The sequence below is a fragment of the Ictidomys tridecemlineatus genome, chromosome 11 (assembly GCF_052094955.1).
Source record: "Ictidomys tridecemlineatus isolate mIctTri1 chromosome 11, mIctTri1.hap1, whole genome shotgun sequence".
Lineage (NCBI taxonomy): Eukaryota > Metazoa > Chordata > Mammalia > Rodentia > Sciuridae > Ictidomys > Ictidomys tridecemlineatus.
The window spans coordinates 34,974,944-35,119,122 of record NC_135487.1 but is presented as its reverse complement, the minus strand read 5'-3'; the positions used below and the strand labels follow the sequence as shown (position 1 = coordinate 35,119,122).

At 48.0% G+C, this 144,179-nt stretch overlaps 1 protein-coding gene and 2 long non-coding RNA genes across 3 annotated transcripts; 1 reads left to right on the top strand and 2 right to left on the bottom strand.

Annotated features, from left to right (window-relative positions):
- Positions 1-31,615: 31,615 nt before the first annotated feature.
- LOC144368044 (uncharacterized) lies at positions 31,616-128,708 on the bottom strand. The gene is made up of 5 exons (XR_013427769.1): positions 126,073-128,708; positions 38,888-40,355; positions 36,751-36,891; positions 32,395-32,494; positions 31,616-32,156 (listed from the first exon to the last, which is right to left on the bottom strand). It is a non-coding gene; the product is annotated as an uncharacterized LOC144368044 (long non-coding RNA).
- Positions 35,608-48,648, top strand: LOC144368043 (uncharacterized). Its single transcript, XR_013427768.1, has 3 exons — positions 35,608-35,843; positions 47,632-47,768; positions 48,371-48,648. It is a non-coding gene; the product is annotated as an uncharacterized LOC144368043 (long non-coding RNA).
- Positions 128,709-130,734: 2,026 nt separating the features above from the next.
- On the bottom strand, positions 130,735-134,592 carry Foxd2 (forkhead box D2). The gene has a single exon (XM_005318132.4). It carries the CDS (start codon positions 133,262-133,264, stop codon positions 131,783-131,785), a length of 1,482 nt encoding a protein of 493 aa, XP_005318189.2. The 5' UTR covers positions 133,265-134,592; the 3' UTR covers positions 130,735-131,782.
- Positions 134,593-144,179: the final 9,587 nt, after the last annotated feature.

Sequence of the window (144,179 nt, the reverse complement as noted above, 5' to 3'; positions counted from 1 at the left end):
CAGCTTCACTGCAAGTCCCTCCCGGAGCTGTTTCCTTCTCAGGGAACAAAGTCAAGATTGTTGACAGAGAAAAAGGGTCTTAACTCCAGGCCAAGAAAAAAGGTGGGGGGGGGGGAGGGGACAAACGAAGGTAATAATCATTTGTTTGTCTTCCTCCCGGACTTCACAAAGCAGGTTTTGTCCGAGGCTGGTGGTCAGGGACTCTGACACAGAACATGGCCCTGGTGACCAAGGGCAATTTATGGGGAGGGAACGAACACAAATCCTCATTCATGGAGCCGCCGTGGAGGAAGTGACTGGGAGGAACATTTGTGCCCGGCCAGCCGGGGCCCTCCCTCGGTCCCTCCCACGGGTCTGAGGCTGTGGAGGGTTGGGGGAGAGGCTCGCTGGGTGCTGTGAGTTTTGGCTAAACTTCAAAACCCAAGTGTGGCCCTGCGTCTCCTCTGGATGGCTTTCTTTCCCAGTCATGGGCACCATAACCTCCCCACAGGGCAGTGCCCAGAGAGGGCAGGGCAGGGCAGGTCCCTGGCTGCCAGCTGGGCTCACCCATCCTCAGGTGGATTGTGAGCCTCTGCTGGCATTGGGCCTCCGACCAAGGAGTGGGGCGCAGGGGGCCAGCCCGGGCAGGGAGAGGGTCTGGAATACATTGCACAGTCCGCGGGGACAGCTTGTAAACTTTGTTGGGATGCATCTGGTAGAAAGGCGTTGTATAAATATTAGATCATTATCGGCGTATTGTGTTTCCCTGCTCCGGCGGAGGAGGGGCTGGCGGGCCCAGATGCCTTTCGTCAAGTAGACAGGGATGGCTTGGAGGAGTCCTTGGAAGGTCGATGCTTGCCCAAGAGCAGTCCTGGGGGCAGGGTAGGGCCCGGAACCTGAGGAGGACAGAGGGGACACCAGCCTGTCCCTGGAGCTCCCATTTGGGGACTGTTCACCAGGCTGATGAGGGAACCTGGCCCAAAGGGTAGAATGGAGACCAGGGGTTGCAGATGGGCAGAAGCCTCTTGGTCTTGCTGTGTGACCTCTGTCCCTTTTTGAATATCCCTTTCTCCATACAGATGGATCCGACCTCATGCTAGTCATGAATACCTAGCCGCCGCTGGTGCCACCTGGTGCTGGGCTCTGGAGACAGAGGGAGATGCAGCCCAACTGGGCAATTTCAGGGCCTTTCCAGGAGGGAATGCAGTGGGCGAGGAGAGATTCCCGACCTCAGAGCTCTCCCTGCCTGCCCAGAGCAGCGGGCAGCTGCGCGCCTCAACAGAGCCCGTGCACCTCTGACCTAAGGGGATATGGCAAGCCAACACAAACAGCACCCTTTGGAGGATAGGGCCAGGATGGTGCACCCAAATCAACAGATCACTTTCACTCATCTTCATCATCATCACCACCATCGATAAACCCCTACTGTAGGGTCCTTTCTGGCTGTGACTCTCCAACAGCCATGTGGGTGAAGAGATGGAACTGAGACCCTCCTGGATTTGGGGCTCAGGATTCTGCTCTGCACTCCAGGCACCTTGATCTACTTAGGATCCTCACTGTCTTTCCCCCAACCCTGGCCCATGGCACATACTGTGTGCTGGGTCTGGTGTACCTTCCCCTGACAAAAATCCACTCCTCCTTCAACTCTCTGCTCAAGTATTTCCTTCTCCACAGGTTTCCCCTGATCCCTCCTGGCAGCCCACAGGCTCCTTCTGTGTACCCCTGGATCTGATGGAACCCCTCTCCCCTTTCACTCGGATTGGAACTGTGGGCTCATAGTTTGACCACAGAAGCCAGGAGTGTTTGATCCCTTGCCCCAGTGCCCAGCAGGAGCTCAGGGAAAGGGTGTGGGGAGGGATTCTGAATAAATGAATGAATGCCATCATCACCACCGTGATCATGACAGCAATGACCGCACACAAACATTAAGCCACTTTGCATTCACAGCTATCCATGAGGCTGACACTCTCAGTGCCCATGTCACAGTGGAGAAAATAAAGATGTGAAGAGTGACTTGCCCAAGGTCATACAGCCAGTACCGTTTTCAGACCCCAGACTGATGATTCCTCTTGATCTCAGAAAGCTGTTCCTTAGCAGGGATCACAGGGCACGGGGCACCTAGGAGGAGGAGCCTGCTCTTCTGCGGCTCAGGAAGGACTTCCAGAGGTGGCCCCTTTGAACTAAGAACTGTGGGATGAGAAGGAACTGACAGGGAGAGCCTCTGTGGGGGAAGCCTTGTCGACTGCACAGCCTCTGCCCCCTGCCTCCGTGAATGCACTGCCCTCCTCTATAGCCTTCCTGCTCAGACTCTGGTCCCTGCCCCATGGGATTCCATCCAACCCCGTCAGCAACTCCATAAGGAAGTCATTAGAATGTGCCAATAGGAAAATTAAAGCACAGAGATGTGGCATAACCTACCCCAAACCACACAGCCAATAAATGGAAAGACTGAAACTGCAGTCCACAACGGTGATGATAGAGCCCTACAGGATTTGAGAATGACCCATGCACGGGACTGGATCCTGAGACACCAAGGGATAGTAAGGTGCTGAAGCTGGTTAGCCTACAGCAGAGCAGGAGGTCTGTTCTGATCTGAGCCGGCATACTCAGGCAGAGAGCAGTGGACTGATGTCCATATGGACACAGAACCAGACGTGGGGTCCAAAGTTCATCAGCTAGTGTAAGCCTTAGGTGGTTTATCTTGAATACCTCCAGTGACCAAAAACTCACTACCTATCATTGCAGCTGTGGTTGGACGGTTCCTGACTTTAGTCACAGGAAGCTTTTTTTTTTTTTTTTTTTTTTTTTTTTTAATGAAGAAGCCACAGTAAGAATCGAGGAGAAGAGCCTGGCGGTTATGGGAAAGCCCTGAAAGCCTTGAACCTCATCCGAGAGCTTACATTTGTCCCAGATATCCAGATCCTGACATGAAATCTGCCTTCCCAGGGTGCCTTTCCTATTTCCAGTGACAAGACGTGGGCAGCACTTCACAGTTTACATGTGTCCAAGTTCATCCCCTGACCACCCTGCCACACAGCCAGGGCAAGGCCAGAGGAGGCAGCCGTCTCTGCTCAGGTCTCTCAACCAGAGAGACAATGCACCAGGAACAGAGCCCAGACCTTCTCTGCCCCCGTGGGGCTACCGCGTTCCTGCCCAAGTCACCAAAAGCCACCCACGTGGGGTGCCTGCTACAGAGAATACTAGGGACCACTTCGAAATTCAGAATGGGCACGCTTGAGCCCCTTGGAATTCCAGGCACCACTATTTTTAGGTTGATCAGCTGTTCCGCCCCTGCTGTCCTCCTCCCTCCCTCCCACCCCAGGCTCCCACACAGATTTCCCAATCAAATCCATGTGTCCCAGTTCCAGTGCTGGTGCTGGGCAAGGTGAGCCACGGATGCTCACAGTGCCCACAAGGGATGCACACCCCGCCCAGCCCGGGACCATCTCTCTCTTTCCCAAAGGTCCAGATTCCAGCCTGGTTCCTGCCTCCCTTTCATTCCTCAAAGCCCTTCCACACCTCCCAGGAAGCTGCAGAGGCCAGAGGGCAGAGGGAAACCAGCCCATTTGACAGAGGACCAGGGAAGGGTTTGGGTGTGCTCTGAGGCCCCGCCCACATCCCTTCCTACCACGCAAAACCCCATTTCTGCTGTCTGAGTGGGGCTGGGGAGGATGGGTTGTGGCTCCTACTCTTTCCTGCCTCCCACGAAGTGTCTCCGTGCTGAGAATGACAGCCTCACAGAAGCTTGGGACCGAACCCCTGCTCTGCCACTTATAACCATGAGAATTTGAGCCAGGGTCCCATCCCACCAACTATTCCCTTATCTCTAAAATGCAATAATAAGAGGAACCCCTCTGCAGTGTGCTGGGGAGGTCTTCATGAGAGCAGGCACAGAGAAGGCTTCACACAGGAGCCAGCACAAGACCAAGCACTGTACAAATTTAGCTTCTATTACTTGTTAATGACATCAAGAAAATGATATTAAGGGCCTAGAGGCCTTGTCGCATCATCACAAAAAAGGAAGGGAGGAAGCAAGGCTATTCCTGGAGTTTTGCGGGGATAGTGACATTTAACTAATCTTCCCCCAACACCACCCTTGGGATTCTGGTCTAGAGCCTCCTACAAAGCTGTGTCAATCCTTGGGGGCTCTGGCTACACCCACTCCTGTAGCCTGGATGACCAGACCAATGCTACAGGCACAGGAGCCCCCAGCTGGGTGGCACTCACTGTCTCCCTAGACCCATACTCCCCATTCGGTGAGGCAGGGTAGCCCCACCTGCCCACACTCCTGCAGGAGCAGGTATGTGACAGGCGCCTGCGAGCTGGAACACTGGATTCCCAGAAGGACACAGAGAAGCTGAACGAGCATGGGGCTCTGTAGCATGAGAAAACTGGCTTCTGTCCGCACGTGCATTAGCCTCTCCAAGATTTTCTGTCTCCTTATCTGTGAAATGGGCCTGAGAACACCAGCTATGCAGGATGGTGGTGAAGGTGGAGAGCAGGCGTGAGGTACTTCTTAAACAGTGAAGATCTGGGTCCCAGGGGGTCGCCTCAGTGGCTCTTTGCCACTACAGAAGCCCCAGCAAGAGACAGAGTCCTGGAGAGGGAAGAGCTGCTGCTGACCCAGAGCCCTAGATCTGGGCCCTAGTCTGCGCCCTGTTCACGTGTGATGAGCAGAATCTACGACAAATGCAAAAAGAAAAAAAACACTGGCCCAGAAAGGTCCCTGACGCCAGGGTGGGAGAAAGGCTCTCTGAGCAGACCCTGCCCAGAGCCCCCAGGACAGCGTCACAGAGCCAGGACCCGCTTCCCGCAGCCAGCACACACACGCTGCGCCAATGTGGTAGGACTTATGCACGGTCCCCGCCATGGGAGCCAGCCACCTCCCTCTGCCAGCCGCCCCCTAATTCTTCCAATGTGGCTGAGAGCTATGGGGCCAGGGAGGAAGGAGGGGAGGGAGGGGCGAGACCACCTCTGCTGACAGCTCCTCTGGAGCCCGCACGTCAAGTGCACCGACCCTGTAGGGACAGCTCCTGGGACACAGAAGCAGGGGGTAGGGGAGAGCAGCTCACAGCTACCAATGACACATTTCAGACACTAGGGGAGGTCTGACCTCTGTCACTCTGACCGGCCCTAGGGACCGCCACAGCTAGCCAGAACCAGGAAAGCCCCGGTGAGCCCAGCCAGCCAGCGGAGGCCTGGCAGCTCTGGAGCAGCCTGAGCCCGAAAATAACAAATTCATTGCCTTCCAGTCCCCACCCAGCCCCAGTGTCTTGCCAGGACAGCCAGAGGGCCTTGGTATGGCAAGGCTGCCTGGGCAGTCTGGGGATGGAAAGATGGAGAGGGAGGGTGGTGATTCAGAGCTGCCTCCCCTCCTGGTGGCCCATGTGGCAGGTCTCCATGGGCAGCTCCCAGAGTGACACCATGAGGATTGCTCACTAGTCCAAGGAGACTGGGTTTCTATTCCAAGTCTGCCCATGGGCTCGCTGAGTAACCCTGGGCTGGAATCAACCTCTCTGATCTCTGAAATAAGGCAGTGAGAATGCTCTCTCTACAGACAAGAACACCAAAAAGAAGAGAGCAATCTGAGGCAAATGTTCATTATTTGGATCCAAACTCTCCTGGAAAGCCCAGGGGGGTTAGGACTTGGGTTGGAACAGGCTATGAACTCAGAGGACATTCATTCATGCTTATGTGGTGCTGAACAGTGCTGAGGGTGCTAAGCTGAATCAGCCTTAGTCCTTGCCCTTCAGGACCTCCCAGGCTGGTTAAGGACTAATTGTGACAAAAGCCACCTGGTTGTACATGACACTGGAGGGACAGATATTGTCAAGAATGTAGGGGTGGTATATTGGTCAGGGTTTTCAGGAGGAAGAACCAATGGTATATCTATATCTATATCTATACATATATATAACCATGATTATTAAAAGGGGATTTACTAGGCTGGCTTACAGGATCAGAAGCTGGATAGTCCCACAGTGGCTGCCTGCAGGCTGGAGAACTGAAGGAACCAATAACTGCTCAGTGCAAGAAACTGGAGCTTCAAAAGAAGGACCAATGATGTAGCCCCAGTCCAAGAGGATAGGCCTGGAAAGTCCCTGGAGAATCACTGGTCAGAGTCTTCTCTGGAAGACTCAAGAATCTGGAGTCCAGCAATTGAAGCAGCAGCATTGGCTTCCTCCTTCTTCCACCTTTTTGTTCCATTCAACCCTCCAGCCTATCAGAATGTGCCATTTACATGTAGGGTGGGTCTCTCCATCAGTTTGCTGTCCCACATGCCAATCATTCCTGGAAACATCCTTATCTACACACCCAGAAACCTCTTAATCTCAGGCATCTCTTAATCCAATCAAGTTGATTATCTAGATTGACCATCACAAATGGGCCATCAGTCTCCACAAGGGAACCCAGAAGAGGTAGAAAGTGAGGCAAACCTTGAATGATGTGGTCCTTCTCTTGTTATGCAAGGCACAGAGCAGGGGACTCAAGGAGTGGGGGGAACGCATGAATGGAAACATGAATAGATGGATAGATGGAAAGCAGCATGGGTGGGTGGATGAATGCATCCATGTATGCATAATAGGATGGGTGAGTGGATGGTGGGAGGGATGGGGAATGGGGCGGCAGATGGATAGATGGAGGAGTAAATGGATGGATGGATGGATGGATGGATGGATGGATAGATAAAAAACAAAAGAATATTTTGTTGAATTGATTTTTATATCCATTTGGACAAGCAAAAGAATGGAAGTGACTTCTCCCTTCTCCAAGTTATTAATACAAACACCTGGGGCTAAGGGAGAGAAAATGACTTGTTTAAGGTCACATTATCAATTAACGGCAAATTCAAAGCTTCTGACCTCTATCTACTCTTTCTACTTCATAAAACCTGTCTGCTTCATTCTCTTGTTTCCCTCCAAGAAGGAAAAGGAAAAAGGTGAGGGAAGAGCAGGAGGTTGGGGGCCTCCAACCAATTTTGTGGTCAGGATCCTGGTTTCTGATCCCTGATCACAAAAAAAAGTCATTGCACGTGTCTTAGCCTTTTTGTCTATGAGTAAAAATTTGCTTTTCTCACAGTCAGGAAAAGGCATGAAAACCTCTCAGATGGGAGGAGGGAGAAGAGTCATTTTGTCTGGCTCTGCACTTACTGAGTGAAGACCCCTGGCTTCCCAACAGAAATGAACCCAAGGGCTGGGTCAGAACCACCCCACAGACTCTGTGCCCATTATCCTACACCAGCATGGAGGCTGGGAGGCTGGGTATAGGGTGGGGCACTGCAGGGGAGATGAACGTGGCAACACTGGCCACAGGCTCTGCACCCTGGGGAGGAGGAAAAGGCAGAGTTGGGCAGACACTGTCAATGTTCAGTGGCCCATGTCAACACATGGGGCAGGAGCAAGAATAGTTCAAGGGCAGCAGGCCAGCCTGATGCATGTCTAGCTACTTCTGCACGCAATCATGGGCTCACTCGCTGGAATACTGTGGTCAAGTTCATGGAGGGAGCAGATGCGGAGCAGGCCTGGTGCTGCATGCGTCATGGAGGTGTCCACCCAGGTCTTACTGCACAGGAGTGCACAGAAGGTGGCACCTTTGGGCACTGGTGACTAAAGAGAAGCTCCAGCCTCTGGGTCCAGGATCTCAGCTTCCAGTTGCTGTCCAAGAGACCACCTGGTCCTCTATCCACCCTGTGGTCTCTGTTCCTTCTCCAGGAAATTGAGAATAATGCCTTCCTTTCCGCTTTGAAAGGCAGTTGCCCCAGAAGCAGCACCTGTCCGGTTACTGCTGCCTAGACAGAGCCCCAAGTCCCCACGAGAGAGGAGGCTGGACTGTGGTCCCCATGGAGAAGGTGCCTACTGCCCTGAGTTGGGGTTGAAGCTACTCTTCTCCACCTATGTGGACCTGGAGGGAGCAGGAAGGGAACAGGGTATCGCCTTCCTCTGCTTGTTTGTTGTGTTTATCCCAGGGCTCTGACCTCCACCCCTACAGCCCTTCTCCTTCTGTAATAGCATGGAGTTTTTAGCATGGACACCAGAGCCAAGTGCTCAGGTTAAAATTCATGTTTGACCCTTTCCTAGCTGTGTGTCATTAAGCAAGTCACCTGATCTCTCTGTGCCTCAATTTCCTAATGTGTAAAATGGGGATAACAACAGTACCTGCCTCATAGAGTTGTTGCAAAGTTTCAAGGACTTAGCACATCTAAAGGGCTTAGAAGAGCAGCCTGCCCATAACCAGGGTTAGCTATTAATAATAGCATCACCTGGAGCTCACCCTTGGTGTTGCAGCCTCTAAGAGTCTTCCCTGACTCCACAGGCCTGGTTACCCTCCTCCTCTTAGCTCCACAGGCTGCTGTGTATGCCGCCCTCTAACAGGGCTTTCATCTTGCTATAGTGAAGTCCTTTAGTTTTCCTTCTGGGTACTGGGGATTGAACCAAGAGTACCTTACCACTGAGCTACATCCCCAGCCCTTTGTATTTTTCATTTTGAGATATGGTCTTGCAAGTTGCTGAGGTCTTACTAAGTTGCTAAGGTTGAAATCCTCCTGTCTCAGTCTCCAGAGTCCCTAGGATTACAGATGTGAGCCCCTACACCTGCCTTAAGTCCTATTCTCCAGCCCACTTCATAGAAGGGAAAACTGAGGCCCATCGAGGTTAAATGACTCGCCTCCCTATCCAGATCTTCTGTCCTTGGCTCACACATCTCCAATTGCAAGAAACCCACTCCCTCCAGATGCCCACCTAGCCTGGGGAGGTGGCACCATCTGAGTTTCGCAGAGGTGACCAGAACAAAGTGGGGCACAGGTTAGGAGCTGTTCCAGGAAGAGCCCGGCATGGTGAGGCCTCCCCCGCCGGGTAAGAGCCTCCAGCGGTTTGGTGGTGTTGGAGCACAAAGAGAGGCAGGGGGCTGGCAGGGGATGAGGAGGAGGAGATGGCTCCACATCACCGTGGCCTTGAATTCCAGTCCAGAAAGCTGATAAGACACTGCAGCAACAGGAAAGACCCTGAACCATTTTCAGCAGAACATGGAACTGGCCAGTTTTCTCTCTGGGTCCCTCCAGGAGCCATAAACCCTGTGCAGAGCTAGCTATTATGGCTAATAATGGTTTGCCACTCTGCACCATAATTGCCATCTACACTTGCATCTCCCATGAAACCCAGAAAGGCATGGGCTTCTTGTCCATCCCTACGTCCCCGCGCTAGGCACAGAGCAGGCACTCACAAGATGACCTGTTGCCACATTAGTTGATAAAGAGTAAAGCACATGTCACCAACTGTGATGACCTGTTTTGCAGGAGAAGAACTCTGAAGGCAGACAGCCCTCAGCCCAAACCCTGAAGTCTCCTTCCCTGAGAAATGACCTCAGTAAGTCACATGATCATATCTCTGGCATCTCCTCCTCCTTCTCATCCTCCTCCAAATGAGTTTAATAATCATTGCCCACATTTGTAAACCCTAGGTGGGAGAGTGGTGAGTTCTCAGCCCAGTAGGCCCTCAATAAATGGCAGCTAAAAGAACAATAGAGGACACTGCTACATCGATGTTCATAGCAGCACAATTCATGATAGCAAGATTGTGGAACCAACCTAGATGCCCTTCAATAGATGAATGGATAAAAAAAAATGTGGCATTTATACACAATGGAGTATTACTCTGCATTAAAAAATGACAAAATCATAGAATTTGGAGGAAAATGGATGGCATTAGAGCAGATTATGCTAAGTGAAGCTAGCCAATCCTTAAAAAACAAATGCCAAATGACTCCTTTGATATAAGGGTAGTAACCAAGGACAGGGTAGGGATGAAGAGCTTGAGAAGAAGATTAACATTAAACAGGGATGAGAGGTGGGAGGGAAAGAGAGTGAGAAGGGAAATCGCATGGAAATGGAAGGTGATCCTCAGGGTTATACAAAATTACATATAAGAGGAAAGGAGGGGTAAGAGAAGAATAATACAGGTGGAAGAAATGATTTACAGTAGAGGGGGTAGAGAGAGAAAAGGGGAGGGGAGAGGAGGGGAGGGGAGGGGAGGGGGGATAGTAGAGAATAGGATGGACAGCAGAATACATCAGTCACTAGAACGGCAATATGTAAATCAATGGAAGTGTAACTGATGTGATACAGCAATCTGTATACGGGGTAAAATTGGGAGTTCATAACCCACTTGAATCAAACTGTGAAATATGATATATTAAGAACTATGTAATGTTTTGAACGACCAACAATAAAAATAAATAAATAAATAAATAAAAATTTAAAAAAACAAAAAAGAACAATAGAAGCTCCTCAGGCATGAAGTCACACAGTCACTGCCTGGCTCGGGTGTCAGCAAGCAGGAGGGGATGATTTTAGATCAGAGACACCTGAATTTGAACACTGGCCCTGCTCTTTCCCAGCTGTGCAACCTTAGAGAAGTCAATTAACTTCCCTGGTTCCCTCATCTGTTCAGCTCAGTCTTAGCTACACTATGGATCTCAAAGCCGCGCTGCATGACTCCAAGAGATAACAGATGTGGAAGTGCTTAGTGTATACAAATGCGGGTGATGATTATTACTATCATGACAGCTCATAAAAGCCGGGTGGAGCTTCCTGTTGTAAACAAGTCTCCCCGTCCCACCCCACCCGCAGTCCAGGGGCTGGCCGGTGCTTTGTTCCCAGGAGGGCATAGCTGGAGGGGCCGGCTGCGCTGGGGCAGAGGCCAGGGCGGGCTCCTGACTCCCACCATCTGCAGCCCAGGGCTGGCCCATCTGTCCAGCAGTGGGCACACATGTGGTCTCCTCCGAGGGCACAGGGTCATCGGGGTCAAGCAGGAGAAAATTGGGGGCAGCTGAGGGGAAGATTCCAGATTATTTTTAGAAAAGGGAAAAGAACAGGAAGACAGGAAGGCCCTTGTTCACCACTCTTCCACCATGTGGATGGCAGGCGGGAGGGTGGGCAGGCAGTCAGGCCCGGATGGACACTGCCCCCAGGATGGCCATCCCAGGGCACAGTCCCAAGCCTGCACCCCACCCTGAGGGGCCCCCTCTGCTCCCAAACCATGATTAGAATGGCAAATCAATTACTTTTTAATTAATTTGTTTTTAAAGCCTAAAGATAGTCTAGAATTAAGATTATGAATCCCATCCTTTGAACAGGCACTAAGCACCTACTATGTGCAGTTTCTGTGCCAAACACTGAGAACAAAATTAATAAACTCAATGAGCTCCCATGGACAGAAGAACCCCTGATATTCCAGGACAAGGAAAGACTGGGGCTCCCATCAAAGTACAGCTGACATAGGGCAGAGCCGGGGAACACGCACGGGATCAGTTGCAACTGTCTGGCCTGCGTGCTGTCCATAGGGGTGGCACAGAACAATAATAGGGCCTGGGGAGACAGGCCACCACCAGCAGAGTGATCCAGGTGGGCTTCCCAGAGGGGACTGCAGTTTGAAGGCTGGGAAGAGGTGATGGAGAGCACACAGCCTGAGCATAATGTAGGAGGCGGGAAAGTTCAAGCCATGCAGGGGACATGCCAGGAGAAGAAGGAGGACACGAGGTGGACATGAAGCAGGAGAGAACACATTTAGGAACCGTGTCTCCCTTTGCACATTTGACCTCAGAAGGCCGCAGGGCCCAGCCTGCTGGTGCCACATTCGCACCCACAGCCTGGCTGCACCCAGGGGGACGTCCTAGAGGAGACGGTGCCCACCAGTGGTGCTGAGCAGCAGGACGACCCCTGGTGGAGTGTGGACAAGGGCTTGTGGGCTGAAATCTGGTGGCAGGGAGGTAGGTCAAAGTGCCCTCCCAGTACCGTAGAGCCTGACACACAGTAGGCCCACAAGAGTTCAACTTCCCCTCCTCCTGGTCCTCCTGCTCCTCTGAGTCAATCTTCCCTGTGTCCCAGGGGCAGCAGAGTGGAGTGCTTAAAATGGTGACCCTGAAGCCAGCTAGCTAGGATGCAAATGCCGGCTCTTCTACCTCCTGGCTGTGTGGTATGGGGTCAGTTGCTTTACTTCTCTGTGCCTCTGTCTCCTTGTCTGAATCAATGTTCACCAAGCACTTGGAATGGAGCCAAGCACTCAGCAAGCATTCAGGGTCAGTTGCTGTCTGTCCACCTTCCGAGCATCTGTGCAGTTGGGGCAGCCTAGAAGGGGAGGAGTGAGCTGAGCATGCCCAGCACTCTCTAGCAGGACCAGGATGAGACCACCAGAGTGCGGTGGGCTTGGTATGAGTGAACAAGCCCAACAGGGACAGAAAGCGGGGGGATGCCCAGGCTGGACACTGGCGGGCCCCAGTGGGCTCCTGTGGACATCTTTGGAAAAAGCTAAAAAATGACAGGCATTTTCCAAATCCCCTATTTTTCCATTCCTAGGCCCCGTGGCCCCCACCCTCAGATCAGATGGTTGAATGGAACTTTGAAATGTGTCAAAAGACCCCAGAAAGGACTGTCCACTCAGCACGCCAGGCAGAGCTGCCGTGGGGCAGGGTGTGGGTGTGCATGCATGTGCCTGAGCAGACGCCCGTGCAACTGAGCAAGTCAACGGGAAGCTGGAAGTGTTAACCTCTGTGTGTGTCGTGTCCTTGCACATGTGCAGTCACATGCCCGGGTCGTGTACATGAACCTGCATCCACCTTGGGATCAGCAGCTGACTGGCAAGAGGCACAAGAGGTGGCAAATATGCACTGAAGAGTCTGACACATAATACATGCTCTCAGCTGGGATCCCTGCACACGTTCACCTAATCGTGTAAATGCAGTGAACACAACTGTGTGTGTTTTGGCTGTGACTCCCAAGTGGGTCCAAAGAAGCCCTATCCCAGGGGCAGCTGGAGACTAAGGGGCAGAGTCCCAACTGCCACACAAGGGTCAGGAGCCCTGTCCTGGGACACCAGAGACCAAGCTTCTAGCTGTAGTCTTGGAGCAGTTTACTCAACGAGTGTCCCCCTCTGGGCTTCAGTTTCTCCACCAGCATCAGAAGAGGCAGACTCGGGGAGCTCGGAGGGGCTCCCCACTCAGAGGACCCCTGGCTCCACAGAGGAAGGTAATTGGGAGCAGCTGCCCCTGGAGCGAGTGTGGGGGCCTCAGGGAGGGGATCGCCCAGCTTCCCCCACCGCTGGACACTGCTCCGTGGTTTATGTCAAATTGTCAGTCCCAATCCTGCTTTCCTCCTGGGCAGAGCTGCCTTCAAGGGACCTCAGGAGAGATGGCCTGTCCAGCCGCTGTGTTTACAGTGCTCAGACGCCGCCGGGAACCTGATCCAGGCAGGCCAGGGTGGGCAGCCCCACTGGGCCCACACCGTGTCCACACTCATTTCCCGGAGACTGAACACGGCCGGCCGCCCACCTTGTGGAGTCCAGCTGCCGGCCACCCTCGGACAGAGGGTCCAGAGTCTTACAGGCAGGCACCTTGGGAGGCTGCAGATGGCGCCAGGGCCCAGGGAGCCAGCGCAGGGCTGGGTGGGGCGGGGGAGGGGGGTGCAGAGCGAACAGGGAGGGGACGTCCTCTCTGCAGGCATCCCATGGATCCCCATCTCCAGGAACGCCGCCCTCCCGCCTTGCTGACTCCTCAGTGGATCATCTAAGTCAGCAAAGGAGACGGCCACCACCCGTGAGCTGAGGTTGCATCTTACATTTTTTAATATAAGAAGATTTGAGGCACGTGAATATCATAAGAAATTTAAATTTCAGTGTCCATAAATAAAGGTTTATTGGAACCCAGGCGTGCGCGTTCATACTCATGTGTCATCTCTGGCTATTTCCACAGGACTGTGCGAGAGTTTGACAGCTGCAACAGAGACCGTGGGGCCTGCAGGGCCTTGACACAAAACATTTGCCAACCTCTCATCTAACTCATTCCTGAGTGGCATGTACAACCCTCAGGTCTCAATCTTAGGAACTCAGATAGGAACGAGAAGATGCAAGAAATGCTACTTCGTTTCCTAAAACTTAATTTCTTTCCCCAGATTTCTGGAGTCACCACATCTCTGGAATTGTCATGATGTCAAGAAGGGAGTGCAGGGGAGTGGAGTGGACAGGGCACAACACTCTGTCCCTGAGCACCCGCCCACATGGATTACCCCTGAGATGCCCTGCAGGACCCTGCAGGTCTGGCCTCCTCAGCCAGTTCTAAGGCTCCATCCTCTGGGTGCCCACACAGCTCTCCTTCCTGGGTCTCTTGTCGCCTTCCCAGTGAAGCCAGCGGCCTGGGATGCAGACAGCAGGCCCTGCCTCTCCTCTCCCCCCTCCCCTTCACATTTCTTCAAGACACTCTGTTTATCCTTCTCGCTTTACTTCCTCTGCAAACACTCTCAATGCTGAATGCTCAGACATTTGGAGAACAAAGGCCAGAAAGGCTTGTGGCCTCCTGTGTTCTGCCTTGTCACTTACCTCCCCTATGGCAATGAGCACAAGGCAGGGGACTAGAGGCAGGGGGACATCCTGGAGGGAAGGACAAACAGACACAGACCAGAATCCAAAACCCAGCCAGACACACATTCATTCACTCTCACAAGTTCAGGCACACATTCCCCTCTCCCTCCTTCTGTCTGTCCTGTGGAATACCCAAGGACCCCACCAGACACTATAGGGAGAAAGACATAGGCAGAGCACAACACCCCAGCACTCACACCGTTGCCAAGGCAACAGCTGGTAGCATACATTTAACAACTGGTTCTCCAGGAGGAAAGCAGTCCTTATTTGTAGCATTTGCTGATTTCTGCAATGTGCATACCCTTACCTGGCCCCCTTTTTTTTCAGTGCCACTGAATTGAGAATCAGAAAGTGTGCTGACCATCAACTCTGCCACCTGCTAGAAGCCAACCCCAGCTCTCCACTGCTCCCAGGAACTAGGACATCAACAGGCATGGTGCCGTGTTCAGAAACAAGAAAAGCAAAGGAAGAGAGGGAGCACCTGGGAAGGGGAACCACCAGAAAAGAGTGCTCCCAGTCTTGGGGGGTCCACCTCACAAGGCTCTTCTTAGAGGAAGTGGCATTAGAAATGACCCTAGAGGAAGGGGAGGAGTTTGCTGGCCAAGAGATGGAGAGCTGGGCCTTCCTGACCAGCCCACCCCAGCTGCGCCTCCTTTCTCTGCACCCCTCTGTCTGTACCTGCAGCCTGAGCCACACTTGGACATTCAATGTGAGCATCTTTCTTCTCCAGAGATGCCTCAGACTGTTCTTAAAGTTCGAAAGCATGTGAATGGGCCAAGCCAGGTTGGTGGGGGGCAGGGTCAGCTCAAAGGTCATTGCTCCTGATTAGTCACTGCCCCTTCCCAGGAAGAGGATTCTGCATCCCCCACCATTGCCTGGTATCTTGTGGTGCCTCTGTGGGCAGCATTTACACTGGATACAGCCATGTGTCTTGCTTTGGCCAGTGAAACTTGAGTATCAGGGACATGAAGAGCAACTGAGTGGTTCAGCCATTTCTCTTTTGCTCTCTGCCCATGACTATGTGATGGAACAGAGCCACAGCCGCCCACCAAGCACCAAAGATGAAATGTAATTGGGTGAAAGCAAATATTTGTGACTGTAAAGCCCCTGCTTGGGGCATGACATGGTGTATCTGTCACTACAATATAATCTAGAGGAATATGACACAGCCCAGCCCCACCCATAATGGGGGCCCATGCACCAACGTCCCCTTTGTGTGCCCCCAAGGACACATCAAGTCTCCAAGCCTCCCTCAGTCTTGAGTAGTCTTTACAACTTACCCCAGGCAAACCTGGGGTCCCTGAAATGTCCAGAATTCTCTTTAGTTCTCAGCTCGCCCTGTGGTCCTGGGCAAAGTAAACAGAGCTGCTTGGTAGTGGCTTCTCCCGTTCAATTCTCCCCACCTGACAGCAGCTGTTTGTAAATGTCTCTTGGCACCCAAGAAACTACTGTCAATCTCAACCCCAAGTCACTCCAGACACTGAGAACGATCTTCTTGGAAAAACAAGCCAAACGCAAGAACTCTCTGTGCAAGAGAGAAGTCAGGGAGAGGTGGACAAGAGGTGGGCTCTGAGCTGGTCTGTGCCTGAGACCAGAGAGAGTCCAAACCAGCCCTCATCCTTGGGAGCTCCCCAGCTAGTGAGGCCCACAGGCACAGGCTCCAGCATGAGCATGAGAAGATGGCGCCCACTGTGTTACACAGCACTGTGGGGTGGCAGGGGAGATGGTGAAGGACTCTACCTGTTCAGCCAGAAATTCCCTGGAACAAGTTAAGGCAGGAAGGGGTGGTTGAAGGATGGTGCATAATGGGTGGGCAAGGAGAGAAGGGCAAAATAAAGTACTGCCCCTGAAAGAGTCCAAGGACCTTTCCCAAGACCTCCGAACCAGACCTGAAAAGTGAGACTGTCACCAGGTAAAGAAAAGAAACAGAAGACATGGTGGTCCAGACAAGAGGGCAGCTCCCGGGAGGCTGGGAAGGAATAGAGGCTCACCGCATCTAGGGAAGTAGGCAGGCAGGAAACACAAGGAGCCACCGAGGCATGCCGGGAAGAGAAGTGACAGGGAGTCAGCAAACAGACTGAGTTCTGATCCCAGTATCACCATTTTCTGGCTGTTACTCGGGGCAAGTCGTTTAACCTCTCTGGTCTGTGCTACTTACAAACCCAACTGCAACATGTAAGGCATAACCTCTATTGCAAGGAGACTGGGGCATTTCAACAAGATGATATGAGCAAAGTTCCTGGTAACCTGTCATTGTGTCATGAATGATGGCTCCCTCTTGCTTTCTTCAGGATCGTGTCTCCCAAGCTCCGGGCTCTGCAGTGGCAGGGCTCTGCCTCCTGGCTGGAGATGTCAGACAGGCCCAGGTTTGCCCTTTCACCTCACCTCTCCTGCACCACAGTGTCCCTGCTGCTGTTGCCAGTCCCGAGGCCACTTTCCCATTCCAACTCCCCCGAGGACAACTATCCCCGTTGGGGACATGAAGAAGCCACACAGCAATTAGCTAAATTTAGAAACAAATTCTTATTATAAATGTGTGGGCACTCAGGCCAGGGCCCAGGAAGGGGAGTGATCCGGGGTTTGGGGATGATGTTCAAGGCCTTTCACCTGGCCTGGGGTTCAGCAGATGACAAACATTTTCAAGAGGATGCAGGCGTGTTCTTGTTCAGCTCTCCTCTTGTTTACATAGTCCCTGCTGCAGTCCACAGAGCTGCCTCCTGCAGCCGGGCCTTTGCTCTTGCCGTCCCTTACCTGGAGCACACAGCCTTCCCCCTGCCCCTTCTTTGCTGAACTCTGCCTCATGCTTCAGCGTTCAGGCAGACATCACCTTTCCCAGGTGGTCTCCCCTCCACTCCCAAGGCTTCTCCGCCACCTGAGTCACGGGGCTCACCTACCACGCAGGCAGCATGTGTGCAGTCCCCACACAATTTTGCCCATTTCGGTGAGTTCCTCCAAGGGCAGGGATGGGGTCCCTAGCACTCAGCAAGGAGCCTGGCTTAGAGGCAGGGCTCAGTGAGTGTGCGGTGAATGGATGACAGGTGTCCAGTCAGATAATCCCAGGAGCTGGGTACTGAAGGAGGAAACAGGAAGCAAGCCAGGAGCGGCAGTAACCCTCCAAGCCAGCAGGGGAGTCCCATGGAGTTCAGCAGGAGTGATGCTGAATACCTCCCTCTCCCCCTGGTGGTCCGAGCCAGTTACTGCAGCTTTCCCTTGCCTCACCCACCCCCAAGGAACAGCTGAGTCTGGGAGGATCTGTGCTGGATTCTGAGACCACAGAATCCTGGAATGCTAGGACGGGAAGAGATTTTACATCTTCCAGAGCCTGAGTAGCATGCCTGCCCCACTTATCAGATGGAAAAACTGAGGTCCAGAGAGAGGACACAGATTACCAAAAGAATTAGAACCCAGATCTCCTGAGGAATATGGAAAAGATTTTGAGGATAGGAACATCCAAAGTGATAGGGCTTTCTAGCCTGCATTGCTGCCTGATGGTCCCTGGGTCCTATTTTATCTCTTGTCCAGTTGTGCGCCAGAGCTGGGCACGCACTGTTACTTGTTCGATACTTGCTGATGGATTTATTCTGTCTTCTCTTTCACCCCATTGTCTGCCCTGGAAGATGGGTTCTAGATCTGTCTGTACCTGACTGGCTGCTGTTTCCCTACAGGCTGCCTCATCACCTCTATGCTCTTGGTTTCCTCAGTTGCAACTAGAAAGTGGGCTAGACCCAGGGTGGGACATGGGCTTCCTTTCAGTGTCACCTTTGGTTGATTAGCAGTATCAGTCAAGGACTTTTTGGGTAGGGGGTCTGTTGCTTGAGAAGATCTTAAGGGAGGGGTGCTGTGGCTGATGAGCAATAACTGTCCCTGGGCCAGGAGGCAGATTTGCAGACTTGGAGTCCCTGGATCTATAAACCTGACTTAGGCCCTTGAGGCCCCAGAGTGCTTTCCAGCTCTAACCGTCTAGATTTCCTGTTTCTCCTACTTTGACCGTCCAAAATGGTGTCCACCTCTGTGCTGTGTACGATTGTTAAAAAGATAACCAAAGACCCCTTCTCTTCCTTGAGAGGCCCCCAATTGGCTAACAGACACGCCCAAATTCACACACGAACAAGTGCACAGTCTGAGGGAGGCTGAGCACTGCGAGAGGAAAAGGACTTTGGGGTCGGGGGTCTGATGTGTCAGCATCTGCAGGAACCCTCCTGAGCAGCCACCTCATCACTCACTCCCTGTCCCCTCACAGGCATCTCACACTGTGACCCTAGCCTCACACACCATGTGGGGATCACAACAGCCCTGGATCCTGGGTTCATTTGTAGCCTCTGCCATTTCCCAAAAGTGTGGCCACAGACAAGTTATTTCCCCTCTCTGCTTCTCCATTTCCTCAGCTGTCACCTAGCCTGATAGAGTGCTCCTGCCTTCATCAGGGGAGCTGGCACTATAACTTGATGTCCACCCCTTATCACTTCCCTGCTGTGGGATGCAGGGACATCTGTACCCATTGCTCTGAACAGAAGCAGATATGCCAGCAGGGCCCACTGGGCCTTCCCTCCTCCAGACTGACCCCTCCACCTGCTGCCCCTATAGACACTTACTGGCCAGGACAGGCCGACTCCAAAGCCAGGGCTCTGGGCCAGCCCCTTTAAGGAGGATCCACATTCCCTGAGAAAGGAGGACAAGACTGGTGTTCCCAGGGGTCCCACACCCTCAGCCCCGGCTGCACCCACACTCACAGAGGCCTGGCCCGGGAGCCATCTCATCTCTCCTCGGAGAGCCTGCCTCTGCCCCCACCTCTCCCAGAACCATTAAACACGCTGCAGTGGAAACGTCACGTGGCCCACGAGGCCCGCCAACCTTGGCACTTCTCCTCCCATCCCGTTTGTTTTTCTAATATAAAACTAATATGACATAATGTATAATCTAATTTGGAAATTACCATTTGCTTGGCTGGCGCACACTGCCAGCCAATACCAACATCAAGAGAAATTATTTAAGAATGTTTCTTTTCCTTGGGAACACGGCTGATAATTTATTTTTCCGTCAGAAGATTACTTTTCTCTTTACGACATTTCTGCCCGTGTGATTTGCGTTAGCGTTCAATAAAATGCTCTGTGCCTAATGCGGGAGGTGAGTCAACTCAACTTCCCTTGAATGGAGGGAGGGTGTCAATCATGGTCAATGGTGGGCTGGGACCTGCTGCCCAGGTACAGGAGGCAGGTGCCTGGGGCCCAGGGGAATTTTGTGATGAGAATTGAGCAAGTCTCTAAGTCTCTAGCCCCTGTCCCATGAAACAGCCTTCTGAGTCCAGGGTAGCCCAGGACCTGCTGGCCTCTGGGAATCAGTGATGCTCATTTGGCATGGCTGGGCCAGAGGGCTTAGCACCAGGGCAGACTGTAAGTTGAGATGGTGATTGACTGCGGTTCAGGCTTCCAACCTGTCTACACCTGAGTCTCCACCGAATGAAGTATCTCCTCTTCTGCAGCCACCACACACACACACACACACACACACACACACACACACACACACACACACCTCACAATGCAGTTCAGGTCACTTGGCACAATGCAGTCAGGTCAATTCATTCCTTCATTCTTTCTTTCAATAGGATTTCAGAGCCTCAGCCTGCTTCTCAAGTTAGAGCTGGTTCCAAATCCTAGCCCTGCCAATACCCTCGTGACCCTAGTCAATTTTCTTCTCCTCTCTGAGCCTCTGTGAACCTCTTCTGTAAAATGGGAATGATAACCAAGACCAGGATCACTAGGTTTTACAAACCGTAATGATGCAAGGGGCTCCTTACCCCAGTGCCGAGCACATAGCAAGAGCTCATTACTGTCATCATTAGGCTCTAAAGAGTGATCTGGGGCTGGGGTTGTGGCTCAGTGGTAGAGCGCTTACCTAGCATTTGTGCACTGCGTTGGATCCTCAGCACCACATAAAAATAAACAAAATAAAGGCATTCTGTCCATCTACAACTACAAAAATATAAAGAGTGATCTGGTGGTGACCAGAGCTCCTGGACTTGAGAGAGTTCTGGTCCCAGGGACCTGCTTGTACCCTGGAAACCAGGATGGTACTGACAATTAAGTGGCCCAACACTCTGGGCCACAGCTCTCCACCAAGTCACTGCAGGTACCGAGCAGCTCACCCCTCACAGTTGTAGTCATTGGGGAAAAGTACCCCTGAGCCAAGTGCTGGGCAACCAGGAACTCTGGAAAGGACTTCTTCCCTCCCCGCTGCAGTCTGGGGAGAAGGGGCTGGAACGGCTTTCTCAGATTTTCTCCCCCTCCACCACAACCACTCTGTCCTGACCTGAGACACTCAATCTCCCCATTAGAGAGTTTATTTACCCAAATGAGTGACAGACTGCACGTCTTCCTGGAAGCTGTGAGACTGGGCGGGGGACATTCTGGTGACGGACGAAGAAGTGAACCATTCTCTTGGCTGTGCTGACCACCCGACTTCAGAAGACGCTTGCCCAGAGGCGAAGCTGGACAGGGAAGGGGGTGCCTCCCTAAGCACACGGCCTGGTTAATGCGACCAAGTTAAGTGGTTGTTTTGGTTTCACGGTTTCGAGGCAACTGGCTCTTCATGAAATTGACTGAATGTTTAGACACGGGCTCTCCTGCTTGAGAGCTTGTTTGACAGAACGGAGTGGGTGTTTTGTTACTGCCTGGTGACCAGCGTGACCTGCTGCCTTTGCATTCTTTGATTGGGTTGACTGCTTGTTTGGCTGTGGTGATTGGTGGTTTCACCAGGTTGACCGGTGGCTTGGTCGCGGTTAGAGCCTCTGCTGTTTAGGTTGGATAGGTGTTTTGGCATTCATTGACTGCGTTGACTGGGTTTGACTGAACTGACTGGATGCTTGAGTGAATTAATCCAAATATTTGGACATTGTTTGAAGCCGTCGATTGGCTGTTTACAAGAGCCCTGGTGTGTTGCTATTAGGCGACCTGACTGACCCATTGTTCTGGCATTGTTGGACCTACAGGCTCGTTATTGAATCGGTTTGGTGTTTTGGTTTTGTTTAACTCTGAAGACAGGCCATCTGCGAGTCGTTTGATCAAGCCGATGGGTTGCTCAATGGAGTGGAACAATTCTCCAGCATCATTGGATCACGTTATTCAAACGGAGCTGGTGTCCGGCTAGTCTGGCCCTCTGTTGAAGGTACCCATTCTTGGTTTGAAGATCCTACGCTGATGGGTGGCTGGGGTACTGCTTGGACAGGCCCACGATGTTTAACCAGGTTGACTGGTAGTTAGGGCTCCCTTGCCCATTTCAGCCGCTGTTTGGACAACTCGACCTGAAGTCTGTCACTGCATTTCCACTGACCTGCACTTGCCGATCAGCCTCCCCCCACCCCACCCCCTCCACCGCCAGGGAGGCTCAACATGTGGGAGTGGGAAGGAAGGGGGCTGGGGTTCCCCAGCCCGCATGCTGCTTGGGGCAGGTGAGAACAGAAAGACCGTCAGCGATTCACTGTTGGGCTGCAGAAGGCTGAGCGCCGCTCTCCTCTCCTGAGCACCGCAGAGACGAATGCATTTGGCAGAACACTGCAAAAATGCAACCTCTGGGTTAAGTGGTTGAAATTAGGCCCAACGGGGCTGTTTCCCTGAGAATTTACAGTCGCCGTAGAACTCGGCCCTGATCAAGGGAGCGTCCCTCCTGCCAAGATGGAGAGCAGCTCCCCAGCAGGGGGGCTGCACCCACACCAAAGGCCTCCCACCTTGGACGGGCCAGATCAAACAGGCACCTCCACTGGTGACCACAGAGGCTAATGTCTGTCCTCCCCGCAGGGGGCAGACTCTCCCTGGAGTCCAGGGGAGGTGGGGGACCCTTCTTCCCATGGCTTCCTGGCAGACTCAAGAGCGTCTACACCAAGTGGGCTGTGAGTGGCACCGCGGGATCCTCCGTCCCCCTGCAGGTCGTGGAAACAGAAACGCCCACCTCGTGCATCCAGCACCAGACCTCAGGGTTGGAGGGACCCTCCAGAGGTGTAGACTGACCCCCCCACTTTACACTTGGGGAAACTGATCCCAAGATGAGAGAGGGACTTTCCGAGCTGGGCTTTAGGGCACTCTACATTATTAACCCTTTTCAGTTAAAGGCAGGTTGAAGTAGGAAAGCCCTGATCAGGGAGCCAGGGAAGGGGTCAGAGCTGGACAGCCACAGCCACACAGCTCTCTAATTCACTGTGGGGCTTACGGCAAGCCCCTTCAGGGGAGCAAGAGTGAACCATGGCTGAAGAAACATCCAGTTTACAAACTCTGGTCACGGAAACTCAGGCATTCACAGTACCTGGATCTGCCACCTCTGGCTGCATCAACAGTAGTAGCATCCTCAGAGCCTGATGATGATACTACTACTCTATCATCACCTTGGCCTCTCCAAGCTCCACATGAAGTTCCAGAGAAGAGTTAATGGCCACATAATAAAGTGAGTCCCAACCATGAAGAAAAGGTTCTGCAAGCCGTGTCCTAGCACAAACAGATGAAGGAGCAAGGACCAATCTCCCTAGAGAAAAAAAAAAGGGGGGGGTCACTGTCTGGAAAATGCAGACTTTGGGAGGACAGGTGAGCAGACAAGTTTGAGGAACATCAGAAAACAGAGGCAAAACCAGTGTGGCACCCGGGAGGTACTTGGAAAACATTTTAATACAATTACAAGGGGGCAAAATACTAGAAAAGAACTTTCTGACAGATCCACTTTGACCCTGAAAGAACTCCTGGCCCCAGAGGCTGGCGGGCAGAATTCCTGTGTTGGGTGGACAGTCAGATGAGGCAAAGACAAGACACCTGCTATTTCCTGGACGTGGTACCTTTCCTGGTGCACCACCATTAATGCAGCCTCGATTATGCTTCCTCCTTCTGTCTGGCCAGCCTGTACTGAACTTGGTGCATACCACCTCCAGATTCTTGTCATATGAAGCCCTGGGAAACGGGCCTCGCCAAACCTCACTCATGCCATCACTTTCCCTTCTTTCATTTTTTTTTTGGGGGGGTGGGGGTACCAAGGATTGAACCCAGGGGTGCTTTACCACGGAGCCACACTTCCAGCCTGTTTTATTTTTTATTTTGAGACAGGGTCTTGCTAAGTGGCTGAGAGCCTCCCTAAGTTTCTGAGGCTGGCTTTGAGCTTGTGATCCTCCTGCCTCAGCCTCCCAAGCTGCTGAGATGATAGGCGTGCACCACCGGGCCCAGCACGCCATTGCTTTTCAAATACTCAACCTTTGTGAGCCCCAGTTCTACCAACCGGCATCTCTCTCTGCTCTCTTCCAGCTCCTTTTGAGCTCCAGCTGGGAGCAGTCAGGCAGCTGTGGCTGAGGCAGGGCCTCGGAACTCCTCGCTGGAGACCTGCCTCAGATAGTCTTTCAGACCAGGAAAGGCAGGGAGTCAGGGAGGCACTTTCAAGAATCTGACAACTGCAAAATTCTTGGTGTTAAGATCCTGCTGTTCATCTGGTGTCAGGCAGCCTGAGTCCCCGGCCTGACTCTCAGAAGGCACCGGAGGCACACGAGAAGGGAGGTCAGAAAAACCCGGAGCACCAGCCTCCCACCAGAGACTTTGCTCAGCCTCGATGGTCCCTAGGCGCCCTGGCCGTGGAGTCCAAGGGCTGCCGGCCACCCAGCCTCTGCCTTCCACCCAGGCAGCCAGGGGCAGTGTGGGAACCCACAGGACACCAGCAGCCTTCCTCACACACCCTCTCTCAGGAGCCGCCTCTCTACACAGCCAGACCCACGCAGGGCCACCCGGGGAACAGAGGATTCAAGGAGGTCAGGCTGCCGGGGACACTGCTGGGAGGCAAGGGTAAAGAGCAATCACCGTGCGCTTGGGGAGAGCTGCACGCACCCTGCTTCCCGACAACCTCCTGGGTGACCTGGGTGGGTCCTCCTGACCCCACTGGGCCTCCTCCTCCCAGCTCCCACAGAAATCTTGGCATCCCACCCCGTCCATTCAGAGGCAGGAAGACTGAGCCGGGGAGTGGTTGGACCTGGGACTGGAGCTCAGTCCGGCCCAGCCCGGGCCCTCTATTCCCACCACATGAGCTGCCTCTCCAAAGCTGCACTCGCTGCTCACGGCCCCTCAGTCCCAGGAGCCTGCAGCCCAGAGGGGATGCCCTCATCTGCTGGGGCCGCCGCAGCAAGTCCTGCAAACTGGGTGGCTTAGAGAACAGAAATGTATCGTCTCAGAGTTCTAGAGGCCAGAAATCTAAGATCAAGGTGTCAGTGGGCCGATTCCATCTGGGGGATGTAAGGCTGTTCCGAGCCTCTCCTCCGGGTCCTGGGAGGTTGCTGGCAATCTGAGTTCCTTGGCTTGGAGAGGGACCACCCCTATGACGGCTCTCATCTTCACCTGGCCTTCTCCCCGTGTGTGTGTCCTGAGTGTCAGTACCCAGACCTCTCCTTTTCAGAAGGACACAGTCAGACTGGGTCAGGGCCACCCTGCTGGGTGACCGCATTGTCATTTTAGTACCCTCTGTAAAACCCCCATCTCCAAATGAGCTCACATTCTCAGGTACTGAGGGTTAGGAGGTCAATGCACATCTTTGGGGAGGTCAAAGTTCAACCCATCACAGAAGGAGTCCGGGCTCCTCTGCGGATGTCTCCAGACACATGCACACACGTTAGAAAGAGCATTAAGGGCCGCTACCCTGGTAAAGGATGCTCAGGGTTGGGGTTGGACTGTATCCAGCTGAGGGAACACAGGGTAGAGGCCAGGAGACATGGTCACTGAAACCAACTGGCTGTGAGGCCTCGGGCAAGGAGGACAGCCTCACTGAGTCTTATTTCTCATCTGCAAAATGAGGGTGCTAATTCTGGGGCCCATGCCTCAGACCTGGTAAAGGCAAAAGAAAAGACTTTGGAGGCTGTGGAAGGAACAGACTTGAGGTTCTCCATTTTATCCCGAGGGTAGAGCTAGGGTTTATTTCCCAGCCTCCCTTGTAGTTAAATGTGGCACTCGGGAGGTTCAAATAAATGGAATGTGGGTGAGCCAGAATGTGTGCCAGCCCCAGTCCCCCTTGTGATCCTCCATGCCCCACCACCACCACCCACCATTTGCGTGCAGAGGACCAATACCCTCATGGATGGCAAGGCCACCTGGATCCCCGAGTCACCGTGGACTAGGAACACTTGCATTAACAGGAAGTCCGCAGCTGGGCTAATCCACAGAAATCATGGAGTTACATGGTCACAGCAGCCCTGTGGCCTACACTGACCTGGAGCCTGGAGGGCTGTCTCGATGTCGGGAGTATGAGTGCACTGGGGCGGGGAGGACTTGGTCAGAGGGGAAGCAGGCACCCGGCTATCTGGGGACACAGGAAGGGAGTGTGGGTTCTATTGCAATTAGAGAGTCCACCCCACCACCCAGCTGGCTGCCCACAGCAGCCCAATAAGTTGACTCAGTACCAAGTCTCCATCCCTGCCCGAGGAACGCAGGCTAGCCTCAGTCTCCCTGGGGTGGCAGTGGGAGAAGCAGGAACAAGGGGCCCCATCTAGGGACATGCTCCCAGGGTGACCAGCCAGGAGGAGCCACTGCCCACAGGGCAAGGATGCGAGTTGCTTAGGACAAAACCAGAAGACATCCCATGGTCCTGATCCCCTGCCCCAGCCCACAGCAGAGGTGACTCGAATAGCCAGGCACCCATGGATTGTCCCCATGAAGGAACCTCTGGGTCACCTGGCTTTCAACTCACAGCTGTCCTATGCTCTGAACAGAGGCCCCCCAAAGAACCCAAGAGCATCGGTCAGGCTCACAGAAGGTCAACCTGCGGGGATCCTCCACACAAACCTCTGCCCACATCCCTGCCCACCCCACCACCTCCAGAGCCAGCCTGGGCCTCAGCCGGTGCCCAGCATGGCCACCGTGCCTGCCCTGCCTAGGGCCCAGGCTGCACCCCCTGCTCTTCCTTCTTGGGTGGTAAGTTGCCAACTGCTCTTGGAGGTCATTCTACCTGGGGTTCCTCCAGCAAGCTGTTGCAGCCCTCTGCCTGCTCAAAACTCCGCCAGTGCTGACCTGCAAACCTGGACCCCTCCAGGGCAGTGCTGGGTGACCTTCAAAATCCACCAGCTCGGCTCCCCACACCCCCGCCTGCATCCACCAATCAGTCCCTGAGCACCCACTGTGAGCCTGGCCCAGGTGACAGGGATTTGGGGACACCATGGGCTGATGTCTGAGAAGTGTCATAAGGGACATTTTCAGAGTGCAGCACTCTCCATTAAAGACTGCTTAGGAAATCAGAGAAGGCTTCTCAAGGGAGGGCACATTCAGACGGGACCTTAGACGGTGAGTAGGAGTATCCCCAAATCATAGGAAAAAAAATTGGAAATTTTTCTCTAGCACTTTATTTGTTCACTTCTAGAATGCCTTCTGACCTTCCAGATTCAGGTCTCAGCAAGTTGGGACTTAGAATATGCAGATGTTTAGCTCTCACAGTCTCTTTAGACATTATCACGATTTTTCTGATTGAGATGACTGAGGCCCAGAAAGGGAAAGGGACTTCCCAAGGTCACACAGCAGGGAGTTAGTAAACAGATCCTGAAATCTGAGTGTGCCGACTTCCAGTCTCATGATCCCCACCACAATAACTCATTCACCTCCTTTTCCTTTTCCATCCACCATCTGGCCTGACCAACTGCCCCTTCCCTCCCAGCCAGACTCAGGACAAGTTTTATAGGGAGGTAACTGATGGGGGTGAGGGGTAGAGAGTAGAAGAAAGAGTTTAACCCACCATGTTTTCATACTTGGGACCTGAAAACACGATTTCCCCCAGCAAAGCAGCTTAGCGTTAAGCGGAAAATCGGCTTGGAAGGATGTGATATCATTTATAACAGTACATTAAATGCAAGCTGAGAACCTGATATATTTTAGGAACATTCAGCACACTCTAGACTAATAAACATTTTACAATATTATTGCACATGTTCATTTCACTTTGTACAAATAATCATTCCCTTCACATCTAATAAGTCTGTTTGACACATAAGTGGTCCTCGGCACACACCTCGAAGGGCCTTGTTTTTCTGTGCATTGATCATTTATTTGTGTAGCCCGCCGGGACAGTGACTAATGATTTTGAAAGTTTAAATGTCCTCCCACATCGTCTTTTGTCTCCCTGCCTGTTATCGCATAAATGTAAAATAATTTCATCTTGGCCCCAGAATGTATTGTTTTTCGTGTATGAAAAATGCCTGTCCCCTCTCTCCTTGGCGTGGCATCCATCAGTTTAAAACAATATTTGGAGGAGCCCTGGTCTGCGAGTCCTCCAGCGAGCTCCCGAGGTCCCCAGGAGACAGGCCCCAAACACCACTTACTGGGGAATTTCCAAACAAACCTGCCACCACCACTGCATCAACTCAGAAGCCCAGAGTCCCGCCCCTCCCAGGCCCAGAGAGCAGAGACTTGCTGCTCCTTCCCTTCTTCTTCCAACCCCAAGAACATCCCTGGAGGCCTCTGGGGCCTGGCACTGCTGGGCTAGGAGCTGGGCGAACAGGGATGGACCCAACGTGGTCCTGGCTTGAGGAACTTAGAGTCAGGGCAGGGCCACAACTAGCTCAAAGAATTTGTGTGTGGGAAAGAGAAAAAGGCCCCCCCTCTGGGTGGGCTCCACCAGTTGAGCACATCACTGGAGAGCAGGTGCCTTTGTAGGAATTAGAAACATCCCTCTTCCCTCTGGGAAGATGCAGTCGCCCGTAGGGGCACATTCCTCAGCTGGGTATCCTTGGGCAGTGTGTGACCTAAGCAACTGAACAAAGAGGACACCCTGGTGGAGTTGGGGTGGAGGTCAGTGGGCAACAGACACAGAAATAATGTTCTGATATATATGCCCCCTAAAGAAACAAGCCATCGGGAGTGGAAGCCCAGAGGGAAGATAGTTAATAAGGCTTTATAAGTGAACTTTTGAGTTTGGCCTTGAAGAAAAAGTAGATGAGTCTAGGAATTAGACCAGAAACGATCAACTCCTAGAAGAAAACATAGAGTCAACACCCCAAAGGCACAAGGAATGAGTTTCTCAATAGGACATTTGAAGCTCAGAATAATGTCAAGAGTTAATAAATGGGGAGACATCATTTAAAAGCTTCTGCACAGCAAAGGAAACAATTAGGAATGTGAAGAGAGAATCTATAGAATGGGGAAGATCTTTGCTAGCTACTCTTTCAACAGAAAATTAATATCTAGAATGTACAAAGCACTCAAAAAGCTTAACAACAACAACAACAAAACAATTAATAAATGGGAAAATGAACTAAACAGATTCTTCAATACAAATGGCCAACAATATACAAAAAAAATGTTCAACATCATAAGCAATAAGTGAAAATCAAAACTACACTGAGATGTCATCTCACTACAGTCAGAGTGGCAGCCATCAAGAATACAAACAATAATAAATCCTGCAGAGGATGTGGAGGAAAAGGAACACCTTTACACTATTGGTGGAATTGTAAATTAGTACAGCCTATGGAAATCAGTGTGAAGGCTCCTCAAAAGACCAGGCATAGAACCCCGATATGACCCAGCTATACCAGTCTTCAGTATTTATCCTGAAGAAATAAAGTCATCGTACTGTAGTGACCCACACATAGCCATGTCTATAGCAGCACAATTCACCATAGCCAAACTGTGAACACAACCTAGGTGCCCATCAACAGATGAATGGATACAGAAAATGTGGTGTATACACACAATGGAGTTTTATTCAGCCAGAAAGAAGGATGAAATAATCGTCACTTGAGAACATCATGTTAAGCAAAATAAGCCAAACTCAGAAAATCAAGGGTCATCTGTGTTCTCTCACATGTTTGAACTAGAGAAGAAAAACGGGGGGGGGGGGGGGAAAGGTGGGAGGGAATCTCATGAAAATCAAAGGGAGATCAGTGGAGTAGAGGAAAGGGCCCAGGGAGAGGGGGAGGGGAGGGGGAGGGGGAGGGGAGGGGAGGGGGAGGGGAGGGGAGGGGGAGAGGGAGGGTAAAGGGAAACCCTGGGGCATGATATTTGGCCGGATCATATTGTTATGTCATGTGCGTGTATATATAATAGTGAATCCCACCATTATGTTCAACTATCAAACACCAACAAAAAATGTGGGGGCAGAGAAGGTGAGTGAGAGGCAAAGGAAGAGTGTGGCAGCCTCCATCCACCCACTGAGCAGAAGGCTGCTCCCAGCCACTAGGTGAGAGAGAGCTGGTACTTGGAGAGACTAACAAAAGGAGGAAGAAATGAAATAGAAAAGGATGAGATACAAATGGGACGTTTGTTGAGTGAACAAGTGACTGGAGGGACAGAAGGGCAGACAGGTAGGTAGGTGAATGGATAGACAAGAAGCAGAGACTATATTCAAGTCGGGGAGTTTTCAACATCTTGCTAAGAAATGAGTGCCTTTTCCCCACAAGCAGTAAGTGGTGAATTCAGAACCGTATGTTAGATGACCTCCCTGCCTACGATGAACTGGAAAAAGTCAATCTGGGCACAGTGGGGCATCTCCCTGGCACTCAGCTAGCGTGAACCTTGGAGTCATCCCATTAGGAAAAGGGAAGGAAGGAAAGCAACGTTGACTGAGCAATGGCAGCCCTATCTGGCAAATGAGTGTCTTCAGCTGGGCCCTGGGAAACAGGCTCAGAAAAGTGCTTTGCCTGAAGCTGCCTGCCTGTTCAGAGCCAAGAGTCGCCCCATCTGCCCGGCTCCACAGTTGGTGCTTAGACCACGCATGCACAACTGATCCACGAGATGGCCTGAAACCGAGACTCCTCGGCCCTTTGGCGGAGGATCAAGAGTTCAAAGCCAGCCTCGGCAAAAGCGAGGCACTAAGTAACTCAGTGAGACCAAATACAATACAAAATAGGGCTGGGGGTGTGGCTCAGTGATCAAGTGCCCCTGAGTTCAATCCCTGGTATCACAGGAAAAAAAAAAAAAAGAAGATGGAAGGAGGGAGGGAGGGGTTACACAAATCGACTCACTTTAAGGACACTCCCTGGTAGTTTCACATATATCTTCAGTTAATTGACTAGAACCTACCTGCCACCCAGAGCTGCAAGGCAAGCTGGGAAATGATCTTTATTCTCGATATCCACATGCTCAACTAAGATCTGAGGTTCTATTCCTCTGAAATAGGGATAAAATGGTTGCTGTGAGTCAACCCGCAGTCTCTACCTCGGGTGTTATACCACAGGATCAATATCTCAGAGTCCGGAGTCAGTCAACCCTGAATTCCCTTCCTAGTTCTGTCACTTTCTAGCTGTGTGATGTTGAACAAAGCAATTACCTTCTCGGAGCTTTTGTTTCTCTAAGCACTGGAAAGTATTATCATTACATGCCAGGCACCATTATAAGAGCTTTACGCGGTCTGCTCTTCTTAATTTGCATAATGAATATGAGCTGGGTAATAGTATTGATTATCCCCATTTTATAGTTGAGAAAGCTGAGGCTGGGAGAACTGAGATGACTTTCCCAAGGTCATGCTCATTCAGAAACCCGTGTGGAAGGACGGCCTGCTCAGTGCCACACCCAGTGCTGGGCTCTGAAGATGCAGAGAAAGCAGATGCGGTCCCAGCCCTTCCTGAGCGCCCCAGTGGGAGAGGTAGATCTGGGCCTGTTCCTCCCACTCCACCAGACTGACCCCCATAGCATATGTAAGGGTGTGGGGGACTCGGTACAGGGAAGAGAGAGCAAAATTTTCCTTCATTTTCCAGGAGCAACCAGCCTGTACCCATAATCACTGTCCCAGAGCATGGTCCCAGCCCAAACTCAGTGCAAAGCGCTCACAAAGGTGTTTCAGATGAGCAGCAGCAGTCAGTCCATCAGGCAGTCAATCAACAGCAGCTGCTGGCCAGTGCAAGAAGAGCCAGCAGTGACAGCCACCCTGACATACACCTGAGGGGACCTGGCGGTCACAGAGTACCTGCACATCCATGACTGCATTAGGTCCCTTTGTAGATGAGGACATGGAACTTCAAGAGGCGAAGTCACTTGCCCAAAATGACACAGGAAGTATCGAGGCAGACGTTCCCAGGAATATTCCAGAGGATAAAGACAGAGGTGCGGCATTGCCCAGCTGATGTGAGGACTGACACGTGGCTCAGGCAGCCTTGGCACTGACTGGGACAGGCATGGAGGCAGTTAAAGAGTTTAGTGCCTTCTGGTGGCAGAAGATCCAGGTAAGGCCCAGCAGGCACCCTGCAGAGGGGCTTCACATAAAGGGGGCTTTGGGGGAAATCAGTCAAAATGTTTGACCCCCACTTTTTATTTTTTTTCATTTATTTTTTTTATTGGTTGTTCAAAACATGACAAAGCTCTTGACATATCGTATTTCATACATTAGATTCAAGTGGGTTAGGAACTCCCATTTTTACCCCGTATACAGATTGCAGAATCACATGGGTTACACATCCACATTTTTACATAATGCCCTATTAGTAACTGTTGTATTCTGCTACCTTTCCTGTCCTCTACTATCCCCCCTCCCCTCTTGACCCCCACTTTTTAGCACCTCAGGGGACTGGCTTGAGCTCCCCAGTCATGGGCCTCCATTTGCCCATCTGTGATCAGACGACCCCTCAGTGACTGTGAAAAGCCGGGCAAGAATACCACTGTCTGGGCCTCGGTCTCCCCTGCTGCGAGGCCTTCTCTCACATGAGGGAGGCCACGGCACACGGGCACTTGCTTGGCCTTGTTCCTGACCAGGCTTTCCAACAAGCGTGGCGACAGTTCTTTGATGGGGAGACCAGGAGACAGGAAGGAAGAGCCAGATAGACCTTGGGTTCCAGTGCTGTCCCTGGACCTGTAAGAAAGGGACAAGAGCAAGTGCCACCTGGGGGGAATGTGCCAAGTAAAGGAGCCAGCCTCCACGTACCAAGCACACCGCCAGCCACTCGGAGCACCCTCCATAACTTTGTGTCTTCCTTTCCCTCTTCTTTGCCCAAGTCCCAGACAAGCGTGGTTCACAGCAGATGCTCCAGGGCTGGAGAGCAGCCCCGATGGTTGAGGGCGGAGAGGAGAAGGAACTCCTCCGGGCTTACCAAGCACGATGCAGACCCAGCCAGGGACAGCACTTAGGGCCTGGAGACAGCTCCATGATGCCACAGGTGTTGCAGGCACCTTAGCACTTGGTGTTGAGACCTGCAAAGTGAGAGCCAGGTTCTCACTCCATCCTGGACCAGTATTCAAGAAACCCGGCCCAGAGGAGCAGAGCCACGTCCACATCACACCTCCACTTCTTCGGACCATTGCTTTGAGGAGCAACCCCGTGTTATTTGTGATTTCTGACATTCAGCCCCCTTGCAAGCCCCTCCCCCCTTTCCTGTTTGGCCCGCGAATTGGAAAGGGCTATAAACAGGCAGGCGGGCTCCTCGCCCTGGGGCGAGCCTGTCAGCCTGCCAGGGGAAAGGTAGGACCCAGGGGACCCCCGCCCCCACCCGCCCCACGCAGCCCAGCTGAAGAACTTGTAAAGACAGGATTTGTTTGTTTTTTTGGATCTGGCTCAGGATCTGGCTGAGGCCAGGCCCTTTGGGGAAAAGCAACTTTTAAATAAATGCTTCAAGATTGTGCAAACATTTCAGTAGTATTGGAGGCCTGGCGTTCTGGGTCAGGAAGGGAAAAAAATACCTGTCAATCATTCTAGAGATGAAAACCTGATAGCAGAGTGGTTGGCGAGGACTAGGGCTTGGGTTGCAAATCTCAGTTGTGGCTGGCGGAGACCAACTACACTTCAGCCCTCTCTCAAAAAATCATTTGCATGTTAATCAATAGAGCAGCCCTGTTTGACAGGCACAGAGAGCACAAGGCGCTGGCAACCAGAGCCATGCAATGTGTGCAGAAAGGACGCAACTCAGGCAGACAGAACTACATTTTAGCCTTGGCTTTGCCACCGATTAGCTCTGTAGTCTTGGGTGAGTTATTTAGCATCATTTAGGTCAATTTTCTCTTTGGTAAAATGAGGTTGCAATATCCATCTTATAAGGATGTTTTGAGACATAAATATAAAACAGATTACAACATAAAACCCAGCTCAATTCAAAAGCAGAGCAGTAAACGATGGCAATGTTATTAGCTTCACTTATTGGGCAGTTTCTCTGAGAAGGGACTTGCTATGTTTTCACTGGTCCTCAAAATCAGCCCCATTCAGCCTGGCAGTCACAATGGTGTCCTCTGCACCTTTTCTGTGCTGACCTCAGGGCTAGTGATCTGCAGAAGGAAGCCCCATGCTGGGCCAGAGAAATGTACACGGGGTGAAGCCAGGGGAGAGAAAGCTCTGTGCCTCTGTGAGAGGGGAGGTCTGGACCCGAATGCACAGGGAGGAGCTCTCCAGATAGAGGGAGGGCTTAAGCAAAGGCTCCAGAGCAAGTCCCCAGAGCAGTGGGGATGCAGGGAAGGGGTCATCTGGGTGACGAAGCTGGCAGAATTAGACTGGAGTCAGGGAACAGAGTCCTGCACTGCAAAGGTCCAACTGGGTTCTCTGGGCCAGTGCAGGGTCTCCTCCTTTCCACTCCCCCTGCAGTCCCCCTCCAGCAGCTGCATGACTACTGGTGATAGCCCAACTTTGCTGTCTGTAGATCTCTGCCTATCCTGCCTCAAAGGGTTCCTGCAGATCAGAGAATTTTGAAGTTAAAGTGCTCCGCCAATTCTGGGTACCATTATTCTACAAATATACACAAACATATGCATATATGCATGGACATGTGCAGAGAACACACACACAGGCTCAGGAATCAGGATGACCTGCTTTCCCATCCCAGACTCACCATTTACTGCTCTGTTCTCCAGGGATGCATGTCTATAATGCATAAAAAGTGCCGGCATGTTGCCTGGCACGTGCAAGCACACATGTATTCTCATTCAAACACTGGCAAACTCAAACTACCCATTTCTCCTTCAAAAAGAAACCACCACCGACCCAGATCAATTTATGAGACTTTGCAGCCCAGAGATCAGTCCCCAAACCCTTTCTTGTACATGTGGGGAAACAGGTTCAGGGAAGGAAGAGGGTATATTCAGCTCAGAAGCAGAGGAGAGCATGGAAAGGAGCCTTCCAGGAATGTGCAGGCATCAAGCTGAGCCTTGAAGAGTGAGCAGGCCTCCAAAGGCAGGTCAGAAGGGCATTTCAAGGTGAGGGAACAGCATGAGCAAGCACCCAGAGATGTCACTGATGAACCTGGGAAACAAGAGTCATCCAGTTTGGAGGTCAGTGGTGAGGGGTGCTAGAGAAGAAGCTGGGGAAATCCTTGAATCCAGGCAGGGAGAGCCCTTGGGGTAAGCTTGGAAGACTGGACGTTCTTGGGAGCCACGGGGAGCCCAAGACTGAAGGACGGCAGCATGGAGTCAGTATTTGAGAAAGATTCCTACACTGTTAGATGCAAAACCAGAAAGGCTTGGCCCTGGGCTAGGAGGGAGGAAGGCAAGCCGATGAAATAGACAGATGGAAGACCTCTCAAAGAACGCTTATTTTCCAAAGGAGGAAAGAGAGATGGAGGCCAAGTGGGCATAGAGGGGCAGACACTTGATGGTGACCCACAAAGAGCCACCTTCAACTCAAAGGACTGCAGATATGGGATTTAGAACAGAGGAGATTCTGAGAACGGAAGGCTTCCTGACACCCAGCCTTGGTCTCTCCTACAAAGCCCTGCACCACATCCCACCCTCTCCCCCATTCCAGTAAGGAAGGCAAAGAGCTCAGGCCCAGGATGAGGAGGCCCACAGGACAGGGTGGAGAAACCCTAGCTCCTCCCCAAGTGGGCAGGGGCAGGAGGCAGACAAATCAGCCAAGAGTGAACCAGCATGTCCTCTAACTTTATCTCCTTCCCTCTTTCCTTCTGGCTTCATCTGGCTCTATGCCCAGAGCCGCCCTTAGCCTCTTGCTGTGTGCCATAGAGTTAGGCTTTGGTCTCTCTGACCCACTGACTCCTCCTCTGTAAAGGGTAAGGTAGCAATACTAATAAACTGTGATCATCCAGCCACGTGGGATGCTGTCCTTTTTCAGCGCACAAACCCCTTTCTCTTGCCTCTGCGCCACCCCGCTGTGAGAGGTGTTGCCACCACTCCACGGGCCACCGGGCAGGCAAACAGCTTTCTCAAGGGGGCAGTTAGAGACTGTCGCAGGCTTCGAACCCAGGTCCCTAAGACTCGCCAGGCAGCCTGGACCTCCACCTCTCCTCCTCCTCCCTCCTCCTCCTCCTCCTCCGCCGCGCCCTCCCCCTCCTCTCCGCGCGTCCCTCCTCCTCCTCCTCCTCCTCCTCCTCCTCCTCCTCCGGCGCCGCCCCCTCCTCCTCCTCGTCCTCGGAGCCCAAATACGCGACACCTGGAGCAATCGCAGCCGCCCGGCGGCCTGGGCCTCATTACGGCCGGCCCTTATCGCGGCGTGCATCACATTATTTCATTTCAAAGAATCCACAGAGAAGCCGTCCCCGGCCGACAACAGAAAGTAAAAACACAGCTGACTCCCATTAGGGCCCTCTCACAGGCTCCGCGTGAGGTAATGAAATATGGAAGCGGTGAGATATGTAATGCTTTATTAAGCGGTCTCAGCTACAACGGCGTGCATGCCAATTACGCCTGCAGGCTACCGCCCGCCCCCGGCCGCGGACCACCCAGCGCGCGCCCGGCCCGCGCCCCGGACGGGAGGGGGGAGGGGGAGGGCCGCGGGGGAGGGGGAGGGAGAGGAGGAGGAGGCGGAGGGAGGAGGGCGAGGGCGGAGGGGAATAGGAAGGAAGGAGACCGGGAGGAAGGGGACGGACAGCAGAGGTGCCCGGTGCCATCCCTGGGTCATGGCAAGGAGCAAAGGCGTCGTGGGGCCTGGGAATCTGGGAGGGGAGGTGGGGGTGGGGGGACTCCCAGGGATTCCTAGAAGACAGGAAGTCCCGGGGCAGAATTAAGGCCCAGAGAGGGAAACACACTTCCCCAGGTCCCCCAGATGAACCCTGAGCCAGGAGGGAGGGAAGTCAGGCCTCCTGTGTCCTAAACCGCTCTCCTCTCCTACCCAAACGGCCACTTCTGTTTCCTTTAATGATGCCTAAACAACAAAGTTCCCGCATCGGTGTGTGAGTGACAGACTTAGGCTCTCTAACATCCGACTTTCCGACCCCTGAAATCCTGGGCGCTCCTCCCCGGCCCTCCCAGAACGCACCTCTCCTGCTGATCCTAGGTTTGCCCAGGAAGGCTTCATTCATTCAGTGGACCCGAGCTGGGCTCCGACCTGGCCAGGTACTGAAAACATGAGAACAAAATACTCATCCCCCGCTACCGCAGCCAGGCAGGGGGAAATGTCCCTTACCAATGACCAGAGGGAGCTTAAGGCCATATGGGAGTGCCTGTAACCGAGAGAGAGTGGGGCAGACCTACCCAGAAGGTGAGCAGAGTCTTGTGGGGTGCGTAAGACTCACCTTAGAAGTCCTGAGAAACCAGCCTGGGAAGACTTTGGAGCATCAAATATCTGCGACTCCTCCAAGGAACTGCTGGTTCCTGGTAGGGCACACGGAGACGGGGAGCAGAGCGACAGGGAGCAGCAGAGGTTCTAAGGAAAACTATCCAAATTGGTGGAAGTCAAGGTACTGATTCATCTCTCAGTAGTTAGGTTTCTTTTCGCCTGCTCCCAGTAGGCCATTCATACAGTCTTAAAATAGAAAGGACCTCTGTTTTCATCATACCCAGGTCATCACCCTTATTTCATAAATGAACTCTGAGAAGTCATTTGTACCACATGGGAAAAAAAAATATATATATATATATATATATATATATATATATATGACTTTCACCCATTGTGACCTTAGTGTGTGGCAGGTACTACACTAAGCACTGTCCATACATTTATTATCTCATTTGATCCTCAAAACAACCCTTTGAGAAAGCTCCCTAAAACATCTTTCATTCTTCCCGTCTTTGACTTGCTGTTCCATCTGCCCTACAAGCCTTCCTCTTTCTTACTCGATGTATTATTTAAGCTTCCAACTAAATAACAGGCTTCAAACAAAGGTCTACATCACAGTGGTTCAAATAGGCTAGAAGTTCCAGCCACCATCAGACGAACGGAGGAAACAAACATGATCCACAGGCAGGGGGGTGGCTGTGCTCACCAAGGTCCTCCAGTGGCCCAGGTTCTTTCTATTTTGTTACTCCTCCATCTCCTCCTGGCTAAAACGCATTCCCCACTACCACCACGTCCACACTCCAGCCTTGGGAAATTGCCTGGCAATTTTATTTCCACACACAGTTATTGTAGAAACAGCCCCACAGCTTCGCCTAGCTTTCAAGGGACAGTAATAATTATAATCAGTAGCTGGATGACCATATGTCCTGCTAAATTTGGAACAAGTGTTTCTGTTATTAAAAAGAGAAGAAATGGGAAAACAAGTGACATATTCTATCCCCTCCCCCCCACACACATCCACACATTTATCCTTTATGATCCCATTTGAATGTTGCCTCCTCCATGAAGCCTTCCTGGATACCTTCCCAAGAGGTCAATTAATTGTCCCCCTGTTCTGTGCTTTTACTGCTTTTATTTTTAAAAGTACTTTGCTGCTCTACACTTCTCAGTTCAAGGGGCTCTCTCCTCAGCTGGCCTTTTGAGCTGTTATTTCCTCATCTGCCAATAATAAATCCTGTAGATAGTAAGCACCTGATATGTCTCAGGCACTAGGCAAAGCAAGTTTTATGGGTGAACTCATACCCTTGTGGATTTGCTTCTCTGTATCCTTGGGGATTTCCCAAACCCTGGGGATTTTCTCCTCTGTAAAATGGAAATATTAATGATACAATCTTCATAAGGTTGCTGTGAGGATTAAAAGAACTGGTATTGAGAGGGGCACTGAGTACATGCTCAATAAATAGTCACTACCACTACTGTTTGAACATAGATCAGAAATGTAGCAATGTATGGAGTGAGACCAGTTATAAACTATGCTCCATACTGCTGACACTTGAGCTTTGAACATTAATCCCATTCCAAGATGTGTAGGCATGAGGTCAGAAGGCTCGTGGTGAGATGAAAACAGTTCTTCTACCAGTATAAAATACCACTGTCTTGGAAGCATTTTTGTTATCCCCCTTCCCTTGGGTAAGAAAGTAAGAACCATACTTACACTACCCTGAGGACTATACTACATTGCCTCCAGAAATGCTGCTTAATATATATTCTTATTTTATTGGGAGTTGAGCGGGTAGTAATTGGTGAGATACATGTATAATTTTCTGACACTTGGCACATAAAAACCATGGTTCAAGCATTTAGGCTGTTCAAGATATTACTGCTACCTGGTGGCAGCCAGGAGTATTGCAGGCATAGAATCATATTCAAATGAGGACAAAGTATCCCATGTATCAACTTTGAATTATTTTGACATATTAGGTATAATCAGGACCTTTATAAAACATTTATTTCTCTCTCTTATCAAATTACTGCAAGCTATTTTCATTGTTATTAGCCATGATCTATTCTTTACACTTTAGATTTTCTGAATTCAAAACATGGATCACAGGATAGGGCCGGGGATGTGGGTACAGCGGTAGCGCACTCACCTGGCATGCGTGGGTCGCTGGGTTCAATCCTCAGCACCACATAAAAATAAAATAAAGATGTTGTGTCAACCGAAAACTAAAAAATAAATATTAAAAAATTCTCTCTCTCTCTCTCTCTCTCTCTCTCTCTCTCTCTCTCTCTCTCTTAAAAAAAAAAAAAAAAAAACATGGAATGGATCACAGGAATGTCAGCCTCCAACAGGAGGAGCAAGTGCCCAGTTTGCTATGTAGCACTGTTACCTCAGTCATGTGATCTACAGTGATAGGAACAAGAAAGATGACTGCTATATTTGGATCCCTAATTATTGCTTTAAATATCCTCAAAAATATTTCATCTGATGTAAAAATAAAGTTACTATTTATTCAGGAGATGGCCTGTCACCCTCCTGTCAGTACAATTATTTGTAGTATAAAAACAGTCAATCTCCAAATAGACCAGAGAATATTCTGAATTGGGTTTGGCAATGAATGGATCCATCAAGTCCTGTAACCCAGGAGCCAAACAAAGCCTTCAGCAGCTGGTATAGTGGCCCACACCTATAATCCAGGTACCTGGGAGACTGAGGCAGAAGGATCACAAGTTCAAGGCCTTCACAATTTAGCAAGACCCTTTCTCAAATAAGAGTTGGGGATGTAGCTCAGTGATAAAGAATCCCTGGGCTCAGTCCCCACAACTGGAAAGAAGGAAGGAAGGAAGGAAGGAAGGAAGGAAGGGAGGGAGGGAGGGAGGAAAGGAGGAGGAAGGAAAAGGAGGGAAGGCAAAAAAAGAAAAAAAGCTAACTTCTGAAAAAGTTATTTAACTTCCTGAAATATGTAATACAGTTAATATTCAGAAAAACATGCAAATCACTAATATCCTTCTGCATATCTTGAGATTATACTGTTTTTAGTTTTTTGGTTTTTGTATTGCTGGGGATTGAACTCAGGACTTCACACATGCTAGGTAATTGCTCTAACACTGAGCTATACCCTAGTTCTATAATATTGATTTTAAAGAAATAAAGTTAATGATCTTGACCAAATTATTTTGTTATATTGTGTGCCTATGTGCACACATAACAATGAATCCTGCTATTAGGTACAATTTGGCAGGGAGAGGAGGGACTGGGGACTGAACCCAGGGACACTTAACCACTGAGCCACATCCCCAGCCCTGTTATGTATGTTATTTAAAGACAGGGTCTTGCCAAGTTGCTTAGGGCCTTGCTAAGTCGCTGAGGCTGACTTTAAACCTGAGATCCTCCTGCCTCAGCCTCCCAAGCTGCTGGGCTTACAGACATACACCGCTGCACCTGGCCATTAGGTACAATTATAATGCACCAATTAAAACTATGTAAAAATAAAAGAAAAAGTTCACATACCCAATACACAAAAACACTGCCACTCCCATGATATTCCAGATTTATAGATGGCCTAAAGAGATTCAACAAGTATAGATGCTCTGATGTACACTTGAACATTGATGACCCTGAAAAAAATGAAATGAGCAATTATAGAAACAACTATATGTTATCAGTTTTTGTTGTTTTTTTTTTTTTTTTTGTAAGTATGTGCCCTTGGCCAGGCATGGTGGTGCACATCTGAAATTCTAGTGATTCTAGAGGCAGAGGCAGGAGGATCAAAAGTTCAAAGCCAGCCTTGGCAACTTAGCAAGACACTAAGCAATTTAGTGAGACCCTGTCTAAAAATAAAAAATAAAAAGAACTGGGGTTGTGGCTCAGTGGTAAAGTACCTCTGGGTTTAATTCATTTCTCAACTATGAAGTGGGTCACCTTTCAGGGGCTGCCATTGGGTACTGATTGAGGCCATGACTGTGACAACACCTGCCATATAACAGATGCTCAATAAGCATTTGTTATTCAGATGCAGAGTCTAGCAAAAGGGAGGATGTTCAAGAGTGAAGAAATAGAGAAGGAAGAGTATTGAGGGTGATGGGAGCTGATACATGAACCCTGTGTTCTGTCATTGGAAAAGTGGCCACAAATTCTTCCTCCTCCATCAAGAAATGGATCTATTTGTTCACCCCTCATATCTGGGCTGGCCATGTAATTGGCTTTGACTAATGGGTCCCTAGCAAAGATAACACAAGCAACAGATTAAAAAGTACTTAAGCATTTCTGTGCTGCCTTTGGAAGCCTGTGACTGCAAGTATGTGAAGAATCCCAGGTTAGCTTGCTGGATGATCAGAGAAGGTCCCTGTCATCCCAGCAATCAGCCAGCCAACTTCCAGAAGTGTGAATAAGGTCATCACTGTCATCTGATCATAAATGCATGAGCATTTTAGTTATTTACCCCCAAAACAAATTACCCCCAGAAAAATTACCTCCAAAGCTGCTCAAAATGTTTCTTCCTCCACACAGTTTCGGAAGGTTGGGAAACTAGCAGCAGTTTAGCTACATGATTCTGGATCAAAATATCTCCAGGTCTCAGGCAAATTGATCATCTCAAAGTTAAACAAGGGCAGGTACATCCGCTCCCAAACTCAGTTGCCTCATTGTTGTCTGGCCTGAGTGCTCCTCTGGCCACTGGGCAGGGGCTCTGGCTCTTTGCCAGGTAGGTCTCTCCATAGGACTACTCACAGTGTGACAGCTGACTTCCTCCAGAATAAGTGATTTGAGGGAACAGGAGCACATGAAGGAGCCCAACACAGCAGGAGCAGTCTTTTATAGCCCCATCTCAGAAGCAACATGCCATCCATCACTAGTATTTCTTGCCAGTGGTCACAGGGACCAACCATGACACAGTGTGGGAGAGGACCACACAAGGATATGAATATGAGTAGACAGGGATCAGAAAGGTTCATCTTAGAGGCTGGCTGCCATAATGCAAAAGCCTGGCTGAGACTAGCAGAAAAACCAACTGGCTGAGCCCAGTCCTGTTTGCCCACCCACAGATTTGTAAATGGTGGTAGTGCCACTAATTTGGGGGTAGTCAGTTGAAGAGCAATAGATGGCTGATGCAAATATCATAGGCCTCAGCACCATATTCTCATTTACCACTTATTAGTCTGACAGAGACACTCTGGTCACCAGCAGCATGGACTATGGCTTGAGCTCCATGGCTCTGCAAAGTCTGCAGAGGACTCTGGCTTCCCCAGCCCAAGGAAGCCGAGGATGGTCTAGGTTCCTTCTTCTTGCTATTGCTCTTCTAAAGACTCCCACCTCCATACCATCCAGCTCTCCTTTTCTGGAACCATTTCTTCCTCTGAGTCTGGATAAGTAGAGTCTTTAAAAGGGAAGTACGTTGAGATTAAAGGAGTCTGGGCTGGCAAAAGCAGGAAAAAAAAAAAAACAATCAACACTAACCACAGCCTACCTTTACTATGGAGTCCCAAATCACAGCCAAGGCTCAACACATGTGCAAACCTGCACCAGAGATCTGAACATCAGAACCTGAGGGTCCTCAGCAGTGAATTTCTCCAGTTCCTCGTTAAACAGATGGGAAAGCATGCTCATAGTCACACCACAAACCTGCAGCAGCAAGAAGACTGAACCCAGCACTCTTGATCACCACCTGAGTTTGTTTCTTTGTAATATACAAAGAGCATGTTGCAAGTCAGTGACATTTCTGTTCAGAACAGAATGTGTTTTAAAATATTGCCCACCTGGATCTCAGAGAATAGCCCAGGGCAACAAGAAAGAACAGGGAGGGGAGAGGTGAGCTCATTGCCTGAGTACTTCTCACTGGTGTGCCACTCTTGCACATTTTCCCCACCCATTGTACCCCAGGATTCCTACCTTCTTATATAACTAGGTATCACTGAGATACCCACCCATACCTATACAGTAGTCCCCATTATCTGCAGTTTCACTTTCCACAGCTTCAGTTTTATGACAACAATCTGGGTCTGAAAGTATCAAATAGAAAAAAATCCCACAAGTTAAAAATCCATAAGTTTTAAATTGTGTCCCATTCTGAGTAGCATGACAAAATTTTCACTTTGTCAAAATTGAAGACCTTAAAAAATGGAAAGATCTCCCATGCTCCTGGATAGGCAGAATTAATATTATCAAAATAGCCATACTACCAAAAGCATTTAATGCAATTCCTATTAGGATCCCAATGACATTCTTCCTAGAAATAGAAAAAGTGATCATGAAAATCAACTGGAAAAATTAAAGACCCAGAATAACCAAAACAATCCTTAGCAAGAAAAGTGAAACAGGAAGAATCACAATACCAGACCTTAAACTATACTACAGAGCTATAGTAACAAAAATAGCATGGTATTGGCACCAAAACAGACACATAGACCAATGGTACAGAATAGAAGACACAGAGACAAACCCACACAAATATATTTATCTCATACTAGACAAAGGTGCCAAAACATTCATTGGAGAAAAGATAGCCTATTCAACAAATAGTTCTGGGAAAAATGGAAAGCCACATGTAACAAAATGAAATTAAACCTCTATGTCTCATCCTGCATGAAAGGCAACTCAAAGTGGATCAAAGACTTAGGCACTAGAACAGAGACCCTGCACCTACTAGAAGAAAATGTAGGCCCAAATCTTCACCATATCAGCCTAGGATCTGACTTCCTTAACAAGACCCCTAAAGCTCAAGAAGTAAAATCAAGAATCAATAAATGGGATGAGTTCAAACTAAAAACTTCTTCTCAACAAAAGAAACAATAATGTAAAGAAAGAGCCTACAGATTGGGAGAAAATCTTTACCACATGTACCTCAGATAAAGCATTGATCTCTAGGATATATAAAGAACTCAAAAAACTTAACACCAAAAATAAATAAATAGCCCAACCAATAAATAGGCTAAAGAACTGAACAGACTCTTCACAGAAGAAGAAATAGAATTAATCAACAAATATATGAAAAAATGTTCAATATCTCTAGTAGAGAAATGCAGATCAAAACTATACTGAGATTCCATCTCACTCCAGTCAGAATGACAATCATAAAGAATACTGGCAACAATAAGTGTTAGCAAGGATGTAGGGGAAAAGGTACACTCACACATTGCTGGTGGGACTGCAAATTTGTACAACCACTATAGAAAGCAGTATGGAGATTCCTCAGAAAACTTGGGATGGAACCACCATTTGACCCTGTTATCTAACTCCTCGGTTTATACCCAAAGGACTTAACATCAGCATTCTACAGTGACACAGCCACGTCAATGTTTATAGCAGCTGAATTCACAATAGCTAAATTATGGAACCAACCTAGATGCCATTCACTAGATCAATAGACAAATGGATAAATAAAACGTGATATATATATATATATATATATATATCTTTTTTCAAAGAAGTATTACTCAGCTTTAAAGAAGAATGAAATTATGGCATTTGCCGGTATATGGATGGAGTTGAAGAATATCATGCTAAGTGAAATAAGCCAATCCCAAAAAACCAAAGGCCAAATGTTTTCACTGATATGCAAAAGTGAATTCACAATAAGGAGGTGGGGAGCACTAGAGAATAATAGAGTTACTTTAGATAGAGGGGAGTGAAGGGAGGGGATCGGGTATGGGAATACAAAGGATAGTAGAATGAAACAGACATTATTACCTTATGTACATATATGACTGCATGACTGATGTGATTCTACAACATGTATAATCAGAAATGAGGAATTATACTCTATTTATATATGATATATCGAAGCGCATAAATGCTTTCTGCATTCTACTGTCATGTATAACTAATTAAAACAAATAACAAAATTTACTAAAAACAAAAAAAAAAAAGAAAGAAATTTCACTTTGTCCAGCTCTGTCCCAACCTGGATGTGAATCATCCTTTTTTCCAGAGTGTCCCCATTGTATGCCCTATCCACCCATTAGTCACTTAATAGCCATCTTGGTTATCAGATCAACCACCACAATATTCCAGTGCTATGTTCAAGTTACCTTTATTTTACTTAATAATAGCCCCAAAGTACAAGAGTAGTGATGTTGGCAATTCAGATATGCCAAAGAGAAGCCATAAAGTGTTTTCTTTAAATAAAAAGATAAGTGTTCTTGACTTGATGAGGAAAGAGAAAAATCTTATGATGATGTTACTAAGATCTATGTAAGAATGGATCTTCTATCTGTGAAATTGTGAAGACGGAAAAAGAAATTTGTGCATTTTACTGTCCCATCTCAACTGAAAAAGTGACAACCACAATACATGTTTAACTAAGATGGAAAAGGCATTCAATTTGTGTATGTGTGTGTATAAAGAAATATAGTGAATATGCAGAGTTTGGTGGTACACACCTATAATCCCAGCTACTCAGGAGGCTGAGGCAGGAGGTTCACAAGTTCTAGGCTAGCCTCAGCAATTTAGCGAGACCCTGTCTCAAAATTTAAGTAAATAAATAAAAAGAGCCAGGGATGTAGCTCAGTGGTAGAGCACCCCTGGGTTCAACTTCCAGTGCCAAAAAGAGAAAAAAAGAGGGGGAGGGAGGGAGGGATGAATGGAAGGAAAGAAGAAAGGAAGAAGAAAGAAAAGGAAGGGAGGGAAGGAAGGAAGGAACAAGCAAGGGAGAAGGGGAGGGAGGGATGGAGGAAAGAAGGGAAAATATAGAGGGTTCAGTGCTCCCCATGGTTTTTAATATCCACAGGAAGTCTTGGAACAAACCCCCATGGATAAGGGGAAACTCCCATTTCCTAAGAGGCACATGTCAATAAGAGGATATTGGATGACCAACCAAGAGTTCTGGATCTTAGCATCTCAGAGCAGGCAGGAACCTTCTTCTGGATTTGACTCTCTCCATGACAAGTGACCATTCAACCTCTTCTTACACACTTCCAGGGACCGGGAACTCAACACCTCCCAGGTTGGTTGGAAAGAACTTTGGAGACCAATCTGCCTTAGTTTAAATCCTAGCTCTAGGATAGACTGCTGGCTGACCCTGGATGAGACCTTTGACCTCTTCCCTCCTGCTTGAAACAGGAACTCAGGATAGAGCTGGGTGATAATTAAGTTTGCAAATGTGTAAGACTCCCATAAAGCAATGGGTACACAATAGTTGTTATCCCATAGGCACAAAGTAAGAACTGGGTGGGCCAGGGATCCTGTCCTTTAGTAATCAGTGCCTGCTTCCCACCAGAGCACCCTACTTGAGGGATGCTAGAGATTTTGTATGCCCTGAAGTCTCTCCACACATATAGGAAGTCAAGAACCATCCATCTCAGGGATGCATGAAGGGAACCCAAAAGTGAAAAGGAGGGGGGTGCTCAGAGGGACAGGCTGGGCTTCACATATCGAAGGAGAAAGGGAAAGAGAGACTATGAGCTACGCAGCCAGGTCCCAAGTGTTTAGGAGGGTCGAGGAAATATCTCCCAACTCTGCTCTGAAGGCTAAATATCTGCCACTGGCCTCTTGTCTCTTCTCCAGCATGTGATCTGCTCTGTACCTCGGGAAGGAGGGGCATGAGGCAGGCAGATGTCAGCAACTCCCAAGTGTGAAATCAGAGAGGGGTGGGGCTGTTTTGATGGAGAATCCAACACAGGGGAGTAAGGGAGCACCTCCCAGCATGCATATCACCTGCCAACCAAACAGAAATTTGCAAGCAAATCATTGAGTGTGAAAAGTTGCTAGGAAGCCCGGGACAGGAAATGGAGATCCATTGCACCTTCCCATTGTTGGTCACGTGCAATGTACAAACTGCCACAAGAGCCTTTAATTTATGCACTGCCTCTGAGGTTTATTTTAGTGTAATCAAACTGAGGCTTGCTGTGATCTCCCTGTCTTCCTTTGCCCCTCCTTAGCCACCCTCTGCCTGTCACCTCTCTTCTGTGCCTGTGAGGAGGACCTCATCAGTGGGAAAAGGGAGACCTTGAGTTGTCCAAGGGAGAAGGGTAAGAGGGGATTTATCCCTTCCACCCTGCTGGCTCACCAGGAGTTGGCCTTATACCCCTAACAGTAAAGGGCTGCCTTAAGGTGGCTCCCCAAGCTTCAGTCACCCCACCTGACCTCTCATCACGCCTAGGGCTGGTAACTGCTTCCTGTGTTACCAGCCCCAGGACCTTGCTCCACCCTTTGCTGCTTTTCCTAAACCTTGTCCACACCTTTGTAAATAGGCCCCTTAAAATGCTTTCCTCCATACCTAGCACAGGCCCAGTCATAGGGCCAGCAAGTAGGGCAACGGTTAGCAAGGGCAAACAGGAAGGGGATTTGGGGAGTAGTGTTTAACGGCAGAGTTTCAGTTGCGGGGGATGAGAAAGTTCTGGAGATGATAGGCTGTGGAGTTGCACGAGAGTGTGAATTTACTTAGTGTTGCTGCACTGTACACTCCTAAGTGGTTAAAATGGTCATTTTTAAGTTAAATAGATTTTGTCACCACTTAAGAAGGAAAAAAGAAACTCACCTCCATCAACCAACCAGAGTGTATCATTTGTTTCTTTCTGTGATCCTGCCTGATACTGTCACCCAGCGGTTTTCCTCAGGAAGTCCAAATTTCCTAAACCGTGGACCACGGGGGTTTCAGGAAAAGGACCCTCGAAGTCAGGCAGGGCTACTGAATTCCATGACTGAACGCCACTGAATTGTAGAAAAACTGAGCTTCCCATGTTATGAACTGAATGTTTGTGTCCCCCAAAATTTGTGTGTTGAAACTTTAATCCCCAGTGTGAGAATATTTGGCAGTGAAGCCTTTGAGAATTAATTAGGATTAGATTAGGTTATAAGGTAGGGCTACGATGACAGAATTTATGAATGCCCTATTAAAGAGGAAGACACGTGATCTTCTGTCTCCCTCCCTCTTTCCCTCCCTCTCTTTCTCTCCCCCAGATGAGGACTGAACAAAAAGGCAGCCATCTGTAGCCAGGAAGAGAACCCCACCAGAACTCAACCGTGCTGACAGCCGGCGACTTCTAGTCTCCACAGTGAGTGAAAACCACCAGAGATGACCAGGACAACTTGGAAAGGTGCTTGCCTCTGGGGTCCCACACGCACCTAGACAGGCTGGTCACACATGAGGACCTGTTGGCTCGGGATACCTCTGTAAACTTGGTTCTAGACCCGGGTTTCCTGGCTCTGATTGTTTCACATAGTGGTTGCAGTTCTGTGCACAACTCGGGATAAAGAGGCAAATCCTAACTCTACAAATATTTATGTAACCCGGATCAAGTCCATCCCATCTCAGCGCCTCAGTTTCCCATTTTGTACAATAAGAGAGTTAACCAAACATTTCTTCAAACATTTCTTTTAACTAGCAGGGTTAAAAGCCCAAAGCGAAAGCAAAATAAAATCAAGGCTGCTTAGACTTGAGGATGGGGTGGGGGGCCCAGAGCACCACTCCTTCTCTCTATCCCCCAGGCTGATTCCCAGTCAGCTTCATACTGAGGAACCCTAGGGTTCCAGGGCACACGGTTTGACTATCACTGTTCTAGATGATCTTCAAAAAGCCCTCCAGGCCCTAGCAGTGGGGAAAGTACTGAGCAAGTGAATTCTCAGTGTAAATGGTAAATGAATGACAGGGAAACCCGGAAGGATGCCCTCCTCCCTCTGTCTCATTTCTCTCCCTCAGTCCTAAGCAGAGGAAACTAGAGCCCAAGCCTGCAATTCACCAAAGCCAGGCTCCTAACCACGTGAGACCCGCTCCTGCCTCGCCCTGCACACTCTGGTGGACAAGGAACTGCTGAGCCCTGGCGCCTGCCTCCCCTTGATGGGGAACTTGCAGTCCCCTGGCCCGGGCAGCCTATTACCTCTGAACACAAGCAGAGGGGCCAGGCCAGGGCCAAGAACAATATTTTGTCAGTGAGTCTATTAGGGAAATAATGGAATAAAAGAAGCCACCCTCAATAAGTGATGTGCAAGCTTTCCTTCCATTTGCCACGGCCTGACAAGGGCTGAGACGGCCCTCCCAGGACGGGCATGCAGCCAAGAGTTTTAAATAATCATTAAAAATATGTTCATGATTTATCACTGGGGACAGGCGGCCGCTCCTGCAGCACCTCACCACTGTGCTCACAGCCTGGCCCCTTTCCTCCTCAGCTCTGGCATGGCCACGCGCCCCTCCCAGCTGACCCCTAGCCAGGAGAAGCAAATCCTGGTCACGTCTTAACGTTTCCTGAGTGTTGACGGCTCTGTTCCAGGCACTTTACATACATTACCTCATTTAGTCCTCTTCACAACAAAAAGTGTGAAGTACTAACATGGTGATGTCCGTTGTAGGAGAGAAAGCAGAGGCACAGAGATGTAAGGAACTTGCTCACTAGAGGTGATAAAATGGGGATTAGAACTTCATGTGCTTGGCTCCAGAGTGTCCTCAACAGGGACTATCTGTTGCCTCCCAAAAGAGGGGAAGGCAGAGTGAGCCCTGCCTCTGGCCCTCCTTCCAGGATTCCCAATCACTACCCTCCTTGATAACCAATGGCATCTATGCAAAGGTGACCCTTCTAAGCCTCCCATGGCCTCCAACTCTGTTCATCATTTATACCCTGTGAACAGGAGCCACTGAAACTGAGTCTTCCCTCTACAAGACCTCACCGTAGGGTCCCTTCCTCAGTCTGCTGAGGTTTAAATCTGCTCAGGCAAGCAAGCCCCTCCTGGGGTTCTGGGCCAAGAGGGCTGGTAGGGAGTCAGGAGATGTGCATGCTCCTCCCAGCTCTGCCTGGGTCTGTTCATGACCTTGGGCAAGCCAATCCCCCTCCCTAGGCTTCAGTTTTTTCTTCTGAGAAATGATCATGAAAATCCTATTTTACTTAACTATGGCTTTTAAGGAAACTTAAGTGGGAAATTTGTTAAACAGGAAGACTTTGCAAGCTGTAGTATACTGGGACCATGGAAGGCACTATTGTTATTATCATTCTTATTTCCCAGGTGCTAATGAACTTCTCACTACATGAACTACTGCCAGGTTGGGCAAGATTAGCATCAAATCCCAGACCGTGCAGTCTGAGTGGGGCTACAGCTCTGAATAGCCCAAAACTGTCATCAAAGACCTGGATCCTGGTCCTTACTCCATTTACCTCTAAGTACACTATCCCCTTATTATCCTTTTCTACTTACATATCAGTTTTTACCAGCAGATACAGAGATTCCGAAAGACACAGGGACAGAGTCTTATTCTTAATATTTAATACCCTGTGGCCATGAAGCTGAGACTTTGCACTAAGCGCTGTGCTGAGTGGGACTGACCCTGATGTGGATGATCCCTGTTCATCTTCACAGCAACACTAAGAGACAGGCCAGGGTTTTCCTCCACTTTACAGATGTGGGATCTAAAGTGCAGAGAGATTTTAGATAAGTTGTCAATGTGAGACTCTTGTCAGGGGAACACCTAGTCCCTGCTGCTAAGTCTGTGCTGTATACCTCCCTTTAATGTTCCAGCACCAGCCATGGTGCCAGAGTGTAAGCTGCATGAATGGATGGATGCCTGTCTGAGTGAGTGAATGCATGGATATGTGCCTGAATGAGTGTACGGACATGTGAGTGAATGAATGGGTGGATGTGTGGCTGAATGAATGTATAGCATAGGTGTGTGGCTCAATGAATGGGTGGATGTGTGAGTGAATGGATGGAGGGATGGTTGCCCCACCAATCCCAGGAGGCCTGAAGATAGCTCTGCTCCCTCAGGCCCTTTAAAGGTACTCTTTCCACACCTTCTCACTGACTTGAGGAAAAAGTGATCGCACACAGACCATCTGCATCTCAGGCCGTTGGAGCTCCTAAAGCAAAATGCCCCAGACTGGCTAGTTTATAGACAACAGAAGTTTATTGCTCACAGTTCTGGAGTCTGGGGAGTCCACCATCAAGGCACCAGCAGACTTGGGTGTGGGGAGGGTGGCTCTCTGCTCCAGTGATGGTACCTCACATAGTGAAGAGGCAAACAAGCTCCCCGGAATCTCATTTTAAAAGGCACTAGTTTCATTTCTGAGGGTTCAGTCACCTCTCAAAGTCCCCACCTCATGATGCCACCCCCTTGGGCATTAGACTTCAACATATGAAGGGGGAGAGGGAGTCACAGACATTCAGACCACAGCAATCTGGGTCTCAGGAGGCAACATCTAAACAGAAGGAGTAAGACATAGCTGGGTGGAAAGTGAGGGGAGAGTGTTGTGGGCAGAAGTGCCAGTGGAGCACCGGCTGGGAGGCAGCAGAGCAGGCAGAGTCACGCAGAGGAGGCTGTGGGCTGTTCTCAGTCACTGGAGTAGACGGGAGGGGCAGAGGGGGGAATGCTGGACCAGAGCCTGCAGGCCGAGCCGTCAGAGAATCTGACAGCTCAAGGAGCTGTCCCAGGCTTCTGGACCCAAATCCTGGAGCCACTGACCAAGAGGCAGTCTCATAGGCAGTTGCAGCTCCAGAAAGATCTAGAGGCAGATAGAAGCTTAAGGTATATGGACTATACCAGAGGCTTGTTTGGGGCTGTGAGGACCTGAGATCCCCAAATGAAAAGATAAGACCCTAAAACGGGGACAAGGAGGAGATGCCAGGTAAGGGAGGTCTTCATCTTCTGAGCACTACTGAGGATAAACTGTCTACACACACACCCAAAATGGGCTTTTCTGCCCATTTTACATATAAGAAAACTGAGGTCTGAAGAGATTAAGTCATGTGTGAAAAGGCACCAGACTGGAATTTGACCTCTGCCTGTCTGCTTCCAAAGCTGACACCAACCTGCGTATACGTCGCACATTTAAATAAACTTTGAAACCCTAAACCAGGTACCTACTGCTGGTCAGTTGGCAGCACAGTTCCTGGGACTGTGCTCTGCCCACCCAGTACCCAGCCAGTAAGCATCGAGGAACTAAAGATCTCCTTCATATCCAGAACAACTTCCCCAGCGTTCCTCCAACCTGTGTCTACACTGGTGTCTCTCCAGATGCCTCCGCCCAGGATTTTTTCCAGGTAATGGCGTAGGAACCTATGCATAAGATGACCCTCTAGTGATCACCATAGGGTCACCAGAAACTGAGGCAAGAGCCATAGGAGGGGTCTGGAGAGATGTCTAGTAAAGTTCCTCCCAGAGTTACCCTGGGAATCTCCAGCACTGTGCCACCCAAGAACCCACCACGGATCCCCACCACATCTCTCACCAGTCCCCAGTGCCATTCCAGCCGTGACCCACGGCACCAGATTTCCAGCATCACGGGGCTCCACTTCAGCTGACTTCTCCATGGCTCCGACAGGGGCCATCTCTAACTTCTCTCATCCCACTTTTCAGGGCCTTAGCTCAGCTACCATCTTTCAGGAAGCAGTCTCCAGGGAAAACAGAGACCAGAACCTTCCAGGAAACTTTCAGAATACTCCACTTTGGTAAAGCCTCAGAGTTTCTCAGAGTTTCTCATTAACCTCATTTTCACTGAGCACTTTTGGGTCAGAGCTCGGGACAGCTCTCCGAGGAGAGCAGAAGCTCTGCCTTTAAAGAACCGATGGTTGAGGGCAAGTGTGTAGGACACCAATAAGAAGGCAGCTTGGACAAGAGCCGTGAAGATGAGTGACGCTTAGGGAGGTGGGAATCCAGGGGCTTGGGTGCAGGCATGGGAGCTTGTCAGACCCAGGGGTGAATCTGTCTGGAACTTTCTGTTGTGTGATATCACACATATTACTTAACTTGTCAGGGCTTCAATTCCCCTTATATATCAAAAGGACTCTTGCGAGAGTTAAATGGGGAATGCATGTAAATTAACTCTCACCTTTAGGATCTGAACAAAGACAGCAGTAATCAGTATGAGTAGTAGGAGGAAGCGAGCAGAGGGCAAAAAAGAGCAGATGACATCCTCTTTGTGTTCAGAGAAGGGGTTTCGGGCACAGAAGAGAAGAGGACCGGTTAAGGTGAAGGAAGGCTTCCTGGAGGAGGCAGCATGAGAACTGTGACAGGTATTTCACAGGCAAGGAAAGGAGTGGAAAGGCCTTCTGGGTGGAGCATCTGACATGAGCAAAGGCCCTGGGCCTGGGAGAAAAGCACCAGCCAGTACAACCGGAGCACAGGGTGGGACTGTGTGGGGGCCACTCCAGAGGTTTCACTGAACTCTGTGCAACAACTCTCTTCCCCTCAGTTTCACCATCTGTAGCACGAGGCGACTGGAGTCAGTAAGCCCTGGGCCCCAGCCCTCCAGGACAGTTCATCCTGCAGTGCCCAGTCTCCCAGGCTCCTAAACGCTTCCACATGTCAACCCTGACCTGGCTCCTCGTCTTTGCCTGCCCAGCGTGGCCAGCCAGCCCTGCTTCCGGGCCTTGGGCGGCCTCCCTGGGGTCCTGGAGCACACAACTATTCTAGGGCCACCAGCCAGCCATGTGGCCCCAGCTCCTACAGAAACACCACAGGCAGGATGATGGGTCCCAGGGAAACATCAGCCTTTCCCCACCATCTCTCTCTTCCCTCCTCAGGCCCCAGCAACGCCCGAGAACAACACGGATCTATTTGGGGTCTGCGGGACGTAGGGAATGTTATCGTTCTCAGGGAACTCGGTGTCCTGGTCTCACTGCTTATTCTGGCCCCTCTCTGCGGATGCTGCAGGCGTTATAGGGCAAGGTCTCCCTCCCGCTCTCATACCACCCTGGGCTCCCACTTCCAAAGGGGTTTCAGGTTTCAGAGGAATGAACCAAGTGCCTAAAGGGGCAGCGGCAGCCTCTTTAACTCCTAGAGCAGAGCGCCAAGCAGGGCTAAGGGTTCAAGCTGTGTCACCCCCCCACCTCAAGTCCCCTGACCCCCACCCCCACCCCTGCAGATGGCAGGCATTTGTTTTTTCAAACTGGAATCTGAGAATTCAAGAATCTTAGGATCTGAGAATTCAAGGATCTTCAAGGTGAGAGAATCTTCATCTACCAGAAAGGATTGTTGAAACTTAAACTTCTAGAACCATGATGCTAGAATCTCAGACTTATTGTGTCCAAGGAAGAGACAGGTTCCACCATTTGCTAGCTGTGTGACTTTTAAGTAAGTTATTTAACATCTCTGTGCCTCCATTTCCTCATCTGTAAAATGGAGCAATAATAGTACCTGCTTTCTAGGGTTATGTGTGGATTGGAGTTAATGTACACAAAGTACTTAACAATAGCATCTGGAACATGGACTTCAGTCCCTTAACTACAAAGAATCGAATTCTGCCAACAACCTTAATGAGCTTGGCTGAGGACCCTGAGGCCCAGGTGAGATCACAGCCCCAGCCAACACCTAGATTCCAGCTTGGTAAAGCCCCTGAGCAAGAGCGCAGCCACACCAGGCCAAGATTTACAGAACCATGAGCTTAGAGAGTGTGTGTTGCTTTTAGCCTCTCGGTGTATAGTAATTTGTTACATAGCAGTAGGACACCTTCCAGCCAGAACTGGCAGAATATTGCCTCTGCCGCATTCTGATGGTTGAAAGAGTCACAGGCCAACCTAAATTTAGGTTGTGTGGGGGAATTTACAAGGTCACCAATACCAGGAGGCATGGTTCATTACGGACCACCATCTCTGGCTGTGAACACCCTGAGGCCTAGATCTCACCTGGCCCCTGTGTCTGGCCGCCAAGTTTCTAAAAGGCAAAATATACTTACTCCCATGACAGGAAAACTGTTCTGCTGGGCATTGCATGTGAGGGCTAACCTGACCCCCTCTTGCTGAAATCTTCACCTATGTTATATCAATTCAAACCAAAGATGTTCCAACTCAGAAGATTCACAGGAGTCATCTGATTTAAGAAGCTAATTCACAGTGAGGAAAGCTGAGCTCTTTGGAGATTTTTCCAAGGTTCCACAGTGGCAAAAGACTCAGGTTAGAGGCAAGGTGTCTGAACTTCCAGCCTAGGGCTACCTCCACTCAGCTCTTGGCTTTATGTTCAGTGAAGAAGAGCTCTCTGCACTGTCACTAAAGACAAGACACTCATTTCCACCTAGAGCCTCAGCTTCTCTGGACCTCTCCCTGTCCTGGTCCCTTGAGAGTTCCATAGCTCACCTTTTTACTTTTCTGGGTTCTGAGAGTTTTGTGGTGGTTGTTTTGTTTTTTGATACCAGAGATTGAACCTAGGGGTTCTTAACCGGTGAGCCACAACCCCAACCCTTTTCATTTTTCCTTTTGAGACAAGGTCTTGGCTAACTTGCTGAGGCTGGCTTTGAACTTATGATCTTTCTGCCTCAGCCTCCTTGAGCTACTGGAATTACAGGTGTGTGCCACCTTGCCCAGAGAGTCTGGGAGATTTAAAAACAGAAAGAAGGAGTCTCTGTGAAGGGGATCCCACTCTTCTTTCACCTCCAGAAGAGAACTGGCAGAGTTGGGGGCCTCCCCCACACAGCTCACCCAAGACCCAGAACTTTCAAGGACAGGTGCACACCAAGAGTCACGTTCCATGCTTGTCCTGGAGTGAGGCTTGATCCCTGAGTACTCTTGGAGCCAGCCAAATCGTACCCTCTCCATAAATGAGGACGATGCCCGACAGGCTAGGTAAACCAGGTGGGTGCCCTGCTTCAACCACAAAGGGTTGATTTCTCACCAGAGTGTTCCCCAGAGAACCCTCAGCTCTTGCTTCCTGACATACCATTCCTCTCTCCAAAGTAAGACAGAAGCCACCATCATCCCTGTCCCCTGGTCAAGAGGAAATTTCTAGAGAAGCCTGCCTAATCTTCCTGTCTAAAACAGCATCTTCCTCCCTGCTCTGTACTCTTCTCCTGCTCTTTTTTTTAAAATACAATATTTTAGAATGTATTTCCCACACTAGACGATAAGGTCTACAAGGGCAAGGATCTGTCTATAATATTTGTCATCATATCTCAAGTATCCAACATGTAATGCTCAAAAAAGTGTTTGTGGAACAAACTAATAAATTAATGTGATCGTGAAATTTTTTTAAAAAATTTAGTTGTTGATGGACCTTTATTTTATGTATTTTTATGTGGTGCTGAGGATCAAACCCAGTGCCTCACACATGCTAGGCAAGTGCTCTACCACTGTGCTTCAACCCAGACCTGGATTTTTTTTTTAAATTCAAAATGCATAATATTTCATCTTCCATGAGCAGTGTGATTTAGAACTTATTCTTTTTCCATATTTTTATTGACACATTATAGTTGTGGGATTCACTGTTACATTTTCAAATATGCACAAATATAACAATAGAATCTGGTCAATATCATGCCCCAGCGTTTCCCATCTTCCCTCCTTCTGGTCCTTTCCTTCTACTCTACTGATCTCCCTTCAATTTTTGTGAGATTCCATCCTCACCTCCCTTTCCCACCCCAACCCCCTCTAGCTTCCATATATGTAAGAAAACCTATGACCCTTGACTTTCTGAGTTTGCTTATTTCACTTAACAAAATGTTCTCAAATGACAATAATTTCATTCTTCTTTATGGCTGAGTAAAATTCCATGGTGTATATATACCACATTTTCTATACTCATTCATCCAGTGATGGACACCTAGGCTGGTTCCACAGTTTGGCTATTGTGAATTGTGCTGCTGTAAACACAGGCATGCATGTATCCCTGTAGCACTATGATGACTTGACTTCCTCAGGATTAACACCAGTAGTCTAGCTGGGTCATATGGCGGTTCCACTCCTAATCTTTTCAGGAACCTCCATACTGATGTCCATAGTGGTTGTACTAATTCACAATCCCACCAACAGTGTAAAAGTGTTCCTTTTTCTGCATATCCTCTCCAGTATTTATTATTGTTTGTATTCCTTTTTAATTTTTTGTTTTAGCTGTTGATGGACCTTTATTTATATGTGGTGCTGAGAATCAAACCCAGTGCCTCACACATGCTAGGCAAGTGCTCTACCACTGAGCCACATCCCCAGCTCCTTGTTTGTATTCTTGATGGCTGCCATTCTGACTGGAGTGAGATGAAATCTCAGTGTAGTTTTGATTTGCGTTTCCCCAACTACTAAAGATGTTAAACATTTTTTTCATATACCTGTTGGCCATTTGTACTTCTTCTTTTGAGAAGTATCTGTTTGGTTCTTTTGCCCATTTATCAATTGGGTTATTTGTGGGTTCGGGGGTGTTAAGTTTTTTGGGTTCTTTATATGTTCCCCATATTAATCCTTCATCAGAAAGTAGCTTGAAAAGATTTTCTCCCTTTCTGTAGGTCCCCTCTTCACATTATTACCAAAGCTTTTCAATTTGACTGTCATAGATCTGTAATGTTGGTCCAGGGAAGGTTTGCATCCGGGACACCACTTTGTAAAGAGTATCCTGCCCTCAGCAGCCAACCTCACCCTAGCCCCTCTCTGTTCTGGATCCTGATTGCACATAGAGCCGGAATCCCTCACTGGACACTCATTTATAAATTTCTGAGAAACTTCCTATATGGCTGACATTTTGGAATGAGTAAGCTCTGTAGCTGTAAGCCTAGTTTCTCTCCCTCCCCCCTCCCTCCCTCTCTCCTCCTCCTCCTCCTCCTCCTCCTCCTCCTTCTTCTCTCTCTCTCTCTCTCTCTCTCTCTCTCTCTCTCTCTCTCTCTTTCTCCAAGCTTCTGAGGGCATATTCATATTTCCCTCCCAGCATGCCCATAAGTGCCTTATAAATTAATAAGTATGTGTAGGTGTGTAAATGGGTGCATATCGGATGGATGGATGGATGAAAAGGTGGGGATAAAAAGGAGGAAAAAGTGGATGTACTGATTGGATGTACTGATGGACAGATGGATGGATGGATGGATAAGTAACTACTGAGAGAATGAACAGATGGATGGGTGGAGATAGATAGGTACATGATTAATGGATGATGGAGTGATAGATGGATGAGGAATGGATGGATGATGGGTGGGGAGAAGGGTATAAAGGATGCTGGATGGATGGCTAGTGAGGAAGTAAGTAGACATATTTGATTTACTGTGTCAAGATCTCCAGAGTCATAGAGCAGATAAAGCAGATGTACTCTGAGGCCCTCTAGAACAGAGCTGGGATCACTAAGTCAAAGCTACAGGAAAGTAGATTTTAGCTCTTTTAAAAGGTAAAAACTTGTTGATGGGAAAATAAAGACTCCCACCCACCAGGGGCCTGGGAAAGGAAAGAATCTAGGTCCTGGTTGAGAGGTTGCACCTACAATAACTTTTCCCTTCCCACTCAGAAACTGTAGGATTCCATAAGAATCAGAAGTGAAGTGCCCATGGTCAAGGTTTGGTGAAGGTTGGGCCCTAATTCTCTACCCCAAGTCTTGGGGATTCTTTACCCTGGTCCCTTTCCTAGAGTTCAGGACAGAGTCAGTAACAATTGAGTGAACAGTGTGAGAATCGGTAGGCACACTCCTGACGACAGTCCATGAGGTGAGGATTGCTTCTCACCCCATATCTGCTTTTCCCACTTTGTCTCATTGCTTTACTAAAAAAATGCTAATATTATGTAGAGTTCAATTGTGTAGGCTTAAACAAATTATGACCTACTCTGATCTTCAATGGCATCAAGTGTAAAAGAGTGAGCAGTACCTTGTTGGGAGAATTATATAACACGCCCCATGAAGAGCTGAGCAGGTTGAAAGCCCTCAATAAATGATAATGGCGAAAGTGGCCCTGGTTTTAGCACTGCTGTCAGGATGCAGGTCCACATCTATATTTGTATTTGTATTAGAAATATTAGCAGTGTTCCATAATATTACATGTATGACTGTATACTCATAAATCTCAAACCATAGGCTTATAGATACTTGAAATAACAGATTATTTAAAACAACCATCTCAGAAATTTAAAACTTTAGAAGTGTCAACCTCGGAGCCATGGAGGGGTCAATATGGCTACTTGCACAGCAGGCAGGACCTCTGAGGTCCCGAGTCCAGTCAGCCCAACCCAGGGCAGATGCCTTTCTCCAAGGTTCTTCACCCCACGTCTCCAGGCCAAAACATCCCCTGAGGCCACCTTGGGGGGCCTTGCTGGGTCCCTTAGGCTCATGCTCCTCTTCTCAGACAACCTAGAATCCCAGGAATTTGTGGCCACAGCGAGTGGGGGCCTCCGATTGGGCCTGGGGGATGATGAAATATGGAAGCTCCCAGAGTTGGGCCTGGTGGGGAAGGCCACATTTTCTGTGTCATGTTCTATTGCACGCCAATCAATTACAGTGCGCCCTATATAAACACATCATGAGGGCTTTGACAGGGGGCCGGGGTGAAGTTGGGTGTCAGGGTAAAACAGGGGATAATAAAATCACTGGAGATTTATTTCTCTAAATTGGAAACTTCATGCTTACACCTGACTAAATCATCAGGCTGAAATCGGAGCCGACTCCCACGGAAAACACGTGTAACCTTATCCCATCTTTGTTTAACGGCAACCCATCAGGCCGCTGATGGATTCTGCAGATGCAGTCAGCGTCCTCCTTTGGCTCCCTGAGTTCTAGGGGTCTCAATCAGACCTGTCTTCACTGTGCCCACCCTGCTCTCTGGTGGCTTTTCCAGGGCTAGTCAAAGAGGCCTTTCCTACAGCTAGGTGTGCAGGTAGGGCCCTCCCTAGGCCGCTCTCCTTGGTTCCCAGGCCTGCACACAGGCCACGGTTGTACCTAAGATCTGTCTTTTTCACAAACCCATTCCCCCTGAGAGAGAGAGAGCGATGTGGAATAACCTGAGAGGCAGCTGTGACATCAAGAAATGAGCTCTGGGCTAGAAACTGTCCATTGTTCAAATCACAGTTCTGTGATAACATCCCCTCTGGGGGGGGGGGATGATGTTGCTACTTCTGTTTTAGCTGCTTTGCTCATAGAACTTGTAGAGGATTTGATAATCTGATAGGTTAAAGTGTCTTCTAATTTATAAAGTTATGGAATATATTAGGATGTCATTTTCCACTTAAATGATGAAACACTGTATGTAGTCCCAGGAGCCGTTTGAAGTCATTTTTCCCGTAGTGTTAAGGAGTTTCCCTTTTAACAGTTTCCCTGTGTGACCAGCCAGCATTGAGAGGAAGAATCTGGAGAGAATCTAATCAGTAAGCTCCATCTGTGTGCCAGGCCCTGGGCTGGTGGCACACAAACAATCTCTCTCGTGTGATCCCCACATTATAGGTAAGAATTACACTCATTCCAATGATAAGTCAGGGATCAGAGAGTTTATGTAACTTTCCTAAACCACACAGCCGATATGGTAATCAGGATGTCAATTCACATTTGTTTGGTCCCAAAGTTCATTAAAGAGCTCTGTGGGGACTGCGAGAAAAAACCGATGAGCAGTATGCTTGAGACTCAGTGTGGGCTCTGCCCTTCTCCTAGCCCCTCCCTGCAGGTCCATAAATTCTTATACACACAAACATACTCACCCCGGTGTACACGGCAGGTGGTCAGTGGCAGGGAGGCTGTGGGCTCAGACTCCTCCCTCAGAAAAGGACTCACACCTCAACTATCCATTGCCCTTTTGGTGTAGGGAGGTGGGGGGAAGGGCAGGAGAAGCCCCTGTGTGTCATTTTCGGCAGCAGTCAGCAGAGCCTTGCAAAGTGCAAGATGGCTTTTTTAGCCCAGCATAAGGATCTAGTTAAAAACCAATAAATCAGCAGTGAAATGTGCATAGCAGCCTTCTCTGTAAAATCAACATGGCTTGTGCCTCTGCAGGGAGCCTTCTGACTGCCGGCTGGAGCCTGGGGCTCAGGCAGAACCCTCCTCTGTCCCCTAGGGATCTGAAGGGAGAGAGGTCTCTTCTGTCCCTGGAGAAGAGGAGATCCAGGCCACTGCAGCCCTGCTGAGGGAGGAGGTGCCCACGCTGGAGACCTCGGGTTTCTAGATGTAGAGATGCCAAGAAGTGTGTGAGCAGGCCCGGGAGCGTCTGCCCGGGTCTCATCCCCGGGCCTCCACACAGAAAATGGAATTAGGAGTTGAACAGGCTGGGGAGGGCGTGGGTGAGAAGGGAGCGCCCCGGGCGTCTGCCCAGCACCAAATAACACCAGGCCATCCTCAGAAGGGGGCTCGGAATCCAGGGTGCAGGGCTTGGCGCTCCCGCTGACCCCTGGTGTCTTGGGCAGCCCGAGGCCTCGGGGTGCCCTGCCCGGCCCCCGGCGGGGGTGCCAAGTGAGGAGCCCCCGCTCACCCTGGGCTCGGTATTTAATATCTGTAAAACTGCCACTCGGGCAGCCAAGGTAAACAGCGTCCCTGGCCGTTCAAAGGTGAGCGGGTTTCAGCGTTTCCCCTCGGCCTGAAAGGAATCCGCGCGGGGCCGTGGCCGGCGGCCGGGGAGGGCGGCCCCCCGCGCGCCAGCCCGCCGCATCTGTGCGCACAGAGGCCGCGTCTCCCACACAAATACTCAAAATTTCTCATTAAAACTTATGACTGTGTCAACAGCGCAGCCTGGCCCCTAATCTGGAAAAGCCATTTCGCCCCCGCCCCGCCTCCCCGGCCGGCCGCGATCGCGGGCAGCCGCTGTCCCCCGCCAGGCCGCCGCCTCTGCGCCGCTCCTCCTCCACGGCCAGCGCGACCCGGGGCGCCGGGTGGGCGCGGCCAGGGCGGTGCACCGGCGCTGCCCGACCCCGGGCCCGGCCAGGTGACAGCGCCTCCCCGAGCCCGCTTGCCTCCCCCCCATGGGCTCAGGGGGCTCAACGACCGCGCCCCGCTCAGTTCTGGGAGCCCCATTCCCCCTCCGCCGCAGACCCATCCCCTGGCCACGGAGGAGTGGAAGTCCCTGAGCACTCCCGGTTCCCCGGGGGACAGAGCAAGGGCCGCTCGGAAGAAGCGGTCAGCTCCGCTTGCATTAGGTCTAGGCAGAGTCTAGAGCAAGAGGGAAATCAGAGACACCCCTGGCAGTAGAGGGTTGCACCCCGCGTTCAAATCCCAACGCGGACACTTAAGACGCTTCAGATTTCTTCTATAAACTGAGACAATTATAGAAAGGGGATAGCTGTGCCCGCTCACTCCAGTTCCGGGTCCTCGGTAAGTACTCCATACACAGTAGCTATTCTTTCATCAACCTATATATTTTTATAAGGCCCTCCTATGCAGAGCCAGGAACAAAAAAGCTGTCAGCCTAGAGGAGAACAAGCAAGCAATTGAAAGAAGAGGCTGAGTGTCATGGAAGAGAAAGGAAGAGGGTGCTGAGTGGGTACTACAGGAAGGGATCTAAAAGGAAGGAAGAGAGAAGACTGTTGACTGAAAGATGAGGGGGCAAAGACAGCAGGAGAAAGACATTCCAGGAGAGGGAACAAACTGTGCAAAAGGCCTGGGGCACAGGAGAGCAGTGATCACTGGCAAAGGCACGGAGACAGAAATGAGGATGATGTGGAGCAGGGAATGCATAAATGTTTATATGTTATGCAACTCAACAGCACTTTTAGGTTTGATTCTTTGGGGGAGGGGGGGCATGTAGGTTTACTTGTTCACATGCTAGTATACATTTAATGAATGGTTGTACCTTGGAATATGACTAAAGATGTATACCTACAAGCATACATGTTTAAAATGCATGAATATGAAAATATTTGTGTGTGCCATATGGACATGCAACTGTATGGGTTCAGATGAAGACTTGTGCATTTATATCTGCCCAAATATCTATACTAATTATGTGTCTGTGTGCACTTTTGTGCCCACATGCTTGAATACTGAGTTCCCACTCCCCACACTCTCTCTAGCATCTGTGGAATGGGAGCTGGGGCAGCTGACTGGGTTCCAAACATGCCCCTATCTTTCATCAAGGACAGCCGTTCCTGCCAACAAGCCACAGCTGGAACTTCCACCTTCTTCCTTCCTACTCTGATGACCAAGAGGATCCCTCCCCTGATAGGAAGCCAGCTCTCCCTCAGGGTACACCCCAGAGAGCTCACCTAACCCACTCTCCTCTCTGTCCAGATCCCCTACTTCCAACTGGGAGGTGTTTCAAAGTTCCCACTGTGAACACTCTAGGTCACACCTTTAGTCTGGGGTACGGTGGCCAGCAGTTTCAAAAAGTAAAATAGGAGAGATAGGGTCAGAGTGTGTCCCACAGGTAAAGGTGGGTGTAAGTGATGACAGGTTTGTTCAGGTATGTGTCTGAGAGTGCAGGTGTCCCAGAGCTGGAAGGAAATGTGGGTGCAACCGTGGGCTGTGGAAGATGCTCTTCCATCCGCCTACCCTCCAGCCTCCTGCCCATCAGTGTTAGACTCCATGAGGATCTCTCTCTTAAGCCCACGCTCCCCTTCAGCTACTACCCCGCCATCTCTCTCTTTTTTAAAAAGTTTATTAATTTTTTAAAAATTTCTTTAGTTGTAGATGGACACAATATCTTTATTTATTTATTTTTATGTGGTGCTGGGGATCGAACCCAGGGCCTCATGCATGCAAGGCAAGCACTCTACTACTGAGCTACAACCTCAGTACCCCCCAGCCTCTTCACAACCAACTTTCTTTAGCGAGTTTTCTACACTCAGTACTTACGTGTCCTCCCTGCCCATTCCGTGGCACAGCTGTGCAGCCTGAACCACTGTGCATGAGGCGAGGTACTACTGATCCCTGGCATGGCCTCCCCAGGCTCAGGACACACTGCTTTCTTGGCTCCCCACCTCACCTTCCCTGTTTCCTCTTAACTCTGTGGCCTGCCTTCTCAATCTCTGCTGGGGTTTTTCTGCTCCTGCTCAATTCTAAGTGTAGACACTCCTTAGGACTCACCCCTGGGTCCTTTTCTCCTCTCTCCTCAGTCATGGTGGCCCAAAGGGCATAGGCTGATAATGCTCACCTCCACATCTCCATCTTGGCTCTCTTCTCTGACCCCAGGATCCCATCTGCCTGCTGGGATCTCGCCAACTGCCCCACAGGCACCCCCCCTACTCCCCAACCACTGCACCTCCCTGCTCTGGCTTCTCTCCTCTGCCCTTCACCTCGATGAAGCAGAACCGGAATCCTCTGCCTGAACTACTTCCAGAGTCTTCTAAGAGCACTGTAAGCCATCTTCCTAAGAGCACCGTGTGCCCTTGGCTGTCTCTCCTGGGCAGCTGGAAGAAGGTCCAGACTTCGCGCGTGCTCTGAAAGAAGCGTGGCTGGGCCTCCATCTCCAGCCCATGGGACTTTGTGCTCCCTCCCTGACGGGGCTTCTGGGCTGGGTGGCCCGTGACCGGCTGGCTCCTCGGCTTGCTTGGCTTCCCTAAATGTGCTCATTCTCAGGTTCCTCTGGCCAAGGCTGGGCTGACCTAGGGTACCCCAAGCTCACGTTCAAAGTCTCAGACCATACCCAGCTGCTCAGCTCCATAAATGAGGATTAGGCACCCCCCTTTGAGGCGGCCGGGTGGGCTGTGAGAAGAGTTGGTTTGGTATAGATTTTATGGCAGGATCACATTTCGTCATCAGACCCCCCTCTGAAGCCAGCCAAGGGCAGGTCAGGGGCAGGGGAGTGGGAACCTGAGCCGCTCACTCTGTCAGCCCAGGGCACAGGGTTGCTGGCACAGGAGGGAGCAGGGTGGGAATATCGGCCTGAGTTCCAGCCTCCCCCCTGACACCCACGGTGTGGACTGGGGCACACCCTTTCATTCTTTGGTCTGTGAAATGGGAGCTCGAGACTAACTGGCCTCTCAGGCTAGTTCCATTTCCAGGCCCCCCAAGCCCTCTCCCAGTCTAGGCCATAACAAAATCATCACCTTTCCCAGGGGCTGCCAAGCTATCATATGCTAACAGACTCATGGATTAGGGTAGCCTCCCGAAAGGCAGGCTTCCCAGTTAAATTTAACTTAAATAAATAATTTTCATTATAAATATGTCCCAAGTATTATGTGGACATACTTATATTAAAAACCATTTCTTGTTTATGTGAAATTCAAATTTATTTGGATGTCCTGTCTTTTCACTTGCTAAAATCTGACCCTCCTTACCTTGCACACTCTGGAGTTCACAGGGCCATAGCCTCGTGATCCTTCCAAGCAAAATAGATCAAGTGCAGAAGTGTCTTGGTAAAACCATCAAGTTGGGCATAGATCTGTGAGCAAACAACAGTGGAAGTGTGTTCCAAGGAAAGGGAACAGCACAGACAGAGGCCTAGAGGCAGATTAGTGTTGGGCATGTTCCAGCAGAGGCTGGGGACCACTGTGTGGGATACAGGCCAAAAGTGGCAGGAAATACAGATGGAAAGATTAGCTGCAGTCAGATCATGCTATATCCGATCTATGCTGCTGCTGATATTAAGGGAAGGGACCTACAGGAGAGTCTGTTGAAGCAGAATCGTAGCCAGAGACCTGGGGTACAGGAAGCAGAATCCAGCTGCCCAAAGATTAGAGGAAGGAAAACTGGTCTGGTCTCACTGGAGGGAGCTCCAGGGTCTGTCTGGGGAATTTGGGCTCAGATATGTCCTATGCATGGAGTAAACAATAAATAGTAGTCGGTAAATGGTAGCTGTGGGGTTGCCATTATTATTAGGTGCTCAGTAAATGCTATGGTTTGGTGCCAATTGACATCATCCTCCCCCTCCCTGCTTCCCTCCCACTCACCAGACCATCCACATGGCTTTTCTTAGGGTTTGCATAGGATCTTCAATAATTTATTCCTTGATTCAGCAAATATTTATGGGGTTCTTCCAAAGTGCTAGGATACATCAGTGAACAAAATTAATAGTCCCTACCTATAAGGAGCTTAGCAGAGGAGACAGATCATAAAAAAAGATAAAATAAAACAACTTAATAATGTCTGATGTGACAGCTAGATATATGATAATAATATCAGGTGTTATGAAAAATACATAATATTGATAATGAAAACACAACATAAAAATATGTAGCATGTAGCTAAAGCAGTGCTTAGAGGAAATTTTATAACTTCAAATGTTTATATTAAAAAGAAGAAAAAAGCTGGGCATGGTACTCCCAGAAACCCAGGAGGATGAGGCAGAAGTACTAAAAGTTTGAGGCCAGCCTCAGCAACTTCACAAGGCCCTAAGCAACTTATCGAGATCCTGTTTCAAATAAAAAAATAAAAAGGATTAAAGATGTAGCTCAGTGGTAAAGCACCCCTGGGCTCAATGCCCAATACAAAAGAAAAAAAATTTTAATAAGAATGATGTAAAATTAATATGTAAGTTGTCACTTCAGGAATCTAAGAAAAAAGAGAGGAACAAAGTAAATGGAAAGAATTATTAAAGGTAAGAGTGGAACTAACTGAAATAGAAAATAAGCATTAAAAAAAAAATAAAACCAAAAGCTGATTCTTGCCACAGTCTGGCTGGGCACAATTCAGGAGCCACTTGTCAAAAGAAACAAACTTTATTTTAGAACCACACATGCCAAACAAAACAGCTCCTCAGGAAAAACCTTCAGAGCCCAACTGCCACCACCGGCTTCCACAAGCCTCTCTCACAAGCCTCTCCCACAATCCTCCTGCTCTTGAGGCTGATTGGCTGGGTCGTGTGGGCGGAGCCAAAAAAGTCCCCCAATGAGCAGCTCCGTAGTCTGAAAGGGCAGGGAAACAGCCCAATGAGCATCACCGCAGAGGAGCCAATCAGCTAGAAGTTGCCGGGGCCACTGTGAGCCAATCATCAGCTGGCAGTCTGAAAGTTTGCTGGGGCCCCTTCGGCTGTGGCTCTCAACATCTCCCCCTCTCTGTTTAAACAACAAGCATGTGGCTTAGGGACCGTGCCTGCCTTAGGTTGTCCAATAGTACATATGGTCCTTACCTGTTATCGGATGTATTAAGGTCTGTAAACAAGTCAAAATAACACCTGGTATTTTGCCAGGGACATGTTAGAGTTCGTAAACAAGTCTGGATGGTGCCTGGCAAAATGCCAGAGGGAGTGGTTTGAGAAGTAACAAAAGCGAGCCATTAAGTGTGGAGATTCCTTATTGGTTGACTGATGTATCTAGTTTATGCTAATTAAGATAAGCTGTGCAAAATGTATAAATACCTCTGTTGTCCTACAATAAATGGCTCCTACTCCTGAAGTTCCTCGTCACCCCCCGGTTATTTTGCTGCAGCCGGACTGCGGCAGGATGAGCTGACCTCAAGGCATCAGCCTCCTCTCTTAGGTTGGTACCACTGCAATTGGATCTTACCCGTCACTGACTACTGGTCCAGTATACAGCTACACCTGTGGATAAGTCTTTGTATCGGGGGGGGGGGGGTGAGGTTCTTTGCCTCATCTCTGTTGGCCCCCAAATTTTAGCTGAATGACCATGACAAGAGAAGGGAGGAAGATACATCAAGCCAATTGACAGCTCCTTTTGGAAAAATTGTACCACTGATGACATCATCAGCAAGAATACCCCAACACTACCACAAGTCGTTGTACCAACAGATAGTTCACAATGCATACAAGTGAGTTCACAATGTATACAAGTGATACATAGTCCAGGCAAGTTCTGCAAGCAGTTCAGTGATGGCTATTGCAGAAGCTGTAGATTGGTTTTATCTTTGTCTTCACCGGCACTGGGATGAAGATAGGAATTCTGGCAATAATGGCTAAAGAAAAAATTATGTAACATTCCAGAAGGCACTAAAAGAAAACAATTTTCTTAACAATTTACATTATCTTGAAGAGAATTATTAAATATAATGAAAAGGAAAGGTGAAAGTAAACAAACAGATCAGTTAACCTCCTTTTTTGTTCACATATTAAAACAATCCTCAACAGCTGTTTACCCAATTTAAATTAAACCATTTAAATCACGTGAAAATATATATATATTTGGATCCATTTTTTCATGAGCGCTCATCATATATGATATATGGACATATGTACATTCAAACATATAACACAAAACACAAGTGTGCACACATAATATAATACATACAACACATAATAGTAAAGGCCTTATAATTTTTTACAGGTGAAATCTCCATTGCAATGTTTAAAAACTCTATAGTCAAAAAATAGAACTGATCAGCAAAACATTAACCTAGGTCTGTATGAACTCAAAAAACAAAATAGAACTTCATGATGTGGGAAAGGGTAATAATAAAATAGATATTGAAAAAAGCATCCTGGTTCTGTCGCAGATGTAAGGATAGCCAAACTGGAGTTTGGGATATCAGCTGTTTTGTATTTGAGCCATCTTCTTTTTGGTCTGTAGAAATTGCTTTAGTTAATCTCTCTGGAATTCAAATCAGCTGCTGTTCTCCCTGTGGAAACACACAAACAGACCCCCAACTCCAGACAATCACTGGGTCAGGACCTTAGTTAATCTCTCTGGAATCCAAATTGGTTGCTGTTCTCCCTGTGGAAACACACAAACAGACCCCTGACTCCAGACAATTACTGGGTCAGGACCTTTCCATTGTCCTGTTAGAATATCCTTCCAAAGTACCTTGGGCTTATGTACATTTTTTGGACAGATATGCCTTTCTGCAGCACTAAGTCCTGATGAATCCAAATTTTAAAAGTTTAGAGTAAAAAGGGTTATTTTAAGTTTATCTTTGGGGAATATATACCCCTTCCCAATTCCCTCTTTTTGCTTTAATAAGTACATTTTAATAGTTTGATAAGCTCTTTCAACTATGCCTTGTCCCTGTGGATTATATGGGATTCCTGTTATATGAGTAATGCCAAATGATGAGCAAAATTGTTTAAAAGAGGTAGAAGTATAACCAGGGGCATTATGTGTTTTTAACTGTTTTGGAACGCCCACAGTGGCAAAATTTTGTAAGCAATGAGCTATAATATCTTTAGTTTTTTTCTCCGGTATGAAGGGAGCCCATCAAAAATCTGGAAGAAATATCAACTGTAACATGCAAATATTTTAATTTTCCAAATTCTGGCAAGTGTGTGATGTCCATCTACCAAATATGGTTAGGTATCAGTCCTCTAGGATTGACTCCAAGATTAACTTGTGGTAAAAAGGTCACACAATTTTGACATTGTTTTATTATTTGTCTAGCTTGTTCCTTAGTTATTTTAAAATGCTTTTGTAAAGTATTAGCATTGACATGGAACTTTTTATGAAAATTTGTAGCTTCTTTGAGTGTAGAGAAAATATGTATGTCATGTATAGTTTTATCTGCTAAATCATTGCCCAAACTAAAGGCTTCAGGCAGTCTTGTATGTGCCCTGATATGTCCTATAAAGAATAGATCTTTTCTGTCCCAGATTAGACTTTATATAGTGGAAATATATAGACTTTGAATACCTACTTTTGTTAAACCCTCCTCCTATGGGGCAATTCCTTTTAAAATGTCCTGTTTGTTCACAATTGTAGCATGTTTTTGGCCTGGCATCTAAAACCTGTTGTACTGCAGCTGCCACGACTTGCCCTTGTTCATTAATGTCTCAACATAATTTAATATATGTGTTTAAATCTTCATGTTTCCATGGTCTAATGACTTCTCTGCACCAACGATTTGCTTGCTCATAAGCCAGTTGTTTTATTAATGGCATTGCTTGTTCTGTATTCCCAAAAACTCTGGTAGCTGTTTGAATAAGCCTATCTACAAATTCAGCATAAGGTTCATTAGCTCCTTTTATTACCTTAGATAATTGACCTTGTAAACCTCCATGTCCTTGTAAAGTCTTCCATGCCCTAACCGCATCAACAGCAATTTGTAAGTATACACCAGGATCATATGCAATTTATTGCTGCTGATCCTCATAAGGTCCCTTTCCTAACAACATATCTAGATTTCTCTGAGGATAACCAGCTGCTGCATTTCGCCTAGCCATCTCCTTGCAAAATTCCTCATTGGCAACCTTCCATAACAGGTATTGTCCTCCATTTAACACTGCTTTACACGTATTAGCCCAATCTGCTGGCGTCATGTTCAAGTTGTTAATGGATTCAACCATGCTTACAGTGAAGGGTGCTTGAGGACCATAGGTTGTTACAGCCTCTTTTAGCTGCTTCACTATTTTGAAATTTAAAGCATGGTGAATTCACTGCCCTCCTACCTCAAATACTGGGCATGTTAATACTTGAGATCCTGTCTCAGGATCCGAACTATCAACTGCGGGGGTTGGGGGCCTCCCAGCATATGGAGGTGGCCTTGTTAGTTGGACATTTACATTCTCTGGTGATAGAAAGGTGTTAGTAGCAGTCTCCTGTAGAGGTGGCGCTGTTGGTTGGACACTTACGCCCTCTAGTGATAGAAAGTTGTTAGTAGCAGTCTCCTTTTGTAACTTTCCCCCTAATGGCTTTTTCTGCTCTAAGCTTTCTTCCTCTATCTTTGTCTGAACTGAAGGCTTTGGACTAAGCAAACCAGATACGAACGTCCACAATGGCAATGTGCCAACTGGCAGAGTCCCTGGGCTGTTCTTTTCTATTCTTTTTAAATCTTCACCATGATGGTTCCATTGTGATATATTTAACAACTCCTCCTTAAAAAGCCATGGGCTACATTTTTGTATTGTATCAACGTATGCCCTGACTGTTCTTGATTTTACTGAGATTGCTTCCTTCCTCTAACAATTTACTTAACACTCTTTCAGTTTTGTTTTTTACTAATTTCTGATCCCGTATTTCCACTATAATACAACCCAACAAGATGACGCCAAACAAAACCGAGACAGAATGAAATAAAAAGGGAACAACAAAAAATCATTATAGCCTTTCTATCCTCCTGACATGTGCATCCATCCTTTCTCCCTATCTGTTCCTCAGACGTAAATAGTTTTTCCTCAGATGTGAGCAGTTTTTCTTCTGTCTCACTCGTCTCCAGGGACAGGCAACTTAAAACAAAAGTGAAGCAAAACAAAAGAGGAATCTTAAAATGCCTACCCATCCTCTCGTCCTGCCCTCAGGGGCGAGCAGTTTACCTTATCACTTACCCTCAGTTGCTCCCTGTGCGAGCCACCAAATGCCGCAGTCTGGCTGGGCACAATTCAGGAGCCACTTGTCAAAAGAAACTAACTTTATTTTTAGAACCACACAGGCCAAACAAAACAGCTCCTCAGGAAAAACCCTCAGAGCCTAACTGCCACCACCGGCTTCCCATAAGCCTCTCCCAAAACCACAAGCCTCACCACCTCCCACAATCCTCCTGCTCTTGAGGCCGATTGGCTGGGTTGCGTGGGCAGAGCCAAAAAAGTCCCCCAATGAGCAGCTCCGTAGTCTGAAAGGACAGGGAAATAGCCCAATGAGCATCACCACAGAGGAGCCAATCAGCTAGAAGTTGCTGGGGCCGCTGTGAGCCAATCATCAGCGGGAAGTCTGAAAGTTTGCTGGGGCCCCTTCGGCTGTGGCTCTCAACAGATTCTTTGAAGAGATTAATGAAATTTATGGACATCTAACTAGACTGATCAAGAATAAAGATAAAAGAAGAAACAAATTACCAATATCAGAATTTTTTAAAATTTACTTTGTAGTTATAGCCTGCCATTATTTGTTTATTTTTACGTGGTGCCAAGGATCAAACCCAGTGCCTCGCATATGCTAGGCAAGTTCTCTGCTACTGAGCGAAAGTCTCAGCCCCCCAATATCAGAATATTTTAAAAACTGTATCACAATAGACCCTGCAGACTCTAAAATTATATAAAGGAATATTAGGAACAAATTTATGCTAATTGATTAACAATTTAGGTGAAAATAAACAAAGCCTTGAAAGTTGTAAACTGCCAGTATGGACACAAGAAGAAATAGAAAAATCTATATATTCCTAAGTTTTTAAAGAAATTACATTAATAGCTTTTCAGAATTCCACAAACAAAATTCTAGGATCAGATATTTTCAGCAATGTAAGCATTGAAGCATTAATTAAAATATAGTACAAAACTTACATAAACTCTTTCAGAAAATAGAGGAAAGGGAACACTTCTCAACTTATTGTATGAGATTAGTATAATTCTGATCTCCAAACCAGATAATGCTATTATAAGAAAAGAAAATTACACACATCAATATTCCTCAGAAAACAGACCTAAAAATTTTTACAAAATTATTGTAAAATTCAAACATATAGAAAGATGTATAGATAGATAGATCAATTAATAGATAATGATCAAGTGAGTTTTACCTCAGGAAGGCAAGTTTGTCTTATTCAACTCTCCAAATTAATACAATAAAGGAGAAAATCAAATGATCTTCTTTTTTATTTTTAATTTTTATTTATTCTTTTTTTTTTAAATTAGTAACACATGACAGTACAATGACCTTGACATATCATACATTTGAATCAGATGGGACATAGTTTCTCATTATTCTGAGTGTACAGGTTGCAGAATCACATTGGTCATGCAGTCAGGTATATACACACAGCAATAATGATGTCTATTTCATTCTACTGTCCTTCCTTTTCCCCCTTCCCCTCCCCTCCCCTCCCATAATTGATCTTCTTTATTAAGAAGATGCTTAAAATCCATGTGATAAAATTCAACATCCTTCACAACAAAAGCTCTCAGCAATCTAGGAAAAGAAGATCACTTTCTCATTCTGAAATAAAATGATACAACTAGCATCATACTTAATGAAGCATTAGTCCTTTTTCATCTATGATCAGGAACAAGGGAAGAATGCCACTCTCAACATTTCTGTTTATATTGCATTGGTGACCCCAGCCAGTGCAACAAGACAGGAAAAAGAAATAAAAAGGTGTAAGAATTGCAAAGGTAGAAATGCAGTTGTCTTTATTCACAGACAAAATGATTGTGAATATAGAAAACCCTAGAGTCCATAAAAAATTCATTAGACTAATAAATGAATTTAGCAAGATATATATATAGATCAAGTATATATGTGTGAAATATGTATGCAATGAACAATTAAGTGAAATTTTTAAATGTAACTTCAAATGGCCTAAAAATATAATAATTTAGGAGTAAGTTTAGCCAATATGTGCAAGACTTCTAACTAAAATACATTACTGAAAAAAAAATTAGAGAAGTCCTAAAGAAATAGATTCACCATTTTCATGTCAGTTGGCAGCAAATGAACTGATATGTTCAATATAATCCTAATCAAAATGACAATAGCCTTTTTTGAAGAATATATATGGAAATGCACCTAGAATAACCTCACAATTTTGTAAAAGAGCAAAGTTAGAAGCTTTTTATGACCACTTGATTTTAAGAGTTACAAAATAGGCACAGACAGTCCTGGAGTGCTGAACTTGGACATATTCTGACACATAGCTCAAGCCTATTCAAGGATAACTATACTAACCAAGAAATGCTGGAACTGGCATAAAGGTAGAAAAATGCTGGAACAAATAGAGTCCAGAATATATCCACACACATATTATCAACTGATTTTTTTACTAAGTCAATTTAATAGGGAAAGGAAAACATCTTCAACAAATAGTACTAGAACAGCTGGATAACCATGTGAGGAAATCTCAATCTCAACCAACATCTCACTTCCAACCAAAAAAAAATAATAATAATTAACTCAAAATTAATTATAAACCAAAACTTAAAAGCAAAAACTATAAAACATCTGGAAGACAGCATAAGAGAATATATTTAAGACTTCAGGCAAAAATTTCTCACAACACAAAAACTACTAATCATAAAGTAAAAAAAAAATTGATCAGTTGGAATTGATCAAATTCATCAATAGATATTAAGAAATCAAGAAAATCAGGGCTGGGGTTGTGGCTCAGCAGTAGAGTGCTCACCCAGCACATGTGGGGCCCTGGGTTCAATCCTCAGCACCAAATAAAAAAATAAATAAAATAAAATAAAGGTATTGTGTCCAACTATAACTACATATACATTGACTCCTAGTCATTTACCCAAGAGAAATGAAAACATACCTACATTTCTCTTGTACTAGAGATTATCTAAAACCACTTTATTATTATAGTTCAAAACTATAAACAACCCAAATAAATGAATAAACAAAATGCACTGTATCCATGTCAGTCAACTTTTCATCACTGACCAAAATACTCAATAAGAACAACTTAGAGAAGGAAAAGTATATTTGGGGCTCATGATTTCAGAGGTTCAGTATACATAGTGGAATGACTCCATTTCTCTGGGCCTGCAGTGGGGCAGAGAATCATGGCAGAAGGGCAAGGCAGAAGAAAGCTTTCATTTCTTGGCAGCCAGGAAGCAGAGAGAAAAGTAGGAGCCAGGGACAAACAAAATTGTCACGAGCCACCCATGGGCTGTGTGTGTGAGCTATGTACATTTGAGCACATGAGGGGACTGCTCTTGGCGTGACACTCTTTATGGGCTGTGCAACACGTGTGCCTTTTCTCTCACTCTGCCTGTGATCCCACACAGCACCTCAGATAGATGTGGCTTCCCAAGATGTCAATCAACCTGCTGACCACAAGACATCACCAAGCAAGACTCTACCCTTCGAAACCCAATCTCTAGTCTTATTTGGGTGGAATATTCTATAAATGGCTTTTCCCCATAAATAGGGGGATTTCAGGTGTGCTCTCTCTCTTGCCTCTTGCCTCCCTCGCTCCCTTTGCCTTCCAGCATGGGAGCTGACACTTGAGGTCTCAGAGCCGTCCCTGAGCCCCCCCCCCAAATTATTTCTGTGTTTGTGTGTTTTTTTAGTTGCCAGCCTAACCAGCTGGTGACACAAAATGTAATCCAAGGGTACATCCCCAGTGACCTACTTTCTTTTGCAATGTCTCACCTGTCTACAGTTACCACCCAATAATCCATCAAAATTACTAATCCATCAAGTGAATTAATCCACTGATGAGGTTATAGCTCTCACAATCTATTCATTTCACTCCTGAATATTCCAGCATTGCCTAACATGAGCTTTACAGGGAACACCTCGTATCCAAACCATATACTAGTCTCCGTGGAATACAGTCCAGCCTTCACGATGAACAAAACCATAGCTCCACCAACAACACAGACACTCGAAGCATTCTGATCAAAGGAAACCCGACGTGGAGTTTGACTCTACACTTATGAAGTTCAAGAACAAGCAAAAACCTAATTTCTTCTGTTAGAAGTTACACAATGGCAGCGGAGGGAGGTGGAATTGATTGAGAAAGGTCACGAGGGAGCTTTCTGGGGTGATGGAAATGTTCTGGCTTTGTTGGAGTGGTGGTTGTGTCGATTTACGTATTTGTCAAAACTCATAAACGGCATTTAAGATCCATAGATTTCACTATATAAAAAAAAAACAGTTTTAAAACTTTTGATGAGGTCCATGAAAAGGGGAGATAAGGAGCACTGGAGGCTCTATGGAAAGGTGTGGCCAAGGGTTTTAGTCAGCCTTTCACCACGTGATCAAAAGGCCCGACCAGAACAATTTTAGAGGAGGGAAAATTTTTTGGTGTTCACAGTTTCAGAGGTCTCAGTTCATAGATGGCCAACTCTATTTCTATGTGCCCCAGGGGAAGCAAAATCAAGGCAGAAGGGTGTGGTGAAGGAAAGCAGCTCAGGACATGACAACAGGAAGCAGAGACAGCCAGCTCCACTCACCAGGGACAAAATATATACCTCAAAAGCCAATCCCCAATCACTTTCGTCCTCCAGCCACACACTTACCTGCCCACGGTTACCACTCAACTAGCCCATTCTACTGGATTAATGCATTGATTCACTGAAGGCTCTCATAACCCAGTCATTTCACCTCTAAACTTTCTTGCATATTCTCACACATGAGCTTTTGGGGGACAACTCATATCTAAACCATAACACCAGGAAAGTGTATAATGGGGAGGTGGCATTTGCTCTGAGCCTCCGAGAATGGGCAGGATCTGGTGGGAGTGCTGTGAGGATCAGAGATGTCAGATGTGAAGGAACTTAGGAAATTGCTAAACATAAGGGATCACTCTGCTGAACACTGATGCCTCCTCAAAGCAAAAGCAAAAAAGCAGACTCAGCCTTTGAGGAGGGAGTTGGGAGTGATCACATGGGGCTCCGCGTGGGAGGGAGACAGATGAAGGTGAGGTCCTAAAAACAGGTCTAGGTACCCTTGGGATCCGGAGCAATAGTCCAGGGACAGACTTGGTTCCTAGCCAACTGGTGGGCACATGGAAAATATTTGATAAATGTGTTATCAAATAAATGAAATATAAATAAGAGGTTTGTGCCTAAGCAATGGCTTGGAGTCCCAGAGAGACCCTGGGGCTGGCTCTGGCTTACCCTGTAGAGAAGCACAGTCCTGGAGTGCTGACGTTGGACACATTCTATCACGCAGCTCAAGCCACCCTGGGGGCACCATATAAATTTATTGTAAGCTCATGCAATAACACAGGCAATGGAATAACAATGTAAAGTTGGCTTTAATTAAAATGAAGGGTGTTTGCCTCTCCCTCCTTTTCCTCTTAAGCCAAGGCAGCCTGCTGAGCTGCACCAAGCAATCAGAGAAATGTTTCCAAAGCAGGAGGCAGCCCCCCCACCCCCTGACAAGGTTCACCAACATTAGGGCGGTCCCTCCCACTCTCCAGCCTTCCACACACCCTCTTCTCATACCTTCCACATGGCAGAAGGGCATGAAGAAGGAAAATAGGAGTGGCAACGCCTTCGAAGAGGCACCAGGAAAGGAGGACAAATGTTGCCAGCCTGGGGAACAGGAAGGCGTTCAGCCAGAGTGCTCATCCACGTGGCCATCCACACGTGCTTCCAGCCCTAGTATCTACCAGAGCCTGTGCTGGGGACTGGGCCTGTCCTCAAAGAACTTTCATCTGGTAGGAAATCATCACTACAAGAAGCATCCACCAAGGAAACCGTGAAAATTTTATGAATCCAGGGCTCATCTATGTGTCCTAGCATCTGGAACAGAAAGCTGAGCCTAAGACTTTATTAACTAGGGAGAAGAACCACCTGTAAAAGAATGGAGAGAAATGACACAGTGCTGGGCACTTCCCATACTTCACTCCCTGTGCCAGCCTGTGATGCTGATAGAGGTTTAAGCATAGGCAGTTGCCATTTCTAGGGAGAAGGGAACTGTGATTTGTAGTGTTGGCCAATCCCCTTGGTGTAAATTCTCTCACAGTTGCTGATTTCAAGCTACCAAGGTGATATTAACCAGCTCATAAAAATTCCTTAAGAATTAACAATTGGCTCTTTAGGTTGGTTCCAGCCCCTGTGTTGACCCTGGCTGTTTGAGGTACTCTGGGCTGGCCAAGAGGAATTCTGAACATTAACATCTCAGCTCAGGGTTTCTGCTCAGCAAATACTCAAAGAATTCCTCCATACTAAACTTTGTGCCAAAAGGTCTCAAATCTAGTATTAATAAGTAATAAAAATCATAACTATTGAAATGTATACCAAATTAGAACAAACATAATTTTTTTTTTAAATTATAGCTGTTATCTATTAATGTATTATAGGTCAGGTTTCTCTTCTAAAGGTTTTTTCCCTCCACTAATCAGCACATTTAATTGTCACAATTCTATGAAACAGATACTATTGTTCCCATTTTTTTAAGAATATTTAATATTTATTTTTCAGTTCTCGGCGGACACAACATCTTTGTTGGTATGTGGTGCTGAGGATCGAACCCAGGCCGCACGCATGCCAGGTGAGCGCGCTACCGCTTGAGCCACATCCCCAGCCCCTATTGTTCCCATTTTTGCAGATGAGAAAACTAAGGCTCAGTAGGGACAGGTTTCTTACCATCATGCAGCTAGTAAAAAGCAGCGGCAAACAGTGGTTGCCATTGAGCACCCTCCCTACCTGCAGAATGAGTCCAACATCTAATAGGTAGAAGCCAGAGAAGTCCTATTCATCCTCAGACCCCTTTGTGGCTCAGGTTCAGACACATGACCCAGGTGCTGTCAATCATTCGGGTGAAGAAGGCAGCCAGGTGGAGGAATACAAATTAGGATTCCCGACTCCAAAACTCTTTCCGTGTCCACTGCTTCTGCTTTCTCACAATTAAACTTGTTCATGGTATATTGTGAGAAGCTGCCCTTGGGTGGTAAAAGGTGGGGAGGGGAGATAGAGAAAGGTCTGTCCTCCAGAAGAGCCAGGAGAAATGAAGACAGCAGGCTGGGATTGCAGTCTGACTCCATCCATCTTTACTTGCTTCTCCTTGTGCACAGCTCCTCCGAGCTCACCATTTCGGGGGAGGGCTTTGTTCCTGACCACATGGAGATTGGTCAAGGGTTCTGGCATGGGCGGGATTAAAGGAGAACCAGCTCAGGAGGTGAGATCCTCAGCCTGTTAGAATGCCAAGAGAAGGCCTCCTGCAGCCGTGAGGCCGGAGTGGAGGGCCAAGGACTGGTAATTGTAGGTGAGTGGAGAGAAGTGGCAGGGCATCAAACAGTGGGAACAGCAGGCGTAAAGGCACAGAGTCTGGAACAAGTATGGCTACGTGAAGGGAAATGAGGAACGCAGCTTCAGCAAAGCACGTGGGGTGTGAAGGAGAACAGTAAGAACTCAGTGAGAAGAAAGGTTGAGAATGGCTCATTCATCAGCATTTCCCAAGCACCACCTCTGTATGGTCGAGATACAGCTGTGAGCTCCCAGACCTAGGTCCTGCCTTCCTGGGCTTCAGGACCTAGCGGGGAACCCGCGAGCTTCCCAAGTAAGGGCCCAGATAATCCATTAGTTGCAGTTTAGCCATGTTTTTCTCAGCATAAATTTCTGGGAGCCATGCAGCATCTAACAGGGAGATGAGATCCAAAAAAGAAGTCAAAGAAGGCTTCCCGGAGGAAGTGACCTTTAAGCAGAATCCTAAAGAGTAACAGGAAACTAAGCAACGGAGGAGCGGTCCAAACCTAAGACACGGCACATGACAGGGCCCAGAGGAGCTTGTCACGTTTAAGGAACTGAAAGAAATTCAGTGACATTCGTGTGCACTGAATGACACAGGGCTAGGAAACACAGAGGACAAACCAGGAAGGGCCCCGGAGACCAGGCTGCACATGATTTTTATCCTAAGAACCATGAGAAGGGACAGAATCAGCTCTGTATTTTCCTCGGGGAGGCTCAGGCTGCTCTGGGGGGAACAGATGAGAGGAAACAGGAGTGGAGGCCTGACAGGAAACTACCAGAACGATGAAGAGCAGGAAAGAAGGGCTGACTGTGGAGTGTTCCTGGTGGAGTCCAGGCTCGCTGGCTCGGTGAAGACCACAGAGCAAGTGTTACATGATGGAACCTCCCCCTTCCTTAGCTTCCTCCTTTGTAAAATAGGGCTGTCACCGGACCTTCCCCAGGAGGCTACTGCAGACATTGAAGGAGTTGACACACCCAGAAGGAAGCGTGTGAAATGGTGGAAGTTAACTATGATGGCGGACCCAGGCAGATTAGGAGAGGATGGGAGTCCCGATGTGGATGCATTGAGGTAAAAAGAGAGGCTCACGGGGCATCAGGTGAAGATGTCAGGAGACTGTTGAACCTCAGGATTGCCGTCTAGAAGCAGTGTGGGGGCTACTGGCGTGCAGATGGTACCCAACACCATGGCAAAGGCATGTCCCAGGGAGGGAGTGCAGAGCGAGACACACTAGTGCCCGGTGGAGACCTGAGGCCTTGACAACTCTGTGTGTCAGGCTAGGGCGCGGGGCCTGGCTCTTACAGACTGGGAGGAAGCTTGGGAACAACAGTGGCTTTGGCAGTGCCGCTGGAGACAGGGAACAGTCATCCTAACTGACCCGACCAGTCTCAGCTGGTGGCCTTTCTCTGATTCCCCAGAGAGCCAGGCCTGAGTCAGCTCCTCTGGGCCCTGAACCTGTCTGAGCCTTCAGACCCAGGCTTAGGCCGCTAAGCCCCAGCTCGTGCTGACAAATCCCTTCTAATGGGGAGATCAACCTTTCAATACTGCCACTGCTGCTCACATCCCAGGGCAGCAGACAGCAGGCCGGGCACAGGCCCACGGAGGCCAGGGGAGAGCAGGCATCCCAGCACCGTGGGCTTTCACGGGCCTCTCTGGCTGGTCACCACCAGCTCCAGCCATGGCAGGAACCCCTAGTGCCCTGATTTAGCAAAGCCACACACTTAAGTCCCAAAGGGAGATGCAGAGAACAGATGAGGAAATAATCTGGTACCTGCATTGCTGAGCTGACCAGAATTGAATCAGAAGGACTCCATGGACCTTGGAAAGTACAGTGGCTTCTGCTCCTTTCTCAGGTCTTTGAACTTGTTCTTCCCTCTGTCTGGAACATTCTTCCCCTGATGTTGTCAAGGCTTTCTCCATCACCTCCTTCAATTCTTTATCCAAAAGTCATCGTCTGAGGGAGGCAGCCCCTACTAGTCCATATAAATTTGCTCACTCTCCTCCTTCCCAGCTTTATTTTTATCCGTAACATGGTCACCCATCTGCCACACTACAGTTCACTTTTCATTTGTAATTGCTCATTTCCCCCTTTCCCAACTAAAGAGAGGTTCCATGAGATTCCACCTCTGTCATTCACTGATGAACTCCCCCAAAAGTCTAGAACAGAGTCTGGCTACTGCCATCAATAATATTTGTTTATTGATTGATTGGTCAATTGATTGATTGATTTAAAAATTGCCTGATGGGCTGGGGATGTGCTCGCCTGGCATGTGTGGGGCACTGGGTTCGATCCTCAGCATCACATAAAATAAAAATGTTGTGTCCACAGAAAAATGAAAAATAAATATTTAAAAATTCTCTGTTTATTAAAAAAAAAATTGCCTGGTATCTCAGACAGTTCACCGAACCCAGAATCAGAGTGCAGAGTTTGTATTCTAATTCTCCCTGTGTCCTTTGCCAGAACATTCCCTCTCTCAGAACCTTGATATCCACATCCATAGATGGGGATTGAGACACCTGCCTGTGGCCAAATGTGGGGAGTAAGAACAGAGAGCAAAGGCAAGCAGGAGCCAGGAGCAGAGACTGTGAAGTCAGAGTGTGGAGGTGGGGGCTCAGAGGGGGTGACAACTGTCAGTCAGGGGAGTCACCAGCCTGTGAGGCTGAATCTGGAAGGGCTGGGCTGGGAGTTCCTGGAGGACTCATCTGACTCCTTCTCAGTTCCCAGTGTGCACCACTGGAGAGGCTCCTTCCTGGGCCAGAGCCTGCTCAGCCCAGTGTGCTCAAACCAAGATGAGGCAGCCATCCTCCAAGCAGGGCCCCCTCTTTTCCTGAAGGGAGTACTACTTCCTAGGGAGCTGGGAGAACCAAGAGGTCACATCCAGTTGTCCCCAAGCACCTTGTAGAAGAGGAGTGTTTGGGGGTGAGTGAGCATTCTGAGCACAGGACAGAGTGGCCAGCTCCCTACTCTGAGGTAGCTGAGGGGTGAAGCATGCACCTTCCTCTAGACCTGCCCACTCCTCCCACCTTCCACCTTCATCAACAGCTCTTCTCCAACTCAGTGCACCCCAGGTAAAAACCAACTACTTCCTCATTTGGCATCCTATGCCCTGTTTGGTCATTTATTCCCTGAAAAACCTATTTAGGGAGTGTTTACTATGTGCCAGGCACTACCCAAGCACTGGAGATACAGCCACAAAGGGACACGAAGGGAAGACGAATGCAATGGCACACTCTCTAGGACCGTACAACCTTCCAGAATGCTCCTCCAGGCTCTCTGGTCCGTGTCAGCTTCTTCCACTGCCCTCTGAACTAGTCAAGGCCAGAAAGTCTGCACCTGTGCCTTGTGCTATTACATAACTAGTATAAAATATTGACAGGCTTTGTTCCTGGGCCTCCCTACTACCCCCGAAACAACCAGGCCACCCACACTTTCCCCTGAGACTTCCAGACCTGCCGCCATCCATCACTAAAACACTAATGCTTCAGGGAATACCATAACTGGTCCTCTGAGGGTCTGATCAGTGCTATGTCTTGCTCTGGTTAAGTAATTTTTAATGTCACTCATTCCTGCACTTAGAACCAAATCTAGCCCATAGCACATACTTGATTGGTGTTGAAGGAAGGAAGATAAAAGAGAAGAAAGAAAGGGGGAAAAAAATCTGACACCGACACCATTGATCTATGCCTTCTTAGATTCATCACTTAACCTTCTGAGCTCAAGTATTTGGAGTTCTTTATACTCATCACTTCAGTGTGGTTCATGGACCTGTCATGCCAGCTTTGTCTGGGATTTCGTTAGAAATGCAGAAACCCGTGCCAACTCCAGGCCTCCTGAATCCAGATCTGCAGTTTAGCAAAACCCCAGGTGCAACACATGCGCCGGAATGTTTGAGGAACACAGTTCTGAGCTCCGAGGGAGATAATGCCAGGCCTGCTGACCTCCCAGGAGAGTGAAGAGCAAATGAGATGACTAATGTGAAAATGTTTTGAATACTGGAACATGCTGGGCAGATGAGATAGATTGCTATGATTATTCTTACGATTAATAATAGTCCTTGCAGAAAAACCACTTTATAGTTCTCATTAAATTCTGTTCAAATGTGCTATTAAAAGTTACGTTCTAGTCCAGTGAGTTTTGTAAACCCCCCAGCCTTTTCAACAGATTGGAGCCTGGGCTTGGGGACGGGAACATGGGCCCTGCTTATGATGGTCACCATGGGCCTGATTGAATGCAAATTTGTTTCCCACAACACCCTGCCAACCGATTGATCCTGGGGAAGAAGGAGATGTTGGGAACCCGGTTCCTCAGAGAAAGGAAAAACTAAGTAGAGGCAGAGGGTGGAAAAAGACAAGCCTGGGGTTTCACGCTGGTTGGCGGGGTTGTGTGCATGCCTGTGATCTTCTGCCTTTCAGCCTCTGCCAAGCCTTGTGGAAGGAAAAGAGGGAGCAAAAGAGAAGGGAGCAGACGCTGGTGGGAATTACCTCCGCCGCAGGCTGGGCAGTGGGCCGCCACGGAGACAACCCTTGGGGGAGCAACCACAGAGGCAGCTGGGAGCCACTGTGAAGGCTTTTGATGCTAGACTGGCTAAAGCCCAAGGCCAGGCCAATGGCCCCCATCAGCTTTTGGCCCCAAGATAAAGACTGAGAGTGGGTTAGGAAGATGCATCTTGGACTTGAGTTTAGGGCAGGGGGCAAGAGAAAGTGAGAACCACCATTAAAATAAGGTGGAGACTGATAACAGACAGACTGCTGAGAAAAGCAATAAATACCAAGGGTCCCAGGTGGCCAGGCTTCTCTCCCTGCTCCTAGTTAGTTCTCTGTGCTGAACCAGACGGGCCACCCCAGGGTTGGCTCCTCCAACCAGAGACAACAAACAAAAGTCCCCAAGTGGCGGGGACTCTTCCGCTGGGTTTCAAGCCTGGGCTCGGCCTACAAACTCCAAGTCTAGCTTCATGGTCTCCTCCTCTTCCCCCCTGTCCTTTCCAGTGCAAGTCTCTCAGCCCTCTGCCTGGCTCACACTGCCCCCTGCCAGCGTGACCCCTCAACCCTCCCAAACAGCAACACTGAATCTGACTCGGGATCTGTCACTCTCTCTCCCTTACTGTTCATTTTCCAAGTCAGACAGTCACTCGCCAAATGCTCCCTGCACTTCCACTGGGCCAGGACCTGTGCAGAGCCTGTCCAGACACCGGGTGAGGAAATTAGCCCCGAAAGACCCACGGTCTAGAGCGGGAGACCACCAACTGCAATGTGATGGGCTAAGTTCCACCACCACTGAGGGTGCAGGGGCTCCAGAGAACACAGCCAGGGAGGGGCGCAGGGGAAGGTGCACCTGCCCCGAGACCTGAAGCACTAGCAGGGCTCCACTCAGGCAGAGAGGCAGCCATGACTGGCCCTCAACCTCACTGGTAATCAGAGATATGCAAGTCAGCATGATGAGATGCCACTCTACACCCACCAGACTGTGAAGGTTAAACCTGAATAACACAAATGCCAAAAGACTCAAGGAAGCCGGGCCCTGTGTGCACCGCGGGGGCACCATCGAGAAGGGCTAAGGGAAATTAAACCCTGGCATGTCTGTGAGCCCTCGGAGCAACCCTCCACGTGGGTGTGCACAACAAAGAAACTCATGCCCTGACTCCTGAGGAGAAAGGTTCCAGCCTGTTCACTGGGGCACTATGTGGGGAGGAAAACTGCAGTGCATGCGTACAGCAGAGGGAGGCGAGAACCAGACTCAAGAGGGACATCCGATGATATGGATGGATCTGAAAAACATGTGTCAAGTGAGCAAAAATCAGAAACAGAAGGTGTTCTGAAGCAAAATGCCAGTTATGTAAATTAAAAACACACATAAAGAAAACAACACCCTATATTTTTCAAAGAAACGTGCATTTCCAAGGTCATACACAAAACACATTAGAGTGGGGACCAATAGGGAAGAGGGAAACAGGAGGAGGAATTGGGAACGAGGGGGTAGGAAAATCAGAGACTACAACAAAACAAGAGCAAAGCCTTGCAGGAAAGAGGGTTCCAAATGAGGGAATGCCATAAGGAGCAAGGCAATTAACTGAGCTTGCTGCACCTACCCAAGGTTAAAAAGAAAAGAAAAGAAAGAAGGAATTGGAGTCTAGGCAGAGAGAACCAGAAGTGTAGAGACCCAGAAGCAGTAGAGTTCTGCAAAAGCAGACAGGATTGCAAGCCTTTCAGCCAGTGCAGGGTTGGGGCACAGAGAGCAGGGGAGTGAGTGGGGACAGAGCAGGCTGCAGTGGAGGAGTGACATCTGAAAAATAAGCACTTCCTTTACCATGGTGAGGACTTGAACTTTGTCTTAGGTCCCTGAACACCCCAGGAGGGTTTTTAACTGGGGAGGGACTTGCTCAGGTTTGGGTCTTAGAGACCCCGCTAGAACTACAGATTTGTGGAATGTCATGAACAGACCATGCCCTCCTCTCCCTACACTCATGCTTCTCCCAGGACAGAAAAGTTACCCAGACTTCATTATCTACACACTCTTTCATAGTCAGAATCTTACCCGATCCCCACACCATCCACAAAAGAGGTGAGGCAGATGTTACCATTTTATAGAGGAGATCACTGAGGCTTGGAAAAGGTAAGGAACTTTATATACTCTTCAGCTCATAGAACTGCAGCCTTCTTTTCATAGGTTAAAAGACTCAAAAGTCTTGTCAAATTTGAGCTGAATTAACGTGTCAAGTTTAATTAAGTTTTAATCAATTTGCATTACGTTCAGATGGATTCATTCCTTCATTGAGAAGATAATTTTTAAGTGCCTACTGCATGTCAGCATGTGCCAGATGTGGGGAATACAGCTGTGTGCAAGACAGTCTCAACATTCTCAAAGCTAACAGACTAGGAGGAGGGACCGACCTCCCATATGTCACTTGGATTTCACACCTTTCCAGTCACACTGGTATTCCTGTCCTTTGAACACACCTGCCTGATTGTTGCCTCAGGCCTTTGCACTTTATTTTTCTGTTCCTGGAAAACATTTGCCCCAGATGACCAGAGAGTGCACTCCTTCCTTCTGTTCAGGCCTCTTCTGAGAAGCATCAACATCTCAGGGAAGCTTTCTGTGGCTCCCAGAATCTTGGGATATCTCTTATCCAGCACCTCCAGCACCTGTACAGCACCCCTCATTGTTCTCTGCCCCTTTTTCCTGCTGGATTGTCTACTCTGCCCAACATTAAGTACATATGTATATTTACTTGTGTATTGTTATTGCTGTTGTTTTATTTCTGTCCCTAGATAGTATAATAAGCTCAAGCAGGTTAGAGACTACCAACTTTTTATTGGAATACTTCTGGAACCAGAATTCCTAGCACATAGTTGAAGACGTATATGAACTTTTACAGGTCAGATGGCTGATATACAAGAAAATACAGAATTTGGTCAAACTAAGACTGATAAGTTAGAGTTCGGTTATGTTAAACCAGGAAGGGTTCAACAGTTCACTTAAGAAATGTTTATGGAGTATCTACTATGAATCAGGCCTTCTCTTATACATATGGGATATAAGAGGGGTTAAACCAAAATCTCTATCCTCACAGAGTCTATATTCTAAAGAGAGTTACTGATGGGCTGAGATAAATTAATCAACACAAGAAAACTTTAGTTGAGTCTGAGTCAAACTGGATTGATTCAAGTTGGACTGAATTTTGGTAGGCTTGTCTGAAATAAGCAGCAAGTATGAGGCTAGACTTGGCCCAGATGCCTTGGACTAGGCCAATGAACTCAGCCACACTGGTTTAGGGTAATGGAGCTGTGTTGGCCGAACTGCGTTGCGTTTTCTTGATTGAAGTCAGGCTGAGTTGAGCGAAGGAGTGAGCTGAATCCAGTTGAAAGTGTCATTTTTGCTCTAAAGGGTGTTTTGCTCTGAACTGAAATGAATAGATATGGAGTGGACTCAGCCAAGTTGGGTTCAATTGGATTGAGTGAGGTGGATTAGGACAGATCAACCTGAGCAAGGCCTAATTAAACAGCACTGCACTGAGCTGGGTCAAAGGACAGAGTTTGCATGTGTCAATTGGGTCATACTGAGCCACAGTTCCCTGAGCAGAGCCTGGTGGAGTTCGGATTAGAGGAAGGATGTGCAGGCTGGACTAAGCTGAGCCAATCTACTGAGCGGAAAGGATCTGTGGAGAGTTAGGGGCTCAAACCGGAAAGGATCTGAAATAATACAGCCACCAGGAAAGCACAGACTCAGGCAGCATGGAAGAAGAGCCACCATCCTCTCCACACTTCGAGCTCTGGAACCCGTCCAGCCCTCAGACACCGGCTGTCTTCCCACCAGGCTCGGGGGGGGGGCCAACATCTTCTGGCTCCCTCATCCTCAAACCATCTGACCACTTTTTCAGACATTCACTCCAAATCCTTTGGAGGTCTGGAAGCCCAGATGCCTGCATCATCCCTTCTGTGGGTCTTCCCTCTCCATAGCCTTGGGCAGAGGCCACAGACTTGGGGCACAGGCCTCCTCTTTCCCTTCAGCCTGCTGAATGACCTTCCTAACAGTTGTTCGCTTAAAGACCAAAGCAATAGGACTTTCAGCTGCATGGGATGTGCTCAGCCTTCTTAGCCACGTACAGGAGCACCATGGGGCTTTGGGCAGCAACCCCCAGTCCCTTGCAGCCATCAGAGACTTACTGGAGCAGCTTAACCTGTGTCCAGCCCCAGGACAGCAGCAACAATACCAGTCAGCCCAAGACAGTGTCCTGCTCCCCTCCCAGTTGAGCCCTCAGCAAAATCGGAGTCATGCTTGGCCAAGGGGGACATGGAGGTTAGGAGGGCCTCTGCTGTCCTCCTTCTCACTACACCCTCTAAGCCAGAGCTGGCCTAGGGCTGGGCTCTCCACCCCCAGCCTCCTGACCGTGACCACCACCTCTTCCTGCCTTTGCTGCTCAACCACCCGCCAGCCCTTACTAGGTTCCCCCACCAACTCTAGCCCTCAGTAGGTTTCCCTTGCAGAGACCCTGACTTCACAGAAACCACACAGACTCCCCTCATCTTTTTCCAAGGTGGGAGGGGGAGGTCACTTGTGAGATGAGGCAGTTTGTGATTATACACAATGTCTTTCTGAAATTAAAAAAAAAAAAAGAAACTTAATTTTCTAAAGGGGGAAAAAATCCTCTCATTTTTCCCCCCCAATATTAATAGGAAGAAGAAAACAAGAACCAGAAGGAGATTAAGAAATAAGAAAATTCTAACGAAAGGCCATTATGAGAAGGGGCAACAGGAACCAAGACCCCGGTTTCCAGGAAGATCTTGATTGGGTTTTAAAGACATAAAAGGACTTCCCTCCCCAGCTTCCTCCCTGCCCATCTCACTCATTGGGGCCTCAGAGAACAGAGGAGAGGAAGGTGGTATGAGCAGCCATCTACCCTGAGAAGCACTTCCTTGCATTCAATGAGATGGGGAGGGTAGGTCAGGGCGCTCATCTGACAGAGCCTTGGAGATCATTTGTGCTCTCCCTGCCCCAGGATCTTTGTACATACAGCATCCTCTGTCTAGAGCACTTCCTAGCTCTTACAGACACCTCCCTTCCTTCCCTTGGCATAACCAATTCCTGCATATCCCTCAGGAACGTCACTTAGGTGTCAGGAACACCTTCCCTGACTCCCGCACATCCCCTCAGAGTAACCCGCATCTCTCTGCTGCAGCACCCAGCACAGATCTGATGGCTCTTAGAAGATACAATGGACGAGGGTTAGAACCTTGTCCCTAGTGCTCATCACTGCCCCCCACCTCACACACAGTGGATGCTCGGCTCACATTGATGAGTGCAAATCCAATACATACACAATTACAGAGGAGAGGAAGGCTAGGAGACAGGGAGAGGCACTGGTTCATACATACAGTGCTCAGGCCAGGACTAGAACTCAGACACACACACACACACACACACACACACACACACACTCAACTGCTGAGCTATATGGGCCGATTCCTCTTCCACATCTGGACAAGCCACCGTGGTCTCTAAGCATGGAGTGGGGTGAGCACCAAAGCAGAGGCTGGTGTGAATTAGGGCCCCACCTCCCAGCTCCCTCAGCTCTGAAAGCCTCTCCTCTCCAAAGTCACTGCCAACAGCCAGGCCTGGAAACTCCTCCCAGCCCTAATCCACTACATCCGTCATCAAAGCCCCTCTTGATTACCCACTACAGAGGACAGGCCTGCAGCGGGGTGGAAGGAGCCTTCTGTGTATCGGAAACAACTGCCTGGCAATTCGCTTCTGAACCTTGAGCCGCAGTAGGGCTGTTCAGCATCCCAGGCCTGAGAACCCTCCCTCCTCTCCTCGTGCCACTCAGCAACATCCACTGGTTAGGTGCCAGGCCTTCGAGGGCATTTTGTCTTCACAAGACTGTCTGGAGGTGGATACTAATATTAACCCCATTGCACAAATCAGGAAACTGAGGCTTAGAAATGTCAAGTAACTCTCCCAGAATCATGAGACAGCAACCGGAAGGCCTCTTGGATGGCAAAGCCAGTGTGCTGTGCCGCTGCCATACCCCACCCTCCATCCTTCTCCTAGAGTTAGCAGCAGGCCTTGCACGCAGGCAATCTCACAGATGTTTGTAGGGTTTGGCTTCCTTGAACCAGTAGGTCCCAACGGCTCTATGAAAATCTCCAGGGGACACTCTGGAACAGGGAGGAAACCTGTGCAGCCTGAGTTTTGAGAACTCAGGCCCAAGAACAAACTTGCATGTGAACCCTCACATGCATGCACACGTGCATGCTCATGTACAGCCTTTGATGAGAGCAGAGCTTTGCCGTGTAGGATGGGTCTGAGCAGAAGACTCTGCTGCTAAAAACCCATCTGAGCACACTATTGCCCCCTCCCCACATCCTCTCCAAATAAAGGGCCCAGCTGCTTGAATCTTCCCAGTGGGTAGGCATTCCAGCCCTTTGGTGCCAGAGCAGGATTCTTGCCGAACCAGGAGGTGGAGCTCAGGCCAGTCTGGTGAGGTCCAGTGGAAGCATGGGCCAGTGCATGGGTGGAATGATCTGGAGAGAGAGAGAGGCTGGAGACAGAGGGAGATCATCCCCACCAAAAATGGTAAACCTGAATCTACTCAGGAGGAAACCCTCACACAAATCCAAATCAAGAGTCATTTTGCTAAAGAATGAGCTAGGCTCCTCAAAAATGTCAATGTATAAAACATTAAAGGATGCACGGGACCTGTTCCAGATTAAAGGAGGCTAAAGAGGTAGGAAAAGTCAAATAAATGGTTCTAGAAAGCAATACTTGGAAAAATGAGACAGTTTGAATGTGGTCTATGTATTAGATAATAAATAGCATCAGAGTTAAATTTTTAGGCCAATCATTGCATCGAGGTTGGGTAGGAGAATGCCCCTTTTTTAAGAGACACATACTGAAATTAGAGAGATGAGGTCTCATAAAGGGTCTGAGAGAAAGAGAGATGTGGGGAAGACCAAGGAAGGGAAGGAAGGAAGGACAAGAAAGTATATCAAGGACTGGTGACTCCAAAGAGCATAGGAGAGTTTGTTGTATGCTTCTTCTAATTTTTCTATTCTTCAGATTTTTTTCAAAATAAAAGGCAGGGGGGAGGGTGATTTGGGTAGGTTGAGAAAATAGGGAAAATATATCCCAAAGTAGGGGTAGGAATGGCTGTTTCATTGGCCAGGGAACAAGGGATCCAGCCTCCACTGAGGGGAGGGGAGGTATAAGGGAGTCTCCAAAGCCAGATCACAAAGGGCTTTCAAACCCAGGAGGGAGATTAGCTCTGGTCCCACAGAGCTATGGGCAAAAGAGAAGAGGAGGACACATGGAGCATCAGTGTGGGTGGCATGATCCCAAGGGAGAAAAAGGGAGGGGGGGAGAGAGAGAGAGAGAGAGAGAGAGAGAGAGGACAAATGAAGGGAGCTACAGAGGCGGAAAGGCTTGGCCATGTGCCTTGGACGAAATCCACCAGGACGAGTCTGAGAGCTCACTCAGGCTGGGCCTGGGTACAGGTGGGGAGGCCAGCAGGTGAAGGGTTCGTGAAGGCTGTGGGCTTGGACACTAGCTCACCCCAACCCCTGACTCTAGGGCACATGCAGACGGGAAGCAGCATGGCAGGGCAGACTGGGGACAGCAGGTCAGGACCCACCCCTACCCCACCACTCTGCCTCACCTCAGTTTCTTCATCCATGAAAGACAAATAACAGCCATGTCCACTCTATGTGTTCATTGTTGCAAGCATTTGGTAAGCTAGAGTGGGAAGTACCCAGAAATGTGGGACAGACGTTAGCTATTTTGCTAATAACCCAGCTAACTCTCACCTATGAAGCAGGAGGCACACGGGCCAGCTCTAGGTACCCATGAGGCAGCCATGAATAAAATAGATAAAACAGCTGTGCCCTGGGGGAGAGACAGAGTGAACACAAGACGTGATCCATACACAGTGGAGAAAGTTAAAGCAGGAGGGAATGAGGGGGGGCTAGGGTGGCAGAGGCAAATCCTGGCAGGGTTCCCACCAGACACTTGCTGTCCAGGAAAGACCTCAGTGGAAAAGCCACATTTGGGCAAAAACATTTTACCAGGAGGTGAGGGAGGGGGTCACCCATACCAGGCAGGTGTCTCAGCCTGAGGCTTTTGAAGGTGGGAGAGGGACAAACATGGAGCAACCAGGAGGTCGGGAGGCATCTGACCAAATTTTGGCCTCACTTTGGCTTCCAAGTTGACCACAGACTGAAAGGAACAACTTGGAATTTGGGAAGTTCATTTAATAATCCAGATGCGGGGCCCCGGATGGCAGCAGTGGAAGTGGAGATGGGGTTGGATGTCATTTTTTTAGATAATTTTTTGAGATAAGGTCTCACTCTGCTGCCCAGGCTGGCCACAAACACCTGGGCTCAAGCCACCTTGCTGCCGACTAGGGCAGTGCCACTGAGCCCAGCATGATGACGCATGGTTTTTGAAGGTAAAATCAGCAGGGTTTCCTGACAGAGGCCAATATGACTTTCCTGCCTGGTTTGAGTAAACTCTAAGAAATGTGTATGAAGGGTCTCAGGGTTTATGCCATGGGTCACAGGGCCTGATCCCCAGGAGTAGATGCTCAATAAAGGGGGCTCTTAGGACCCACCTGGATGGCATGGAAAGCTGCACACTTCCATGAAAGACTGTATGCTGCAGCCAAGCAAGAGAGGGGTCTCCCCAGAGCCTGCGGGCCCCTCCCCACCACTCCCTGCCCGGATGGGCCCGCAGAGGCCACAGGTTACTGAGAGGGAGCTCACACCCTGGCAAAGATTGATGCCTTTTAAACAGACCCAGAGCGAGAAGGACAGAGAAAGTCAATATTTGTCCGAGCAAGCCAAACAGGCAGGCTCGCCCAGGAATGTAAGGGAGGGAGGGAGGCCCAGCGCCCAGAGAACATTATTTCAACAGACAGATATTTGGAAACCGTCGCTGTCCTGGGGGCAGGAGGGTGGGGAGGGGGCAGTTCATCCAGCCCTCGTTCCTGTCCAGGGATGAATGCCACCAGGCCAGGCCACAAGGGGAGGCTTGGGAGAGAGAAAGCAGATTCTCACTGTCACACACAGAAGAGCTGACCCACCACTTCCCTTGACTGAAAGTAAATAGAGGATCAGAGAAGAGAAGAGATTTGACCCAGGACAAGCAAGCCCAATCCTCCAGTGGCTCTTCCCATCTTTCAAGATTGAATTGCACACAGTGCAGCCCGCCCTGTGCGGCTCTCCATGATCCCTACCCTGCCTACCCAGCCAGTCTCACTCCAGCACCAGCCAATTTGAGCAATTTATGGCCCCGAATACAGCAGGTGCCGAGCTAGTTTTCATAACCATTCTTTTTGCACACGCTGTTCCTCTAGTGACACGCCTTTTTTTAACTCCAACTCATTCTTCAAAATCTGGTTCAAGGTTCACCTGAAGCCTTCTTGCTTTAAGTTTTAACATTTGAGGGCTGAGACCAGGCAGTGGTAGATTCACCTTTACTGGCTGGATGACTTTAGGCCAAGTCCTTACTCTTCATAAACCTAGTCGGTGAGGTGGTGTGGTAGCTTAATAGGCTCCCCATCCTCAAGATGTCTGTATCCTCTCCTCCAGAGCCTGTGGATATTACTTTGCATGGTCAAAGACCCTTTGCAAATTTGAGTTAAGGGGAGAAATGGGGAGATTATCCTAGATTTTCTGTGTGGGTACAATGTCATCACAAGGTTCCCAAAAGAGAGAGGCAGAAGGTCATAGTGAGAGTAGAAGTTGTGATGATAGAGCAGAGATTGGAGTATACAGCGACCATGAGCAGAGAAATGCAGGAAAGAGAGTGGATTGTCCCCTCTGAACTTCCAGAGGCGCAGCCTAGCCGATATCATGACCCTAGACCAGTAGACTTTTTCTGGACTCTGACCTCCAAAACTGTAAGTTGATCAACTTGTGTTGTTTTAAGCCACCAATTTAGTTACATTCTACATTCATGCCTCCAGAGTTCTTGTAAGAACTGAATGACAACCACACCCAAAGAACACTTCACATCACACCTGAGCTAGAGAAAGGGTTTAGGGGATTGGGTGTTCCTATTAATGCTAACACAGCCCCATCCCTTCCCAATCCCTGACAACTTTACTTATTCACATCTCTGCCCATCCCTCTAGATTGTAAGCAATCTGAAGTCAGGTACACAGTTTTACACTAATCTTGTACTGCCAACTCCAGCCTATTAGCAAATGCTCAATAAATGTTGAATGAATGAATGCTGGTATTTGTCCAATAAACAATGTGACTTTAATCACTCAGTCAGTGCAGTAGAATCCCAGAAACAGAGGAACAAAATCCTAGACTCCATGCTATCAAACCTTAAAATCCAAACTCAGAAGAAATGCTTGGAAATGACTGAGAACTGCAGGACAAACAGATGGATGTCCATCTGTCAGCTGGTCTTTTCTGCACTGTAGATTTCCAGGTGACGTTTCCTTGCTGACATTGTGAGAGGCTGAGGTTCCTGGGCAGCGCGCAGAGAGACAATATACTACTTCTGAATGCAGGTTTTCACATCCTGGCCCTGCCTCTGGGTCAGAGGTAAAGGCAGAACATGTGGTTAGCAGCTCAGGCATGGTCATGCTCATGGTAAAGTAGATACATTTTATACTGTATCTGGCCCCTAATGTGCCACATACAGTATAAAATGCTATACATCTTCAGTATTTTATTCCGTGCTCAAATGTCAGTTATTTGCATTTACCAGGGAAAAAAAAATCGAAGTTCAGATAGATTGTGTGATTTGTACAAAGCTACACAGTTCACCAGTAGTGGGTTAAGATTCAAACCCCCACCCGTTTGCCTGGGAACCTGTTCTGATTATAATAACCACTCCACACAGGCTGCCTAATCAAGCTACCATGTGCTCAGATTTGTGTTTTCTCTCTTATGGAACCTGGATGGGACCTCAGCACAGACAGTCCAGCATATTTTTCCGTGCCCCTTCTAGATTCACTTGCCAAACATTGTCAAACCTCCTCTAAGTCAGGACTTGCTCTGTGCATGGGGACAGAGAGGTGATGCAGCTCACTGAGGAGACAGACCCTGAACAATCACAGCACAATGGGAAGGGCTAGGATGGTGGAACATAGGAGACCAGGAGGACCCAGGAGTGAGCATCAAATCTGATGGGCTTCAGAAATAGAGGTCTCTGGTGGGCAGGTGAAGGGGCCCTTTGGAAGGGAGAATTCCAAGGCAAGGAACAGCATATTCAAAGGCCAGAGGCAAGAATAGGATGCATTCAGGACAACACAGAACCCAGCACAGGGCAGAGCAAAGAAGGTTCCAGGAATTCTGGACCAGATTGCCCAGCAATTAGGCCTGACTTAAGGAAGAGGAATAATGATCTCCAAGCTGCTCTGGGCACAAGGTCAACACATGCAGCTCTGCCTCCCTTGGACTCTGGCCCTCATCAGCACCCACCCACCCACAGTGCTGCTGTGAGCTCTGGGGCACTGCCTTATCATCTCCCCACATTTCTCTGGGGTTTCTCCCAGCTCTGATTTTCTGGAAGGCCTTTCCGCTTTGCTGCAGATCTTATCTCCCCGTGTGTTTCCCATTAGCAAAGCGATTAGCACTCATCCATTTGCATAAGCACAGAGGCCCCCCAGACCCAAGCCAGACATGGTCTGTGCTTGACTGAGAAGGGGATGCAAAACACTCCAATGGCTTCTTGGAAGCCACTTGTTCTCACTGTGTGCCTTAGTTCCCCCATTTTAAGATGAGGACGACGATATCACATGCTCCACAGAGCCATTTTGAGGATCATATATGATGATACATATAAACACAGTGTTATTGGACCCATGCAGGAGCCAAGGACAAGGTTAGTCCCAGGACTGCTCTGCCCACCAGCAAACCCAAGCTGACCCCAGCCCAGGCCTAGGACCACACTGCCCACCAGCAGACCCCCCCTTTGAACCCAGCCCCAAGCCTAGGACCACCTCACCAACCCGTGCAGCAGCCAAGTCCCAGGACTGCCCAGCTGACCTACAGACCCACACTGGAACCCAGACCCTGGCCTAGGACCACCCCCACCCACCAGCAGACCCACCATGGAACCCAGGCCTAACCTACCTCCATCTTCAGACACTGCAGCCATCTCCATAGCCCTCCCCATGCAGTAGCCTCCACCTTGGGACAACAGATAGGGTCTAGAACCAGCTGCATCTCCAAACAGACAACCCACCCTTTCAGCCTTATCTTTGAAAGTGGTTGCATCCATCTTGGGACACCCTCACTGCTATCTTGAGTTATCTCCACCATTGCCACCATGACCTTTAGTTGTAGTAGCATTTATCATGGGGCACCAGCTGGGGTCTAGAAGCCCAACACCAAGGTGAGGTACAGGTAACCTTCAGGGACACTTCTATGATTATAGGGTAGAAACTGTAATACCTCCGATCCACACTGCAAGAATGGAAGACACTTAGACAACATGAAAAAACAAGGGAGGAAATTGCCCCAAACAAACCAAAACACTACAATAACAGAATCCATGGACAGCACAGTTGACAAATGTCAGAGAAGGAGTTCAGAATGAAGGAAACAATAAACAAAATAAAAAAACTCAATAGAAAGCATCACCAATAGACTAGATCACTTGGAAGACAGAAAGTCAGATAATGAAGACAAAATATATAATATTGAAAATAAAGTTGACCACACAGTGAAGATGGTAAGAAACCATGAACAGGACATCCAAGAATTCTGGGAAAACATCAAAAGACCAAATCTAAAATTTATTGGGATAGAGGAAGGCACAGAGTTTCAAACCAAAGGAATGCACAATCTCTTCAATGAAATAACATCATAAAATTTCTCAGACATGAAGAATAAATTGTAAAATTAAATACAAGAAGCTTATAGGACACAAAATTACAACAAATCTGCACCAAGGCACATTATAATGAAAAAGCCTATAGAATAAGGATAGAATCTTAAAAACCACAAGAGAAAGATTACATATAGGGGGAATCAATTGGGATTTCAGCAGAGTTTTCAACCCAGACCCTGAAAGCTAGAAGATCCTGGAATAAAATATACTAAGCTTTGAAAGAAAATGAATGCCAACCAAAAATCTTATATCCAGCAAAATTAAGCTTTAAATTTGATGATGAAGTAAAAACCTTTCATGATGAACAAAAGTTAAAAGAATTTACAACTTGAAAGCCTGAATTATACAACATCCTCAGCAAAATATTCTCCATGAGGAGGAAATGAAAAATAACAATGAAAATCAGCAAAGGGAGGTATTACACTAAAGGAAAAACCAATCAAAAGCGGAAACCAAGTCAAGTTAAATACTAAAAATAAACAAAAATGACTGGGAATACAAATCATGTCCCAATATTAACCCTAAATGTTAAATGCCTAAACTCACCAATTAAAAGACAAAGACTAGCAGATTGGATTTTTTAAAAAGACCCAACAGCATGCTGCCTTCAAGAGACTCATCTCATAGGAAAAGACATCCACAGACTGAAGGTGAAAGGTTGGGAAAAAAACATACCACTTACCTGGACTGCAGAAATAAGCAGGGGTTTCCATCCTCATATCAAATAAAGTAGACTTCAAGCCAAAGTTAATAAAAAAAAAGGATAAAGAAAGACATTTCATACTGCTTAAGGGAACCATACATCAACAAGACATAACAATTATAAATATATGTGCGCCAAACAACAGAGCATCTATGTTCATCAAACTCTTCTCAAGTTCAAAAGTCAAATAGACCACAACATAATAATTCTGGGTGACTTAAACATACCTCTTTCACCACTGAATAGATCACCCAAACAAAAGCTAAACAAAGAAACTATAGAACTCAATAATACAATCAATATCTTAGACTTAACAGGTGTATAGAAAATATTTCATCCACCAATGAGTGAATGTACTTTCTTCTCAGCAGCACATGGGTCCTTCTCTAAAATAGACCATATATCATGCCACAAAGAAACTCTTAGCAAATACAAAAAAATAGAGATACTACCCTGCATTCTTTCAAATCATAATGGAACAAAATTAGAAATTAATGATAAAAAAAGAAATAGAAGCCTGGACACTAAATAATATACTATTGAATGAATAATGTTTTGCAAAAGACATCAAAGAGGAGATTTAAAAATTCTAGAGAGAAATGAGAACACTGATACAACATATTGAAACCTCTAGGACACTATGAAAGCAGTACTAAAAGGAAAGTTCATTGCATGGAGTTCATTCCTTAAAAGAAGAAAAAGTCAACAAATAAATGACCTAACATTATATCTCAAAGCCCTAGAAAAAGAAGAACAAATCAACACCAAAAGCAGTAGAATACAGGAAATAATTAAAATTAGGGATGGAATCAATGAAATTAAAACAAAAAAAAAAGCAATTTAAAAAATTGACAAAACAGAAAGTTGGTTCTTTGAAAAAATAAATAAAATTGATAAACCCTTAGCCATGCTAATGAAGAGAAGGAGAGAGAAAAACTCAAATTACTAACATCCAGGATGAAAAAGGAAACATCACAATGGACACTACAGAAATACAGAAGATAATTAAAAATTATTTTGAAAATTTGTACTCCAATAAAATAGAAAATATCAAAGGCATTGACAAATTTCTAGAGTCATATAATTTGCACAAACTGAATCAGAATGATATATACAAGTTAAACAGATTAATTTCAAGCAATGAAATAGAAGATACTATCAGAAGCCTACCAACCAAAAAAAGCCCAAGACCAAATGGATACACAGCTGAGTTCTACTAGACCTTCAGAGAAGAACTAACACTAATACTCCTCAAATTATTTCATGAAATAGAAAAACAGAGTACACTTCTAAATTCATTCTATGAGGCCAATATCACTCTGATTCCAAAACCAGACAAAGACACATCAAAGAAAGAAAACTTCAGACCAGGGCTAGGGATGTGGCTCAAGCAGTAGCACACTCGCCTGGCATGCGTGCGGCCCAGGTTTGATCCTTAGCACCACATACAAACAAAGGTGTTGTGTCCGCCGAAAACTAAAAAATAAATATTAAAAAATTCTCTCTCTCTCTCTCTCTAAAAAAAAAAAGAAAGAAAGAAAACTTCAGACCAATAGCTATAATGAACATAGATGCAAAAATTCTCAATAAAATTCTGGCAAATCAAATACAAAAACATATCAAAAAGATAGTGCACCACAATCAAGTGAGGTTCATCCCAGGAATGCAAGTTTGGTTCAACATATGGAAATCAATAAATGTAATTCATCACATCAATGGTCTTAAAGATAAAAATTATATAATTATCTCAATAGATGCAGAAAAAGTATTCGACAAAATACAGCATCACTTCATGCTCAAAACACTAGAAAAACTAGGGATAACAGGAACATATATCAACATTATAAAAGCTCTCTATGCTAAGCCCCAGGCCAACATCATTCTAAATGGAGAAAAATTGAAAGCATTCCCTCTAAAAACTGGAATGAGACACGGATGCCCTCTTTCACCACTTCTATTTAACATAGTTCTTGAAACTCTAGCCAGAGCAATCAGACAGATGAAAGAAATTAAAGGGATATGGATAGAAAAAGAAGAACTCAAACCATCACTATTTGCTGACAATATGATTCTATGCATAGAAGATCCAAAAAATTCCACCAGAAAACTTCTAGAACTAATAAATGAATTTGGCAAGGTAGGATATAAAATCAACACCCATAAATCAAAGGCATTTCTGTACATCAGTGACAAATCCTCTGAAAGAGAAACTAGGAAAACTACTACCTCAAAAGAAAAAAAAAAAACTTGGGAATCAACCTAATGAAAGAGGTGAAAGATCTATACAATGAAAAGTATAGAATGCTAAAGAAAGAAATTAAAGAAGACCTTAGAAGATGGAAAGATCTCCCTTGGTCTTGGATAAGCAGAATTAATATTGTCAAAATGATCATGCTACCCAAAGCTCTATACAGGTTTAATGCAATTCCAATCAAAATCCCAATGAAATTTCTCACAGAAATAGAAAAAGCAGTCATGAAATTCATCTGAAAAAATAAGAGACCCGGAATACCCGAAACAATCCTTAGCAAGAAGAGTGAAGCAGGAGTCATCACAATACCAGACCTTAAACTTACAGAGCAATAGTAACAAAAATGGCATGGTATTGACACCAAAAAGACTTCTAGACCAATAGTACAGAATAGAGGACACAGAGACAAACCCACATAAATACACTTATCTCGTACTAAGACAAAGGTGTCAAAAACATATTGGAGAAAAGATAGCCTCTTCAGCAAATGGTGCTGGGAAAACCAGAAATCCACATGCAACAAAATGAAATTAAGCTCCTATCTTTCACCATGCACAAAACTCAAAGTAGATCAAGGACCTAGGAAATAAACCAGAGACCCTGCACCTAATAGAAAAAAAAGTAGGCCCAAATCTTCATCATGTCAGATTAGGCTCCAGCTTCCTTAATAAGACTCTTATAGCACTAGAAATAAAATCATGAATCAACAAATGGGATGGATTCAAACTGAAAACTCAGCAAAAGAAATAGTCAGTGAGGTGAGTAGAGAGCCTACAGAATGGGAGGAAATTTTTACCACACTCACATCAGATAGACCACTAATCTCTGGGATATGTAAAGAACTCAAAAATCTTAACATCAAAAAAACAAATAACCCAATCAATAAATGGGAAAAGGAACTGAACAGATACTTCTCAGAAGATGATATACAATCCATCAACAAACATATGAAAAATGTTCAACATCTCTAGCAATTAGAGAAATGCAAATCAAAACTACTCTAAGATTTCATCTCACTCCAGTCTAAGAATACAAACAACAATAAGTATTGGCGAGGATGTGGGGGGAAAGGTACACTCATATACTGCCGGTGGGACTGCAAATTGGTGCAGCCAATACGGAAAGCAGTATGGAGATTCCTTGAAAAACTTGAAATTGCACCACCATTTGACCCAGCTATCCCTCTCCTCTGACTATACCCAAAGGACTTAAAAACAGCATACTACAGGGACACAGCCACATCAATGTTTATAGCAGCACAATTCACAATAGCTAAACTGTGGAACCAAACTAGATGCCCATCAGTAGATAAATGGATAAAGAAATTGCAGTATATTTGCACAATGGAATATTACTCAGCAATAAAAGAGAATAAAATCATGGCATTTGCAGGTAAATGGATGGAGTTGGAGAAGATAATACTAAATAAAGTAAGCTAATCCCCCTAAAAAACAAAGGCTGAATGTTTTCTCTGATATGTGGATGCTGATCCATAATAGGGATGTTGGGGAGTGAGCAGGGAGGAATGGAGGAACTTTCGACAGGGCAAAAGGGTGGGAGGGGAAGGGAGGGAGCAGGGGGACAGGAAAGATGATGGAATGAGCTGGACATCACTATCCTAAGTGCATGTATGAAGACACAAATGGTGTGACTCTACTCTGTGTATAATCAGAGACATGAAAAATTGTGCTCTATATGTGTACTATGAATTGAAATACATTCTTCTGTCATGTATAACAAATTACAATCAATAAATAAACTTTAAAGAAATAAATAAACACATTGTTATCAATATAGTACTGTACACGGGAATGAAAACTATCTCAGGTGTTACTACTGCCATCCACACTTCATCATAGATAAAGAAAAAACACCCACTTCTCCAATTCCATCATAGCTATCATTTATTTAAGAGATTAATAACATTGTTATATACATTAACGGGGTTATGGCTCAGTGGTAGAGAACTCACCTAGCATGAATGAGGCACTGGGTTCGTTCCCCAACATCACGTAAAAATAAATAAATAAAATATAGGTATTGTGTCCAACTACAACTAAAAAGTAAATATTAAAAAAAAACACACATATATGTTGTAGCCTGGTATGGTGGCATACACCTGTACTCTCAGCAAATCAGGAGGTCGAGACAGAAGGATTGCAAGTTTGAGGCTAGCCTCATCAACTAAATGAGGCTCCCAGCAACCTAGTGAGACCCTGTCTCAAAATAAAAGAAAGATCTGGGGATGTGGCTCAATGGTAAAGTGCCTCTGGGTTCACTTTCTGAGGTGGGGGGAGGGGGGAGGGGGGAGGGGGGAGGGGGGGAAGACATACATTGTGAAATGATTAACACACTCAAGTTAATTAGAATATCCATCCCTCACATAATTACCATTTGTGTGAGAACAGTTAAGATCTCTGCTCTTAGCAAACTTCAAGTGTAGATATATTATTAACTAGCTAGGGGCTGGGGTTGTGGCTCAGTGGTGAGACCCTGGGTTTGATCCTCAGCACCACATAAAAATAAATAAGTGAAATAAAGGTATTGTGTTGAACTACAACTAAAAAATAAATATTTTTTAATGAGAGAGAGAGAGAGAGAATTTTAATATTTATTTATTTATTTTAGTTTTCGGCGGACACAACATCTTTGTTGGTATGTGGTGCTGAGGATCCAACCTGGGCCGCACGCATGCCAGGCGAGTGCGCTACCGCTTGAGCCACATCCCCAGCCCCCCAAAAAAATAAATAAATATTTTTTAAAAAATATTATTAACTAGCTAGAGTCACCACGCTGTGTGTTAGATCTAATTTATCCAGTATAACTGAAATTGTGTACCCTTTGACCAATACCTCCTTCAAGCCTCATCACCCTCACTGTACCTCTGCTTCTGAGTCCAAATCTCCTAGATTCCACACATAAATGAGCTCATGCAGTATTAATCTTTCTGTGCCTGGATTGTATTGCTTAGCATAATGTCCTCCAGGTTCACCCACCTTCTCATGGCAGGCTTTCCTTCTTTTTGAAGGACACACACGAGCATGCATGCCACATTTTCTTTTTTCATTGTCTGTAGATGGACACTTGGTTTATTTGTTGTGAGTAATGCTGCAACCAACAGGGGAGTGCAAATGTCTTTTCAAGATTTCATTTCCTCTGGCTAGACAGAGGAATTGCTGGGTCTGCGACAACTAGTCTGAAAAGCGAAGAGAAACGAATCTACGTTAATCACTGATCAGGATTCAGGAATCTGATTGCTGGCAGGCCGGGAGCCAAAAGCCTCTGTGATGTTTCCTGATGTTTTCTCTTCTGATTCTCACAATTCTTAGAGAGAAGAATCCCATTTTACAGATGAGAAAACAGAACTGTGGAGCTGTGAGCTCACTTAACCAAATCACGTACATTTGGACCCAGGTGTACTGCCTGCACAAGCCTGGACTCTCTCTACTGGACCATGCTGCCCCGATACTCAGCCAACCTTAGTCCGAGGACTCTTCTGAAATTCAGTAAAAGCTGTGAGCCCTTAACGGAGCTGCTGCTGACCCTGCTCCTAAAATGCACAAGACAGGCCACCAGTAAGGGTTCTTGTGCAAAATAATATAAACAAGAGCAAGACTGATTTGTCTCTTGCTAGGTGACAGCATTTTCATGAATTGAATCCTCACAACTAAGTCATCTCCGTTTTATAAATGAAGAAACCAAGGCACATAGATGGAGTGACTTGCCCAAGGTCAAGCATTTAGTAAATGGCACAGCCTGGATTTGAACCTGAGCAATTGGCTCCAGACCGTATGCCCCTAATCTGGAGATACTGAGAGATGAGACCTGCCTCCCTTATGACCCTTCCCCCCCCATGACACACACAGTCTCAGTGTGCCCATTGACCCTCGCCACTGCACTTGTTCTGGCCCAGCCCCACCTACTTTATTGTGTCCAGAATGGCCTTGAAGAAGGCGGCTTTGGGAAATAGGTACATGCCGGCTTCCAAGGCAACAGGTTCCCAAGGCCCACTTTCCCAAAGCACAGGAGGGGGCAGCCTCAGGACCCATTTTCCTGTCAGGCCTGCTGCTATTTAAAAGCTGTGACCTGAGGTCCTGCTCATGATGAGGGTTTGCCGCTGTGATACTGAACCTTCACCATAGTCAGAACTGGAGACACTTGCATAAACTGCCCTGCAGCCCGACAGGCCTGCCTCCTCAGCTTCCAGGCTGTTGTGAGAAGAGAACAGTGCTCTGGGCCCCTCAGCACCCTCCTATCCCACAGATCCTGGGCATCTCAGCATGGCTTCTCTTTCCCAGGGACAACCTGGGGGAGATGCTCCTGACCCTCCTGGGAAGCCTCCGGCTCAGGAAGCGCCCAGCACTCCATGCATCCAGTATCTGGGCCTCACAGCCTTCCACTCCAGAGTTCAGCACCCCAGGATCCAGCTCTTCCTGGATTCTGGGGGTCACCTGGGACCCCAACATGGCAACTCCAAAACAGAGACCTTCATATTCTCTAAGACTCTTTTCACGGTTTGACTCCCTAACAGAACTAGACAACAGACCAGGTACATGCTACCCAAGCAGCTCAGTTGAAGAAAAAAGGTGTGGACACAACCACCTGCCAGAAAAACAGCCTCCTAAGAGCTGAGCCAGAGGCCAGCCTCCAATGTCTCATTTATTAATTTGTTCCTCAAATCATGGCCTACTGGAAAAAGGAGCCAGTGAATTCAACTCATCACAAGATAAGAACTCCAGCATGTGTGTTCTCTCCCTGGCTTCCTATATGGCCTTAGGGCAGGACATCCCTCCCTGGACCCCTATAAGATGTGGGGTTGGCCTCTGCATCCACCTGGAACTGACCATGCAGAGGTCAAGGGCTCTGGCCCACTATAGCTCTGATCTTATCAGCTCCAGATTCTTGGAGAAGCACCACTAATAACCAGATATCATCATGGAAGGTGCCCCCCTCCTCACCTCACCACATCCCATTTCTGTTTGTCCTCATCTTGTCCCTTTTGGTAAGAAAATGCAAAAAGACCTGACCCTGTGATAGGCCAAGAAGATTTAAAGGACATCTTGGATCCACCAGAGGGTGGACCTGTTGGCTAGAAGCCCCCACCTCTTAAGGCAAGCAATTGTCCCCTTAATTAAAGGCACAACATGGGCAATGGAGGGAGCCAGAGGAGACTGACTCATTTACACTTGGATCATGAACCAGGCTCTGCTAAGGAGCCTGCTTTCTGGCTCAGAGGAGGAAGTGGCCCTTTTTATGGAAATGTCTTTTCAGGAAAATAAGGAAAAGATAAAGGAGTTGGTGAGTTTATATGCTGAATCCAGAAATGTCCAATGACCTCTTTGTGACAGACCTTGTGGAGCACTATCTGTTACTTTAATGTCATTACAGATTAGTGACAAAATGACATCTAACACTTAGCATAGTGCCTGATATAGACTAAGTATTCAAAAAGAACTTGAGTGAATGAATGAATGAAGTACTAGAAGAAAACTCCAGCTGCCTTTACTCCATGAATCACAAACCAGCCACGAGTGACCAACTTTTTAATCTGTATACAAAGTCATGACTGCAAACTCCGCTGATCCCTGTTCCTCTTCATGATAACTTATTCTCCTAACACGAAAGACAGCCTTTCTGTGTAACTGGAGTCCCTCCTGCCCTCTTGGATGCTCAATGCGCCCTGTTCTTTCTAGGGACAGGGCTACCCCTCCCCACCCGGCCCCTGCCCATCGCCTGCCCACTCCACGCAGCTGGATTTATTTGGCCCTGCTGAAAAGGCCTCCATCCTTCGTGGCCTGAAACTGATCCTTGCTGAGACAGCACTGAGAAGAACTGCTGCCACCTCTTCCTATGTGCACCCCACAGGGGCTTGATGGGCCTAAGTCAGCTTTCCTGACCCGGCTTTCTCTCAGGGAGCCCCCAGGATGACAGGGCGATACAAGCCAGCCCCATCCCTAAGGAGGGGTGTTGGGCATTTCTCACTGCAAGAGACAGCCCACGATGCCATCACAAATAGAAATGATGGGCTTGCAGGAGGAGGGAGGGCTAGCTGGGTGGAGGAGGACCCCTGATCATTGCGTTCCCAGTGACCCTGGCAAGAGGCTGGCCCAGGGCCCCTCCCACTGAACGAAGCAATCAGGAGAACCACATGTGTATTTGCATTATATTTGCATTCAATTTGTTTCTGATTTACATAAGTCCCCTAGCCTGGGCCCACTCTCTTGGGCAGTTCTCTGGATGAACATGTACCTCCTGTCCTAGAAAGTGCCAGCCTTATCTCAGTGCTTCAGGGGACTCCTCTCAACCTGCCTAGGGCACCTGGGGCATGGGCTGGGGGCTGAATTCCCAAGAATCAAGCATGCCATGATGGCCAGAGTCCTGCCCAAGGACACACAACCATGATAAAGCCCAGAGAAAGGTGGGAGCAGAGGAAAGGGGCTTGTCAGTTTCTACAAGCTACCTGGCCCTGCCCCCTCCTCACCATCTCCCCTTCAACAAAGTACTGGAACCATTAGCACACAAATTGCCACCAGGGTAAAGAAATCAAGGAATATTTTTAGGAAGAAAGCACTTGAGTAAAACTTTCAAGGAGGAGTGGGATGTGGTTAGGTGAATGTGGACATAATGGTGAGGGACAGATGATTTAATTATTCGTTGCTAAGATTGGATAGATAATAGATGAAAAATGATTGACAGACAACAGATACATCGATCACACTGATAGATGATAGCTTATTGGTAGATAAGGAATGATAATAGATGGATTAAATAGAGGACAGGTGATAAATGATAGATGACAGACAGGTAGACAGGCAGACAGATGTCCAGCTCTGAGCCCAGAGCCAAAGATGCAATGTTGGTTTCAGCATGCTACCTCCAGCCAGTGAGACAGACAAGCAAGCAAGTAATTAAAATTCAACATAGTGAGAGCCATGCTAGAGAGATGCACAAAGTGTTTGGGGAGCTCAGAGGAAAAGACTATTAATTCATTTGGGAAAGGAGATAGGAAAAGATGTGGCAAAGAATATTATAGGAGTGACATTTGAACTGAGTGTCCTAAAGAATAAAAGGAAGGTCACCACCGGGTACAAGGATGATCAGTTCAGGAAAAGGAAATGGTCTCAGGCAGGCATAAGGATATGCACAAGCACAGTGGTTCACACCTGCAATCCCAGCAGCTCAGGAGGCTGAGACAGGAGGATCATGAGTTCAAAACCAGCCTCAGCAAATGCAAGGCACTAAGCAACTCAGTAGAACTGGGCTCAGTGGTTGAATGCCCCTGGGTTCAATCCCTAGTACAAAAAAAAAAAAAAAAAAAAAAAACCAGCATGGAAGAAATACAAAAGGGCCAAGTAAAGAGAGAGAATTCCAGAAAGAGACAAGAAGACTACAGCAAACCAGGCAAAGGAGGTTCCTAGTAGATAGAAAATTGCAGGGTCTGTAAAAAAACCCTCTGAGCTAGAAAAGAAATGACAGACGCTTTGTAAAAAGTTCCTAGTTTCAACCAGATGCCTGTAATCCCAGTGACTCAGGAGGCTGAGGCAGGAGACTACAAATTTGAGGCCAGCCTCAGCAACTTAGGGAGGCCCTAAGAAACTTAGCAAAGACTGTCCCAAAATATAAATAAATAAATAGAAAGAGCTGGGAGGAGGTAATTCACTGGTAAAACACCCCGATAACAACAACAACAAGAACAAGCTCCTAGTTTCAAAGGGGCATTTCTAAATTGCAAGGCTATTCAGGGAAATTGGGTAGTTGAGTGAAGAAATGACATGGAAAGGAAATGGCAAAGGATAGAAGGAAGGGAAGAAAGAAGGAAGGTGGCCAGCTGATGGAAGACTCGAATGCAGCTGAATGAGTGATCCTAGAGCAGGAGAGGAGCCCATTCGTCCCCAGGAAAACTGGGAAAACAGAGGCCTCACACAGGGATAGAGAAGGGAACTTCTCCCCTGAGGGAGATGTAGAGGCCTCGTGAATAACAGTAACGGTGCTGGTCAGAGTTTATATTCAAAGACAACTCCAACTTACCAACAACAACTACGAACTTGTTTCACTTCACTGAAACTTCCAGGATGTGAAGTTAGGTTCAACATCCATCACTACCTCAGCTAGAACTTACAGTGTCACGACAGATTCTCCTAACTGACGTTTCAGCACACCTGGCTAACTCCTGCTGTAGGGGACAGTGACAGCAGAATGGAGCCTAGGACGCCGGGATTAGCCTGAAGAATCTGGGAGCCAGGATGGGTGAGTGTGTCTCCAGTCCCCCACCACAATGACAGCAGACATCTGACCCCCCAGGCCCCCACTGAGCCCGGAGGCTGGTGGGAGGGAGAAGCTGAATGAGCCAGGAAAGGACAAGTGGGAGGGGCATGCGCCCACACCCCAAGGCTGTGCCAGGACACTGGTCCAGGTAAGCCCGACGTGACCAGAGCCTGCCTGAGGGGACTGCAGAGGCTTCCTACAGGAAGAGACACCCCAGCTTAGGAGCAGGATGGAGTCCGTGCTGGCAAAGACACCAACATGGCTCTGGGAAGTTGCACTTTCCATTAATCCCCTTCTTTCCATCCATCCATCCCATCTATCCAAAAATCCTCCCATCCTTGGAGGTCTCCAAGACCCAGAAGGAACTGGTCAGGGGCAACCAGCGACCAAACCCAAGCTCAGCCCACCTGGCTCCCACTGAGCTCAAATCTCTCTCTGTCCACCTTGGGCCAGCTCGGCCGCCTTCCCCTCTCCTCTCCTGCCACATTCCCAGCTCTCCTGGCCTAATTGGAAAGGATTCCTGTCTCCTTCATCCAGAAGAAACAAGGTTAGCTGTGTAACCTTAGTTAAATCAGAAACATCTCTAAACCTAATTTCTTTGCCTCATAAAACAAATTTAATCATTCCAGGGCTTTCATTAGACTGAAATGAAATGCAAACTATCACTCATTTGTATATCTGTTAAAGGTAAACACAATTATGTTAAGCAGATATTTTATTTTCTTCTTTTTTCTCATGGCAAAACACTCAATAATTATATATAGCTGAGCACAGTGTAGTCCCAGCTATTTAGGAGGCAAAGGCAGGAAGATAACTTAAATCCAGGAGTTCGAAGCCAGCCTGGGCAACATAGCAAGACCCTGACTCAAAAAAAAAAAAAAAAAAATACTATACACGTCAAAAGGTTTTTAGGAACAGAAGGTGTAAGTCAGTGTAAGTCTTGCTTGCTTAGCAGGCAAGGTCCTGGGTTCAATCCCAGCAATGCCTCTCCTCTCAAAATGAATGTTTTTACAGTGAATAAGAATTATTTGTTTAATAAGATAGGAAAGCAAAATAAATATATATATATATAAAAGTTATACTTAGAGAGTGAGAAAAGTTAGTTTTTTAAATTATAAGAACTTTATCTGCATTGCTATTTTCATTACAAGGATTTTCCTTTTAGGTATTATTATCATCATATTAATTATGGAATATTATGCTCATCTTACAGATGAAGAAACTGAGGCTCAGGAAATCTAAGTAACTTTCTCAAACACTCAGAACCAATAACTGGTGGAGCCAGCACTAAAATCTGTCTGCAAGACTAATACTCTTGGTGCTGAGGCTGGGGCTCAGTGGTAGAGCACTTGCTTCTCACACATGAGGCACTGGGTTCGATCCTCAGCACCACATTAAAAATAAATAAAGATATTGTGTCCATGTATAACTAAAAAAATATTTTTAAAAAAAAGACTAATGCCCTTGACATTATAGAACACACTTTTGTATAAAATCTTCCTTATGTTGACAGTCCTTATACTCAAGTTTTTATTTTATTTTATTTTATTTTACTTTATTTTATTTTATTTTTGTGCTAGGGACCAAACCCAGGTCCTCGCACATACTAGGCAGGTTCTCTACCACCACACCCCAGACCCATGCATTCAATTTTTAATTATTATATGTGTCCAATTTTCACATATAAACTTCAGCTATTGAGAATCTTTGATTAGTGTATTATTCCAAATACCTGAGCTTTTGGACAGCCATGGACTTAAGCATCAACTTTAATCATTCTTTTTTACTAACTTCTTAATCAGGATACACAGAAAATAATATAACCCACGGGCAATCCTTCTTGTCCCGAGTGTGTGTATCTCATCATCTCCACTCTCTCCCACCTCCACTTGCTCAATAATAATGACTAATATTTATTGCACAATTATCATGTGCATTATTTCAAAAAGGCATTAACTCATGAAATCACCATAACCCTATCAGGTGGACACTGTGACTCCTGTTTGATAAACAGAGAGGCAGGGGAGGTAAAATGATGTGCTCAAGGTCACAGAGCCGGCAGACCACTGGTAGTAGGTCACACAGCCCACCTGGTCAGGATTGGAACCCAGGCAGTGGCTCTCTGGCCTTGGGACCAGGGGCTTCCAGCTGCCTGGCACAAAGGCCTTATCTTCCAAGCCCACAGATGCCTCCCCAGTGCGGCAGAGGCTCTGGAGAGAGAAGTCACACTCCTCCAGAACTCCCCAGAGCCCACCTAAGACCCTGAGACTTCCCCAACATTCTGTTTCCTTTGTTCCCAGTTCCCAAGGGTGGCCACTTACAGAACTCAAAGATCCCCAGCCCTTCCCCTGTCAGCCTCCAGCCCTGCCAGTTCTGAACTTTATACCTTCAGCTGTTTCCTGGCTCTTGACAAGTGGAAAAAGTATTCTTAGGATTGGGGTGTGTGTGTGTGTGTGTGTGTGTGTGTGTGTGTGTGTGTGTGGTTTCCTTGCCCATAGAAATAAAATAGTCTGTCTAGTTCTTCCCACTACTCCCGGTTGCATAACTCCAAAAGAGACAAGGAGCTGGACAGAAACACGAGGGGGTAGCCACAGCCTCCTGCCCACCCACCCTCACCCAGCCATGGGCCACACAGCAAACCCCTCTGCGGCCCAATCTTTTCCCCTTCCTTCTGCAGGGAATTACTGTTGTGGCTTCAAACCCAACCTGGAAAATGCAGCATTCCTGCCCACCTTCCAACCTCATTGCCCGCAACTCCCTGGCACAAACTCTTTTTTCCAGACAAACCAGGCTCCTCATTGATCTCAACACATGTTTCATGCTTTCCTACCTCTGTGCCTTTGCCCAGACCTCTTCTCCTCCAGGAATGCCTTTCTCTTCTTCACTCCCTTTACCCAAACCCTACCATCCTTCAAGGTCCTGCTGAAGACAAGTACCTGGCTGAGAACCTAGCACATGGTTCTAGGTACCAGGGATACAGTGAGTAAGCCAGGTCGGGTCTCTGCTCTGAAAACAATCATTAAAAAGTGATTACACCAATGCAAATGGTGAAAAGCCTTCCTCATTGACCCTCTGCTCAGATTTCCCCTGCCTGTGGCACCACCCTCATCAATCTCCACCAAGGGAAATTCTCTTAAGCTTTTTTTTTTTTTTTTTTTTTTGGTAGGAGGATTGAACCCAGAGGTGCTTAAACACTGAGCCACATCACCAACCCCTTCTTCTATTTCACTTAGACAGAGGGTCTCCCGGAATTACTCAGGGCTTCACTAAGTTGCTGAGGCTGGCTTTGAACTTGTGATCCTCCTGCATCAGCCTTCCAATCCACTAGGATTACAGGCATGCACCAATTCACCTGGCGTAACTCTCTTAAACTTTGAAGGCTTTCAAGCAACACCCACTTTCTCCAGGGAACTTTGCACTACCCCCATCCTCTAAACTTAGGGCTCGCTAGGATAAGTGGACTTCTCCAGGGTGGCCCTATGCTGAGTCTCATGGAGTCACCACACAGACCCTGCAACCTGGAACCCTCTGACCTGCAGCCTCCTTCACTTGCCCCAGTGTGCCATATAGAGGCCATTGTGTCACATCACAGCAAGGCTGTGGAAAATGATTGCAAGATGCTTCTAGGTCTTATGACCGTGTGGTACTATGGTGTGGATCTAGAATGCTCCCCAAGGCTTATATATTAAAAACTGTGACGTTTATGGGGCACATCTCACACTGCAATGTGCCACTGATTGAGCCTGAAATGTCTCCATGTTCACCACAGAGATCTAGAAGTTTGTGTTGAGCAGCGTTAGTTCTGTGGCTCAAGTCAGATCATTTCTAACTTTTTGTATTTGGCTCAAACTTATTATCTTGGGTGATGTTGATATATTTTTAGTAGCTTGTATGTGGGCTGCTTGACAAATAAAACACAGTTTAGACAGACACAGCTTCAACCAGCAAAAATCATCTCTAGGAGGATGGGATGTAGCTCCACGGTAGAGTATTTGCCTATACAGTATGCACATTGCTGAGTTCAGTATCCAGAAAAAAAATCATTCTCAGACTGGAGGAGAATGGTACGGCACAGTGGTACAGCTAGCATGTATGAGGCCCTAGGTCCAATGCCCAGCACCACTCACATGTGAAAAAATGTGTGGTATTTTTTTGTTGTTGTTGTTTTGTTTTGTTTTGTTTTTCCGCTTCTCTATTCACTGCCCCCAAAATTGTTCAGGAATTGAGACAACGGGAATTTTTCATTCATTAATATTAGTCAAAAATAATCTGGAAAGACAAAAAAACGCTCAATGAGGAAAGAGCCAAATCAGTATAAGCCACTGATTTATAAGCCACTTCATACTGGACATTCAGAAAGAAGGTGAAATTACTTTCAGGCTCTGAACTTCAACACGCACTGAGGGAGGGACAGTATCTCGAAAAGATAATGAAAAGCAAGTCAGAGATGCAATCAAGTCTCAAATTTTTAGACAAATGTTTCTAATTTCCTGGGGGTCCTAGAATGTTGGCTCCCCAGAGGAGCATAATGCTTGACCTGTTTTAAAAAGGGAAGTAGGACAGACTTTTGCTCCCGAGTGAAGGGGTGGCATAGCTCACAGATGGAATAGGATCTTACTCTAGCCCCACCCCTCATACTTTCCTATGAAGATCCCACCAGATGACCCCAGGCAGCTGCAGAGTGGTGCTTCCTGTGTATGGGCAGCCACCTGCCACACTGAAGATGATATGCTCCACTCAGCCAGTTGCTTTATAAGCCATTGTCATGGGTGCAGAGCACTAAGTGCCACCTCAGAGGGGCAGGTGTCACAGTGCGAGGACTTCCCATCTCCTGTAGACTTGTGCTTGGAACACTCCCAAGTGCTTGGAACATATCCACATGTGGGAATGCTAAAGAGCCATCCAGCAGACCTGAGACCAACGATCCAGATAGGAGCAGAACACACCTGGAAGCCAGGGTACACTGAAATGGTAAAACTCCCTCTGTTGCTTCCAGACAAGTACCTGTCCAAGGTGCAATCACTACAGGCAACACCTACCTGAGTAAATTCCATAGCCAAAGGCCCTGTTATGATTCCGATTAGGTATCTCCTAAAAATTCTTGGGTGAGACAATGCATCAAGAAAGTTAGGGTGAAACGATTGGATTATGAGATCCTTAACCTAATCAGTGAATTAATCCCCTGATAGCGATTAACTGCATGGTAACCGGGCAGGTAGTGTATGGCTGGAGAGGTGGGTCCCTGGGGCATGACTTTGGGGTATATATTTTGTCCTTGTTGAGGATCTCTCTCTCTCTCTCTCTCTCTCTCTCTCTCTCCTTCCTGGTGCCAAGTTCCCAGCTACTTTCCTCCTCCATACCCTTCCACCATGATGTTGTGCCTCACCTCAAGCCCTGAGGAATGGAGTTGGCCATCTATGGACTGAGACCTCTGAAACCACAAGCCCCACAATTAACTTTTCCTCTTCTAATTGTTCTTAGTTTTTTTTGTCATCGTGGTGACAAAAAAAAATTGACAAAAATTAAAATTTAAAAAAGTCAAACAGTATCATAATTGGAAGAGAAAAAGGACTGCTCCCAAGAGATTAAGAAATAAGTCACATATGGGGCTGTGGCTGTGGCTCAGTGGTACAGCACCTGCCTCGAATGTGTGGACACTGGGTTCGATCCTCAGCACCACATAAAAATAAAGATATTGTGTTCAAGTACAACTAAAAATATGTTTTTTAAAAAAGAGAAAAAAAGAAAAGAAATAAGTCACATATACTCTGGTGACCACCAAGTGACTCCAGCCTGGGGAATGGGACTGATGGAGAATTTCTCCTCTTCAAACTTACTAGTGTGACCTCCTTCTTTGATGGGTCTGAACAGGAAATATTGAACATGATGCAGAAGGGAGCCAGCAATAAAAGCAATATATCAATTTTCTGTTACTATAACAAATAGCTGAGATAATCAACTTATTAAAGAGAAAAATGTTGTTTTGGCTCATGGTTTCAGGGATTCCAGTCCACAGTCAGCTGACCCTGTTAGTTTGGGCCTGTCACGAGTAGCACACCATGGTGGGGAGCGTATGGTGGAGGAAGCTGCTGTGCTTATGGCCAGGAAGTAAAATAGGAAGAGAAAGGAGCAGGACTCCCACTATCCCCTTCAAGGGCACAGCTGCAATGATCAGAAGCTCTCCCCACCTCCTAAAGCTTCTGCCACCTTCCCAATTGTGCCAAGTTGAAGACTAGCTTTTAACGCATAAGCCTTGGGGAACATTCTATAGCCATACCATAGCACCACACAGTAACAAGACCTAGAAGCATCTTGTAATCATTTTCCATAGAAACAGAAATGTAGGAAAAGACATTTGTTGTAATATATGATCATGTATCCAGCTTTTCTGAATAAAAGCCAACATCCCCATAGGTAGAGTTCCCTGGGTAATCAGAATGCTGGTATGAAGGATGCATCCAACCCTCTCACCAAATTAAGCAGAATCCCAGAAAAGTGGAGAATAGAGGAAACAAACTCTTGACAATCAAAGACGTAGGTCTATAGGGGGTTGTGTGTGTCTGAAAATGCTCATTTGAAATGATTTTTAACAAGTGGTCTCAAAACTTCAGAGGTAACTGCTCCCACTTTTTAAACACTGTTAAGTCTTTGAGGTTTAGGTAACTGGATTACACTAGTCTTAAAGCTACCCTCTTTGTAGTATATGCAAAAGAAGATTATGTGATTGCAGAAAAAAAGGAAGGAAGTAGAAGAGACAGGGGAGAGGAGGAGAAAGCATGAAGGGCACAGCAGGAAGACAATGAGCCTGCTCACAAGCTGGACCAGACCATCATTATTCCATTGGTAAGACGTGGGAGATTGTGTGCTGCTCTTCTGAAATTAGAAGCTGTCCTCCCTCAGCTTGTTGTGGGGCTATAATTAAATAATAGATGTTGAATACTTGGCACATAGTAGGCATTCAAGAAATCCTGACTCTACTTCATAAATATCTGTACTTTACAAAATAGATACACTCAGGAGATACCTTGCTTTACAAAAGAATTCACCACGGGGACCCTTTAAGCCCTCTGCCCTGCAAGAGCATTTTAAATGGGATTGGGTTTGCAGAAATCCATTTACACATGACTTTTCAAAAAAAAAACGCAGCCATGGCGCTAATGAAGTCAGCCGGGTCTCCAGCGAGAGCTCCCCGGGCATGCTCTCTCTGTCTCAGATCCTGTGCAGCAGGATTCTCTGAAAGATTGGAGACTAAAACCATCTTCTCTGAAAATCCACAAAGACCCACTGGCTGCCCTCTGGGAAGTCTTTTTTTCCACGCATATTTGGAAGAGCTGAGGTATCTCCAGCTATGGGTCCAGGCTTACAAGGACAATAGCAATGGCAATTGCCTAACGACATTAGCTATCATTTATCGGAGCTTCCTATGTGAGAGGCACTGTGTTAATTCCCATTCATTACAAGGCAACAGAAGCTAACATCTGTATAACCACAAGGGCTTGCAGATTAAAAAGCTCCCATAATTCCTCACAAAAATCCCACAGGCTATTATCTCTGTTATTGTTGTTTTTTCAGATAGAAAAAACTAAGGTACAGAGTAGGTAAGTCATTTGCTTAAGGTTGCCCAGCTACAAATGATGGGTTATTTAGAACAGTTCTTGCTCTGAAGCCTACCTTATTACAGACCTGCTACCCTCCATCCAGTTTCCCCTCCCCATCAGCACCAGATCCAGCAGAGACAGGACTGCACAGTGGAGGGTCCCTGCGGGAGGCGCTGCCCCTCCCTCTGCCCCCTCCCCATCTCACTTAGCCCTCCACAAGCTGTTGTCAATTGCACTAAAGTATTTACAGCAACCAGCGACCGCTGACACCTCTGCCCACGTGGGCTATAATTTGATGCTCAAGTTGTTAAACAGCCGCTTTCAAGCTCCAAGCTCTTTATACATGAGTGTCTCCCCCAAGAGCCAGGCTGGCTGTCTCTCCACTGCTCCTGATGTCTATATGCCTCTCTTGCTGGCCCCAGGCGTGTACACATGTGTACATGCTAAGTACACCATCATCACAGATGCTGCCACACACACAGTCACCATCACAAAAAACAATTCCGGTTCTCTGTCAACTCCCCACCAAAGCACATGTCATCACACACAGCATATATCACCTATCACAGACTCCCACCCTCGCCCCTTCATACACCTCCATCATCAACACACAAAAGACATCGAAAAGAGAATGGCTGAGAATGCCCTGGGTAAAGTAGTATTCACAGGGAAGTGACAGCTCAGAATGCCTATCCCAAATATACTCTCTGGAAATAGCTCTCTTCTAGGTAATAATTTATTGGAAAATTACCCACATGCTCAACTCGAGTCACCAGATAAATACTCTACTTATTTTTTCATGTGCTTGGGTTAAATGCAGATGTCACTTGGAGGTGACTCTATCTGCATGTGCTTCCATGCTGCTGTATCTACATAAACCCCTGACTTTGAAATCTAAGCAGCAGGGCCCATGTGTGTCAGGGGGTGGTGGTGTGCGTGTGCTCACACACTAGCGGGTCCTCTGTTTGAATAGAGCAGACCCAACTCTTTGACTCCATTGCCCGCCCTCTCCCCAGGGAGTCTTTTCAGAGTCTGGGCTGCCCATTGCATAACAATCCAAGAGCAAACACATCCCTACATCCCAGAAAACACATCCCTTGCCACCTCCATTAGTGTAACAATGGTATAAGAGAAATTCAGAAAGAGTAGAAGGAGCAAAGGATAAGGGAGGGCAAGGAGCAGGGACAAGGGCCACATAGGCAAAAGAAAAAGCTGCTGTGGCCCATCAACCCAGGAGAGAACAGATTCAGGGACAGGTACTCATCTCTAGTCAGGGTGGGGATGGTCTGGAGCACTGGAAGCTTACCTGTTAAGGGTCTGGAGAAGGTGCAGATTTCTAGCCTTCCTGGGGTCCCTGATCGGTGAAGACAGGGACCAGCCTTAGCCCCTTCTTGAGGTGTTGGGGGAAGGATGTGGAAGACCCCCATGGGGTGCAGGGAGCAGAATGAGCCTAGCCAACAAGGAGACCTGCAGAGAGGCCTTCCTGGGAGGTCTAGGCCTGCTGCAAACAAAGAGATTCAGACTAGGCAAAGCGACAGGCCAGAAAGATAACCTGTAAAGAAAGGCGAGGATTGGAAGACTGCAGCCCTAGGAGACCCAGGGCTGCCACAGACAGGAAGGAGATTACAGTCAGAGATGTCAGTGAAAAGACTCAGGACTGCGGTGGAGATGGGCATCTCTCCTGCAACTTTAGCAAAACACTGATGGAAAGGTCCTGCTCTGTACCCCTCTAAATGGCTCCTCCTGTCCTTGAGGAAATGCTCCTGGGGCCTAGACTAGCAGAACAAGGAAAAGTCTAAGTATACCCTCCAGGAAGACCCGGACAAAGTGCCAGACTAGAGGCTCTGGAACAGCAGGAAGCCAGAGAGAGAGAATAAAAAGCAAACCTGAGAGTGGGGGTAGGAGGGGGCAACTGGACCCTGAGTTCAAGTGCAAATGCTGCTATTGCTGATGCAAACCTGAGCAGCCACAGAGCTTCACCACATCTGATCTGTAAAGCAGTTAGCTGCAAGTGCCCGTCTCAAGGCAATGGGGTGGAAATGCTTTTTAATGACTACTGAGCCTCCTTGTTGATCAAGACTCTCAGTGGGGAAAAATCATAAGCACAGGGTGGAAAGGACAGTGAGCAGTTACCTACCAACATGGAGCTTTTACTATCTTTATTCCTTGTGTGTGCTCATGTGTCCTGCCTCATTCCACATAGGATCTGAGTTGGTTGAGAGAGAAAGACCACTGACAGGCAGATGGATGGTCAGAAGAGTAAGGACAAAGGCAATAAGAGGGCAAGAGACCTCCAGGGCAGCAAGGTTATTCATTCAGATGTTCAATTTGACACTCATTCAGTGAGCACCTACTACTATGTGTTGGGTACTGTTGGGTTTAATTATAGTTATAATCAGTGAATGTAGACAACTTTACCCAGGACAGAGCAATGGCAAAAGTGAGTTTATTCACTGGTGCAGTGATACACACTTGTAATCCCAGCGGTTTGGGAGACTGAGAAAGGAGTTCAAAGCCAACCTCAGCAACAGTGAGGTGCTAAACAACTCAGTGAGACCCTGTCTCTTAAAATTCAAAAAGTAGGGTTGGGGATGTGGCTCAGTGGCCTAGTGCCCCTGAGTTCAATCTCTGGTATAAAAAAAAAAAATGTGAGTTTATTCCTTTGCCTTCTGCACACGCTCTTGGGAGCCTCTTCTATGCACATGTGTGTCCCATTCCTAAAGAAGAAGTGTTCCCAATGGGATCTGGTAAAGAGAAAGAGGGACAGATACAAGAGTGTTGGTCCATGGGACGGGCCACCATCTGATGATCCCATGGCCTACTGGGAGCCAAGGCTGCTCTGAGTGGGGAAAAATCATAAGTGGGTGGGACATAGGGATAGGTGAAGGACTAAAAGAGGGGACAGGGTACTTGGTTTTGGAGCCACTCAGTGCAGATTGGAGCACAGACCTCTCTGTGCCTCCAGCTGGACTTAATGGACTTGGAATAAAGGAATATTTCTGTTTTCCTTTGTCTTCTTTCCAAGATATGGGCATGATGCCCTTTGTGTTGTTCACCAAAGCTAGGCATAATCCAGTCACTCAAATGGATCCTTAGATACTGAATGGAACAGAAGATTCCAGAAAACTTTGCAAAGCACACAAGACTGTGTGTCATGGGGCCCCATTACCCTTTCCTCCTGCACACACAGCCAGAATATAGTTCCCAATCTCCCCTGTAGTCAGGAGGAGCATGACTATGATTGGATTCTGGCCAAGGAATGTGGTCAAAGTGATACCTACCACCTGCAGACCTGGCCTTTAAAAAGCATCTCCTCCAGAATCCTCTATTTATTCTATGTATGTATGTATGTATCTATCTATCTATCTATCTCTCCCCTTCCTCCTTCCTTTTCTCCCTCCCCGCTCCCCTCAGCTAACAGAGTTTAGAAGACTAAATAGAGTATGTGAAGGGCCTAGAGCTGGGGTCCACGATCTCCAGGGGACCCATGAATAGAATTTATTGGCTGAGAGCTCCATAAATTTGAATGGAAAAAAAATTTTTGTCTTTATTCTCGAAAACCTCTAAATGAAGACTCAGCATTTTAGTCAATTGTAAAGAGAAGTAACAAACCACAGCCGTATTCCTGGTACTTATAATTTTGCCACCCATAAAAATTATTGGCGTTTATTATATGGCATGCTTCATTGTTGCAAAAATATCAGAAGCTCATTTAGGTTGTATGAACATTGAAATTGCACTGTTAATCCCATGCTAGAGTTTTTTAACTTGTTTTATTACTATCATTATTGTTATATCAGCAATTATTCAATTATCACAAATATTATATCATAGAACTTTTTAAATATTTGGTACTCGAACCCCAACTGGTCTTTTTTGTAGTCCTGTGAATTCGATGTCAAGAATTTAGAAATCTTTTTTTTTTTTTTTTTTTTGTGGTGCTAGGGATTGAACTTAACTAGACTGCCCAGGGGCCTTATGCATGTAAGGCAAGCACTCTACCAACTGAGCTATATCCCCAGCACTAGAAATCTTTGTTCTTTTATAAAAAAATATTTGCTTATTTATGTATCTTTAGTTTTAAGTGGATACATTAGTTTGTTTTCATGTGGAGCCGAGCATGGAACTCAGTGCCTCATGCATGCTAGGCGAGCCACCACCCTAGCCCTAGAAATCTTTATTCTTAAGTGTGAGAAGAGGCTTAACTAGACTACCCAACAGGGTCCATGCACCAAAAAACAAAACAAACAAACAAACAAACAAAAACAGAACTCCTCCACAGAATTTTGATGCCCCTAGATGGAAGGCCCAGGGACCCTTGAATGGCTGCATGAAACAAAGTACCTCCCACTATCACCACCACAGAGCCAACATCTGGACTCTGAGATGAGTGAAAGATCATCTTTATTTGTTCAATGACTGAGACTTTGAAAAACCATTATAATAAGAGAATCTGCAAGACATGGAGAATGCTGGGCAGACCTCTCAGCTTAAGCTAATTTTGGACTCATTCCTAGCTCTCCTAAATGCCCTTGCTCACAGGGTGGAATGTCTTAGATGCCCTCCCCTTTCACCCAAACTTCTACTGTTCCAATTTACCCCAACCTTCAAAGCACAATTCAAATTCTACTTCCTCTAGGAACTCATCTGTGCCTCCTCCCCACTCATGAAACTTATTATCCCCAACCCTACAGGCAAAGAGCTGTCAGCATCATAGTCTGAGCCTCCCCAGGGAAAGAAGTTGGCGCAATTCCCTGCCTATCCCCCCAGCCTACACTCACCCCTACAGTGGGCCTAGTCCAGGGATGCCCAGACTTAGTAGGACCATTTGCTGCATGGAGGCGAGTGGGTGGCTGAGAAACTGTCTGTTTCATTCAGTTCTGTCCTTTGACAGCCTGGCCCAGGTTCACACAGAATATGTATGTTTAAGGAAAATGTATGATTCAAGTGGAAAAAAAATATACCAGTGCTTTCCCACACTGAGGCCTCAATTTCCCTTCCCTGAAACTATTTCTGACCAGTCTGGATTTCAGACTAATATATATTGTCCTCTAGGTCTCTGTACAGCAGTCTCCCCTTATCCTTTGTTTTGCTTTCCACAGTGTCAGTTACCAGTAGTCAACCTCGATCCAAAAATATTAAATGGAAAGTTCCAGAAATAAACAATTCATAAGTTTTAAATAACTTTTATTACAGTGTATTGTTGTAATTATTCTATTTTATTATTAATTTATTGTTGTTACACTCTTACTGTGCCTAGTTTATAAATTAAATTTCACCACAAGTATGTATATAGAGGGAAAAAAACAGCATATATAGGATCTGGTACTATCCCAGGTTTCAGGCATCCACTGGGGGTGTTGGAACCTATCCCTGTGGATAAGGGACGAGGGCAACCACTGTGGTTTTAGTAGCCAAACCACACTAAAAGTCAGGAAGGGGTTAAAAATAAGATGGGTCCTCTCCAATTCTGGTGAATGATATCTCCTCCAGGGTCCCAAGGCTGAGTCAGCCTCTTTGTCCCACACCCTTCAAAGCCACTCCCTCTGCCCACCCCCTTTCTTCTTTTCCTGCTCCACCCCTCCCCCAATAGGCACTGGAGCCCCTGCCCTTGGGCAGGAACACTCATCCTCTCCTCAAGCTCTGGAGAGCCCAGGCCTACTCCATAGACAGCAGCTGCACCAGGCCATGAGGATGGCAGGGAGGCAGCTCTCTGGCCTGCTCCTTCACAGTGCCACTCCACCAAGCTCCTTTTGTCTCCAGAATGAAGATGCACAGAGTCTGAATAAAGGACCCCTCTCTCCCCTCAGGTTATCATGCAACACGGGGCTCAGGGTCCCCAGTCCCTGCCCTGGATGCTGCTGTTCCCACTCCCTCTCCCCCACCACACAGAGAACCAGAAATCATTATTATTCTGTGAAGGGTCATACTTCTGAGTAACATTAACTCCACTCATCTTTAGGCAATGCAACACACCTTTGGAGGCCTTGCACTGTGTGATTGGTACAGAGTGATGCATCAGATTCAGCTCCTGCCCTCAGGAGCACCCAGTCTAATGAAAGAGGTGGAGCAATAGGCAAAATAATAATAATAATAATAATGCTTCACAATTAAGCAGGAAAAGTTGCCAGGTGTGGTGATGCACAACTGTAATCCCAGCAACTCTGGAGGTTGAGATAGGAGGATTGTATGTTTGAGGCCAGTCTCAGCAATTTAGTGAGACCATCAGCAACTTAGGGAGACAGTCTCAAAATGGAAAAAAAAAAAAAAACAATTAAAATGGCTGGGGGTGTATCTCAGTGGTAGAGCACCCCTAGGTTCAATCTCTCATACAAGGGTGGGAGGGGAAGAGTTCTGGGGACAAGCTCTAACTCCAGGCTTGGGGACAAGGATGGCAGAGAAGGTTGAGAGGAGGTGACAACTGATCAGGGTGAGAACCAGGCAGAAAGGAGGAAAAGGAATAATCAGATCATGAACCATAGAATCATTGGCTCTTGGGCTCACTAAAAGGTAGTCTCACAGGTTCCTAGAATTATTCTTTCAATCAACAACTATTTATCATGCCAAATGCCAGGCTGGGTAAAGGGGTCTCAGAACTGAAGGGATCTCATATCCCAAAGTTGTCCTGGCTTTCATACCCTGCTCCTAAGGGACAACTGTCAGTTCTAACACCAAGGACCCAAGCAGAGGAAAAGGGGTCTGAAGATGTCCTGGGAGTCAGAACGAAGGCTGGGTCCTTCCTCACTGTGTTCAAAGAGGGCTATGCAGTCAGGAGTTCTCTGGGATGGACACTGGCACTCTGAGAGGGGACCTTGGCTCCGTGTAGATTCAGGAACTGATAAAATCAAACAGGATGGATTTGGAGTGGTGGCCTTTCCCTATGACAGATTTCAGCTCACTAGAGTTGGGGTGTGTGTGTGGGGGGGGAATCCTGCCCTAAATTACACCCATCAGCTATTCTCTCTCAAAGCCCAAGGTATTCTTTCTTCAGAGCCTAATCACACCTTTAATTAGACATGCATTTGTGCATATCTTTCTCTCCTCCACTAGATTGTCACCATACTGAGGACAGGAACCTCCTATGTTTTGTTCATAAAACTTGTATACTAAGCTTAGGACAGAGGACCAGGCACAAAGTAGGTCACAAAAGACTGTGAAAATGAATCAGGACTGATGGGTGACTATGGAAGGACATTCCAGCAGATGAGGACAGCCTGGCAATGAGCTCATTTCATTTTAAAGAGGAAACTGGACCCGAGAAAGGAGAGAGTGGTACAAATCTAAAGCTGCCACCTCTGTGGGGAAGGCGGGGTGTGGCAAGGCTGGCACTAGAGGCAGAACAGACAGAGAAGGGCACTCACAGTGTTGGCCCCCAAGATGCATCTCCTGGAGAGAATCCGTACCCTTGAGGATACCCCAGGGGACCCACCTCTGCATGCTCTTCTTGAGGTTTTTAACCCCTTTGTCCCAGAGCTGTAGGATGTGCCTGGCCATGGCAGCCTTCTCTTTGGCCAGAACTGCCTGACAGGGCCACAGCGAAGAGGAGTGGCTTAGTTGGGAGATAGGGTGGGGAAGCCTGTGCTGGACCCACAGGACAGTCCTCCCACCTAATCTGAGCAAGGCAAGCCTTGAGAACCAGAGCACAGGACGGTTCAGGTAGCCCAAGCACATCTCATTTAGTCTGGGATGTGCCCTGGTCAGGTCGGGGTCATTCCTGTTAGCATGGGGTCAGGCCCACTCAAAGCAGGGTAACCCTTACTGGCCAGGGGTCATCCCTTTTTAGCACTAGGTCTCCACTTTGGCGCAAGGTCACCCTGTCTTGCAGAGCCAGCCCCTAACGCAGGGTCATCCTGGCGTGGGGCAGGGTCACCTGGGTTAGCATAGGGTCATCTCTATTAGCCTAGGGTAAGTCCTGATCTGCACAGAGTAAGCTCCTGGGACTTTGGGGCCAGCGGCGCCCTCAGGTGGCTGGGCCCGGCCGGCGATCGGGATCCAGTGCCCGGGAGGGTTTCAGGAACCTCGTCCCTGAGCTCTCCACCCTCGCTTCTCTCACACTCAAGCGGAGAACCTCGCCCACTCGGCTCCAGCCTCGCCCTTCAGGAATTGCATCCGCTTCCGAATATTCCTTGCACGCATCTTTGGAACTCTTCGGCTCACAGAATGCAATGTATTGCGTAAGCGCATCTGAGACCAAGAATCCGAGAGGTAGGCGGAGAGACGGTTCACCCGCAAACTCCAGCCCCGCTCCAGGGAAGCTACCGCAGCTCTTCGCCCTCCCTTTGGCTCCTCCCCACTCCCCCGGGTCTCAGAGCCCACACCCCTCTGCCAACTTGCCTCTGAGAGCGCAGTCAAGTTTTCAGGTTTGCTCCTAAAGGTGACATCTGCGGAGAAAGCGGAGCCACAGTCGTTTTCCCATTCAGGCTTTAGAAAGGCTCCCTTCTCCTCACTCTCCCCGATCCAATCTCCCAACTCCCATGGGGTGTTTGGTCTTTCTGCACACCCCAACATTCTAGTCCTGACAGGGATTCCGGAAAGAAGATCCACAAGGGACTGAAGTAAAAGGGAGTCAGGGTAAATGCACCCTTTCGTTTTTTTGTGCCACCCCATCCCAGTACCGTCGTAGTCATAATCGTTAGGCCTGAGAGCTCCGCCAGAAGTGAGGTGTCCACTCACCTTCATACTCATCCGCATGCCCCTTCTCCATGAACTGGGCAGAACTGGGGAATGATGGCCTTTCCCTATGACAGATTTCAGCTCACCAGACAGAGAAGGGCACTCACAGTGCTGCCCCGCCCCCCTTCTAGGGCCCTGCCAGGAGAGGAGAAAGTCCAGGATCCTAAGTGGATCCAAAAGGAAGGGAGCCACTCATCCCGGGCAGGTATGGGAGTGGGAGCCCCAGGAAATGTGTCTGTCGAGTTCAGCACAGTCCCATTCAGCACTCTCACTGAGAGAAAGAACCGGGCTGGAGAAAAAGTTCCTCAGCAGAGGGGTGGCAGGGAGGCCAGGACCTGAAGATGAGTCCAGGCTAACTTATTTCTCTGAAGTCCAAATAGTAGGGGAAGTACTAGCCCGAGGTCACAGTTAGCATTCTGGAGAGATCCAGTGATCTTTCCTCCTCCTTCTCTATCCCATCATCTTCACAATGGGTGCTAGGATGCAGAGCCAGGATGGAGAAAGAGAAACCAAAGCCTGGCAACTTCTAAGGATGTGTAGAAGTCAAAATCCTTAATACTGAATTTGTGTACACACACACTTACCTACACCCACACATACCCCAACACGCCCCTCCCACCCCTCCAGTTCTGAACCTCTAGCAAACATCCCACCCAGGAAGAAATGGCTCCAGCTAGGGCTGCCTAGGGTCTGGACCAGATTTTCTTCCTTTAGTCTCCACTTTGTTAAAGGCCTGAGCACAGGAAATAAGGGTTGGTCGACAGATTCTCAATCAGATTTTCAGAAATGATTTACTGACTACTATCTCTTCCTTGCCTCCAAGCAGGTTGCTGGTGCCAGAATTTTGGTGCTGCCTGGGGCCAGGGGTAGGACTTAGTCACCTCCCCCAATTCCCACTTCTGCCCTGAAACAGGCAAAGAGGAGTGACACATGCTCTTGCTAGTCTACACACCTCCCTTCTGCCACTAGCACCTCACTCATCTAAAGACAATCTAGTTCATGTCTTGAATTACCTGGATAATTGTCTGCTGTACAGCATCTCGATCTCAATTTTCCTCCCATCCTGCCACTGGGAAGGAAGGGAAATTCAGAAGCCCAGTGACACTTAGGATTTTCCTAGAATGTAAGGGGAGATGCTGGTTTTTAAGTTTCCTCAAAATAACTGGATATGTGCCTTAACTATCTATGTTGGTGTACAGGGGTTATAGGGTACAACTGCATGCCCCAGAACCTACTGAGCAATTTTGGTCAAGATCCACCCCTCACCCCTTTCTAGACCTGTTTCCCCATCCATACATTGTTAGCCTTGGCTGCTCGGCAAGCTCCGCTGTTACAGGCTCTACAGTATGAACCTGCACTTTTGATGGAAAAGAAAGTTTCCTTAGAATGGAAAGGAAGGCTCCAAAGCCAACTAGGAACTGCTAGTCAAGCCCTCTGTGCAACCTGGAGGGGAGGAAGCTAGCAGCACCAGGCCAGAAAGCAGACAGGGGCCAGACAATGAAGTCTCTTGGATAATTTGAAACAACCCAAATTCTGAACCCAGGCAGGCTCAGGGGGTGGACATGATGGAAAAGAGAAGAAGCAGGAGCCTGGGGTAGGCCGTCAGCCTACTCCCCTGTCAATTGTGTCATTGCACTCTTCAGCAGATTTGCTTCAGGCTCCATGTTCCCAGTCTTGTCTACAGTGGGGGGAGCTGAGGACAGGTCCCAGTCTTTGCTAAAAAATAAAGAGGCCGGAAACTCAAATCCCTTCTTTCTCATTTATGAAGGGATCCATTCCTAATTCTTCCACTCCAATCCTCTCCACCCACATCTTCCAGCCTCTGCCAGAGCCACCCAAGGAGACTCACCACACTCACAGACTCACACAGATATAGTCACAAATACACATGCTAGCACACACATAATCACTTTACAAATATTCACCCCTAGGGACTGGGGGTGTAGTTAAGTGCTAGAGGGCTTGCTTACAAGCACAAGGCCCTGGGTTCAATCCTCAGCATCACCAAATAAAATAAATAAAAATTAAAATATTCACTTCTAAGCACAGTTGCCAGAGCACAGTGATATATACCTATCCCCTCTGGCACACACAAACATAAACACAATCACAGGCCCCAAATACTAAAAAGCACAGACACACTTAAAGGCTGTGATATCATCATAAAGTAGAAATCTACATCCTGAACCCTTAAAGCACCAAACGTTCTTTTTTACATCAAATATGGATAATCATTTGTTTTGCCTTTGTTTCAGTTTTCAACTTCCCAATTAGACTGCCTGCAATGAAAGGAGGCAGATGTTCATTCTGTAGCTCCAGGACACAATAGGTGAGCAATAAGTACAGGAGCCGGGTAAGGGAGACTGGGAAGGAAGGAAGGAAGGAATATTGGTAGGTAGGTAGGTAGGTGTGAGCCAGACAGGAAAGAGATCTCCAGGCTTGAGTGAATTAACTCGACTGTGTTTGTTAATCCACCCCTAATTGATGCTTATCAGCTAACTTCTCAGAAAAACTGCTCCTGATTCTGGCCCCATACTTTTCAGCTAGCGGAGGGATCTTGAGACCGAGGTAAGGGGGTGCTCCGATCCGAGACCAGAGAGGCCGCCAAAGGAACCCGGAAGCAGCTTTGCAGTCCGACTGCCCTTGCTTTGCACACTTAAGACCCATGGGTTTGCAAATGTACACTCGGAATGACCTTCAAACCTCCCACCTGTCAGGGGCTTCACACAGTCAGGCTGGCAGGGACAGCTTGGACAGGGCAACCCGGCGCAAAGTCGGCCCACCAGTGTCGCGGGCCCTTGGCTCCTCTCCACAGCTCCGTAAATGACCGGCTGAGTCACCTCGGCCTGGTCCTTTCCGTTTGAAAAGGGGAAGGTGGAACCCTCTGGTCCTCAGGACCCTCTTTTTCCCCGCAGTCTGTGTTCTAGACTAATTTAAGTGATAGCCTTCTTAGTTGCCCTCTTAGACTGAAATGACTCAAAGTGGGGAAGCGAGACCTATCCCCCCAAAAGATTGGAATAGTTGCATACAATTAGTAGTTGAGACGCGAACCCGTGGGGCCCAGGAGAAGCAGCCAGGAGGGAAGTTCGGGAGGAAAGCTCGGGCTAGGGCGAGAGTGGAGCAAGGTGGACTCCCCACCCTCAGCCCGGATCCAGCATATCTACATCTGAATGGGATGGGGCAACTAAACTCTGGCGTCCTAAGGTAGCTGCTTGGGTAGAGACCAGGGGGGCGCAAAAAAAAAGGGTGGTGTCCTCTGTAAGCGATGGCGAATTAACAATAAAGCCCACTTTTGTACCCTCAGCGCTTCCCGGTTATACCGCCGCACACATTCTGACCTTTTCTACACAGATAACTTCAAATGCACTTTTCAGGTCCTCAATGATTTTAGGATGAATTTAAAATTTTTGTTGCCCCAACAATTTTTTTTCCAGTCCTAGGATCCGTGAGCCCTAATCCCAAAGAAACTTCTGCCTGAAAGAGAAAAATGCCCCAGACGTGAAACCAGCCTTGGACAATTTTCCGACTTCTAGGAAAACTGAGCACAGACCTCCAAGGTGCCGGCTTCCAGTGGTGAACTGCCCAGGACTCCGGTAGCGGTGACTTGAGCGCATCCTCCTGAGGCACCCGCGCTTGCGGATTTTGACCGCACTCCTTGGGAGTCGACTGTCTCGTAATAACTGAGCGGAAGTAGAGGGGTAGTGAAGACTAGGAACCTTTCGATCCCCTCTGTGACGACGAAATTTTCTCGAGGAGACTAAAGAGCCTGGAGGAAGATACCTGGCGGAGACCCTTGCTGCTTTGAGAAACGCAAAGTCGCTGCTGAGAGATTTCCTCTGGGAGTCCGCTTGCAGCGAAAACACAGCGCTCTGCAGGGACCCCAACTAAAAGCAGGGGGCCCAGCCAGGGTCGGAAACAACCCTGAGGATGTCAGCGATGAGTCAAGAAGCGGGGCGGATAGGAGGAAACAGACTTCTTTCCCCAAGCAGACCGAAGCCTCCAGGTTCCCCGAGCGACTGCAGCTTCGGACTGCAGCGCTTGCTCCGCTAGGGAAGGAGGCGGTGCCGGCTAGGCTCCGCACCAGCCGCGCCCACCAGCCCGCGAAATATTTTGTTCTCAAAGCCACAACTGGGACCCTCTGTCCTCCCTACATATCTCTTCGTTGGTACAATACGTATGTACGTCGACCTTTAAAAAGCAGAATAATTCTCACCCCCCCCCCCAATCTAACCAGCGTTTACTCTCAAATACCCTGATTGGCGAAAGACTTGGGAGGTTGAATTCTCCTGTCCGGCCACTGCCCACCTTTAGTTTTCTTTCAGCGTGTCTCTAGAAATCTCGTAACCCCAGCCCCAGGGACAAACGTAAGCTGGGTCTTATCGTCTTATCATGTTGGTTGGCTATCCTAGACCCAGCTACACAACCTTTTAAATCACGTATCGGAATAATTTAGGCGTAAACCCAAACTCGCCTCTCTTCTCTTCAACCGGGAGCCCAGGGTTCGAAGTAAACGCCGAATTCGGTCCGTAAAGACCGCAGGCGAGCTGCCTCCTCCCACCCCTCACTAAGCTCCAAACCATACAAGGCACACTCCGCACTCAGAATCTTTTCTCCCTTTCTCTTGCAAGGTCCCTCGTTTAAACAGTGTCGGCGCCTTTATTCGCCTGACTCTGCGCGCAGGAAAACCCGCCCGGTCGGTCATTGTCTGGTCTGCCACCGCCCCCGCCCCCGCCCCAATCAGTGTCACAAAACGCCCCTTTCAACAGATTCCAAACCCTCTTCACCCGGGCGCACCGAGCCTTCAACTTCATTAAGTGAGCGCTAAGGCGACGCCGGAGGAGGCGAAGTTTAAATAAACCCGAGCGGAGAGGGAGGAGGGGTGGGCCTGGGGAGGGTTGCTAGTTGAAGGGGGGGAGATAGAAGTGTTTTTGAAAAGGGGAAAAAAGTCATCAGGGGGAAAAGCGCTTTGTAGCCACGAAGACGCGCCCGCTGTGGCGAGAACAAATTGGATATGGAGGGGAAGTGTCCGCTCCCCCCGCCCCAACTCCGGCTCCTGGGTGGTCTGGGGAGCCCCTGGAGAAAGGGGGGGGGAAAGATGGAGAGGAATAGGCGGTGAAAAGAATTAACCGCTTTAATTGGGCTGCAAGAGAGAGAAGTGCGGGGAGGCTTGCGGATGGGCCTCGATCATCCAAGCCAAATACTCTTCGATAAAATAGAATGTCAGCCCTTAGCGGTGGCTGAAAAACGCATGTCAAAGTTGGAGAATCAAGGTTGTTCTTCACAACCATAGTAAGTAAGTCTGCAAGATGGGGAAAATCCTGCCCGGAAAGACCCCCTCCCCCTCCTTCTCCTTGTGGCCTTGGGCCTCTCGGCGCCGGATGAAAAGGAATGAAATTGAACGAAATTGAACGAAATGAAGTGAAATTGACCAGTGAAATTCGCCAATTTTCTTCCCCTTTAAACTTCCCGCTCTCAGCAGCACTCACTGAACCCTAGGCGGATTTCTTATCATTTTTTTTCTCACCTCGGAGAGATGAAGGTGTGCCCTGGATATTTTCTTATTATTGTCACCAATTGCTGAGGCCTGTGTACGACAGAACCTCACGTGCCTCCACCTAGGCAAGGAGGGAACCCACAGGAGCTGTTCCCTAAGGGATGGCCAGTTTCTCCTCCCAGGAGGCTGAGCCCCTAAGTGAGACAACACCCACCTTATGCAGCCACCGATTAGAAGGGAGTCACCAACTGAGCCCCCTCCACAGTCTGGAAGCAGCGGAAAGCCTAGAGGTTTCTACCATATAAATCCTGTAATTCATTCATCCTTCCTACACTCCAGGTCCCAACTCACAAGTTACCCACAAAACAATCTAAAATGGTCCAGAATTCCAAATACCTTCCCTCCTCCCTGCCTTCAGCATGTGGAACCTTGTGGGCTCTCTTAGTAATTCTCTTCTGGGTAGTTTTCATGGCCAGTTGGGCATTAGTGGTTTCTCTCTGGCCCCCAACCTCAACTATAATTGTAATCTGGCCCAGGCCTGACCTTTCTGACCCTCTATAAAAGGAGGGTCTGAGTCCTGGGTCTGGGAGTCACTCATGCACCACACTCCTTCAATTCCTGTATTTCTGCCTTTTCCTGACAGGAACCTTCTACACACAGAGATATCAAGCAATAGCCTCAAAAAAAAAAAAAAAAAAAAAAAAGATTCCCCCCCACTACCTCTCCCCCACTCTCTTACATATGCTGGAGTGTATACACACACACACACACACACACACACACACACACACACACACTTGACAGACACATCAAAAATCTGCTGCTTCTCCTGTAAACAGCACTTACGGAAGTGTTTCATCTATCTATCCACCATCAGATATGAATTCTGCCTGACTTAATTTCTCTTTTCAAGAATGGAAAAACCAACTGAGAAGTCTTTTACTTAAAACCCCCCAAATTAATATCTGGGCGTGACCTTTTCATGATCAATGAGATCACATAGCTGCAAAGGGCTTTATTGAGAGCAAACACACTGGGTGGGCATGCATGCACACACATACAGTCACATGTACCCTTCCTCAAGTAAAAAGAAATGAAAACAAACTCAGAGCAGTGGAAGTCAACAAAGCAGCCAGAGACCATTATCCCAGTATTAGCAGACATTTCCCAGTTTTTACCATTGAAACTAAGCTTACTTTGCCTGTATCATTTGATAAAATGGTAGAAAGGTGGCCCACTGTATCCAACTCCCCCTACCACCACCACTACTCCCTTAGACTCTCAGCAAGATGGAGAGAGGGGTTCTGCCTCACCTCTGGCAGAGAACTTGCATTTATCACATATACCTACAGACTTGTCTCTCCTCCCTTGTGAAGAGGATGAGAGACTTAGGAATCCCAACAACCCTTCCAAAACTCTGATATTCTCCCCAGTCTTATCCTGATTCACACCTTATTCTGATTCTATAGCAGCCTCTGCCCTCTAATATCTTCTTCCTTCCTACTATTGCCAGTTGCTGGGATCCTAGCTGAAGAAGCCTTCATACTTCTCTCTGCCCACACCCTCAAGTTCTCTGCATCTGGGTCTCTGACCCTGTTTCTTCCTTTTCAGTCACTTGTCTCCTAACCCTTGCCCTCAAAATTGTGTGTGTGTGTGTGTGTGTGTGTGTGTGTGTGTGTTTTATGAAGGCTGAACTGTCTCTTCGTGTATTTCCATATTTCTTCTCTCCTATGATCTCAGTGTAACACACAGAGAAAAAAGCGCAACAACTATCTCTGCTTCTTCCAAAGCATCACCTCACCCAACGCATTTGCACATCTGACTACAGGTAGTACCAAACACATGTAAAGAGCTGAGGGCTCGGTAAGCTGTGGGAGACTCCAATCAGACCAATGGATTTGCACTCAGGTAGTAGCTTCCAGCTATGAGCGTGGTTCAAGGGACCAGGAGTTTTGCCCTAGCAGACAGACCCCATTAACTCTCCTTTATCTCACAGTACACCTCTAGCCCTCTCAGGTGGGAAGAGAGTGAAGTTTCAGTCTCTAATTCATACCTCCCATTCTGTTACCTATGTCAGGAGGGGCCAATTCCTAAAGGCCCTACAATGGCCAAAGAGAAACCTCTCTCCTCTCAGAGAGTGTAACCCAGAGACAAATGTTCTCGGACAACACACACCCAGAGACAAATGTTCATGGACAAATGTAGAAATAAAAATACATATATTCTGAAAAATAATATACATACACACAAACCCAAACACAAAACAATCCAAGCTCCATAAAAGCCCCTGCACACATCTATACAGAGGCACACAGAATGTGCATCAAGAGACTTATTTGCCCTGTACTCAGTGGATACATTGTTCAAGAGCACTTAGCACCCAGATCTACCCAGGCTATGCTAAAACTAAACAAGAAGGAGGTAAGACTCCTCAGGTGCATTTGAAACAGAATCCATGTACCCAATTCCATGGTGAAAACCTTCCTAGTACCAGAGTGAAAATGAAAGTGCTGGAGGGGTCACTGGCTTCCCAGAGACCTGGCCCCATTAGCAGCTGAAGGCAAACGTCACAGTGCCCCCAGTATCTGATAAGCCCAAACCCTCCTCTGCCTGCCTGGCCCTTCCTCACTCCCCTTCTGCTGGGGAGCTTGGGGTCTTCTAGGTGAGGCCCCAACAAGGACAAGGGAGTGCAGGCAAGCAGACGGAGCTGGTGACTGCTGAAGTTCGCATATATTTATTCAATTGACACCAGTGGGAAGGGAGGAAAGAGACAGATTTTTCTTTTCTTCCACACAAACCATCAGACAATTTCACAGAGTCTTCCCTAAGAAGAGGTTTCTAAATCAATGCACACCAGTGGACAGAGAACAGAGAGCAGCCTGCTGTACAGATATTTACACATAATTACAGGACCCCCTGACACAGCTCGTTGCCCTTGCCCACCCCACCCCCACCTTTCCAGTCCCTGACCCAGACCCTCCTCTCCCACCCGACCTCATTGCCTTTAACTACAATAAATACCCCAGGGCCTGGGGCTGAGCTGGAGGCTGAGAGGGTTGCTGGCCCTGGATGGCTGGCCCCAGCCGGCTAGGGGAAAGGGAAGAAGTTCCTTGAAAAGCACCCAAACATGAAAGAGAAAGGATTTTCCTCATGGAGTGGGATCTGGGGTTTCTGCAAAGATTGTGGAGATCCGCTGCTTCACCTCTCGGTTCAGCTTCGCCTGTGTAGATACTGCGCTAGGCTTCAGAGGGAACGAACTTCCTTGGAGAACAGGAAAAAAAAAAAACTTTGAATTTTTCTTTTAAGCACAAGCGGATAATAGATGTTGTTAAATTATAATATTGGACAAGCAGGGTCGCAAAGTTGAGGAAGGAAGAAAGGGAGACCTCTCAGCGCCCTTGGTGTTTCTGGTGGGATCCGCAGGGCCTGGGCAGGCACGTCTCCGGGAAGGCATTCTTCCGGGGTTGCGGAGCGGACTCAGGCAGGGAAAAACCGAAGGTTTCCCACTCCCTCGTTTGCTGCTCAAACAGGAATGGGATCTTGGCTTGGGACCACTTAGCTTAAACCCAGGCCTCGCCCTGAGCGATGGAGCCCGCTTCGTCCCAACTCTCAGCGAGATTCTGAGCGTGGAACCTGAAGTGCCAAGTCACGCGCGCCGGCCCAGGTTGGAGACTCTTCATAAATAGACTCCCTGAGTTCCGCTGGGACCGCAGGAGCTCCCGGGAGAAGCTGTGTGCGGGCCTAACTGACCCTGAGCCCGCTGTGGTCAGAAGTGGCAGCCACTGAGGCCGGCGACTTTGCCGGCAAACGGCGGCCCTGTAGACAGGAGCGCGTCCCCAGGGTGCGAGAGGCGGATGTGACCGGCCACCGGAGCCAGGGCCGGGGCAGTTAGCATGGCCAAGACCTGGGCTTGACCCCCAGGTCCCGCAGCTGCCGTGAACGGCGATCCCGGGGACCCCTCGCCGCTGCCTGGGGGTGCTCCCCCGCCACCACCATGGCCCATGATGTGGTCTATAGAGAAGGAAGGCCTCTGCCCAGGGCCTGCGCCCCCGCCGCCCGCACCACCTCCCGCGTCAGTCTTGAGGCCCTGGCGCAGGAGTGCGGTGGACAGACCGGCCGCTGTGCCAGCTGCGGGAGGGCTCAGGGACGCGGGGTAGAAAGCTTTGGCGCAGCTCAACTCCGCGCCTAGGAAGGCGGGCAGGCCGGAGGGGCCCGGGCCCGACCCTGGGGCAGGCGCAGGGGCCGGAGCCGAGGCTGCGCCAGCGAACACGGAGGCCGTCGGAGGTCCGGGTGGAGGTGCAGCGGCGCGGCCTGGGGGAACCGACAGCTGGCAAGGCGCTGCTGCGGCAGCGGCGGCGAAAGCGAAGGCGTGCGGGTGTGGATGCGGGTGCGGGGCCGGCCCTGGTGGGGGTGCGCCATAGGCCGGGAGGGCCAGCCCGTAGCCATAGCCGTAGGCGCCGTAAGCGGCGAAGCCGGGCAGGAAGGCGCCGGGATCCCCGGCCGCTGCAGCCCCGCCACGCAACAGCAGCTCTGGGTGAGGGTGCGGGTGTGGATGTGGTGGCGGTAACGGCTGCCGCTTGAAGCGCTTGCGGCGCCGCAGGAAGCTGCCGTTGTCGAACATGTCGGCCGACTCCGGGTCAAGCGTCCAATAGTTGCCCTTGCCCGGGTTGCCCGGTTCGCGGGGGATCTTGACGAAGCAGTCGTTGAGCGAGAGGTTGTGGCGGATGCTGTTCTGCCAGGCGGGGAACTTCTCCCGGTAGTAGGGGAAGCGGCCGCTGATGAACTCGCAGATCTCGCTCAGCGTCAGGCGCTTCTTGGGGCTCTGCAGGATGGCCATGGTGATGAGCGCGATGTATGAGTAGGGTGGCTTTACAAAAGGGCTCCGCGTCGCCGCGCCCCCCGACGGTGGTCCGGGCCCCGGCCCCGCCGCGCCCCGGGCCGCGGCCGCGCCTGGCCCTGGGCTTCCCGCTGAGGCCGCCGCCCCCCGGGGCGCTAGAGCGCGAGGCTCGCCGTCAGAGCTGCCACCCGACTCCTCCTCGTCTTCTGCTACGTCTGCCTCGGCTTCCTCCGGAGGAGGCTCGTGGCCGTGAGGGAGCACGTCCCGGGGGGCGCGGGGCCCGGAGCGGGCTGGGAGCTCCCCCCCACCGCTGCCGCCGCCCACCACGTCTATGTCTGCGTCGGCCTCGGACAGTGCGGCCGGGGAGCTCTCGGAGGACATGATCTCGCAGCAGCAGCTGCCCAGGGTCATGGTGCCGCCGCCACCGCCGCCGCGATCTCGGGCTCCGCTCCGGCCGCGGCTCCGGCTCGGCCGCGCTGCCTCTGGGGCGAGTGTGTTTTGCGCGCGGGCGGGGAGGGGGCGGACTGAAGCGGACAGGGAGGGGTGTCCCCCAGCTTCGCAGCGCCCCCTGGTGGCCTAACTCAGCCGGTCTCATCCTGCAGGGCGCACCCAACTGGCCGCTCCCTCTGCTGCCCCGGGAGCCGGAACCGGGACCTACACCCACCGCGCAGGCGGAAGGAGCTGAGCCACCCCTCACCTTGGCGGGCGTCCGTCCCTACTCCCCCAGGGGTGGAAGTCGGGGTTCTCCTAAGCCGCTGCCTAAGGCGGAAGAGCCGCGGGCTTGGGGCGGAGCTCTCTGGGTGGGGCGGGGCGGGAGGGGACCCGCGGAGTGCCTTCACGCAGGGGCCCGGCGGGAACAAACCGCCGCCGCGGCGGGAGCTGGGTTCGCGTGGCTGGAGGCGGGTCCTCCCCTTCCCACTGTTCCCGCAAGTCCTCGGCTCCCGGGAACCTCTGCCTTCAGGGCGCTCAGTTCTTGGAAGTCAAGGCGGGCTCCAGCCAGAGCTGGTAGAAGTGGTGGCAGCCCCCGCCCATCATCTCCCCAAAGCAGCGCCCGGAGCCACCAGGGCCGAAGCGCCGTTGGATCGCGAGCGGGAGCCTGAGACGTCCAGACCAGCGGAGCCTTGCAGGGCCCGCCGGAGCCCAAGCGGCTTCCGGCCCAAGGGGTGAGTGATCTCGAGGAGGAAACCGGGCGTTCGCATCCTCGCGCCTCCGAGAGGTGAGAAATTCTGTCTGCTCCTCTTTCCTTCTCCTTCCCTTCAAGGCCTTCGCGGGGGGAGACCCAGGGAGTGCGCCGCCTGTTCGTGATCCCTCCCTAAAATTTCTCTGCTGTGGCCGTATTCCTGGGGCTCCGACGGTCTGTGACTCCGGGTTTGCCTGTACTGTGACTGCTTTCGGTCTCAGCTTCCGTTTGTTAGTCTCTGTGTCCCTCTTCCTCGGTCAATCTCTCACCGTTTCCTATGGAAGCTGCGTTTGTCTGAGTGTCTGTGGGTCTGGAAATCCCTCTCAGCTCCCCTCTCCCTTACCCGCAATCACACTGAGGGCTACCTCCCCACTGCCCCTATGACCACTGGACAGGTAGGTAGCAGGGCCCCCTTGGAGACCTCCCTCAGCGAATCCTGACCTCATCCCCGGCACGTGTTGCCTTTCTCTCTAGGGATCTGGTGCACCTAAGTTTGATTTAGCAGCTTTTTCAGCTATCTGGATTCCTGCCTATCCCATTAGGCCTCTTTCTCTTCTCGACTTTCTCCAGGATTCTGAATAAAGTCCGCTCCAGCTCCGATTGGGCTCATTTCAACCTCTGGGCGGTAGAAGGGGAATGGGCACCGGACGTGGGCAAGAGCTGACCGCTGCCCTCACAGCGCCGCACAGTGGCCAAAGGTTGAGCATTGGCGGCCTGAGTCCAACTGCTAGCCGCTATTAAAAGGCGGTGTGACCCTTTTTGGGTAATTTCCTCTTCCGAGCCTAAATTTCCTGGTCTGCATAGCAGACCTTAGAATGAGGCTGCTGGGGGCTCCAGTTGTGGCTTCACTACTTAGCAACTGTCACTTACAAAAGTTTCTTAAACTATTTAATTGTCTCCTCCTCTGTAAAAATTAAATTAAAAATACCTACTTCATGACTGGTATGTAAAAATAACCATATTCCGGACTGTTTATGGGGAGGGTACTGAAAGCATGTTAAAGAATCATGGGACCCTGTTCTTTGGGAGATAAAGGAGTTAGGGGTAATGTAGTCTCTCACCTGGATCCCTAGCCCTGGCCCATCCCCAGACTGCTCATTGGTACCATCTCCAGTCACTGTGCTGAATTCAGTCCTCTGTAGCTAAGGTAGGAGCAGGGTGTGAGGGATTTTGCAGTCTAGTGGGCTGGTTCTTAGGAGGGTGAACGAATTAACTCCTATTAAACAGTAGCATCCAATGACTGGAAGGGTTTAGTGTAAACCCAACTCCCTCACTCCACAGATGGGGCTACAGAGGCCCAGAGAAGGGTGAGAGGATTTGCCCAGGCTTCCGCAATAAAATAGAGCAGGACTGGTTTGCAATCCCTATCATGGAACCCTCACAATAGAGTTTTTGAGCTTCCTGAGCTAAGAGCAGAAGACAGTGGGAGACAGAGCTGCTTATATCCGGTGAGAACAAGTCATCTGGGACCTCTGACCAAAGAGATGTACTTGTTGTGCTGGGTCTACATAAACAGAACATTCTTGGAGAAAGAAGAAGTCCAATCCTCAAGTCAGGGAAGTAAGTTGGACAAGGACTAGTGGCCCCAGAATTTGAATTTCCTGGGTAGTCCAGCCCTACAAACAAACAAGCAAACAAAAGGAGTTTTGAAGAGACATTTCTTAACATAAGTCTAGATAAATTCACATAGCTAGGGTTGCTAGATTTAGCAGCTTTATTTTATCTGGCAACCCTGCACATACTTCAAACTTGCTCTCTACTACACGGAGATTGATATCTCTCTCTCTCCCCCCGCCGTGTGCACTCCCCCCATCCCTCTTCCAGGACCCTACCCACAGATACTCTACACCATCAGCCACACACTAACTCCAACACAGCTCAGCTCTGTCTAAATAAATGGATAAAAAAAGAGACCCCACAGCATGACATCATCCTATTCCATTTCACCTTCTGAGTGTCTTCATTTCAAAAATTGGAAATCAGAATAGCTTCTTGCTTTGCCAGGACTCTCCTCATTCCCTAGGCTGTCAAGTTTCAGGGTAGAACTGGTTGAGGCATTTGCTGCCCACATCCCCTGATTCTAATGCTTCAAATAAGATGCTACCAGCCAGAATCATGGGACCCTGTTCTTTGGGAGATAAAGGGGTTAGGAGTAATGTAGTCTCTCTGCCTCTGCTGGGCTCTGCTGCACATCCACTTTGAAAAAGGGAGTATAAAAACCCCAGCCTTTGTTCTGTAGGATGGGGCACAACCTTAAGGAATCATCCAGACTCTTCATACACACACTTTTACAGTAGTGGAAACTGAGGCCCAGGAGAATATGTTATTTGTCAGGCTTTTGAGGGACCCTAAGTTGGGATGGACCCAGATGAATAGACTGCCAGCCCAGAACTCATGGATTTATCCAAATAACTGCTTCCCTGCAAGAGTACTGCCCTTGCTTGGGGAGGAGGTTTCTGGTAGCTTCATATCCCTTCGAACTGGGCCAGTTTGTTTAAAACAATGCCTAGAGTAGATGCATGGAGGTCAGGGAGAAGGGCCACTCAGTGGGCAACCCAGGGATTCAGGATTCGTTTTGTTTTCTTCCCTTCTCAGTGTCCCTGCCTTTTCTGCCTGTGCATTTAGCCTCTTCCACATCTGGCAGTGTATCTCAGCCTTGTTTGAGTTGGTTGTGCCCTCGCAAAAACCCGAACACCTTCACCTTCACCTACTGGTACCTAAGGCAGCCCACAGGCTCCGCAATTATTGGTTACAATATGTAGGTGGGTGGTTGGGTCCGTTTTCATCCTCCTCCTTCATCTACCACACTGCCTATCCTCCTTCCTTGAGCAATCCAGAAAGTTAAGAGAAAGCTTTCTGGGGAGAGGGTTTGCTTGTTCAGGATTCTGAACAAGTATACCCTCTCTCCAGAGGAGAAGTCGTTGCCTGTTTATTGCAAAGTATGTGTTACTTTCAATGGCTCCCAGGCCATCTGTCCCTTCCCTTCATACGGGTTTTGCAAACTAGCCATTCTCCTCCAATCAGGGAAAGTAAAGCCTTCCAGCGATTACAAGAATAGAATTAAGTTGCACTGCTGGAGGAGTTTGTTCAGAGACTCAGGCTGAACTATGGCAGGCGGCCCTGGGTGAGATCTTGCATACCACCCACCTGCCTGGGGCCTGCTCCTCTGCACCATGGGAAGGCCCATGGAGGCCTCAGTTGTACCCAGCATGACACCCACACAGTTCTCCAAAGTTCAACAAACTCGCCAGCCTCAGGGAAAGCAGGGAGGCGGAGGCTAGCCCCTTCCCAGCTCCCTACAGGGTTGCAGCTCTGGAAGAAGGCATTGTTTGGCCACAGCTGGTCTCCCAATCCCTTTCTCCATCTGGATCTAAACCTGCTCTGAAAAGTTTGGCTCCCTTGGCTCTGGTTGGAGACTAGACACTCCAGATCATGTGACCCACAGGGGTGGAACTCAGGCAGCCAGCATTGGGGTGTCCCCCCCCAGCCCAATTGCTCACCCCCAGGCACCTCTGTAGCCCCACAACTCAGCATGACAAAGTTCAGAGAGTACGAATTTCTGAATTTCTGTCTTCCTCTCCTTCCATTACTTCTGGCCACTGTCTGTACCCTGCTATCCCCATCTGGACTACGTGGTTGGGGGCTTGCTCTAGCAACCTGTGGCCCCAGTACTGTGAGGCTAAACTCCCATTTGTGGGAAGAGGGTTGCCAGCTCAGGAGGGGTTGAAAATAGTGCTGTTCCTGTACTGTGGTGAGCACTCGCTCAGCAGATTCTCAGAGTTAATGGAGAGCACCATGGTTTCACATGCTGGAGAGCAGAGTTTCGATGGGCCAAGGGAATGGGGGACCTTCCAAGTTTGTTGGAGTGGGAGCTCCAGTTCCTAGAATGCTCTGATAGGTTCCTAGGTCCCTGGATTCAGGTGTCAGTCCTGTATGTATGCCTTCTCTTAGGAAGATGGTGGATCTGTGGCTGAGTACGCCCCTAAATGAGGGTCCCCTATTGATCTCATGCTCTGTGTCTGCAGGGCCAGAGTGATCCAGGACCTCCCTGAAAGGTTGAGCATCCACCAAAGTGCAAGGCAGTGAGACCTGGTCCAAGAATGCAAGCCCACTTCAAACCAGCAGCAGGACCCTTGCAGGGAAGGAGGGTGTGCCAAGATGCTGGTCTGAGAAGGGATCTATGTTTAGGAGAGGTAGGAAAAAGTTCATAAAAGGATGGTGCTACTTGACAGCCAAGAAATCTGGCATCTGGCCTTCTTCCCACCAAATTACAGGCTACCTGCCAGTGGCACTTCAGAACTGATGCTCTTCGGAGGGTCCTGAATTGGAGCAGGGCAAGGGGGAGGGTGCCTAGCCATAAGGACCTGGTTCCTCTGAGTGGCACCATCACATTTAACCTTTCAGAATCCCAGAGTGACTGGTAAGACCGTACTTCCCTGCATAGGAGGGAAGATACAGTCCCCGTGTCCCGTGGGGTAAATGCAGAGCCACATCACCCTGGCAGAATTTGAGCCTAGATGGGGTGGTGCACCAGCCAGAGCCGCTGCCTAGCTAGTGGTGGATTCCTGGGGAACAGCGACCTCTGGAGGAACCTTGCATCCACACAAAGTCAGGAACTTCATAAGATTTGAAACCAAAGCACCACTTTGCCAGCTCACCTCCATCCATCCCTTTAGCAAAGTCACCCTGAGATTCAATCTTTGGACTCCACTCATTTCTCATTTGTTTCCTTTTCCAGTTTGTACCCAGGCTTCAAATTCCTGCTCAAATTCTGCCTCCTTTTTTGAAAGAAACCTCTATAACCCAGCCTGTCCCCACCTCTTCATGCTCTGAGCTCCTCAAAAAATCGAATGCCTGTACCCTCCATGCAGGCTTGCTCAGCACTGTGTAGCCCACCTGCTTCCTGCCTTGCCATTCTCCAAAGACACCGTTAATCCACTCCACCCACCCCTTGGTAGCAAGCTGGGTATGCTGTTTTCTCTTTCCCCACACATACTAGTAAATAAAGATTGAAGTCATTTGTCCCAAAATTGGACTGAAGCTTTTTCAAAGTTCATTTCTCAGAGAGGGAAATGGAGATACAGAGAAAAAGGGGACTTGTCTAAGGCCACAAATTGGTAGTAGAGGTGGAAGTGGAACCCCAATATCCAGTTTCTCAGCCCAGAGTTCTCTCCATCTCTCCTAGATGGAGAGCTAGCAATGTGGAAGAGGACTCCTTTGGACTGAGGAGGACTGGATGGGGGAGTTTGGTCATAGGAGGCGGGGAGTGAAAGGGGGAGTTTGGAGGAGGGGTCACTGCTCCAGGAGTAGGTAGAGAAGAAAGCAGGAAGCACAGTTGTACTGGGAGGTCAGACCTTTCCTTCCCTCAACCCCTGACCAGATTAAGCTATATTGAAGGGCTCGAGTTTTCAGAGGTTGGCTGAATGTCTTATATAAGCAGGTAGGTGGGGACCTGAGCTAGGAACAGTCTCAACTCAGGCAAATACCACCCTTCCCCATCAAACACTGAGCCTTGCCCAAGGGAGGGAGAGGCAATATACATCCAGAGAGCATGGCTGAGACCTCAGATCAATAGGAGGAGGCTTTCTGGTACAGAAATGGGGAGGGTACTTTGCAGATAACTTACCTGAGGACCCAGAGATACCTGCACAGAAGCCTGAATCATTTGCAGGACTGCTTCACTTTTGGGGACAGTGCTTGTCTGCACAGTGTACCTGGCAGCCTGGACCTGCTCACTTATCCAGCTTTACCTCCATCCCCTGCAATCCACTGACACCTGATTTGATGTTATGTATTCACTTTTGGCCTCATTCCTCTTAATCCTTCTTGGGACTTTTCAAATGTCAAGCTTTAGTAGCCACTTTCCCTGACAATACCAGACTATGAGGGTCTCCCACCCTGGGCTCCCAGAGCGCTGTTTAAGAGTGACTATTGTCAGGAAGTGACTTCTAGTCCATCCCTTGCTATGGACTGTGAGCTCTTCGAAAACAAGGATTATATTGTGTTCATCCTCATCCTTCCTTTGCTATAAAATGTGGATAATAATTGTACCTACTTCATTGAATTTTTGTGAGGATTAAGTGAGATAGTATATATAAACCGCTTAGCCCAGTGCCTGAAACTCTAAAAGAGCTCAGTAAGTGTTTTGCACCATCACTATTAATCACTGTACCTCCTGCCAGGCACAAAGCCTGACACGTAGTAAGAGCTTAATTGGTGTTAGGTATGTGGGCACTTGAATGAAAGAAAGAGTGAGTGAATGGTGTGACTTCTCCCTTTCTCAGGGAGCAAATTTGGAAATGTCAATAGAGGTATATGTTCTCTGAGAACAGAGGTGGTTTCTCCCTCATCCCTGAGAGGAGGCAAACACGTCTCTAGTTGCAGAACTAGAACCCCTGATCCCAGATCAGTGACTAAGCAAGATTGGTAGTTATGGCTTTTTCACATCTGCGCAGGCAATTCAGGATGACAGTTCAATGATCTCAGAGACCCAGGGTCGTCTTCTCCTGTGGCTCTGTTCTTTGTGAAAGCCAACTCAACTAGCAAAAATTCAACAGAGGGAAACAGCATAGAGAAAGACAGTGTACACATGTGGGTGTGTTATGAGGGAATTAAAACCTAGGGGTGCTCTATCACTGAGCTACATCCCCAGACCTTTTGATTTTTTATTTTTAGACGGAGTCTCACCAAGTTGCCCAGGCCAGCCTTGAACTTTTTATCATCCTTCCTCAACCTCCCAAGTAGCTGATATTATAGGCAGGAACCACTATTGCCAGCTGAAACAGAGCCTTAAAAACAGTCTTTGATTCCCTGGATTCAGCTCTGACTGAAACTAGAACCTTGTCCATGACAGTCCCTAACCCCACCAGTCCTTGAGTTTCTCTCTGTGTTCTTTGCCTCATTCTGTCTTTTAAAATGGTTATAACAGGGTCTGGGGCTATATATAGCTCAGTGGCAGAGCGCTTGCCTAGCATGCATGAGGCACTGGGTTCGATCCTTAGCACCACATAAAAATAAATAAAATAAAGTTATGCTGTCCATCTACAACTGAAATAAAATAAAATGGTTATGATGACTCAAACCATCTACCAGACTGAACCCTGTCGAAATCTCTCAGGAGCCCCCCGTTGCCTGTAATACAAAAGTCACTCTCCTTTGTGTAATGAGTTAAATGGATATACAGATTTGGGGTGTCCCAAATCTCCGTGTTGAAGGAAACTTTTCCTGCAGCACTCCATGTGATCCAATGGGGCTGTCCAGTTTCTGTCTACCTCCCGGCTACCCCAAGAGCAGACAGTCAACCTGGCTGGATCAGCATTGCTTAAGGCAGGACCCAGTGATTAGTCTAAGCAGTAATAAGTGGCGTAAGCCAAACAAATTACTCTTTCTCCATAATTTGACACATACTGCTGGGACTTGGGGGCATATATAGAGACTATGGGATTCTGGGTTGCGTGCAGTTTGAGATCTGGGAAGAGGACTTCTCCTTTTGGATTGGAAGACAAGCATGCAGACTCTGCTGCCAGAGCCCATCTTTCCTGCCATGTAGAGAATGCTGTCTGACATGGAAGCCCACACACAGAGAGAAACAGCCTACACCGAGAGATGGAGTCTTAATAACAGTGTTTGAATCCCTAAACCCAGCTCTGCCTGAAACTAGAACCCAGAGACATGAAAGAACTAAGTCTTCCCTTTTGCTAAGCTAAGTCGAGTTGAATTTCACAAATAGCAGAGCCACAGGAACGGAAGAGCCTGGGTTCCCAAGACCACTGAACTGCCACACCACCCTGAACTGCCTGTAGACTTTATGTGAAAAGGACATAAATGTCAATCTTGTTTAAGCCATTAATGTAGCATGGGGGGAGGGGGGGAATCTGTCACAACTAAACCTAACCCTAAATAATACAGGAAGGGATGGCAAAACGTCCTGTAGATATAAAGGAAAGGTCGGGGGTTGTTAGCCTGGATATAAACAGTGGGTACAATCACCATCTCCAAATCCCTACAGGGCTGACCTGAGCCAAAGAAACCAAAGCAAATGAAAGCCAGAAGGCTGTGGTGAGACTTACTTTCTGTGACTCCATGCAAGGAAAACACTCTAACAGGGCTGTGCCTCAGAGATGCAATAGGTTACCCTGTTGGTCAGGAGCTCCCCATCTCCAGGAGTGCTTGAGTAGAGGCCAGATCATCACTGAGTAGAAATCTTAGAGGCATCAGGTACAGCAGAAAGAGTTCAGGTCTTAGAGTTGGATTCAAATTGTGCTTTTATCGCTTATTAGTCTCAGACAGGAATGTTTCTAAGCCCCTCTCTCTTTGTTTGTAAAGTGTTCAGGTATCTGTTTTGGAGACTAGGACCAAGGAAATTTCTTAGTCCACTCTTGAGACCTAGCAATCTAGCCAGAGCCAACCATGAGTCAGGATGTCTCAGCAAGGCTCCCCACCCTCCCCTCCAACCTTGATATGTCTGGGATGTCTGTTCTATCCTGCTGGGAGACTGTACCTCCCTGTGAGGCCTGAATCAAAAAGTTTGGGCTCTACTCCCAGCCTTGCCTCTCTTTATCTTCCTGCGTGACCTCAGGCATGCCCCATCTCTCCCAGGGCCTCAGTTTCCTTATCAGACAAATGAGAAGAGCATCCCTTCCTACATTTCTGAATGTGAGCAGTTACCATTCACAGCAATAATAATGATGTTGCTGTAAGGCATTTCCCTTCCCAGTCCCCTTGGAGCTGCCAGAACAGGTGCCTCCTCATGCCTGGCCTACATCAGCCCCAAATGGCATGACTACTACATGAGCTGACATCACAGCCAACCCAGAGGTTTCTAGGCTACTGAGGGCCTTGTTTCCAGCCATGGAGTTTGGCTCCCTGCTTATCCCATGCATGCCTTCACAGGGGTCTCTGATCTTCCCTTATCCACTTCCTCCATCAAACCTGAGACCACTCATATTTGAAGGGATCAGAGGCAATGAAATGGGAAATCTAAGGAAGATCTTAGAACATGATCCTGCAGTCAGAAGACAAGAGTCACAACCAGAGTCCAAATGGGGTAAGAGCGGCTTGTACCAGAAAGCCTGGAGACCTGAAAGGCGGAGTTCTAAAAGCTGCTTCTCCAGACTGGGGTTGTGACTCAGTGGTAGCATGCTTGCCTAGCATGTGTGAGATACTGAGTTCGATCCCCAGCACCGCATAAAAATAAACAAATAACATAAAAGTATTTTTTTAAAAAGCTGCTTCTCAGCCGAGCACAGTGGTGCATGCCTGTAATCCCAGTGGCACGGGATGTTGAAATGGGAGGATTGCAAATTCAGAGGTGACCTAGCCAATTTGGAAAGCAATATGGAGATTCCTTGGAAAGCTGGGAATGGAACCACCATTTGACCCAGCTATTCCCCTTCTTGGACTATTCCCTAAAGACCTTAAAAGAGCGTACTATAGGGATACTGCTACAACGATGTTCATAGCAGCACAATTCACAATATCTAGACTGTGGAACCAACCTAGATGCCCTTCAGTAGATGAATGGATTAAAAAAATGTGACATTTATACACAATGGAATATTACTCAGCACTAAAAAATGACAAAATCATGGCATTTGCAGGGAAATGGATGGCACTAGAGCAGATTATGCTAAGTGAAGCTAGCCAATCCCTAAAAAACAAATGCCAAATATCATCTTTGATATAAGGAGAGCAACTAAGCACAGAGCAGGGAGGAAGAGCATGAGAAGAAGATCACCATAAAACAGGGACGAGAGCAGGGAGGGAAAGGGAGAGAGAAGGGAAATTGCATGATAATGGAAGGAGACCCTCATTGTTATACAAAATTACTTATAAGAGGAAGTGAGGGGAAAGGAGAAAAAAAACAAGGGAGAGAAATGAATTACAGTAGATGGGGTAGAGAGAAGATGGGGGGAGGGGTGATAGTAGAGGATAGGAAAGGCAGCAGAATACAACATACACTAGTATGGCAGTATGTAAAAAAGTGGATGTGTAACTGATGTGAATCTGCAATATGTATACGGGAAAAATGGGAGTTCATAATCCGCTTGAATCAAATGTATGAAATATGATATGTCAAGAGCTTTGTAATGTTTTGAACAACTAATAATTAAAAAAAAATTTAAAAAAAGGCGGCCCAGCAACTCA

Coding starts and splice junctions, on each gene's coding strand:
- Foxd2 (XM_005318132.4), bottom strand. CDS start 133,264: ATGACCCTGGGCAGCTGCTGCTGCGAGATCATGTCCTCCGAGAGCTCC.